At 40.1% G+C, this 103,244-nt stretch overlaps 2 protein-coding genes across 7 annotated transcripts; one reads left to right on the top strand and one right to left on the bottom strand.

The window, feature by feature from the left end:
* Positions 1 to 16,275: 16,275 nt before the first annotated feature.
* Positions 16,276 to 26,418, top strand: IRF5 (interferon regulatory factor 5). 4 transcript variants are annotated; one of them, XM_073238478.1, is made up of 10 exons: positions 16,321 to 16,409; positions 19,943 to 20,106; positions 20,577 to 20,782; positions 22,927 to 23,116; positions 23,456 to 23,523; positions 23,940 to 23,973; positions 24,152 to 24,421; positions 24,667 to 25,059; positions 25,148 to 25,266; positions 25,551 to 26,418. In XM_073238478.1, exons 3-10 carry the CDS (start codon positions 20,588 to 20,590, stop codon positions 25,794 to 25,796), a joined length of 1,515 nt encoding a protein of 504 aa, XP_073094579.1. In that variant the 5' UTR covers positions 16,321 to 16,409; positions 19,943 to 20,106; positions 20,577 to 20,587; the 3' UTR covers positions 25,797 to 26,418. The 4 variants fall into 4 exon arrangements, with proteins under 4 accessions (XP_036875550.2, XP_036875548.2, XP_036875551.1 ...); XM_037019655.2 differs by lacking the exon at positions 19,943 to 20,106 and having other exon boundaries at positions 16,276 to 16,409; positions 24,200 to 24,421; XM_037019653.2 differs by lacking the exon at positions 19,943 to 20,106 and having other exon boundaries at positions 16,276 to 16,409.
* A 4,268-nt stretch (positions 26,419 to 30,686) lies between these two features.
* TNPO3 (transportin 3) lies at positions 30,687 to 101,120 on the bottom strand. Of its 3 annotated transcripts, none has more exons than XR_005061662.2 (24): positions 100,637 to 101,120; positions 79,260 to 79,460; positions 78,248 to 78,321; positions 77,116 to 77,272; positions 70,447 to 70,590; positions 67,869 to 68,044; positions 67,242 to 67,380; positions 65,621 to 65,767; positions 63,440 to 63,547; positions 61,641 to 61,732; positions 59,729 to 59,868; positions 57,493 to 57,684; positions 55,276 to 55,367; positions 54,331 to 54,407; positions 52,779 to 52,839; positions 51,645 to 51,785; positions 46,639 to 46,755; positions 45,673 to 45,767; positions 44,113 to 44,269; positions 42,757 to 42,924; positions 39,633 to 39,745; positions 35,729 to 35,837; positions 33,307 to 33,398; positions 30,687 to 31,812 (listed from the first exon to the last, which is right to left on the bottom strand). XR_005061662.2 is itself a non-coding variant. In XM_017670464.3 (24 exons), the coding sequence occupies exons 3-23, from the start codon at positions 79,380 to 79,382 to the stop codon at positions 33,338 to 33,340; spliced, it is 2,574 nt and encodes an 857-aa protein (XP_017525953.1). In that variant the 5' UTR covers positions 79,383 to 79,460; positions 89,658 to 89,818; positions 100,637 to 101,118; the 3' UTR covers positions 30,687 to 31,812; positions 33,307 to 33,337. The 3 variants fall into 3 exon arrangements, 2 of the variants coding, with proteins under 2 accessions (XP_017525953.1, XP_017525951.1); XM_017670464.3 differs by lacking the exon at positions 35,729 to 35,837 and adding an exon at positions 89,658 to 89,818 and having other exon boundaries at positions 100,637 to 101,118; XM_017670462.3 differs by lacking the exon at positions 35,729 to 35,837 and having other exon boundaries at positions 100,637 to 101,118.
* Positions 101,121 to 103,244: the final 2,124 nt, after the last annotated feature.

The raw sequence follows: 103,244 nt of genomic DNA, 5'->3' as shown, positions 1-103,244 counted from the left end.
CTCACTGTTCAGTATAATGTTGGCTGTGGGTTTATGATATATGGCCTTTATTATGTTGAGGTACTTGCCCTCTATTCCCATTTTGCTGAGAGTTTTTTCATGAATGGATGTTGGATTTTGTCAAATGCTTTTTCAGCATCTATGGAGATGATCATGTGGTTTTTGTCTTTCTTTCTGTTGATGTGGTGGATGATGTTGATGGATTTTCGAATGTTGTACCATCCTTGCATCCCTGGGATGAATCCCACTTGGTCATGGTGTATGATCCTTTTGATATACTTTTGAATTCGGTTTGCTAATATTTTATTAAGTATTTTTGCATCTACATTAATCAGGGATATTGGTCTGTAATTTTCCTTTTTTGGTGGGGTCTTTGCCTGGTTTTGGTATTAGGGTGATGTTGGCTTCATAGAATGAGTTTGGAAGCATTCCCTCCTCTTCTATTTTTTGGAAAGCTTTAAGGAGAATGGGTATTATGTCTTCTCTGTGTGTCTGATAAAATTCCGAGGTAAATCCGTCCGGCCCGGGTGATTTGTTCTTGGGTAGTTTTTTGATTACCGTTTCAATTTCTTTGCTCGTAATTGGTTTGTTTAACTTTTGTGTTTCTTCCTTGGTCAGTCTTGGAAGGTTGTATTTTTCTAGGAAGTTGTCCATTTCTTCTAGGTTTCCCAGCTTGTTGGCATATAGGTTTTCATAGTAGTCTTTAATAATTCTTTGTATTTCTGTGGAGTCTGTCGTGATTTTTCCATTCTCATTTCTGATTCTGTTGATTCATGTTGCTTCTCTTTTTCTCTTAATAAGTTTGGCTAGAGGCTTATCTATTTTGTTTATTTTCTCAAAGAACCAGCTCTTGGTTTCATTGATTTTTGCTATTGTTTTATTCTTCTCAATTTTGTTTATTTCTTCTCTGATCTTTATTATGTCCCTCCTTCTGCTGACTTTAGGCCTCATTTGTTCTTCTTTTTCCAATTTCGATAATTGTGATGTTAGACTATTCATTTGGGATTGTTCTTCCTTCAAGTGTGCCTGGATCGCTATATACTTTCCTCTCAGGACTGCTTTCACTGCGTCCCACAGAAGTTGGGGCTTTGTGTTGTTGTCATTTGTTTCTATATATTCCTTGATCTCTATTTTCATTTGTTCATTGATCCATTGATTATTTAGGAGCATGTTGTTAAGCCTCCATGTGTTTGTGAGCCTTTTTGTTTTCTTTGTAGAATTTATTTCTACTTTTATACCTTTGTGGTCTGAAAAATTGGTTGGTATAATTTCAATATTTTGGATTTTGCTGAGGCTCTTTTTGTGGGCTAGTATGTAGTCTATTCTGGAGAATGTTCCATGTGCACTTGAGAAGAATGTATATCCTGTTGCTTTTGGATGTAGAGTTCTATAGATGTCTATTAGGTCCATTTGCTCTACTGTGTTGTTCAGTGCTTCCATGTCCTTACTTATTTTCTGCCCAGTGGATCTATCTTTTGGGGTGAGTGGTGTGTTGAAGTCTCCTAAAATGAATGCATTGCAGTCTATTTCCCCCTTTAGTTCTGTTAGTATTTGTTTCACATATGCTGGTGTTCCTGTGTTGGGGGCATATATATTTAGAATTGTTATATCCTCTTGTTGGACTGAGCCCTTTATCATTATGTAGTGTCATTCTTTATCTCTTGTTACTTTCTCTGTTTTGAAGTCTATTTTGTCTGATATTAGTACCGCAACCCCTGCTTTCTTCTCGCTGTTTGCCTGAAATATGTTTTTCCATCCCTTGACTTTTAGTCTGTACATGTCTTTGGGTTTGAGGTGAGTTTCTTGTAAGCAGCATATAGATGGGTCTTGCTTTTTTATCCATTCTATTACTCTGTGTCTTTTGATTGGTGCATTAAGTCCATTTACATTTAGGGTGACTATTGAAAGATATGTACTTATTGCCATTGCAGGCTTTAAATTTGTGGTTACCAAAGGTTCAAGGTTAGCCTCTTTAGTATCTTACCGCCTAACTTAGCTCACTTACTGAGCTGTTATATACACTGTCTGGGGAGTCTTTTCTTCTCTCCCTTCTTATTCCTCCTCCTCCATTCTTCATATGTTGGGTGTTTTGTTCTGTGCTCTTTCTAGGAGTGCTCCCATCTAGAGCAGTCCCTGTAAGATGCCCTGTAGAGGTGGTTTGTGGGAAGCAAATTCCCTCAGCTTTTGCTTGTCTGGGAATTGTTTAATCCCACCATCATATTTAAATGATAGTTGTGCTGGATACAGTATCCTTGGTTCAAGGCCCTTCTGTTTCATTGCATTAAATATATCATGCCATTCTCTTCTGGCCTGTAGGGTTTCTCTCGAGAAGTCTGATGTTAGTCTGATGGGTTTTCCTTTATAGGTGACCTTTTTCTCTCTAGCTGCCTTTAAAACTCTTTACTTGTCCTTGATCTTTGCCATTTTAATTATTATGTGTCTTGGTGTTGTCCTCCCTGGATCCTTTCTGTTGGAGGTTCTGTGTATTTCCTCGGTCTCTTCGATTATTTCCTCCCCCAATTTGGGGAAGTTTTCAGCAATTATTTCTTCCAAGATACTTTCTATCCCTTTTCCTCTCTCTTCTTCTTCTGGTACCCCTATAATACAGATATTGTTCCTTTTGGATTGGTCACACAGTTCTCTTAATATTGTTTCATTCCTGGAGATCCTTTTATCTCTCTCTATGTCAGCTTCTATGCATTCCTGTTCTCTGGTTTCAGTTCCATCAATGGCCTCTTGCATCTTATCCATTCTGCTTATAAATCCTTCCAGAGTTTGTTTCATTTCTGTGATCTCCTTTCTGGCATCTGTGATCTCCCTCCAGACTTCATCCCATTTCTCTTGCATATTTCTCTGCATCTCTGTCAGCATGTTTATGATTTTTATTTTGAATTCTTTGTCAGGAAGACTGGTTAGGTCTGTCTCCTTCTCTGGTGTCTCTGTGCTCTTGGTTTGCCTGTAATTTTGTCTTTTCATGGTGATAGGAATAGTTTGCAGAGCTGGGACTAAAGATGGCTGGAAGAACTTCCCTTCTTGTTGGTTTGTGGCCTTCCTCTTCTGGGATAATAGCGACCTCTAGTGGCTTGTGCTGGGTAGTTGCGTGCAGACAGGGTTTCTGCTTCCTGCCCAGCTGCTATGGAGTTTATCTCCACTGTTGCTGTGAGCGTGACCTTGCTTGGGCTGCTGCTCCAAAGTGGTGGAGTTGCATTGGAGGGAGAGTGACTGGGAGGCTGTTTATCTCTGTAAGGGCCCTCCGTGCTCCCTGCAGCCCAGGGGATTAGAGTGCCCAGAGATCCCGGGATTCCCTACCTCTGGACTAAGTGTCCCACCCTGCCCCTTTAAAACTTCCAAAAAGCACCCACCAAAACAGATCAACGACCACAATAAAATAAAATAAAATAAAAATGGCAGCTCATTTGTCTTTATTCTCCGGCACCAGCCTCGGGCACCTGCTCACCGGACTTGCTGCCCTGTTTCCCTAGTATTGGGGTTCCTATCCCTTTAAGACTTCCAAAAAGCCCTTGCCAAAAAAAAAAAGAGAAAAAGAAAAATAGGTGACCGCTCGCATTTCTTTTGTTCTCTGGCGCCGGTCTCCGATACCCACTCGCTGGTCTTGCTGCCCTGTTTCCCTAGTATTGGGGTCCCTGTCCCTTTAAGACTTCCAGAAAGCACTCACCGCAACAAAACAACAACAACAACAACAACAAAAAAGATGGCCCCTCGCTTTTCTTTTGTCCTCCAGTGCCAACCTCCGGTACCTGCTCACCATTCTTGCTGCCCTGTTTCCCTAGTATCCAGGGCCCCGCACATGCACTGTGTCTGCGCTCTGGTCCGGATGGCTGGGGCTGGGTGTTCAGCAGTCCTGGGCTCCTTCTCCCTCCCGCTCAGACCTCTCTCCTACCACCGGGAGCTGGGGGGAGGGGTGCTCGGGTCCCGCTGGGCTGGGGCTTGTATCTTACCCCCTTCACAAGGCGCTGGGTTCTTGCAGGTGTGGATGTGGTCTGGATGTTGTCCTGTGTCCTCTGGTCTCTATTTTAGGAAGAGTTGTCTTTGTTATATTTTCATAGATATATGTGGTTTTGGGAGGAGATTTCTGCTGCTCTACTCATGCCGCCATCCTGACTCCGCCCCGAACCTTCATTTTATCCACAGTTGCTGTGTAGGGCAACAGAAGGGCTCCAGGTTTTAGAGTTGGTGAGTTCTGAGTGCAATTCCTGCTCGGTGCTGTCTGCTCCCCCTTTCCCCCACCCCCACTCATTCTCCTCCCTTGGGGCCCAGTGGACTGCATCACTCTAGCTTTCATGCCCTCTGGTTTCCTGTTGTATCAGCCAATGAGAGGCACAGGCAGGGCCTGGAGGGCAGGGGAGGAGAGTGGCTGGGGCATCTCTCTCCTCCTCCTGCTCCCACACACTGCCTGGTAACACTGCTCCTGCCCTTTGTCCCCTCAGCCCATGTCCGGTGGGGAGACAAGACTTCCTGCTCTTGGTAATCCCTTGTCTTCCACATACCCTGTCGGATTCTTTTCCCCATGTCTACAGATCTGTAAAGTTCTCTTTAGCTAAGTCCTATTGAGGAGAATTCTGTTTTCTCCTGGGTATTTAGCCAATATGTTAACCTGCCCACTTAGTCCATTGAGTTACTCTGCCTCCCTGAGCCACAATCTTTCATCTGTGAAATGAAGTAATCACCCTTACTGTAGGTAGGAGAGTCCAAAGAGGGGATGACTTTGTAATGTGTGCCTGACGCATGTGTGGGAAGACACCCAATGTAAGTTTCTTCCCGTTCCTGACCTCCTTGCGGTTGTGCCATCAAACAGCAGCAGTTTGGTTTTCTCTTTGGATTTGGTAGCTGGAAATAAAGTTTGCTGTGAGGAGGGCATAGTAAATGTTTAAGGCTTTGTGCTCCATTTGATATCTTTGAGATCACAGCAGTTGTAACAGATGAAATAAGATGCTGCAAAGCCATCACTATGCCTGCACCAGGCCCTCTCCTCACTATCCATGCCCACCCCAATGCGACCGATGATAAGTTCTCCCACACCCGTCACCTGATTCACACAAGCACATGCAAGCATGTGAGCACCACATGGCTTCATTTGGAGATGGTATTTTGGAATAGGCTGTGCAGGATCCCAGCCCCCATCGCCACCCCTATTCCCATCCCATGCCAACCTGTCTCTGAGCCACCTCTCTCAAAGACTCCCTCTCAAGCCCCCGATTACCCCGGGACCCTCCCTCCTTATTCACAAGATCATGTCACCCCCACCCCCACCACAACCCCCTGCAAAGGTAACCCCCAGTGAGTAGCTGTCAGATGCAGCAGGTGGGGGTGCACTGTTTATTGTATATCTGAGATTCTAATTCCACAAGTGTCTCCCACAGCCTGGCTACCCTTCCTCAAAGTTCAGAGTAAGTAGCCCACCAGGAAGGGCTAGAAGCCCACCAGGAAGTAATAGTCCCCTTCCAGGAAGAACCTCCTTTGCCGGTCCCTAAAATGCCCATAGGAGTCCACCTTGCTATGTTCCAGGCACTGAGCCACACCGCAGCATGCCCACACAAGTCCACAGTGTCAGTCCGCATGCCTGACCATCACTGCCCACCAGTTAACACTCACAGCTGGAACTGAATACTTCCTTGTTGGATTGAACCCACTGAGATTTTAGGAGTGTGTGTGCATTTTTTGTTTTTGTATTTGGCAGAGAGACCAATGCGATCAGATTGCATATCTGAACCCTGCAGCAGAGCCGGCACCTTGCAGGTGGACAGAAGGCTTCCAGGTGCCCCCACAGGGACTTCCAAGCCTAGAGGGGAGCTTGCTGATCACTTTTGTGCCTATTCTCACATAAGGCCTCTCCACTTCTTTTGCTGACGTTGTTTTCTCAAAGAGCTCAACAATCCCCTGGGGATCTCACTAGGGCTTGGAGAAGCTAAGAGTGGGGAAAGAGGGATGTGACATGTGTGGCTTCCTGCCTGCGATTCACCCCTCTTCCCTCCATTTCTCTTTTTCCTGCCCCCCATGGCCCTTGTGGGTGAAGAAACAGGCTTGGAGAGTTTATGCAGTTCAACCAGGCTCACTCAGCTGGAGAGGAGAGGAGCCTCCATCCGTGCTGTGACTAGGACCTGCTGAGGAGGTCTCTGCCTGCTCCTTCCCCACTGCCCATGGCTTTTCTGCACCTCAAGGCCTGCCTCAGCTCTCCCGCAACACTGAACCTACCCTCCGTTACAGGATCCAGGCTTCCTCTCCCTTGTGCACTGGGCTGGGGCACCCTGAGGACAGGTGGATTTGCCAGCTCCTCCCCACCCCTACTTTCATCCCAGGCTGTTGCCTTGGGGGTTGCTTGGCAGGTACCAGTAGATGGGCACACACAGGGGTCTTTCCTCCCGCTGTCTCAGTCCCCAAATCCAAGGACTGGGTAGTGGGTACTGACTCTCAGCAGATCCCTTGGTCCCTAACCCTGTGACCCTGGCTCAGAGCCCCAGAATTCAGACCCCGAACAAAGTCAAGGCCTGCCTCACAACTGGCCCAGTGTAGTTTGTGGTTCTGAAGGCCTTGATGGGGGCTGGTGATTATGGTGTACTTGCTCAGGGCTCTCTGCTTTGGCTTAGCTCGGCACCCTTCAGGCATTCTCTCGATTCCCCTCGGCAGGTAGGCTCTGAGCTGCCCACACTCACCTTCCCACACAGGCTGGTCAGAAAAGACACTGTCTCGCAGGAGTCTGGGCCAAGACCAGCCAGGGGAGCTCTGGCCAAGGGCCTGGCCCCATCCAGCACTGTAACTTCACCCCACAGATTAGAGACAAACAAGACCTGAGACGGGCTGAGGGGAGGGGAATGGCAGCTGTCCCTTCCAGGTATTATGAAGAGAAGGGGTCACATGACAAGGGAGTACAGGCCATGGGATCAAAAGCACAGCTGGGGGCATCTTGGGGCACCAGATGTCCTGGCACCCAGTAGTGACCACAGGTTCCCTTTTTTTGTTGTTGCTCTTTGGTAGCAGTTTTATTGAGATACAATTCACATACCATCAACTTACCTGTTTAAAGTGTACAATTCAGTAGTTTAGTATAATCACAGAGTTGTGCAACCGTTACCACAATCTTAGAGTATTTTGTCTCCCCAAAGAAACCCTGCACCCTATTTCCCACCACCCCACTTTCCACCACTACCCATACCCCAGTCCCAGGCAACTACTTAGCTACATTTTTTTCCTCTATGGCTTTACTTGCCTATTCTGGACATTACATCTAAGTAGGTCATACAACATGTGGTCCTTTATGTCTGGTTTCTTTCCCTTAGCATAATGTTTTCAAGGTTCATCCATGTTGTAGCATGCATCAGCATGTCATCCTTTTTGATTGCCAAATAATAGCCTGTTGCAGGTCTATACTGTATTTTATTTGTCTACCAGCAGTTTCCACTTTGGGGCTGGTATGAGTAATGCTGCTGTGAACTTTCATGTACAAGTTTTTGCGTAGACATAGGCTTCAGTTTCTTGTGGGTATGTAGCTAGGAGTGGAATCCTCAACATATGGTAACTTTATCTTTAACCTTTTGAGGGACTGCCAGATTGTTTTCCAAAGTGGCTGAACCATTTTATTCAGTGATAAGCATTCTTTATATATTCTAGATAACAAGTCACTTAGCAGGTATATGGCCAGCCAATATTTTCTTCCACCCTGTGGGTCATCTTTTCATTTTTTTGATGGTACCCTTTGCAGCACAAAACTTTTACATTTTGGTGAAGTCCAATTAATTTTTTTTCTTTTGTTGCTTGTATTTTGGGAGTCATATATAAGGAACCATTGCCTAATCGAAGGTAAGGAAGATTTACCGCTATGTTTTCACGTTAAGAGTTTTATGGTATTAGTTCTTACATATAGGTTTTTTAATCTATTTTGAGTTAATTTTTGTACATGGTGTGAAATATGGTTCTGTTTTTAGGTGTTTATATGTTTATAATTATTACCTCTCTAATGGATTATGATTATCATTATAAAATGTACCTCTTTATCTTTAGTAATTTTCTTTGTTTTAAAATCTATTGAGTCTGATATTAGTATAGCCCTTTCAGTTTTCTTATGATTCCTGTGTGCATGATGTATCTTTTTCTGTCCTTTTACTTTAAATATATTTGTAGATTTAAATTTTAAGTGTGTTTCCTGTAGAGAGCATATTGTTAAATCTTGTTGTTTAATCTGGTCTCATGATCTCTCCCTTTTCATTGGATTGTTTAATCTGTTCACATTATTGATATAGTTGTATTTGCATTTGTTACTTGTTTTGTAAATATCTCATGCTTTTTTTTTGTTCCTCAGTTTCCCCTAGATTGTTTTCTTTTGCATTGTGAGTATTTTCTAGCATAACACTTAAATTAGTCCTTGAATGATTTTTTAAAGCTTTTTTTGTCCTATTTTCTTAGTGGTTGCTCCAAGGCTTACTTGTAGATGGTTTAATATACTGTCTTCTGGGTCCATCCAGGTAAGCTGTTCCCAGAAAAGGTCCTGGGCAGAGCATGTGGGCAGGAAAATTGTCTGAAGAAGGCTGGCCTTGGATAAGGGGGCCACTGGGAAGAGGACGGAGGCATTGAGATGGCCACACGGTGGCCCCAGTGAGCAATACGGAGCTGCTTTGATGGTGCTTTCTAAGGGCTGCACAGCCCTGGGAATACCTCAGATTTCATGAGTCAGATGTCCACACCCAGGAAAGCACGTGTCCTAAAATCTGGGAACGGCTTATTGGTAGCTCTGTGGTCAAGATCCCCTGGCAGCTGCCCTTGCTGCTCCATCCTGCACGTGCAGCAGTCTAGACCCCTGAGCTGGTCCATATGCCTCTGCAGACTGTGGGGGTCCAAGGGTGCACCCTTGGACCCATAACAGCTTTTGCCAAACCAACAGCCCCGCTGGGATGTGCAGGGTGTGGGAGGTTGAAGCACGTGGGGCAGAGTATCTGTACAACAGCTGTGCACCTGTCCAGCCCAGGGTGAGACCCATCCCAGCCCTGCATTGCCCCTCAGCTGCCACCAGCCCTACCTCCCAGGGCACTGTGAGAACATGCATGATCCTAAGGCCAAGGCCAACCTCTCTGCCTCCTACCAGGAAGCCCAAAATGGGGAGCCTGGCAGCTGCTCTGCGGATGTGCATACTACACTAATCAGGGTGACAGTTCAACCTGCATCTCCACCCTGCTGTCCCTGGCCTCCCCAGCAGCACCAATGCCTGACTGAGCCCTGTGAACCTGACCTAGGTCTCGGAGTGGCCCAGCTGGAGAAGGTGGGGCCAGGGTGGAGGGCAGCTTCTGAGTAGGTTTCCAGGAAGAGGAGGAGGTGCAAGGCTTCTCACTCCATGCTGCACAGAGCAGCCTTCCCAGTGCCCAATGTCCCACCCTGCCCCCATCTTGCCTGCCCCATGGCCTCTGTTGCTTTTTTTCAGGATCCTATGTAAGTCCCCAAAGTGGGTACTTGGGGCATAGTCCTTAAAGGCCTGGAAGGCTGGGAATCCTGAGATAAATAATCCATCTGGTTCTTAGGGTTGGGGTAGCCATGGGCCCCAGGGTGTGCCCCCCACTCCCTCAGGACAGTCCTCCTTCCCCAGTGGCTCTGTTTTCTCTCTGCTTGCCACCCTCCTCCAGCCATTCTCTGCTTTTTTCTGCCTCACTCATGCTCTACAGCAGCTGACCTCCTTGGCCTGAACGACGCAGGCTCCCTTGGCCCTTGGATTCCAGGTGGATTTGGCTAATGAGAAGCACTGGCAACAGATAGGAGGACAGCAGGATGGAAAAGACGGTGCCCCCCACCTTGCCTTGGCCACCGATCTGGGCAGGTGGCCCCTCTGAGGGTGGTGATGGTTCCCTGCTGATACTAGGCCCTGAGTGTCTAGAAATTCCCAGGGGCTTCTGTAACCCTGTTGATATCTCTGCAAATGCTCTAAAATCGCCTCCATGAATGCCACATGTGTCCTGCCAGGACCTGGACTCACACACCTCCACCTGGAGCTACCACCCTGAGAGCAGGCTTTTGTCTGGGTTCCTGAATGGTCAGGGAGCCTGAGAGAGGTCACCAAATCCCCAGGGATCATGCAAGGCCTTGTATGGGCTGGGAGGAAGGCAGGAGTGGGACCAGCAGGACGGCTGGGGTCTGGGCCCACAGAGCCAGGCTGGAGGGAGGCAGAAACAGAGAGGGTTGGAGGCAGGACACATTTTTCTTCTTTCCTTTTTTAAATTACTTAGAATTTTTATTTTATATTTACTTAAAGAGTTCTTTAAGATGTTTATCACATAGTCAGTTTTTTGCTTGCCTAGGAAAAAACCACAAACCAAATAAATTTGTTCAGCTATTCCTAAAGCTTCTTGACATTTAGAATTTGGATCTTTTGAATCACTTTTAAATTTTTTAGCATTTTTAATTTACATGCAATAATATTCATTTTTTGGTGTATCAGGGTCTGAATTTTGGCAAATACTGCAAGTTGTGGAGCTACCATCGCAATCAAGATAGCGATCTCCTCCCACCACTTCATGCTGCCCCCTTGTGGTCAGTCTTTCCCCCCCAACTCCACCTCGGATCTGGGGTCGGATCCTAGTTTCTCATGGGCCTGTCTCCAGGGGTGAGGCAGCTGGGGGTGTGGGCAGTCTCTCAGGGACCACGATCAGTTTTTGGACACATAGACCACACTTGCTGGGCACATGGGCCACCTTCTCCACACAGACAACATCTCTGAGCCTGAGTGCGAGGAAGGAGGCCCCCAGTAGCAAACTCTGTCTACTTCTCTCTCGCTGTATGTGTTGGGCCCAATGGAGGGAAAGATAGGGAGTATGTGATAGAGGGGCAGCTTGTGGGGGGATAGCCTTAGGGAGCTCTGGGCTGCCCAAGTGCAGGGATCTGTACACCTCCCTGGCTCTGCCTGCCCCAGGGACTCAGCCAGGGCAGCTGGTCATAGCAAGGCAGCCACTCAGAACCAGCAAAACACAGGATATGTTCTTCAGGGCAGCTGCTCCTGTGTGTATATTATTATCACTTCTTTTGCTGTGTGCCAGGCACTGGGCTAGACTTCCCCTTCACTGCTGAGCAGCCGTTCTTTGTTGCTGATGGTACAGTACTAAACAGTTTATGAACGAGGACACTGAGCCTCAGAGAGGCTGAACGCTGTGTGCAGGGTCATACAGCCAGGACCTGAACCCAGATCTGTCTGACTCTAATGTGTCAAATGTCACTCACAATTTAGTCTGGGTCGAATCCCAGCGCCTCATTTCACTCGTTGTGTGCCTTTGGGTGAGCGGCCTAACCTTTCTGAACTTCAGTGTCTTCATCTATAAAACCTCCTCCTGCCTTGTCCAGTTGTCAGGAAAATCTAATATGACCCTGATTTGGTGCAGAATAGATTAAATGTTAAATATTGTTGTGGGTTGAATTGTGTCCCAAATGCATATGTTGAAGTTCTAACCCCTAGTACCTCAGAATGTGACTTTATTTGGAAATAGGGTCATTGCAGATGTAATTAGTTCTGATGAGGTCACTGGGGTGGGCCCTAATCCAATACGGCTGATGTCCTTATACAAAGAGGAATCTGGACACAGAGGTATGGCACAGGAAGAGCACCATGCCAAGAGGAAGGCAGGGGTCAGGGTGGTGCTTCTACAAGGCAGAACACCAGAGATAATACTAACAAAACAAAGAAGTAAACCAAGCAACTTGTGCACGTTCACAAGATTAGCAAGTCACTCAGCTTGTTTTTTACAATTGGGGCTACCAATAATTCCTACTTCATAGTGGCTGGTTGGGGCAATTAAAAGCAATAACATATGAGAAGTACTTAGCAATGTCTAGCATGAATGATGAAGGACTCATTAGTACTTATCCCCACAACTCTGTTTGGTTACCAGCCCCCAGAGCTCCCTCCTCTCCTTCTTCCACCTACATGAAATGCTCAGCCTACAACCCCCATCAAGCCTGCCCCTTAGAAGGCCAGAGAGGGGCAGCTGGGGCATCCCCCCAGCTGTGAAGTTCTAAAAGGCCGCATGGAGTGAATGTCTTACCTCTTTGTCCCATTCACATGCCTCAGCTACTCCAGGCCAGAGAACACCTTCTCTGGAGTCCCAGAGCCATCCTGGGGTCTCCTCCCATCCAGGGTGGCTCTGTCATTTCCTCACTGCTCTGAGGTCCATATGCAAGCTGAGGAGAGCCCCCTATGCCCTTGGGCTGACAGACATCCTGGACAGAATTGAGTCCCCTCCTTTCCCATGTCAGAGAGACAAAAGTCCTGAGGTCCTGAGATTTGTTCTAAGCTGCAGGGGCTTGAGATGGATCTGGCCACCCTGGAGCCTGCGGCTGCCAAGGCTCCTGCAACCCATCAGTGACGGGTAATCCTTGTGTACTGGGATGGGACCCCTCTCCCTGGTGGGGATACCTATGGACTCTGGGCTTCAGCCAGGTCTCTTAGGGACAAGGGAGGACACTGATGTCCAGAGCTAGATCCTGCAGGGCTGGGGCAGCCTCTGTCCCCGCAAAGCAAGGGCCCAGCCATTCCTATCACAGGAGCCCCAGAAGGCTGGGGTTTCCAGGTTGGACTTCCTTCTCTTTCTTTTTTTCCTCCTTGTGCAGGTGTCTCATGCTCTACAGCGAGGCCTCCAGAGGGGCAGGACGGAGGGAGGCCCTGACCCCTTTCATTACAGAGGCCCGTAGTGCAGAGGGAAGTGGTTTGAGTGAAACACTGATCTAAGCAGATTTTAGGAGTGCTTAAATCAGACCAAGCACAGCCGGCAGGGGCAGGTGGGGTACAGTGAGGATGTCTAGACCCTGGTCGGCAAGGGGGAGGAAGCAGCAGGAAGGCTGTGAGATTGCAGGGAGAGGCATGGCGGGGTGATGGCAGCATGCGCAGGATGCTAAGCCTACAGTGGAACCCAGGGCATAATCAGAAGTCTCCACCGTAGTTATTTAAAGGAACTGATAAGAAATCTAGGCAAGAGTGAAACCCCAGCATCTGAGAGTTTGAATGAGAGAGAGACTGGAGTTGCTGAGGGCTTTAGGGCCAGCATTCAAGGTCCAGGGCAGAATCCATGGGAAAGGGATGGGAGCCAGGTTGTAGGGGGTCAGGGAGAGGGAAGGTGCTGACCACAAAGGAAAAGGGAAATAGTGTTTTTTTCTTCACAGGGCCAAGGAGCAGAGGGCAGGGCCTGGGATAGTTTAAAGGCAGCTGTGCATCTTCTTGGACCTCAAGCCACTTGAAAAAACAGAGACCTGCAGATTGGAAGAGGTGGGGACATGAGGTCTAGAGGCATTCATGTAACCATACTGACCAAGTGGGGAACTTTCAGGTCACACCTTAGAAAGCTCTGGGGAGGTGGCAGTTAGTAAGAAAGGGGGAGGAAGCCCCAGCTATGATGTCCCGGGCATCGATGACAATAAAACTACGACTTGTGTATTTACAGGAGCCAGAGTGGCTGAATTAAAACCCAAGTCAGATCATGTCATGCCTATGCTCAGCTTGTACAATGACCCACAAGGCACCCTCCAGGTTTGCTGCGTAAGCATTCACTGTTCACCTCACTCCATAGAATGGAAGCTTCAGGAGGGCAGGGTGGTTCAGATAAAATAGACATTTGCTTGCCACTTTATTCTGGCACGTGGAAGCTGCTCACTTGGCAGTTGTTGAATTTAGGCCTCACTGCCAACCTCTGATGGTGATATTATCATTCTCATTTTACCAGTGGGAAATGGGGGTTCCAGTAGAGTCCATGGTTTGCTCAGAGTGACACAGTACCTGAATGGTAGAGCCAGGGTGTGACTCAGCCCTGTTGGATTCCAGAGCTTGGTGTCCAGTGAACAAGTTCTCAGTAATGGGGCGATATTTAAGGAACAGGCCAGCCTGGAGAGCCAGGGCCTGAGGGGGCTGACGTCCTGGAGGGTATGTAAAGGCCACTGACATCAGCAGAGGCCTGCAAAAAAAGGGAAGATCCAGAGCTGGGTGGGCTGACCTTGCCCAGCTGCACCTTGGACCTCTGTCTTCTCTTCCTACCACTCATGCTGGGCTTCTTTCAGTTCCTGTTGGTGACAAGGTTTCCCCCACATCCTTCCACCCACTCACACACACTTATGCACCCTGGCTTCAACCGGAATCAGGCTTCTCACCACACCCTCCATCTGACAACAGGCTGCCCCTGCCCTACCCCCACCTCCACTCCTAGCCAGGGGAAGAGAGGGCAGGGGCTATCTCACCACTGGGAGTGAGGGGCCTGGACATAGATCTCTGCTGAGGCTCCTAGGGCTGTGGAGGCCAAATGTCCCTGTTCCCATGTGCCCTGGCCCCACTGGGGGAACTGGGAGTGACTGCATGGGGGCGGGTGTAGCCTCACTTCCCCTTTGCTTGGGCCTCCATAGGCAGCACTCGGGGGACTCTCCCATTTTGGAAGAGCCTGAATGATGCTCTCTGCTCCTGCCCCTTCCTCCTTATGCCATGTCTCTGACCCAGAGGGGTTCTTGGGTCAGGTTCTAGTGGCCTGGGCAAGGCAGGACCCAAGCCAAACGGAGCTCCTGCCTAGACCCTACCTTTGGAGCCTCCCGCCAATGCTGTGAGCTCAGAACCATAGTTTTGCCTTAGAGACAGGCAATGAGATTCACAGGAACTGCCTAAGGTCACTTAGCCTGAATGCAATAGAGAAGGACGCAAGTTCAGATTTGGTTACACATAGCCCCTGCATGGTCACAGTTTCTAAGGGTGGGGACCTCACCTGAGCTAGAGGGTCAATGGGAGGAGGGCAGGATGCAAAATCCCAGAGTTTCATGGTCCCTCAGATTGTGTACTGGGCACTTAACAATACAAGAAGGCTCTTGTTAGCCATTGCACCAGATACATTTTCTGGACCAACAGAAGATTTTTCTATTAAGCATAACTGATCTCCACTGAAAAAGGTTCCCATTTTGTGAAGGCCACTTTCAATTAATTGGCAGCTTCATTTTTACAGAAAAAAATATAAAATAATCTACCTATCCACATACATTTTCCCCATTTATACCTTAAATGTTAAAACTGAAATAGTGAAATAGTCAACAAGCACAGATAATAAAATATTTATATATAATCATATTTCCATTTTATATTGGGGCTGGGGTTGGGAGAAGAGGGAGAAAGATGCAGAAGAGAAGAAAAAAGACAACACATAGTGACTGATGATAAGAGCAGGGGTGAAGACCAATCCAGGTATTTCAGGGCAAGCGGAGGAGATGGCCAAGGTTCTTGTTCATCAACTAATACTACTGGATTTGTTAAAAACACAGGCTCTAACCTTTAAAGGGCAAATAGGACTATCTAGAACATATATTTTAGTTGCTATCAAAAATGTAATAATCAAGTCATAGAAATGTTCATTTTTAAGTATTTCTTATTGAATTTTTATTTAAAATTACTTTAGAAAACAATGAAAAGATAGGAGTATTACCCGAGTTAGCTGATTCGGGAGGAATCAGACATTAAGATCTTAAGGGAAACAGGTGTGAATGAACTCTGGAGCTCCAGCCCCACCCAGCAACGGAAGTCAAGGTAGGTTTTCCAGGTGAGATGAGGCTGAACAGAAAATTTGGAGCCAGCGTTACCAAGACTGTTCCAGGAGAAGGAACAGGACATTTGAAGGTTGAGGCCTGTGAGAGAGGCCCACCTAGGAACTAAAACACGTTCAGAAAGGCAGATGGATAGTCAAGGGAGCAGTGATATTGACGAGGCAGGACAGGAGGCCTAGCGCTGACCCTGAGAGACCTCGAAGGACAGTCAGGGGGAGCTGGGCAGGCAGGCGGCAGGTTCGAGAATTAGAAAGGGGCAGAATGGCCTGAGGATCCTTGTCTGCAGGCAAGACATGGAGGGGGTGCCATCCGCTGGGCCTTGGGGCGACCCTCGGAGGCGGCAGGCGCGGGCGGGTGAGGACTGGGTCTATCTCTTGCTGGGCCCCACCGCGCCCTCGTACGTCGCTCGGTTGACGGCCTGCTTGTATCCGCACAGATCTCCCCGGGGACGCGGGCTGGGCAAGCGAGCACTGTGGCAGGATCGGGTGCGGGGCTGGAGTTTTCAAATGACCATTTGGCGGTTCCAGGTTTCCGAAGGAGCCCAGTCGTTGGTCAAGGCCCCCGCGCTGCCTGGAGTCTCCCCGGAGGCCCCCGGCTGCAGAGGGGCTGGGCCTGGCCCTATGCTCAAGCCTGGCCCTCTGTCGCCTGTCAGGGCGGGGGCTGCACGGGGTCCTGCAGGGGCAGGGCGGGGCGCTGCCCGCACACTGAGGTTCGGCCACCGAGGCCCAGGGGCGGGGGCGAGCGATGCGGAAGTGCCGGGCGGGCGGGGGACGCGCAGGAGGCACAGGTCTGGGAGAGCGCAGCTCGGCCCCGCCGCCCGGCCGGTGCTCCCGGGCGCAGCCAAGCGGGCGCACCGCAGACAGGTAGGTCCCGGCCCGCGCGCCCCGGGGGCACCTGCGGGGGGCGGACGGCGTACTGGAGCAGGGCGGGCACGCGGGAGAGTTCGGTGTCCGGCGCAGCGTGGCGCCCGAGCTCGGGTGGGCGCCTAGTGCAGGGTGCGCACCTCCGAGTGTGTGCTAGGTCCATATCAGCGCGGGGTACCCCTTACCGGCGGCCTTCGTTCCGGAGGCCCGGGCGGCAGAGTTGGCACCGCTGTCAGGGGCGCCAGCTCTTCTCTCTGTCTCTCCATCGCCAAGGATGCGGAGAGCCCGGCCCCTGGCTGGAGTCTCGCTTGGGCTGTAGAGGGGAGAGCCCCGACTCCCCCGTTCTGTTCTTTTCCCATCCCACTTCCCCGGGCACGCCTCACTCTTTCAGGCAAGAGGGTGAGGTTTAAAGAGGTCATCCAAAGGCAGGAATTTGGGCAGTGTGTGTGGGAAAATGGTGTCTGGAAGAGGCGCCGTCTTTTGACTGGTGGCCCAGAAAAGGAGGTTCTAACCCTCCTAGTAGAGAAGAACCACTGGACACAATTCTTCTTGGGCTAATTTCTTTACGTCCTAACCTCGAACTTAAAAACGAAACAATTAAAAGTGGAGGGAGAGTGAGATTGGTGTGGCCGTGACGCGGGTTCGGAGATGGCAAATACCTGCGTCGGCTGTCTCAGGGACCCCCCGGGGGGGGCGCGGGAGCCGATAGCCCGGAGCAGGGGCGTGGGGACGGGGTGCCACCAGCCGGAGGTGCTGTCCGAGAGGCAGACCGAGAGCCAGTGCGCAGGGGGTGGCGAAGCCAGCTGGCCGGGAGGCGCGGGCAACCCCCCAGGGCGGAACGAGCGGGGCCGGTCCCGAGGGCAGGAGCGCCCAGGACGAGTGAGGACGGGGGCGGAACCAAGGCAGGAAGCTAGAGGCCCTCCCGAGGGGCGGCCGGGCCAGAAGCAGAGTCCCCACCCTTTCCTGAGCTGTCTGGCCCGGGGATCTCGGGCTCGCGGCAAGTCTAGGGGGACACTGGGAAACCACCCTTTTGGGGCTTTCTCCCTGCATCTCGGCCATTCCCCATCGTGCTGCCTGGGGCAAGCTGAAAGAGGCTTCTTCCTGACGCAGCTGCTGCCCCAGAGTCTCAGCTAGTCTCAGGGTGGGGTCAACGCACCTCAAGGGGCGGGATTTAGAGTCATGCCTGGTGCAGGAAACCCCTTGCCTTCTCCCTCGGCTTGGTGTGAGGCTTGCAGGGAGACAAGGTGAACAAACTCCAAAGGTGGCAAGGAGTTGCTGCTGCTCCCAGTATGGGGCAGGGGGAGCTGCAGAGCTTCCTCCCGTAGGGGTGGGTCACTGGGGTCCACAGTGTTCTAGGCTCCTGGGACTGCAGGGCCCCGGCTAGTTGTGGGGCCTCCCACCCTAGTAGGGGCCCCTGGGGTGCCCCTCTAGATGTTTAACTTTTATGTGATTCACTTACTGGGGCTTCCTCAGGTCCTCAGCCACCCACACTTCTTTCCTCATTTGCATGGAAGCTAATGGAGCTCCTTCTGGCTCTCCCCACTCTCCAGGGGTCAAATCCACAAGCCTAGCTCTGGGCCTGTGGAGATCTTACCTCAAGCCTCCAGATCCCCCAGAAGGCAGAGCTGCTGAGCTGCCAAGAAGTCAGCTGAAGTAGTCTGGCTAGCTCTGCCACCTCCCCCATAAAAAATTCAGACCTCTCAGCAGCAGGAAGGGGATGTGGGATGGACTTTCTGAGGGTGTACCATACTTCACCTGGGAATTCACCTGGAAATTGGGGCGACTGCTTCTGTTGGGAGGGAAGGTAGGGACTGGGCGCAAAGGCATTGAAACTTGGAACTTTGGATGGTCTGAATTAGATCTCAGCCTGCATCTGAGCAGGAGGAAGCCTCCTTGGGAAACTGAGTTCTGGGGCACTTGGCTGCAGGCAAGATTCTGTGAAGCCGAAGACCTCTCTGTGGCATGCTGGACAGATCCTTCCTCTGCCCTGGCCCGGCTTGTTGCCACAGCCTCTTGTTCTCCCTTCCATAGGCTACCTGAAGGGACTGCACCTTAATGACATGAGGGCAAAGTTGCAATTTTGAAACCTTTGTATTGAAGACTTCCTCCTTGTCCTGACCGAGGAGTGTCATCAGGGAAGCCTGCCTTTCCTCATTGTATCAACAAAGCTTTCTCTTGTCCACCTTTGCTTAGCCAGAATTGCCTGCTACAGTGACTTCACCCTCTATTACAGGACGTAGGCCTCTGTCAGTGGGGGATGCGGGGAGGGTTACAAATGTAAATATGGTGGGAGAGGCTACTGGGTGCTGGGAACCACACTAGATGAGCAATGGCCATCAGTAGGCTTGGGGCTGGGTAACAGGCTGATTGGGGACTTGGTCTTGGGGACCCAAATGCGGATCTTCTCCATGTCCTTTCATTCCCCCATTTCACAGTGAGTCAGGTTTCTGAGTTGTCTGATCTGGCCACTTTCATTTCCCCTGGGGCTGGGTGGAGGCTGATACAGAAAGGGGAACTGAGCCACCAGTTTTCTGAGGCCCAGGGGCAGAGCTGGGAGCTCTCGCACTCTCCCTGTCCCAGCCCGGAGCTGGACACTACTCTGAAGGGAAGCCTTCAGATGGAGACTCCTTAGTAGCCTAGAGGTGGCACTTAGCAGTACAATCCAAAAACATACTGGGCAGGGTATTTCAGGAGAAACTGAGGCTCAGTGCCCCAAGGTTGAAGCATTCCTGGAACAATGGGGTCCAGGCCCGAGCAATAACCTTGGCTTGAGTACCCTCAGAAGCTGGTTGCTCTCGGCCCCATAGACCACAGCCCAGCCTTTGGTTGGATGGCTTCAGCTGTTAGAAAGTTCTTCAACTTGGGTCTAGTCTGCCTCAGTGGAGGCTGTCCTAGTGTTAGCTCAAACCCTAGTCCCTTTTTCTCATGGTGGTGCCTCAGACGTTAAGGATGGCTCTCATTCCCACCTACTAACCCAGATGCGCCATTTCCCCAGCCATTCCTCCCCTGACCGGCCTGCCCCTGTGGACCCTCACCTGTGTCCCGGGCCCGGCAGCCTTCTTCTTGGGTCGGGCTCATCCCCCTTTGAGTCAGAGGAGGATCCGGAGAGAGCAGGGCTGGTGGGGGGGGAAACAGCTGGAGGACAGAATGTTTCCAGCATCTGGGGTGTATCAGTTGGCTAATAAGAAAGTTCTACTGTGGTCCAGCAAAAAGAGGGTGCCAGGGGTGTTAGTGTGGAAGGAGGAAAGAGTGGAAGACACTCCCGCCCTTGAGGGGAAGGTAAACAAGATGGTGGGGGAGGGGGCAGTGCGAGGCTGAGTGCGAACCCAAACCACTCACTAATCTCAGCCAGGAGAGCTCATGGTGCTCCGGAGGGCAGAGTGTGAGAGCTGGGTGCCCCCCACAGGGGTAAGTGTTGGCACCTGTCTTCATATCACCCTGGTTCCAGGCAGCAGGGCCTCCGGGAATGCCCCCCTGCCTACCCCAATCCTATGCCTCCCTCATTGCTACCGCCCCTCTCCTTACTTGTGGAGGGTCTTCTGAGAGGCCAGAGGTACCAAGGAAGTGGAAGAGAGGCATGGTCCCGGGGGCAGTGCGCGCCCTACTCACACATGCAGGGCAAGAAGAAAGCTATACAACGAGCAGAATCAGCTGGAGACTCGCTTCAGCCTGACCCCATGGAGCCCTGGAGCACATGGTACACCAGTCTGCTCCTCCTGGGGACACCAGGGGACTGGCCTTTTGTCCCCCTGGGTCAGTGACTCATGGACTGGGGGCTGACCCCCCAGAGGGGAGGGCTTAGCCTGGAGTGAGGTAGCTGAGGGCATTTCTCTGAGCTTCTGTGCCATGCCACCCTCATGGTGGCGGGGGACATGATGTCCCGTCTGGGTGGAGTGAAGCACCTGCCACATGCCCTACAGCTGTAAGCCCCCTCCTTCCTTTCCACACAAAGCACAGATGCAGTCCCCCAATTAGAAAACTTTCGGTTGGGAAAGGAAATTGGCTTTGGGCACCTGGACAGATGAGGGGCTCCAGTCCCGAGGGCTGGGAGGAGGGGAAGGCCCTACAGGCCCCTGGCGTGGCCCCTGGGGACCCTCACGTCCCCCTGCCTCAGGGAGAGGCTTACAGTAAACTTGCTGATGCTCCCCCTCTGCCTTTCCCCTGCAGACTCCTTTGCCATGAACCAGTCTGCCCCCAAGGCCCCCCCTCCAACCCGCCGTGTGCGGCTGAAGCCCTGGCTGGTGGCCCAGGTGAACAGCTGCCAGTACCCAGGGCTTCAGTGGGTCAATGGGGAAAGGAAATTCTTCTACATTCCCTGGCGCCATGCCACACGGCACGGCCCTAGCCAGGATGGAGATAACACCATCTTCAAGGTAAGCCTGGGGCAGGAAGGGGTGCTGCCTGAATCTCTCCAGGACCCCCCCCCCATCTCAAGCAGCCCCTCTCCCCGCTGCGCTGGTGCAGGTGGCCCCAGGCCTGGTCTGAGGGGAGGCAGGACTATCACAGGGTATAGACACTTTTTTTAAGCCTGATGCTCAGAGCAAGGTTGGGCTGAAGGGCCCCCAGGAGACCTGTAACTCCTCTTCCCGCTCCTTGTTCTTGTCTTCTTCTCATGACACGTGGGTACATGTGCAGCGCACAGGTTTGGTGTACATGTACGCTAAGAGAAGACTACAGAATTCCCCCATAATCTTAATGCTGGGAGGTAAATACTATCAGTATCTTTTGCTGATATTTTTGATTTTCTGCATGCATGTGTATAATGAAATGTAAAAATGGAATCAAACCATATATTCTCATTTATAACCTGCATTTTTCACCCAACATTAGGGCCAGCTTCCCTTTCCAACACATGCCATGTCACTTTTAGTGACCACTGAATGTTGTATTGGAGGAACATTAGCACAGGTTAGCCACCCAGGCCCAGTGTGTGGACACTTCAGAGTGCTCCCAATGTCTCACTGCTGAAGACCACATCGCCGTGCACACCTTCTAAATGTCTTAACTCTTTACACATCTGGAGGTATTTTCTTGAAGGTTATTTCCTAGAGTTAAACATTGCTGGAAAAAGAATCCTTATCTTTAAAACGTTGGAGATGCATTTCTTAGGCTTTGCCCTTCATACTTACCTTCTCAAGATTTTTTTTAAATTTATTTTTTTCTGTTTGAATAGGTAATATGGTCACACAATTCAAAATGAAGCAAGTGGTTTACAGCAAAGTCTCCCACCCGCTCCTGTCCCCAGCCACCCACCCCCTCTCTAGTGGCAATTAGTATGATCGGTTTGTTTATCCTTCCAGAAATTTTTGTGTGTATACGAAGATATACCACTTTTCACAAATGGCAGATGTATACACACTCTTGTGCACCTTATGTTTCTTAAAGATCATGACATGTGTGTCAGCATATCAAAAGCTTCCTCTTTTTTTTTTTTTCGCTGCTCAGTATTCCATTCTAAAGACTGGCCATAATTTTTTTTATATCATTAATGTACAGTTACTTGAACAACATTATGGTTACTAGACTCCCCCCATTATCAAGTCCCCACCACATACCCCATTACAGTCACTGTCCATCAGCATAGTAAGATGCTATAGAGTCATTACTTGTCTTCTCTGTATATACTGCCTTTCCCGTGTCCCCCCCCCATATTATGTGTGCTAATAGTAATACCCCATTTCCCCCCTTATCCCTCCCTTCCCACCCACCCTCCCCAGTCCCTTTCCCTTTGGTAACTGTTAGTCCACAGTCCATTCTTGGAGTCCATTCTGTGTCTGCTGCTGTTTTGTTAAGACTGGCCATAATTTAACCAGCCTCCCTTGATGAACATTTAGTTATTTTGGGTCTTTTGCTTTTACAAACAGTGCTGTGATGAATAACCTTGGATGTGATGAATTTTGTGTGAATGCTTCTGTATCTGTAGGATAAACTAGAATTGCTGGGTTAAAGGGTAGAAACATTTATAGTTCTGATTATCAACCAACTGCCCAAATAATAATAGCAACAGCTGAAGTGTACAGAGCCGCTTCTAAGAGGAGGCACAGCCCTGAGAGCTATATGGACTCTTGAGTCTTTCTTCACTCTCCTTGAGCCTTAATTTCCACCCTAGGAGGTGGGCACTATGATGGGAGATCAAAGCAAAGAGGGGCAAAGTGACATGTCCCTGGCACATAGCCGGTGGGTGGCAGGTTCTGGATTCAAGACCCAGTAACACTCCAAATCCCATGCTCTTATCCACCATGCTACACCATCCTCCTTAGAGACTGAACCTATTTACCTCGCAGGAGCAGTGAATGCAATGCCTTTCTAAGACCTGGGGCTCCCTTTAGCCTGTCAAGCCTCGAGGGCTGGAAGAACTGGCATCTATCTCCTGCCTTGTAGAGGGCATGGACTTGGCCTGCACAGTGTGTCACCGAAGGTCTCGTCACACAGCCATGACTCCCATTGGCCAGAAGGGATTGGGGCTTTCGTGGGGGCGAGGTTCTCTGTGGTCGCCTGTCTTCTCTTCCTGACCCAGGCCTGGGCCACGGAGACGGGGAAGTACACCGAGGGGGTGGATGAGGCTGACCCAGCCAAGTGGAAGGCCAACCTGCGCTGTGCCCTTAACAAGAGCCGTGACTTCCGCCTCATCTATGACGGGCCCCGGGAGATGCCACCTCAGCCCTACAAGATCTATGAGGTCTGCTCCAGTGGCCCTGCTCCCGCAGGTATCATGCCCGGCCTGGTTTGGGCCATCAAGGAGGCTGGCAGGAAGACCCAGGGCCCCCCCAGTGTGCAGTGGTTGGGGATATTCTGCTAAGTCATAACGCCCATGGCTCCCAGGAACCTGGAAGGGCCATCTGTGGGGCCGGGAATGGCTTGGCAAGCCCAGGGCCCCAGGTGCACCTTGCGCAGCCTGCTCTGTTCTTGCTTCTTGACTCCAGTGGGTGCAGGTCTGGTAGCCAGGGAGCTGGGGTTGGGGAGGTCCCAGTGATTCCTGCTGGGTGTGCGGCCCTTCACCTCACTCCGTGTGTGGGCAGCTTTCTTTTGTCTCCCTCGCTTTGCAGAGTCACAGCCCAGTGAGGATTGCACTTTTGGTGCAGGAGAGGAGGAGGAGGAGGAGGAAGAGGAAGAGGTGAGCTCAGGGCCGTTCTTCCAGGGTCTGCCCACGCGGATGCGGTGGGCCTGGCGAGGGCGCTCCTGCTGAGGATAGGAACCACCTTGGACCTCACTGGGGCTATGTTAGTACAAAATACGCTCACATGTTAAAACAAAACATGTTGTCTGGCTGACCTGCACAGTGGTCAGGGCTGAGTAGGTATTAGCTGCAGAGGGCAGACGTGGAAATCGAGGTGCTAAGAGCTCGCTGACCTGCCTGGGACGGCAGAGCTGGGACTGGAGGCAGGGTCTGGCCTCCGCCAAGCTTGCAGCTGGGGAACTGCCTGTGGCTCTCACGTGCTGTTTCTTTAGCAACAGATCAATTTGATAACCTGTCCTCCCTTCTCTCTCTCTGGCCTCTTCCCTCCTCCTTTGCCTGTGTCTTCCCTTCAGCTCCAGAGGATGTTACCAAGCCTGAGCCTCACAGGTGGGGCTGGGAGCTGGTGTGGTTGGGGGCCTAGTGTAAGGAGAACCTGCAGGTACCATAGGTACCAGGGAGGGGGCTGACTGGAGGCCGGGGAGAGGGCCAGGCCTGGGAGCAGGTGGGGCTTGGGAGGCAGTTCCTAGAAGTGGCATTAAAGCTCTGTTCACCCAACCCTCTGTAGAAGCAGTACAGCATGGCACCCCCATAGCACCTTATTCTTTACCCAAAGAGGATGTCAAGTGGCCACCCACTCTCCAGCCGCCTGTGGTGCTGGGCACCCCTGCTTCAGACCCCAGCCTTCTGGGCTCTGCCTCTTGTGACCCTGTTGGATTTGGGGAGCTTCTCCCTGAGGTCCTGCCGAGCCTGCAGCCCGGGCCCCTGGCTGTCAGCCTGCCCCCAACCAGCGAACAACTCCTGCCTGACCTACTGATCAGCCCCCACATGCTGCCTCGTAAGGACCCATGGGTGGGCAGGGTAAAGCAGTGCTGGAGGGTTGGTTTGCAGGGAGAGTGGAGGATGGCAAGAAGAGAAGAGCAAAGATACCCCTGCCGGCCCCTTCTTGGGTTGGGGTAAGTAAGTGGGAGAGCTGAGAGACAAGCAGGCTGCTGGGCAGAGAGGGCAGAGAAAAGTCAGTGGGGTGCAGAATGGGGAGGCGAGGGGCTCACAGACTGGCTGGGTCTGCGTTTTACCCCACAGTGACCGACCTGGAGATCAAGTTCCAGTACCGGGGGCGGCCACCTCGGGCCCTCACCATCAGCAACCCACAGGGCTGCCGGCTCTTTTATAGCCAGCTCGAGGCCACTCAGGAGCAGGTGGAGCTCTTTGGCCCTGTGAGCCTGGAGCAAGTACGTTTCCCCAGCCCTGAGGACATCCCTAGCGACAAGCAGCGCTTCTACACGAACCAGCTACTGGATGTCCTGGACCGTGGGCTCATCCTCCAGCTACAAGGCCAGGATCTGTATGCCATCCGCCTGTGCCAGTGCAAGGTGTTCTGGAGCGGGCCCTGTGCTTCAGCCCATGGCTCACAACCCAACCCCATCCAGCGGGAGGTCAAGACCAAGCTCTTCAGCCTGGAGCATTTTCTCAATGGTGAGGGCCCCACTTCCTGATCCTCCAGCCTTCTCTCATCCAGGGGCACAGCCATGGCCTCTGATGAAGGGTCTTAATCTCGCTGTAGAGCTCATCCTATTCCAGAAGGGCCAGACCAACACCCCACCACCTTTTGAGATCTTCTTTTGCTTTGGGGAGGAGTGGCCTGACCGCAAACCCCGAGAGAAGAAGCTTATCACCGTACAGGTATACCATCATCTCCATCCCAGGTCAGCTTTGGCTGGAATATAAGGGAATCCTGGGGCTAGGCCCTTCCCAGGGCTCTTTGGGCAGTGTGAACTTGGTGACCAGAGATAATCAAGGCCTAGGGCTGTTCACACATAAGTGGCCTTTGTACAAAGTAGAAATTGGTGCCCCTTCTTCCTGATGGATGTTGTCACTCCCCACCCATGGGCAGATGCCCTTGTGCACAACTGGTTTTGGCAGCTTGGCCAAGGTTCTCCCTGTCCTGTCTCCTCTTTGCCCCCCAGGTTGTGCCTGTAGCAGCTCGGTTGCTGCTGGAGATGTTCTCAGGGGAGCTTTCTTGGTCAGCTGATAGTATCCGGCTACAGATCTCAAACCCAGACCTCAAAGACCACATGGTGGAACAATTCAAGGAGCTCCATCATATCTGGCAGTCGCAGCAGCGCTTGCAGCCTGTGGCCCAAGCCCCTCCTGTGCCAGGCCTTGGTGCTGGCCAGGGGCCCTGGCCCATGCACCCTGTTGGCATGCAATAATAGGGCTGCATATAGTGATTGGCCCAGGCTTCTGGGATGGGTGTGCAGACTGATGTGGAGTTGTGACAGTCCCAGGGCACCTGACTGGCTGAAGGGTCCTATCTGGGTCTTCTGGAAGTGGATCTGGGCCCAGAAGGAGAGGGAAGAGAGGCCCAAGTGCCCAGTTCTGTCGACAGACGCTGAGGGAAGCTGGGAGTATTTTGCTTCAAGGGCTGTCTTCCTGCGTGTCCCTCTACTCTGCGAGCATTGGCCCACTGGCCCTGGAGGCATATAGCCATCAGTGCCAGTGAGAGGGAGAGGAAGCCCTGACCCTGGTTGCACAGAGGGCACTGCCCCAGAGCAGCCTACTCTTGTGGTTGCCCCCATTTCCTCTAAGAGTGGAGTGCTGTGGGCCAGGGACACCCTCCCTCTGCTCCCCACAGGGCCTTTGCTGGGCATGGGCCTGATTTGGGGGTCTAGTTTTGAGTTTTGCTTGCTTCATCTTTCTCCTGAGATAGATATGGGCACTTGGATATTATACCAGATACTTAAGGCTGGCAGCTACCTCCCTCCTTGAGACTCCAAGAACCTGGGGTAAAGTGGAGTTTTATGTATTTTTGGATTAATAAATGTTCAAAATAGATTCAGCTATTTACTTTTTCAGTACTTCTTCCATGCTCTTCTCCCAGACCCTAGTTCTGAGGCCAGCTGGCCCTTTCCCCCAGCACCTGCCCTCCATCTCTGGGGCCACCGACACAGGGAGGGCCTCCCTGCCTCCCAGGTGGGTGAATCGGTGGGGCCTTCAAGCACTCACCTGGCTGGCTTTGCTTTCCAGGAGGAAGCTGCCTGAAACAAGGATGAGGAGTTTTACATGTGTGCAGAGTCAAAAATTCTATCCAAATCAATTTTCCCATAAGAAATGGTGAAAAATGGAAGGGTGCATATTTAAACTACACTTAGGACCATTATTACTCATTATCCTCATGTATATTCATATGCTATTAAATATACTAGGATAATACATGCAAACTAGTAGCTTATCATTTGAATGTGGCTCACAGATGCACTGGCCTGTGCAGGTGTGAACAATTTTATCTTTTTATCATGGAAGACTAAACATTTGCGGAAATAGGGAGAATGATATGAAAGCCCCATATAGTAGCTTGGACAATTAAATTCATAGTCAGTCTTTCTCATCTAAACTCCCATCTATACCCCTATCCTGAGATTATTCTGAAACAAGTTCTAGACATAACATTTCATGTGTAAACAGCATAGCTCTAAAAGACAAGCATATTCTAAAAAACAAAACCACAGTATCATCACAACTATGTGAAGAAATTCATTTGATCAACTATCTAGTGTTTAAAAATTTAGGACAGGTTTTATTCCCTTGCAATCTAATTGTTGAAGAAGCTGTATTATTTGTTCTGCGTTTTGGTTTTGCCAGGAGCTGCTGATTGCATTTCTGTTAACATACTTTGACTCATGTACTTCCTGTGAATTGGTACTTTGATCTAGATTCTGGATTCTTAGGTTTTTGATACCTACTAGTGAGTATTTGAGTTATTTCCATTTTTAGTTATTGTACATACGCTGCAGTGAATAGACTTGGGTGTACTTAACATCTTTTCATGATTTTGCCACTGTATCTCTGGGATGAATCCAAAAGATAAATGTGTAATTTTGCTAGATTTTGACAAAGTCCTGATAAATTTATGAGTGTGCCTGCCTCCCCACAATATCAACAGACTACATTGTCAATTATTAGGATTTTTGCCAACCTGACAGATGAGAAATAGTATCTCAGTGCCATTTCTCATTATGAGCAAGGCTGGGCAACTTCATATGGTTAAGTGGCCTGTGCAGATTTAAAAAAACATAAACAATTTTAGAATTGTTTTAGACTTAGATTTACAGAAACGTTGCGAATAGAGTCCCTACATACCCCATACCCAGTTTCTCCAATTGTGAACACCTTACATTACTATGGTACATTTGTTACAACTAATGAAACACTGAATGCATTAACTAGGTTCTATTCTTTATTCAGATTTCACTTTTTAATCTAATATCCTTTTTCTGTTCTAGGATCCCATCTAAGTTATCAACATTACATTTAGGCATATGTCTCCCTGGCCTCCACTTGTCTGACAGTTTCTCAGACTTCCCTTGTTTTTGATGATTTGAGGATACATTTTAGAAGGGCCCTCATTTTGGGTTCATCTGATATGTTTCTTATGGTAAAGAAGACCCCAGAGGTGAAGTGTCACTCTCACCAAATCACATCAAGGGTACATATTATCACCATATTTACCACTGTTGATGTTGACCTGATCACCTGGCTAAGGGGTGTTTCTCAGGTTTCCCCACTCTAAAGTGACTTCTCTCTCCCCATTTCCACACTACGTATGAATAGGTTTCAGAATTGTTAACTCATAATCCTTTATGAAACCATAGCAAGTAGAATATAGTGCTTATATACAGTTCCTCTTTAGTTTTCAGTCATTTGCAAAGGTTAGTACCTTTTCTCCCCACTGGCCTGTGTAGTTCCATTTTCTCTATAGACTAAAATTGTCAGTGCTTCTTGATGTCACATATCTTGATTTCCAGCTTCTCTCAAAAACTTGGCAAATATAGAAACATTCTTACATTCCCCAAAGGCAATAATCAGCTGGAACATCAGCTGGGGATGCCCTCCCAGTTCAATACAGTCCTCTCAGCCTGCTTCACTCTTTCCACTGCCCTACCCCTGAAGGTATTGAAGTTTGCAACCCTGATGAATGGTGAAGCAGGGAGATGAAGAATAGCTCAACTCTTCAGGAGCTTGGAAGGAATATCTACACCCATAGGTCAGGTGACACTTGTGTACTTCTCTTAACACTGCAGGCAGCTCAGGAACCAAATCTTCGTTGGGCTTCTATTTACTTTTTGATTTCTTTAAATAAACAAACAAAATGGCCCACCTGATTGTCATTTCCTATAGAGCTCTGTATTGTAGTAGCTGGTTATGGATAAATACTACCCAAAAAAGTGACAGGTAACATGCTCCAGAGGCTGAAGACAGGACATGTTGCAATTCACTCCTCTGTAGCTACATTAAGAGTTCTGCTCGGTAGTGGCCTTTGTTCAGGTGGCTTCTGCTGGTGTTCAAATTGGAATCCACAGAATCCTGATGCTCTGGGCTCTTAGCAAACAAGTCCCTCCAGCACCCAGCAGCTCCCCTCACTTCATTCATCCAAGCTCCTCCTCCCAAGTTCATCCTTGTTTCCAACTAAATATTTCCCTTTAATTCAAGCCTCCTTCCTCTTAGCTTTCATTTCCAGCCCTAGAGTAAGAGATGACATTGGCGGCTTTTTCCTATTTTTGTCAGAGAAACATTCTTGGAAGGCAACTTCTCATTTGCTGGTAATAGATCTCAAAAAAAAACCAGGCACACCTCATTATATAATATTGGATTTTTAACTCATCTGGATTTTGGCTTTTATCTTTGCTAAATGATGAGTCACACAAGGTAGACACGTACATTCTTCATGAGGTGTTGATACCATTCAAAAGCACAAGTTCCTTTGTCTTAGCCTATATTCTCAGTTACTGACCTTTACAGAGCAGGTACATTAAAATTACTAGTTACTTTTCCTCAGTACAATGTTGCTGGGAATAGCCCCAGTGAATGATTTATGTTCCATATAATCATGACTAACATGTCTTGGCTAAGCTAATCACGGAAATGAGAAAGACAATTCTGTGGGGACTTGAGGTAAGTTCAGGAGCAAGACTCATTCTTCAACTAGATAAGTCACACAGGAACAGTTATCTACTTTAGGGTACCTGATCCCAAACAGTTCCTTTTTAGGGCAGTACCCTTGCTATGCCCAAAAGGAGTGAGACTATCTTTAAGAACTAGTCTAGAGCATTCTGTAAGACCTGGAGTAAGCAGTTGAGGCCCTGACATCAAGATCAAGAATTCTGGTTTTTCAAAGCTATAGCTGTGGAAAGGGTGCTCCTGACATTAGTGGGGATATGCATTCCACATGCCATTTTTCAGTGGCTGGGGTGAGTTGTATTAAGCCCTCCACATTTTGCTTCAAAGTTTTATTCTTCAACCAGAAAATGACAGATGGGCTGGGGTAATGTGCTGATCTCTAGAAATGGATAATCTCACTCCAAACACTATTCAAGTTTTTCTTCCCTTCTAATAATGCCTCTTTAGAGATTGTAACTGTGAATACCATCGATGTTATGCAAGGTGTGTTTTCACCTATGGCAATTACTAGATGCAGCTCTGAAGCAAAGGTTATTAGCTCAAAGCCCAATCATTAGATACTTAAAATCCCATTTATATAAAACAAAAAAATGCAAACTATTCTACAGTAACAGTAAGCGTATCAGTGGTTACTTGGGAATGAGGGAGGATAGGAAGAGACATGAGGAAAGCTGGGGAGCAAAGGGCATGTTCACTATCTTGATTGTGTTAATGGTTTCATGCATGTATCCTATGTCAAAGCTTATCAACTGTGTAACAACTATGTACAGCTTATTGTATGTCAGTCATACCTGAATACAAGTTTTTTTTTCTAAAGACAAAATACTAAGTAGGTTAGAAAACAATCAAAATGGAAAGAATATACCACACTTCCATTTAACATGCTGAGTGACACATTCTCTTTCCCACTAAGTCTGAAAGGATAAAACATTGTATGAGGAGGTTTAGGGTAAACTATTAGAACAAAAGATGCAGTATGTGCTACTCCCTTGAAATATGAGGGCTCTGTGGCATTAAGGGCAGGGGCCTGCCTTTTAAACTCCATACCCACGTGTCTATTAGAGAATAACTAAGCCTGCTCACTCAGGTGGTCTAGCTGTACTATTTCAGAGCAATAAGGCAATGAAAGGAAGTAAAAACAAACACTGATTAAATTTTTAAAATTTATTGTTTTTTTCTTTTCTTTTTTTTGCTGTCGATTTGTTCTTGAGATGGCTACACCACCAGATGAACAGTGCCTTTCTATCTAATGCCTGCGCAGGGCTGCAACTCCTTCAAAATGTTACCATCTGCTTTGGGCTTCCCTCTCCCACCTCACCCCACTACCCCTGTAAAGTCAAATAATTTCCACATATTTTAGTAAAATACAGTTAGCCCTGTAAACATTTTTTCTATACTCCTACCCTTTTTTTGCTCTCTCATGTTGTGGGTGAAAAATTAACTAAAAAAAAAAAAAAATCTAAGGAAACTAAAACTTAGAATATACATTTATATCCCACTCACCCCAATTCTGGCTCTTCTTTCCAGGGCTGATGACAACCCAATGTGGATTGGAAGTGGATTTAGAGACTGAATAAGATTGGGATATATATGAATGTTGGCTCTGGCAGGTCCCAGTAGTTTATGTGATCATGACATGAAACAGAACAGGCTCCTTGCTTACTCCTCCTTGTCCAAACACCTCTAAAGGTGGGGAAAAAACTGGTTGGGGAGAGTGGGAGAAAGAGAGGACAAAACAATGGAAAACCATAAGAGATGATCCTGACTCTCTTCCAATTGCAGCTCTTAAATTCATTTGAATTCCCATTTTCCCTAAGTGAGTGTTTTTTGTTTCACAGAAAGCTTGTACTTGTATTTTTCTGTGTGAACACATGCATGTCAGCATGTGTGCAGGTAAGTGTGTGTTCACCGCGTGAGTGTCATTTGCTACCAGGCGAATGTTTCACTTCTGGTTTCAGTTTAGTTTTCCTTTTTTTTCCTCTTTTATTTCCTTAAAATTATTTTTCCTTTTAGAAACATGTTCATCAGGAAACCAGCTCCCCTCCCACCACGCCGGACAGGCCACAGCCATCTTTTTCTAAACCGCGCTGATTTTCCCTCACACCCTGAAACAGGAACTCCTCAGGATGGCCTCAGAAGGCTGGAGTCTCTCCCTGTCTGGCGGAACGCCCTGGTGGCGGTGAAGGCCCCTCTGCCACAATGGAGGTTTCTGATTGTGGGACACAGTCTGGTTTTTGTTTTCTTCCTGTCTTCTAATTAAAAAAGACATTCCTGACAAAAGAGAGCAGACAGTCAGCAATTGTGATGCAGGAGATAGTGAGCATTTTGTACAGACTACCTCAAGGCAGAAGTTTCGATACTTGCTCAGGCACCTCATTCTGGCTCCTGCCCTAAGAAATCACTGAAGAAAAATAAGTTGGATTTTTTACTTGTGCTTTTGAGGGAGTTATTACTTTAATGAAATGCTGTCTGCAGTGCTTTTCCAATTCTGAGTGTGCTATGGAAACTAGGGATGATATGTGGGGGTAAAGAGCAAGCCAGCAGGTCCAGGTCACCCACTCCAAACCAACCAGAAAACCTTATTCTTTAATATTGGGGTTTCATGTAAGAGTTTATCTTGAAAGAAGGCTTTAACGACTAACAAAAGTTTGAAAACCACTGATTTAGACTTTATGGAAAGTATTAAGTAGAGTGGTTAAAAGTGAGGACTCTGGCACCAGAATGTCTATATCTGAATTTGACTGTATCAATTGCTGACTGTGACATCAAGCAAATTATTTAACATCTTGGAATCTCAATTTCCTCATCTTTAAAATGGGAAAAATAATAGTAACGAACCCAGAGAACTGTATGAGGGTTGTTTTAGTTAACACATACAAAGCCCTAGGAGAGACCCTAGAGCACAGTAAGGGCTGCATATACGTTAGCTATGAACACTCATACTGTCCATGAGCAGCCCTGTGTTATCAGTGCCAGCAGTTACAGACTTAAAACCTGAGGACCCCAAATTATATCACTACTCATGTAAGAACTAAAGTTTAGAAATAATTCCTGGTGTGGCAAGGCACTGCTAAACAGCACCTTCATCTACTTTTGCATTTCATCACAGAAATCACCAGGGAGAGTGCTGCACATCCATCGAGAACTGCCTCCTGAGATAACAAGTTCTGCTGAGACGTCAAAGGGAGGTCTTACTGAAGAGTTGCCTTTCTTTTTGTCAAGAAACTAGCACCAAAATCCCACCATCTAAGTCCTTTCTTTCCTCAGAATCATAAAACAGGAAGCACATTGAGAAGGCTGATCATCTGGAGCTAGGCCAAGATGCTTAGACCTTTCCTATGCCTTCAGGTTACCTTGGTCAAAACCTGGTGCCTCAGTGTTCAAATTGTAAATGTAGTAAGGATAAGCATCTCTGCTCATTAAAGCTGAACGGTAAGTTTTAGGAGAGTGCTGCCATGTTATCATGGTCAACTTCAGGTCAGCACTGTTTTCACCAAAGTAGTCAGGTTAAAAAGTACTTGTTTTTTAACATACACACTTATCATCCTAGAAGGGTCTGTAAGAATGAGTTTTTTTGAGATATTCTGCAACAGTAACTTTCTTATGGGGGTGAAGACGGCACCCAAAAGCAGTTGTCTAGCAGGCTGTTAAGTCCTTCCCTGATGCTAGTGATAGTACTTGTCCCATGATGGGCATTAAAACCTATGCCCATCCCCAAGCAATCCCAACAGTCAGTGGAAAAGCTGGAAGCTATATACCACTCACCTGGGTGACAGGCACAGTGCAGGAGTGTGAGCTATCGAAACAACCTAGTGAAGTCTCGCAAGGCCCAGCAAACTTGTTTACATTCCTCAGCACTAGAAAAGAAAAGGAAGGTTGGTCCCTGACTGATGAGAAAGATACAATACACGGAGAAACAACCCTAACATTTTTATTTCTGCTTGGTCTTCTCTCCATAATCTCTTGACTCTGCTTCTGATCTTCCTGTAACTCAGTAATAAATAATAACTACTGTATATGAAAATAACTATAACTGTGTAGCCCTTAAAGAATGGATTTTTGAGAAAAGTTGCCTAGGTTTGAATCGTTACTCCACTGTGTCCTTGGGCAAGTTACCAAACTACCTGTTTCCTCATCTATTACCCACCTCACAATGTTTTCAGAATTAAATTGGGTCATACATGTAAAGTGCTTAGGATAATACAGGAGTGGAACATAACAGTATTTCACAAATGTAGTATTCCACAACACGTGGTTGAAGGCCCTGGCATAAATACAAGAAAGCCAGAACCCCCAAAGTGAAAAGGTAAACATATTCACCTAAGGCTGGTAATTTTAACTCTGAACTGAGCTAACTTAGGTGCCCTGGTTTCCTCATTCTCCTTTAAAGGCCAATTCTGTTTACAAGGCCCAGTACAGCAACTAAGTCTTCATCAGTCATTGATTTTCTAGTTGAACAGGCCACTCAGGGTTTCCTGCCGTGGAAGAGGGGGGAAAGGAAAGGGTTAAGGCATGAAGGAAGCAGCAGGACTTGGTCCTTAGACAAGTACTGAGATGGGTATGAAAAGCCCAATATGCACCTGGACCCTGTTTTTTCAAAAGGCCTCGTTTATTTGAAACTGTCACCAAGAAACCAGTCAATGCCAGCTTCTTTTGTGTCAGTCTTCGTGACAGTTTTTGGTAACTGAACATACTAAGCTAAAAACAGTAGAAAAGGAAGTACTCCCTAATAGGCTCACTCTTGAGGCCTTCTCTTTGGCTCAGAAAGTCTCAGGGACCACAGCCCAGGATTCAGTGTTAGAAGAAAGCTCTCTTTTTCATAATGATTAGATAGCAGGGGAGGGAACTGCTAACGGTGACTCAACAGAAAAGAGGGGAAATGAGAGCTATACCCTTTAGTGTCCACATCTGGATTTCCCAGACTATAACGTCTGAAACAACATTAAGAACCTCAATTTAGATTCCAGGACTTGAGTCAACAGAATATTCTAGAAACTTTTGTCTAGTCTCTCTCCAACCAAAAAAGGTAATGAAAATGAGGAAGGTCTTCTGGTTTTATTGGCATTCTGCTATTTGCGCTTTGTAAATTTAACATGGTTCAATAAAAGCATTACTTTTCTCCACCTATTTCCAAATCAATACTGACTGTTAAGAAGGCAGGCAGGATGAGCAAGCCCAGATTATTCATGCTCCAAAAGTCATGAAGGAAGAAGATACGTAATCCAGGAGAAGTCACTGTGTGGTGTGTTATTATTATAAGGGACTAAGATAGTAGGAAACATTTAAACTTAGGATAGCCCTGCATTCTCAAGATCCTTTGGCTATCCTACTGCCTTTATGTGCTTTGAATTCTATCCTTCTTTAGCCAGAGATCCTGGTTTAATCTGAAAAGAAATAGTAACTCCATCCTTAGTCTCTCTTGTGACACATAAGGAATTAGCTTCTCTTGTGACACCTAAGGAACAGTACTGAAACCAATAGGCAAGTCTAGGAGAACATGGTGAGACAGGCCGTGAGGGATGGGCCAGTGTCTTGAACCACCTCAGCTTCTGCTCCCAATCTGCTGGCCACTGCTTTGGTATAAAGAGCTTCAGCCAAATGTTTAACTTTAGCGTCCTTAGTGATTAAGTCTGAAGAAATGGACTCAAACAAACCTCCTTAAAGGCTACAACTATTTTCTGTTTTCTGCCTCAGTCCTTCTGGCATTTAATTGTTCCTGTTATTTATTTATTTATTTAAAACTGCGACTATTTTTCTAGGTTCTGTTTTCCGGCTTCTAGTGCCACCCAGTCCTTCTACTGTACTTCAGAATACTTTTATGGTCACTGCTCCTCAAGCCCCATAACCCTATGCGTGTGCTGAGAAATGCAGCCCTTTTCACCTGATGTTCTGGTAGATAATGGAGAGTAACCAAGCTCTAACGATGCGCAAAAGACACCCCCATACTGGCCTCTAATTCTAGTGTCAGTGTTTCTTTTGTTCACTTCTTCTGACCTTGAGATCCTCATGCAAGTGATAAGAGACAAAGACTAAACACCAAAATAGGGAAATAGGAAAAAATGGCAGGATTTCCTGTAGCCACATTTAGGGGTGTTTGGAAAGCAAGAATGGTATTTTAGAATGAAAAATCCCAGCTTCTTCAAGTTGACCAACTAAAAATGCTAAGAAATTAATTAATTACCAGTACCATTTGAAAAACAGGCTTGGACTTGCTGAGATGAAACTGAACTGAACCAGTTCACCCTCCCTGCTAGGATGGCAAACAAAGCAGCATGCTGAGGCAGGAGTTACAGGACCTTAAAACCAAAAGGGAGACTGAGTCATGCATGGAACAGAAGGTTCAAGGGCAACATGCATACTAGAGAAAGAGAATTTACTAAGGAGGGGTGAGCAATCTCAAGCCCTTTTCCTAGCACCTCAACACTACCTTTTACTTCTGCTCCTTGCCCACCCTTATGCCACAGCCTGCTATATGAGGAGCTGTACAACTTGTTTAGCAATGAGAGATCAAGTAGGCCAGGTCAGTAGTGAAGCTTATTTTCCCATGTCAGAGGGCAAAGATCACAGTTTTGTTCACAGCACTGCATTACTACTGGGTTCCTTTTCATTGTCCTAAGGTTTCCCTTAAATCAGCAATGTCTGTCACTTTTATTTCAGACTTACTCTATTTGTTCCAATCATCATACATTAGCTCAGATGGGCTTGGTGGAGACTTACTTCAGAACATGTGGGTGGTTGCCTTAAAGCTGGCAGAAGACATGCTCCAGCTAGTTCTGCAAGTACATAATGACATTCCAGGCAGGTTCTTTTCCAAGAAGAAAGTTAATAGTCACTGATCACCTACTACATGCCAGATCTTCTTTACTGTCCACTAGGTATCTCAAAATAACCCTGAGACAGATATCTCTAACTCTGTTTCACAGATGAATAAGCTGATGCTGAAGCTCAAAGTAAGTCAGCAAGTGGCAAGATTCGAATCCACATCCTTGACTCTAAGCCCAGTCCTTAGAGAGTTCTCATCAGGTTCTCATATGCTCTAAGGAAATTAGAACCAAAATAACCCTGTCCTCCTACTGACCAACCCTAGAAGGAATAGAGCCAAAGAGAAGCAGAGAGAAGCAACTATTATACCCCTTCCCCTGAGACAGCTTGTTAGGTGGAATACCATTGGCAAGATTTATAGTAAAGAGAAACAATTTTGTAAAGTAATCCAGACACTAACTATATGCCTCCCTAGTGCAGGGGAATCCCCCCATCTGGTGAACTGTATCATGAAGGCAGTCACAAGCTACTTTTCAGTCATGCATGCCATTTGATCTATGGTCATAAGTCAGTTACTTCTGGGGCATGAAGCCAAGCCACTTAGTAGGTGACAAAAAAGAGTATTATTCAAATGTTTGGAATTTTTAACACTGACAAAATTATTAAAGATATTCTGGGAGATGAGAAAGTAAACCATTTTGGAAAGTAACAAAGAAATCAATTCTCAGAAAAGAAAATTAACTTTTGTATCACTGCCTGGATTTTATTTTTTCTCTCCCTTTTAAAAACTAGGTCTGGTTTTAATTATAACAGTATATATCTCATGCTCACGAAAAAAGTGCAAATAGTACAGAAGGTTATGAGATGAAAAGTGAAAGTCTCCATCCTCTCCCATACTGGTACTCATTATCTTTCTGGAAATTTACTATGCATGAAGAGCCTACACATACATAATAAATAACAGCTTTTAAAAGTACAAGTTGGTTCATTTACAACAACATCAAAAAGAATAAAATACTTAAACTACAAAACATTGCTGAAAGAAATGAAATACACCAATAGTGGAAAGACATCTTGGGTCCATAAATAATACTGTTAAGATGTCAGTAACTATCCAAAGTGATCTATAGATTCAATGCAATCCCATTGACATTTTTTGTGGAAATAGAAAAATCTATCCTATATTTCACATGAACTCTCAAAGGACTCAAAATAGCTGATATAATTTTGACAAAGAACAAAGTTGGAGGTCTCACATGTCCCAATTTCAAAACTTATTACAAAGCCATAGTAAACAAAACAGTATGGTAGTGACACAAAGAGATACATAGACAAATCTAATAGGATAGAGAACTCAGAAAAAAATCCCTTGCATATATGATCAAATGATTTTCAAAAAAGGTGCCAAGACCATTCAATGGCGAAAAGGACAGTGCTGGGAAAACTGGCTTTCTACATGCAGAAGAATTACATCGGACCCTTAACATACATTACATACAAAAGTCAAACTAGACATGGGAGATATTAGAACCTTGTTGGTGGGAAATGGTACAGGGGCTATGGAAAACTAAGTAGGAAGGGTCCTCAAAAAATTAAACACAGAATCACCATATTATCCAGCAATTCCACTTCTAGGTATATATTCACAAGAATTGAACACAGGGTCTTAGAGAGATATTTTTACCATGTTCATAGCAGCATTAGTCACAATAGTTAAGAGGTGGAAGCAACCCAAGTATCTATCAACAGATGAATGGATAAGTAAAATGTGGTACATACATACAATGGAATGCTATTCAGCCTTAAGAAGGAAGTTCTGACACAAGCTACAACTTGGATGAACCATTAGGACACTATGCTAAGTCACAAAAAGACAAATGCTGTATGATTTCACTTAAGAGATATCTAGGGTAGTCAAACTCACAGGGAACAGAAAGTAAGTAGGATGATGGCTGCCAGGGGCTAGGAGGAGAAGGGGAATGGGGAGTTGTTGTTTAATAGACAGTTTCAGTTTTGCAAGACCAAAAAAGTCCTGGAAATTGACTGCACAATGCGAATATACTTAACACTAGTGAACAGTACATTTAAAAATGGCTAAGATGGTAAATTTTGTATTAAAATTGAAAATAAAATGCAAATTTGGTTCTATGAAACTATTTTTTCCCTTTATATCTTATGTATTTTTCTGTATCATCGTATGCATTTTCTCCCTTATTTTTAAGTGCCTATTTACTTTACTAGTATAGACATACTGTTAATTATTTAACTATTCTGTACTGATGGACAATTAGAATATTTCCAGTCCCACCTCCCGCCCCCACATTACCAACCTCACTACAACACTCACTCTTGGACCTATAAATCATTCTACAACTTTATAAACATAAGCCATTGGCTAAAGTGTTACACAAAATCTAGAAACTCTAGATTTAAAAGGAGTATCAGGGCAAGCTGATACACAGTTACAAAGATTCAATTTAAGTTGTTGTTGTTTATACTATCAAGGACCATAAAAGTCTTAAAACATTCAATTCAGTGACTACATTTTAAGGAAAACAGTCAAAAGAAGGAAAAGGCTAGACTTTCAATATTATCTGTAACACTGAAAAAATGAAAATAATCTAAATGTTTACTAGTAGAGTCACTGTAGGGAAATCAAGTAACACTTTTATAGCTATAAAATGGTTAATTAGGAAGGCTATATAACTATATTAAAATGTTTATTATGTTCACAGTGAAAAAAACACTCATGTGCACTTAACATTTTAACTAAGCTATAATCAAGTGGCTCATGGGCCTAATGCATCTCAAGAGATGTTTTATTTGCCTGAACGAATTTGAGTATCTCTAGGCATGGCAAAAATTGTCCAACTTACTGCAGTTTACATCACTCTATAATGTTTTACAAACAATGTTTCACCTATTTAGGCATCTACACTCTTGATCCCTGAGAAAGGACTTCAAAAAGATAAAGACAGATCTTCTGAAGGGTAATGGGCTACTCTGTGTATTCACCTTTTAGAAGAAATAATGCTTTTATTTATCATTAAGATGTTATACCAGTTAATGCATATGTACAATAAAACTGATGCACCCATGTACAACAGGGTGATATTTCAACCCAGATAGGTTTCCAATGCCAATTTGTATAATTTAAAGCTAAACAGATACTGAATTGTGATTTTACAAAGGCACAAGAAACATTATTCCTGGGAAGATCTGTAACTAAGATGGTATAAGAAACGAAGATACACTTTTTCTACACAGACCAGCCTGCTGTTCACATGCCTTAAAAAACAAAAGCAAAACAAAAACCTGGCATCACTTACCTAGTAACTTGTTTGTGAAAATCTGTAAGTTGTTTGTGTGTCACTGTGACGGCTCCCACGGTTGTCTCCTTTGGCAAACCTTTCAAGGAATTCTCTAACCATCGACAAAAGGTCTGTACAGAGAAGATGGGTAAGAGTTTTAAAAGCAGCACGGCTTACCTAGCTGGACCCTATCAAGGACTAACAAAACCCATAGGTTTTCCTTAGTAGCATTGGCTTTCCAGACTTGGCAGTAAGTACAGGAATTAACACAAGTACTATCCCTGGGCCTTCCAACCCTCTGGCGGTTGGAAGAGTCTACAATGGCATGCCTACACTTCCCTCCTAAGGGGCAGGAGGGGTCATTTCAACAGCCCTTGTACTGTGGGAGTGAAGTCTTTTCTGGAGGAGGCTACTGCTCTGTTTCTGTCATGAAACTTAGGTAGTATTTTAAAAATTAAACAATTGCCAGAAATCTCTAGAGCATGAAGACCAAAGACAATTGAAAGCAAAGGTTCAGAACCAGGAAGAGCAGGGACAAAAAGTATATATATATTTTATATATATAAAAAAAGTATGAATGCATAATCTTAAGGATTTTGAAGTCGTCTTTCTTAGTAAAAGTCATATCCAGTCAAGTTCCCCTGTAATACCTGTCTGTTCTTTGTGTCAAAAAATTCTTTTGTTGCTCACTCCTGTAGCTGTTTGAAAGAAATTTATTTACATCCAAGCAGTTTCTATATACTTTTTATGTGTACAAAAACTGTTTGCCCCCTACCCTTACTTCCTCTTCAAACTAAAAATCAAATTTCTAGAGATTTCCTCTGAGTTCTTATTTTCAGTTGAACTATTCTTCTTTCAGTCAGCTCTAATTGCTTGTCATGATTTTCCTAAGTAGGATGTATAGTTTCTTAAGTATACTAAATAAGATGACACAGTTTTCAGCTATGACTTTCTTCTAACTAAATTTTTTATATTATATATTTTCCCATTGTGTTATGATCATAATAGACCATAACAAAAGTAAATATTCCACTATAAAGCTTAAGTACTACATAATTTTCCAAATGTTGCACTCAAGGAAGACAACACTCTACTCGGACAAAAACAAGGAGTACAAGATTCAGGAAGAACCTTTAACTGACAAAAATTTTGGCATCCAAAAATGGCCCATGACTTAGCTACAATATCCTCCCAAATAAACACAATAAGAAACTAAATTAAAAAGCAAAAATAATTAGCTAGCACATAACAGGCCTTATCACCTTCCAGTAAAAGAATCTGAGAATTGGTTAAAAAGAAAGACTGAAAACACTGAGTAAATGTGCAGATGGGTATCCAACAAAGAAAGGAGGGAACAGAGGAAAGGGCTTTAATAGTTTATTCAAGTCAAGAGATGAAGCTGGTATGTCATCTTCTATTAAAGAATTTGTGTGTTGAACTTTGAAAACGGTATAATTAAGAAGTGCTCAAGAATGTGAATTTTGTTTGGACTTAGGTCCTTAGTTACAATTTTAGTTTACAGTTATATAGACAACCTAAATTTATGTAGAGTGCTTTTACAGAAACTCAATTTTAAGTTGATGTGTAGAGAAAACAACCACTTTAAACTACTTGACAATTCAGTGCAAATCTATATAAAACTCTTCTGAGCACATGGCTACCTGGTTTCTGTTCCTGGCTAAACTTGCTCTTCTCATTTTCTTCTTCTGTTAGCATGTAACCATCTGTTTACAAATCAAGAATACATTTGTAAAAAAGTAAAAGAGTATGGACATTTTAGTTCTGATGTTAAGGACTTTTGGAATTAAACTTGCTGGTCCAAAGGGGCTCACAGAGCACTTTCTTTAGGAAAACACAAAAATACTACTGCATTAGACTGAAATGGAACATGTGTAATCCAGCAACAGGACCTACAGACACTATTCATTCCTGAAGCACTTGAGCTTATATGGAAGACCTGCAGAGCTACTTGATGAAACCAAAGCTACACAGGAGCCTCACAGAATTTGATGTGTAAGAATTTAAATTTAATGTGGCTGTTTCTGAAGTATAAGCCTAAAGAAAATGTTAGAAATCTACTAAGCATCTGCCCTACACATGAATGTTTCTTGTTTGAGCCAAAGATCAAGTAAAGCATGTGCCCATTAAATAGACAATATACACTAATCACTGAGATGAACACACAAACCTAAAACTAGGCAGAACTTTCAGCTCAGTAATATCAGAGTCTAATAGTAAATGTATACTGTATTCTCTTTTTTTGTGAAACTGCTGAAATTGAAGCTAAGAACTACTATCAATGGAATAAAACAGGAGACATTAAGATGTACATGTACTTAAGTTTTAAGATACTTGTATCTAGATTTTTCTATGGCTCTGGAAGACAGCTCACTTAAACTAGGTCCAACTGTGCATTTTTCTGAACTGTTTTATATTAATATTAAAAAATTATGAAACCTATTTTTTAAATTTACAGGGTATTTTAAACTTTATCATTATGCTAAAAACTTTCATGCAGTATACAATAACCTGATTTATGATCATGTGGCCAGTACTGAAATTATCTCTACATTATTGGAGAGACTAGAGAAATTCTCATACTCAGGTGATAAAAGACCTAGTTTAAGAACTATAACACGACACAAATAAATCCAAAGAGAAACAAATCCAAGTATATATCGTGGGCTAGTTTTATACTCCTATGCTTCCAAATGCTCTGGGGGCTGGATTTATTAACAAAGAACCATATAGCACTTTCTAAAAGAACTTGAAATGAATGAACACTTCTTGAATAACCTGTACCACTATATAACTAATACATAGGCATCTTCTCACAAGTGAACAAATTTCTCATTGGCCAGCCACACAGCTGGATTCAATGCTTAGTATTCACTTCTGATAATACACAAACCCTGCAACAGTGACACAAACATGTTTTCAAGAATTCAATAAAGAATTACTGGTTTCTATAGGGCCACTCACCTAACAAACTTAGCAATATGCCTGAATTAGGTTCCAGGGACATACAACAGGACAGGTATCAAAGTTATAGTCAGCTACAGGGAACTGAAGTTTTTAGTACTGTGAGTTTGGGTTCCTTTATGTGGAACCTGTAGCTTCCTAATTATGAAAACAATCTTACCGGTCTGTCAACCTGCATGATCTCCCACAGCACTTCAGCCACATCTGGTAGGGTATAGGGGGGGAGACAAAAGCAGCATGTGTGGAGCAGCTGGCTTACAAGCTGCTGTCCAAGCTGGTTCATCACCTGTCCGATCAGTTCTTTCCGTAATTCAAAGTCTTCTTCATGCTGTAAGAAAACAGGAGCAACAGATAAAATCTAATTTCAACTTTCCAAAGACCAAATACTTTTCCCCCTTCAGTGTAGCAATTTCTCTTTCCTGGGGAATAAAGTATATATAACAGCTGGATTCACAAAGTCCACTTAATGTTTTGTCATTAGGAAGACAATATTAAGGGTTTACTATCAAGGAAACAGACTTGGGTTTCAGCTGAGATTCACCTTAACTCTTAGATTTTTCATGAATAGAAGGTGAAAGAGAAGCAATAGTTAAAGATTAAGGGTAGCAATTTTCTTAATCTTTTTTTTTCTGTGAAAAATAACTTGAAGCGTACCTAGTTCCTTTTTTAAAATCAACTGAAAGAATTGAAGACTTCTATCAGGTATCTAATCAAATCATTTCTATTAAAAAAAACATTTTCTTCCTTCCTATAATCTTTGAAAATACTTTTATTTCTAATATCTTGAAAAAAATAACTTCTTTAAAAACTGTTTTTCACTTCAAGTCATTTTCTTTTATTTTTACTGCCAAACTTCTTAAATAATTAGCCTATTCACATACTTGGTTACTGCCTCACTGCTCACCCTCATCTTCAATTCTATTTCACATCTAGCCAAATCTACCTTTGAAAATTTTGTGAACCATTTTACTTCTCCAGCCCAACAGGTTTCTTTAACTGTCTACTGATAACAATCAGTGCTATGCTGACTTTCTCTAATCATGACTTAAGACTCCAGTTAAAGACTATCCTCCCCAATCTTATCAATCCAAGTCTTATCTGTATCTTATGGCCCCATTGAGGGCCATCCTCTTACAAAAAGTTATCGGAACCCACCTCTGTCCACAACTTCCCCACCCCTGATCTTGTAACAATTAAGACTTTTATCACTTATCTGATAATCAAATACTACCCTCTTGTTGATAATTAGCTCTTATACCTGTTTATTTCTTTAACTAGACACCAAATGGCTTGAGCAGAGATAATTTCAGACTGTTTCATACAGCTTACACACAGCACTTAGAACAGGCTGCCTTAAATGTAATAGTTGATAATTTAGCTAATGAATAATACGCTATGGTATACACCTACCAAAATATACAACCAAAAAAGGAAATACTGGTTTTCCCCTAAGGAACAAGGAAGAAGTATGAGAAAATGAGCTGCAAAGTAGAAAAGGTGCAATTTTTACACTCACGTCATTGGCTACCCCTGTATGGATGAGGTCTCGTAGAAACCGCATGACACTACAATTGGCATCTCGGTGGTCCAGGGTTGTAGAGGCAATGGCCCACTGTAAGATAGGGATGACCACTTGGCTTCTCAGCAAGGTAACAGGGCTACGCTGAATAAACCTAGTGTGGAAAGACAGGCTAGGTATAAATGACAGGATTAGGGTATGTATAGAAGCAGCCAAGGAAAAAGACAAAGCTATGGAGACAGTAAAAAGGTCAGTCATTTCTAGGGGCTGGGTGAGGAGGGAGGGATGAATAGGTGGAATACAGAGGATTTTTTGGGTAGTAGAAATGTATTGTATGATACTATAATGGATACATGTCATTATATTTTTGTCCAAACCCAAAGAAGGTATACCAGTAACAGTGAACCCTAATGTAAACTATGGACTTAGGATGATAATGATGTGTCATATGGGTTCATCAATTTTAACAAATGGACCACTCTAGTGGAGGATGCTGTTAGTGCGGGAGCCTTTGCAGGAGACGGAGGGGTGGTAGAGCAGTGGGAGTGGGTATTATGGGAACCCCCCATACTTCCCAACTCAATTTTCCACGAGGTTTCTTAGATCCTATAATGTACCTGGAGAATCTCCAAGACAGATAAAATACTTTCCGAATTTATTTCACCAGGTAACCATTTATGTAAAGAGCATCTCTAGAGATTAGTTTTCAAGGAATATACCCTGGGGAAACAAAGATTGACAGCCCACCCAATTCTCTCATAGTCAACTAAAAAAAAAATGGTTTTCAGACTTGTCCAAAAACTAACAAAAAAAGTATTCAATGTTAAATCCTGAGATGAAATAATCAAGACCATACTATTTTAAATTTGAAAATAATAAACTATATATATATATATGTGTGTGTGTGTGTTACAAGTAAAATTATATAATAATACATATTTAATAATGTTTTTATTTCTTCTTAAATGCTTTTATGTTCACTAACTGATTTGGTTCAAATTCCTTAGCTAGAGGCAAAGAAGGAATTCAAAGGTTTGGCAATAACATGTCAATGTTACTGGTAAAAGGAACTGAAGCAGGTAAGTGGGGAGACGTGGTAGGCCAGGGACAGAACTAGGAAGTCCAGTACTAGACAACTGCTAAGGCACCTTAAAATCCTAAGTATTCTTTGTTCTGAGTTATGCTATATCTAAAGGATGCTAAGCTTCTCAAGAAAAAAGTTGAAGTGAAGCATGACATCATAGCAAAATAAAAGGCTATACCTACTGGGAATTCTAGAAATTATTTAGTCAAATGCTTTTACCAAGCTCATTTTTATTGTCTTGTGAGTGTTCCCTCCTTCATGATAGGTACTAGGCTACTTTCCCCTGCCCCCATCCAATTCTTCCTCGCTTATGGGGATATTCAAGTTCATAATTTAACTTTGGGTTATGAATCATCAATCTATCTACTCCACTTACTTCATTTTACAGAGAAGGAAATAGTCAAATTTAGGTGACATGACTAAGTGATGGGGATGAACAATAAAATAAAGGGTAGCTTTTCAGAAGGACTGACCTGGTGGCTAGCCTGAACAGGTCATCCACTGTGTCAGGGTGATTCTGGAGCCCATTTTGTTGTTCTAGAAGCTGAAAGGTGGGGATGCACAGGGCCTAAAACAAAATAGTGATTTTAAAACAAATGCCTGTACATAAATGCCAAGGAATTCAGACTTGCTAAATATCACAACATACACAAAGGAAACAAAGAGATGAAGCACAGACATAAAAAGAAAAAGACAGCAATGAGAATCAGACCAAGACAAGGAAAAAAGAAATCCTCAGCTGGCACAGGTTTCACATATGAAGTCACATTTCAGAAAGGGTTGAAGATATAGGTTTTAGCTGCTACAACAGGATAGATATCAAAGTTTTTAGAAGTTCCTGAAAGACTGTGCTTAGGTATTAGATATGGTCTAGATCATTAAGGATGTAGATGAAATTTTAATAATAATAATAATAAAATGCCAAATTCAAAGGGAAAGATAGCTTGGTAAAAGGAGTATTATAATTTAACCTCCTGATATATTCCTCCCCCATCCCTGACTAGAATGGTAAAAAAGCAGTATATCAGAACCATTTTCCAAGGCTTGCTATTTACCCTAAGACCATCTCTGCTAAGTAAACTTGTTCACTGGCTATTAAGGGCAAGAAATTAAAAACAGAATCATGCCTGAGCTTAAAAATCCTTTATTCTAAATCCATTTGTCCCATTTCTTACTGCTCAAAAAATCCTCTCTCTGGAGGGCATACATTAGGTAGGTAATACCTGTAATGATCATTACATTAATTAATCTCACTCATTCTCCCAAGTAGGCCTAGAAGAACAACTAAAAGTTTCTACCTCCTTGTTAATAGGAAATCAACATGACTGGGAAAGAAACGTATAGCAGCAACAGAATTAAAAACAGGGTGAAAAAACACACTGCTAGGCCTTTAGACCCTGTAAGTCTGCCACGTCTATATTCCCCAAGGAAAAACATACCTGGAGCATGTCTAGTAATCCCTGTCGACAGCCCTCTTCCATGCCATACTCATCCACAAGGATACTGCCAAGGTACAGGAAACAGGAATGCTGATGTACTTGATACACATTTACCATCTGCCAAGGGAAAAACCACCTACTTCAATTCTTTACCCTTCAAAAAGTATCAACTCAGGAACTAGCTGGAAGAAGAAATTCAGAGACAAATTGGTCTCTTCTCTTTAAGAAAGCATAGTAAAGCTTGTTTGCAACATTTTTTTTTTTACTTTACTTACATTTATTGGTTTATTCTTTATTTATTTATCTACTTATTTATTTTATTTTAGTATCATTAATCTACAATTACATGAGGAACATTATGTTTACTAGACTCTGACCATTGCCAAGTCCCCCCCACAAACCCCATTACAGTCACTGTCCATCAGCATAGTAAGATGGTGTAGAATCACTACTTGTCTTCTCTGTGTTGCACAGACCTCCCTATGACCCCCCCAACATTCACATTATACATGCTAATCGCAATGCCCCTTCTTCCCCCCCCCACCCCCCTTATCCCTCTCTTCCCAGCCATCCTCCCCAGTCTCTTTCCCTTTGGTAACTGTTAGTCCACTCTTGGGTTCTGGGTTTTTGCTGTTGTTTTGTTCCTTCAGTTTTTTCTTTGTTCTTATACTCCACATATGAGTGAAATCATTTGGTACTTGTCTTTCTCCGCCTGGCTTATTTCACTGAGCATAATACCCTCTAGCATCATCCATGTTGTTGCAAATGGTAGGGTTTGTCCTTCTTATGGCTGAATAATATTCTATTGTGTATATGTACCACATCTTCTTTATCCATTCATCTACTGATGGACATTTAGGTTGTTTCCATTTCTTGGCTATTGTAAATAGTGCTGCGATAAACATAGGGGTGCATCTGTCTTTTTCAAACTGGGCTGCTGCATTCTTAGGGTAAATTCCCAGAAGTGGAATTCCTGGGTCAAATGGTATTTCTATTTTGAGCTTTTTGAGGAACCTCCATACTGCTTTCCACAGTGGTTAACCTAATTTACATTCCCACAAGTACTGTAGGAGGGTTCCCCTTTCTCCACAACCTTGCCAACATTTATTGTTGTTTGTCTTTTGGATGGTGGCGATCCTTACTGGTGTGAGGTGGTATCTCATTGTGGTTTTAATTTGCATTTCTCTGATGATTAGCGATGTGGAGCATCTTTTCATGTGCCTGTTGGCCATCTGAATTTCTTCTTTGGAGAACTGTCTGTTCAGCTCCTCTACCCATTTTTAATTGGATTATTTGCTTTTTGTTTGTTGAGGTGCATGAGTTCTTTATATATTTTGGATGTCAACCCTTTATCGGATCTGTCATTTATGAATATATTCTCCCATACTGCAGGCTGCCTTTTTGTTCTATTGGTGGTGTCCTTTGCTGCACAGAAGCTTTTCAGCTTGATATAGTCCTGCTTGTTCATTTTAGCTTTTGTTTCCCTTGCCTGGGGTGATATGTTCATGAAGAAGTCACTTATGTTTATGTCCAAGAGATTTCTGCCTATGTTTTTTTCTAAGAGTTTTATGGTTTCATGACTTACATTCAGGTCTTTGATCCGTTTCAAATTTACTTTTGTGTATGGGGTTAGACAATGATCCAGTTTCATTCTCTTACATGTAGCTGTCCAGTTTTGCCAACACCAGCTGTTGAAGAGGCTGTCATTTCCCCATTGTACGTCCATGGCTCCTTTATCATATATTAATTGACCATATATGTTTGGGTTAATGTCTGGAGACTCTATTCTGTTCCACTGGTCTGTGGCTCTGTTCTTGTGCCAGTACCAAATTGTCTTGATTACTGTGGCTTAAAGTTGGGGAGTGAGATTCCCTCACACTTTATTCTTCTTTCTCAGGATTGCTTTGGCTGTTCAGGGTCTTTGGTGGTTCCATATGAATTTTAGAACTCTTTGTTCCAGTTCATTGAAGAATGCTGTTGGTAATTTGATAGGGACTGCATTGAATCTGTAGATTGCTTTAGGCAGGATGGCCATTTTGACAATATTAATTCTTCCTAGCCAAGAGCATGGGATGAATTTCCATTTGGTAGTGTCCTCTTTAATTTCTCTTAAGAGTGTCTTGTAGTTTTCAGGGAATAGGTCTTTTACTTCCTTGGTTAGATTTATTCCTAGGTATTTCATTCTTTTTGATGCAATTGTGAATGGAATTGTTTTCCTGATTTCTCTTTCTGTTAGTTCATTGTTAGTGCATAGGAAAGCAACAGATTTCTGTGCATTAATTTTGTAATCCTGGAACTTTGCTGAATTCCAATATTAGTTCTAGTAGTTTTGGAGCGGGGTCTTTAGGGTTTTTTATGTACAATGTCATGTCATCTGCAAATAGTGACAGTTTGACTTCTTTACCAATCTGGATTCCTTGTATTTCTTTGTTTTGTCTGATTGCCATGGCTAGGACCTCCAATACTATGTTGAATAAAAGTGGGGAGAGTGGGCATCCCTGTCTTGTTCCCAATCTTAAAGGAAAAGAGCTTTCAGCTTCTCACTGTTAAGTATGATGTTGGCTGTGAGTTTATCATATATGGCCTTTATTGTGTTGAGGTACCTACCCTCTATACCCATTTTGTTGAGAGTTTTTATCATGAATGGATGTTGAATTTTGTTGAATGCTTTTTCAGCAGCTATGGAGATGATCATGTGGTTTTTGTCCTTCTTTTTGTTGATGTGGTGGATGATGTTGATGGATTTTCAAATGTTGTACCATCCTTGCATCCCTAAGATGAATCCCACATGGTCATGGTGTATGATCCTCTTGATGTATTTTTGAATTGGTTTGCTAATATTTTGTTGAGTATTTTTGCATCTATGTTCATCAGGGATATTTGTCTGTAATTTTCTTTTTTGGTGGGGTCTTTGTGTTGGCAACATTTTCGAAACACAGGACTCAAATCCTCAATAATGTTCAAGTACTCTAGAGTTCTTTCATGCCTTTGATGTTTATCTTCCCAAAAAATTGTTGCAATAGAGTTGTAAATACTTCAAGCTGGAACCCATTAGGGAGCTATTATCCAAGATTCATGTAGTATTTGCAAAGTACACTTAAATTTTCCATCACCTAAAGGTTGCTCTTAGTATTAATGATTAACTTTCTTTGTAAAAAAAAAATGACATATATAGCCACTGCAGGGCCAAAAATATCAAATGCCTTCATCTTGGAGGCAACTGTGAAAGTACTGTTTAAATTCTGAGTTGCTCCTGAACCCCTATTTCATCTTTTAAGTAAAAAAGTGTTTCCACCCAAGATAAATGGATCTCAACAGAATAAAAATTTTAGTATAATTTGCATATTTAAGTGATCTGTTTAGGATTTTTATCCTCCTATCCTCTAAAAATCAAGAAGTAGTTGTATATTTATCTATTTAGAGTGTCATCACAATATACATATTGATTTTATATAAATTCAACTATAAGCTTGGATAGAATAACTAACTCTTACCAATACATACCATGGAATGAGCATGAGACAGGGGACTATGAATTTGTTTCAGTGTTGTATACTCAAAACTTTATGTTCTATTTAATGCATGATTTAAGTCATGGGTTGGCAAACTTTTTCTTAAAAGGCCAAACAGTAAAAATGGTAGGTTCTGCTGGCCATATGATCATTTTGCCACTACAGCACCAAAGTAGGTAATAAGTAATAGTTCAATGAATGAAAGCATGATTATCTCTCACTAACACCGTATTTATAAAAACTGGTGGTAGGCCCACTGATTGTAGTTTCTAACCTCTGATTTTGGGGATTGTTAAGAATAATTTTCATTTTTGTCACATGCACTGACTTTAGAATGCACTTCCTATATAAAGTGCTACCCTACTTATAACTGGGCTGGTCACTTACCAGAATTAAAAAACAGTATCAAAGTCATGAAGGTGTCCTCCAATAGCAAAGGAACATTAAATCAAGTTATACTCGACCCAGAACTTTATTGCACCGAAGGGGACATTTGACCAGTGGAGGATACTGCCTAATTGCAAAGATATACTGTCGTATTCAGGACATAGTAAATGTAGAAAATCACTAAAAAGTAAAATTACGGTAAAATATCGACCTGTGCAGACTCTAATCAAATCTTACAATTTAAGAAGTATGTGCCATCTGACACTGCATCAGCAGGACCCTACCTGAAGGTGACTGCTTCCTTAAAAGTGATGAGCCCAGGGTGCAGAATTTAAGGGGGCACTCACTGTCAGGGTCAGGTTCTGAGAGTGTTGCCTCAAAATCTGCACTGTAGGTGGCCTGCTCAGGTAGAGAAGGGTCACTTCAGGTTAGGTGGATGTGCTACAGTAGTTTTCCTCAGTGCATGAGTGCAAAACTTAGGAAGGCACCTGCTCAGTGTCATGCAGATGCAGGACTAGCACTTAGCCAGCCTCTCTCAATTTTGAGCCCATGGCACCTCTGCAATATAGCCCTGGTCCTGCTGTAAGATTAACATCAACACAAATTATGTAGTGACCTAAGTTACTGGTCATAGGCATCTCATACAGAGTAGTTCTAGATGTGAATATGACCTTAAACAACTGCATACAGTGAGTCACACCATCATTATTAACGAATCAATCTTGGTGATTAAGAGTCAATTTATCCCTTGACAAATGAGACTTATATGAACAACTAACTATGGTCAAGATAGAAGAAAATCCTTTGGGCCATGAAAAGGCAAAGTTTGACTTGCCACATTTTTCAAAAAAAAAAATTAATATAAAAATGCTTAGCATTGGCATATAAGAGCTAAGCATTAAAGTCATTCTCTTTTCCTAATGTCACACTGGAATGCTGTTTCCCTTACATATACAACATACCTACCATGGCACTGCTTTCCTCTTTCAAATATTTTTTAGTTTGTACTTAATAAGTACAAGAGTGTTTCATCAACCGAATTTTGCTCTAGAGGTTCCTGTTTTGAATTCTGTACCCTTTACATTTTCCCTCTCTTAGAACACTTACCTGTGTGACTAGTGGCTGCAGCAGGGCTGCGGATCCTTTGCCTACACAGCGCACAGCAAAGCGGAGGCACCTGCAACAACGCTCTACAATCCGATTATCAGCCCGGTGCTTATTTAGAGTCTCAGATAAAACTGGCCATATCTGAGTCAAAAGTGAAAGAGCACAAGAAAGTAAGTAATGAACTAAGAGCTGAAAAAACTTCTCTCAAGTTGGTAATGCTTCTTTTGGCTTTTAAATCATTTTGAAAAAGCTTTCGTTATAGGAACACACATGGCTGATTCTGGCCAGTACGTGTGTATGTGCAGAGGTTCAACATACTATTCATCACTAAAACACAGCCACTTCTTAAAGAGAAGCACAGTGACTCTTTAGAACAGGAAGAAGAGCATGTTTAACTTTACTAAAAGACAAAGATAAACATTTTCCAAACTTAGGACTTCCTAATGTAGGATGAAAAGAAAAAGTATGAATTCTAGAGAAGAGATGTTTAAAGGCTGTTTCATAAAGTTGCAAGACCTTAAACAAAAGGACCAGAGTTAAGGAATGGCATTACTGTATACTGCTGAACACTTAAGAATATCTGGTGTTTCCTCTCTTGAAATATGAAAAGCACTCTCAAAACATGCTTTTGATCCTCACATTACCCTCAATAAAAAAGCAGGAGGAAGTGTGTGTTATTAATGGAGAAACTAAAGCCATGAGGGTTAACTGACTTAGTAAAAATTTTTTTTGCTAGTATTGATTGGGCCTCCTAGCAATTCTAGAATTCATATAGTTAATCTCTCTTTATCTCTTTCGCCTCTCAATCCATTTCTCCACTGCCTATTTTCTTTCTTTCTTTATTTTATTAAGGTATTATTGACATACCCTTTTATGAAGGTTTCACATGAAAAAACAATGTGGTTACTACATTCACCCATATTATCGTCCCCCTATACCCCATTATAGTTCTACTGCCTACTTTCTTATTAAATAAAAAATATTGGGATGGTTCTGCTCCTCTTTTCATTAAAATTTAAACCATATCATCAAACTGAATCTTCCTATGAACCTAGAAGACAGTACCTTCTCACTCTAGTTACTCAAAGCCTGGTAAGGAAAAAGGATGTTCCACAGGCATCTGTTAGCACTTACTTCCTGTATGACTTTTTGGCACGGATGAGTCTGTCCATTTTCCACAATTGGATTGGTGTGTCTGGGGAAAGACGATGGCCCAAAATAGTGAAAGAAGAGCAATTTCACCAAGGACCCACAGCCCTGATCCCTGCTAGCTTACTTAGCATCATTCTCACTAAATAAAGAAAATCAGACAATAAAGTTATTTTTAGGACTCAACACTTTTCCTCCTACTCCATTCAAATAAACAGCACATAGTTTAAATTATCCTATCCTTTTTTTTTTTTTTTGCCACCTTTAAGCCACTTCCACTAGAGCATGCAAACTCAATCCAACTCTGGGTACATGGGCCATGGGGCACTATAGCTATCTTTTTCATTTTTTCCCCTTTATAAACCTGAATATGTAGTTTCTTCCAAATTAATCAAAAATATATATAGGTTGTCTGAATTCACTATGGGAAACCAAATACTGCTCCGTCCTCAGCATTAAGGCAAAAGTTTTACAAACTCTAGTTTACCAAAGATATTTCCCATGGTTCTAGTTGGAATCCACACAAGATGGGCCCATCCACATGTCAAATCTAACTATTTGCCTAGTTCTAGAATCCACTAATTTGAAGGCAAGCAGGGAAAAAAAAACCCACTGAATGATTAACCGCCAACCTCTCTGAAAGAAATCCTTTAATTTAAAAAAGTTCAACAACTTAATAATAATGCAATTTTCTTTAAATCAAGGCATTACCATCTGTTGCAGATTTCTCTCATTTATTGTGAAATAAGGATTATTATTAGTAGGCTCTCAGAATGGAATATAATTGGGCTATCCTAATTAAACAAGAAAAGCAATGTACCAACTCCAAGATCCCTGTTGACAAGAACTAATAAGCCAAAATAATAGCTCCATTTTAACTTACTCCACATAGGCTTTTTTACTCTGACAGTCCAGTTGTATCTATGGGTCTCACAAACTATAAATTATGTAACCCAGTATGGATCACTCTTTGAACACTGTCACTCAAATGCTTTTTTAATCTTTAGACATTCTAGATTTCAGAAGATTAATCTGTGGTTACTGAAGAGGCTTCATTATTCTTTTGCACCCACACACTATGTATGGCAATGGTTCTGCAAGCGGGGTCTCTGGAATGCTAACAGCATCTCCTGGGAACTTACTGGGAACGTAAATTCCTGGATCCCATCCAAGATCTAGTGAATCAGAGACTCTGGGGATGGGATCCAGTAATCACTGTTTTGATAAGCCCTCCAGGTGATTCTGATACATGTTAAAGTTTTCAAATCCTTGAGTTAAAGACCAAAAGAATTAATTAAAATTAAAAGGGTCTTTTGACAAAGGTCTACCCAGAACAAATTCTTGAAATTTGCCTTTGCCCCAAAACTTCAGGTAATAGGTACAATTAGTCTCCTGACAGGAGATTATATAGGAGATACTTAGAAGCTTGAGAAAAAAAACAAAAGTAAGCAAACAAAACCACTTGCTTACTTCAACATATAATGGTCTCTCTTGAGATTTTAAACCCACGGCAGGCATCCAGGGACTCCATTCTTACCTAAATATTACTGCAAGGCGGTCTAAGAACACAGTGGGATCTGAGGATATGCCATTGCTGGGCTCCTGAGACAACAGCTGAAGAGACAGAGAGATGTTAACACCCAATCATTACATATACAAACCTACAGCAAAATGTGCAACACATACCCTTATACCTTAACTTCCATTTCAATCTCTGCTTATTTCCTTTAATAGATTCCTGAAAGTTACTTAAATGGTGTAAATTTTAAAATTCATATGGTCAAAATACTTTCCTCCATTTTACTGCATCCTGGCCAAGACTACCTATTACTACATTTTACTATATGATCATTGTGGAGTGGAAAAATTATTGCTTAATTATTTTCCATTTACTTTTATTATGATTAAGATACTATATACATTACATATTTTAATACAGATTATATAATAACAATACCCAGTCATTACATAATCTGTATCATTATTCATGTCACTTTATATAAAGCTATAAAATTATTACAGCTTTATAAGCAAGTTACCTCTTATTCCTCTTTCCTCGTTTCTTAAGATATTTCTACCAGTGTATCATTAGAGATGAACCTTAGAATCATTATCTTAGGTTGTCCTAAAAATCCCATCGGTATGGTCACTATAAATGTAATGATGAAAGACCTGACATCTTTATAATATTCTTCAAAGGAACAAGTTATGGTTTGGTTTTGGTTTTGGTTTTTAACCTGAGTGATGTTTTCACATTATATCTTCTAAACAGTATTACTGATAAAGTGAAAATCTACTGACTTTGGAACATTTATTTCATGTATGCAGCAATTTTGATACATTAATTTTAATAACTTTTCAGCTCATTCTCTTGGCTTTTATACGTAAATAAAAGATCAACTGTAAATAAATAATTATGTATTTTCCTTTCTAATATGCAAACTTTTAAAATTTGTTTCATTCTTTGCTTAGTTAGACTCACCTTTTTCAATGCCATAACCTGAACAGAACATAGTTCACTAAGACACTGAGTAATCTTATCCAAAGGTAATCTGGCTAGGACAAGGGCTGTCCCTAAAAGAAAAAGCAAGATACAAATGAAGGAAATCAAAGCTGAATTGAGGTAAATTACTGGTCTACATCATATGACTAACAGAAAAGGCTGACTGGATCCATTTTTTAAAAATGGTCAGCCTTGTTTTTAAAATTACAATATTTTGTTATTTATGGTTGGTTTTTCTTTATTTGGCTTAGAATGCTGTAAGACTTTCACAATGACATTTACAACTTAAGTTAATATTGCATCATTTCTCCTTAGTAGCCTATTGGTTTAAAGATGTTTAAAAATGTCTCCCCTTCCAGTCCTTCACATTCTTAAAAAATCTCCTTCACAACGACAATGCCAAAACTGCTATTATACAGCCCTGTACAACAGTTCTCACATTTCACAGATTTTGATTTAGTGAGTCAAAGAGAACCTTTATTTTTGATAAGTACTGTAGGCAATCCTTACCATCAGAAAAGTCTGAGAAATACAGACAAATTTTCTTGAAAGAATGGGATGAAATGAGAGATTTATCTATATTTCTATCATAATAGAATCCATAAGCTAGGTAAGGCATTCTCTCTGGGCCTTAGTTTATTTGTAAAATGAGTAATAGAAGTAATAGTTAATTTTGCCTTTCTTTCATTTTTAAATAACTGCAGAAGCCTCCCCTTCTCCCCTGCTCCCCAAATAAAGCCTTAACTTGGAATTCTAATAAAATAGGTATAAAAAAAAAAGAGGGAGCTAGGTTAGAATGGGAAAAGAGGGCCCAGACCCTTCTCACTCACTCTTGTCAATCCCTATCAATGGCTGAAACATCTTCTCCCAAATTCAAAGGATTCCACATTAGCCTAGATCCATTCAAGGCCCCAAATCCCTTAATTATGATTTTTTCAGTTCATGAAATTTCACTCAACAGAACACTAGTCAATCCATACATCTTCAAATTTAAATTAAAAAATGAATGATTTTTCCTGGCAGTCTTTAAGCCATGAATGAAGTAGACTTTCATTTAAAATGGGGGGTAGCAGTGGGGATGGATATAACTTAAATATGATTTTTCCTTTTAATTTGTTCCTACAGAGAAGAATGTTACTGAAAGAGTTTTCTATATCTAGAAGATACCACTGATAATTAGGATGCCACATTCTACTATAAGTTAGACAAGATTAGATCAATGGTAAATTTTACTAGAAAATTACAAAATGGCAGCAATAACCACTAGTAGTAATATAATAAGAATATTTAACTCTGATTTGATGCCTTATCATCTATGCCTATGAAGGAAAACAAAAACCCACACTACAAAGAGAGAATCTGCCTTGGAAAATGCATACTTACACTGTAGAAATGAAAAATATCAGAGTTTGCACATAAGGTCATCCAATCTTTCCCAGACTATTTACCACTCACAGAGGCTTAAAAGATGCTGCACATATCCTATTATCCAATTTTAATACATGCCCAATCCCCTCTAAACTACCAGCTTTAGGAATTTCAGTACCTCACAGATACCCCAATCTGTTTTCAGTTTAGTTTAGTTAGAAAGCATTTTCTTTCTAGGAGCCAGTAAATTGTCAACAATTGACTATTCATAAATTCCCTCTTTTGTAAAATAATCTTTCAAATATTTAGAAATAGCCATCATGTCTTTTTTCCTTGCCTTAATATCTCTAGCTTCTTCCATTGCTCTGAACTTCATCACCATGCTGGCTGTTTGCCTCTGGGTAGGCAATCAGTGTAAGCTGATCAGTAATGGTTACAGACCACTAAGAGACAGACTTCTACTTACAGAACTGATTCATGCACACTACCTTTAAACTCTCTCTTTGGTGTGGCAATACTTATTTTGTCTCCCTTTTTGTTCTTCTCCCAACTCACAAAGGAATTATGTTTAGTTCAAATGTGTGGTTTCCACCCCAAATCTAGGTCTGTGCTATACATACTACAAGCAGTTTGAATTAGTTATATAGTGTTAAAACATTCTAAGAAAAGAATGCATGTAAACATAATCAGCCCCCTCTCCTGAAGGGAAAAGCTACCATCCTCATTACTAAGTATACCGCAACTGAAAAACCAGGATATGACTGGTATAAGATAACCCCGAGAAGTGGGTTAGAGGGGACAGTACTTGTTATCATCTAAAGTAAGTACCTTTTAGCAAGCCCACAGCAGCTTCTGGAGACAGCATGAAGGAATCAAGGGAACGGGCAATCTCCAGGAGTCCATTAAAGTGCTGAGCCATGTGGTCTCGGCAGACAGAGCAGATGTTATGAATGGCTTTGGCTGCAGCAGAAGCCAGAGGCTTTTCACACAGGCCTTTCATCAAATAGCCTAACACAGGGTCTAAGGAGAAAAACCATACAGTAGAGCTTACATATTTGAAACTTGAGAAAAATTAGTTTGCTAGAACAGAGGTTTACATTTCCTTTTTTTTTTAAAACAAAACAACCATTTCAAAAAATGAAATCCAAACCCCAATATATAAAAATGGAGATGATCTCACTGACATAGTATCAGGAAGCCTTGGGTGCTATCTATTCATTTTCCATTTCTTTCCTTTTGGCAGTCAACTGTTGCTTGTTGATAGGGCTTCACAGAGCACAATCTGAAAACCAATGACTCTCAGTTCGAAAACCACTGGTAGATATGACATCCAAGTATTAAGAAAAGGTTAATATTAAGAAAGAATATAAAGCTCAGAGAGTTACTATTATACTCAGAGATGAATCACTTTCTAAAAAAACCAGCTTATATTAATCAGGAAGATAATAGTTATCTAAAGCTGATGGTTTTATAGTTGGTTCTTTATAGTTAAAAAGGCCTTAAAAACATGCAAACGGATCTTCAGCACTTCTAGAAGAATTTATTTTTTTTACTTTTTGCTAAATGTAAGTGTTCTAAGAAAACTGATAATAAGGATAAATTTCTATAAAGCAAATCCTACTTATCTTTTACCTTGCTTTTAAAATCAGAATGTTTTTCTATGGAAAAAAACCTTAAAAAAAAAAAGCTGCTGCTCATATGGCTAAAGAGCATTTTAGGGGTACTGTAGAGTAACCTCATACAAACCATAAATGAATAGAAGGAATCAAAAGAATAACATCTCAAAGCCCATTTAAAACAGTTTTCTCCATTTCTAGTCTAATGACAAATACAATGCACCAACCCAGCGTGAACCCCTGTCCCTCTCCACAAAAAAAAAAAAAAGAAAAAACCTGTTTAGGAATCAAAAGAACTAAAATCTAGAACCTAGTCCAAGCAACTCTTAATACTATAGACCTCTGTAATTCTCAAACTGAGTATCTGTGGTTTTGACTATTCTAGAGTAAGAATATGGAGCAATCTGTCTTACTACTGAGGCACAAATTTGAATAAGATACTGCAAGATGGTACTGAGTAACTCTTAACAAACAAATAAATCTACTTTGCTTCTTTGTGGAAAAATCATTCAGAAAAGAAAGCCAAATGTTGAGGCAGATAATAGAAGTCAAGAAATCTTACCAATTAGAAAACAGACATTTTGAAAGAACTTTTTAATGGTATGTTGAACTTGAAAAGTGGCTAAGCTATGACATGAGCCTATGAGCTCTGTATTCCAAAACAAGAGAAAAGGAGCACATCATTTTTAAGAGTTTCAGTCCATAAAAAAAGATCACGTGTAAAGTAAAATCAAGTTGAAAGGTGGTAATAAAGATACGCATGAGAAATACATCAAACTTGATATATAATATTTGAAGGTTTGGGGATTATTAAAATTCTGAGAATGTTATCAATCATTTCTGAATATCAGAGGGCTTAATATATATTACCCTAGATAAATTATTTAGTTTCTGGATTTATTTCCTTACCTGAAAAATGATTACCAACTTTATTTTTTATTCTACAGTTAATTTATATGATTTTTAGTTGTTTTTTCAAGTCAATAAGGGCAACCAGAGGTTATATAACTCAACATTCTTAATTTAATTTGTACTTAGTTTCATATGGTAACTCTTAGTTTTAAAAAGGAGCATGTATTTAACACTGAAAAGCTCTCTCCCTTTCGCTTATCCAATTAGTAGCTCCTACGTTATAATTATATGAGTTTGATTAGCTCAAGCATATGCTAAGCTAAAAAAGACAGAAATGTTCATGCTGAAGCAGAGTACCAGAAGCAAACTATTTCCCTATCTAGAGACCTAATTTTTCAAAGGTCCTTTCTCCAAAGTCTAATCAGATTATAAATGTTATTATCAACTATACAATAACTCATAATATTTACTTAGTGTCTAGAAACATTCTACCTATCAATAAAAGAAAGCAGGAAAATAAGAGTAAAATTAAGAGAGGAAGAAGAAAATCAGAAAACTCAGAAGCAGCAGCTGCAGAGGGAAGAGTCCACACATACCAAGGAACTGAGGATTTCGATCAACCACTTCACTCATCTCTCCAACCAACTCAATGCTGGTGTATCGCACAGCTGTATGTACAGTTTCTGGGAGACGGACAACTCCTTCTAGGACTTCCACAAGTGTTGGATTGTTCTCCCTGAGTACAGAAGGCAAGTACTCCCAGTTATTGATTTCAGAGCTTAAGTTCTAGCTAACTAACTAACAGGCTGCAATGACACAAATCATTGCTAAAGGGCTTCTTTCTAAATAGATAACAATTTGTATAAAAGTGCTTAACACTAGTTATAGAAGTTTTTTAAATCCTTAAAAAAAGGGAAAAGACAGAAATGGAAGATATTGTTTCAGGAGAAGCATACTGCTCCTTCCTCTTCTGAATGCCAGCAAAGTGCCTGAAGACACATCCTACTATCAAATAAGGCTCTTCAAATTAGAGAGGCAGGCATTTGCTTTGGATGAATGTCTTCTTTCAAACAATCTGTTTTGTTTATGCCTATATCTGCAGCACCTAGAACAGTGCCTGGCACATAGTGGGCACTCAATAAATACTGCTGAATGGCTAGATGAACGAATGAATAATTCTCATAGACACATAAGGAAAATTAAAGCTAACCACATACTTTTCACAGTTCCATGAATATTTGTTTTTTCCCCTTTCCTTTTCTTGTTTCTACTCCCCAAGAATACTGGCTAGAGTTTTTTAGGCAGAGTAGAGATGTCCCCAAAGCGACAGAATATAATCCAGAAATGAAAGATGTTTAAATGTAAATAATATCCTGGATTAGAGCAAGAGCATTCACTGCTGATAAACTAAGTCTAGCAAGTCCTTCATGTACTTATAATCATGTACTTGGTTTAACTATGGGTAAACAAAAAACAATAAGATTTCTCACTTTTATAGGGGCACTAAGCCATTCCTGACTCTATCCATCCTTTTTCAAACCAACACATACCATTTAGAATATCAGTGATTTTAATAATCTTCAGACTATCACTAAAGGTTCCAAAAGACATTGAAATGAGTTTATGAGCAAACAGTACATATATAATTCTGGTCTAGAACTTCTTAACAGAGAAAAACAACCTACTCTATCTCCTTGAATATTTACTGCTTTAGAAACAATCTAAAATTTGATTGACTAGGCTCTGAAAGGCAGCTAAAAAAGAAAGCATTGTATTTTTTATAAATACACACCTTAACCATTCCTCCAATCAAGGTCCTGAAAAGGGAGCTCCACCTCAAGTATCTAATCATAATACAAGAAAACTCGACCAATACTAGCATCAATTTATAAACTCACAGCACAAAGTAAATTCTATTTTTAGGGATCTGTGTTAAAATCATAAGCAGAATTACTTTGCTAAGCAATAAGAAATCAAATTCTAATAATCTGAAATTCTCCCTATGGCAATAACAAAAATAGTAATTGCCTTTTAGATTCTGCTCTTTTATATAAAACAGTACCTATGCCTTGCCTCTCTGAAACTGACAAATAATTCTCTAAAGCAAAAAAAGAACATAGTTATTTGTAAGGATAAACTTACCCAAGGTCACAAAAGTAAGTGTGAGACAAATTAGTGCCTATTCAACTGCTTTTAAGCAAGTACCAACAATTCAACAGTCGAACAAGTTTTGGATTATACCGACTTTCACAAGGAAGCCTTGTTTGGAAAAATAAACTAGCATTCTTTTTCTAGCATCAACAACAAAATAATTTTAACTCTAGGAATTATGGTTATAACATGGATTTCAGCAATGCATGCTACTCTGGACTAGATTCTTGAAGTCAGAAGACTACGCAGCATTATAGAAGAAAGAAGTTTCCAAACACAGCCCAAGTGAGCAAAATGGTGTTATAGTCCTTCCTTTGATATTTAGAGGTCCCAGCAAAAGACTTATTAGACACTCACGGATCAACACTCTTTGCTATAGCAGCCATGATAAAGAGAACCGCTTCTGTCACCTCCCAGGGTGGGTTGCCTTCTTTCAGAGTAGAATATAACTAGAGAAGAAGAGGTGGATTACGGATCCATTAAAAGGGAAACAGAATTCCAAAACAAACAAAATTTAAAAATTTTGTTAGTTAAAATAAATCCAGTCCATTTCCAAATCTAATTATCTCTCAGAGCCATGGGAGAATATTATTTTCATTTTTCACATCTTCACTAACTGTAAGTAACTACAATTTTAATATCTGGAATAAACTCATTTAGGTCCCCAAGAGTCTATCAAGATTATCATCCACTCTCACAAAGTGAGAATTATAGAAAAAACAAAACATTGCATGAGTGTCTTTTCCTGGTCCTGATAACTGACAAATATATAAACACACTTAAAATTGACATACAATATAAATCCTCCATATATACCTTGGCTTTTCTATTGTTTTAACTACTTGTCTGTATCAATACTAGCAGCAGAAATTTAATTCCTAAAAAGTTGCTGCTTAGAAACATCATAATACCATGTGTAAGTAAAGGTGGGGAGGGGAGACCAAACAAAATACTCAGAGATGTTTTAGTCTAGAAGTTTCCCAGGGTATACCCATCTGTGGAATGTAACTGGGTCTAAATAAGATTTCTGTAGTCAAATAGCAGACACTGCTAGGTAGTAAGACTAAATTAAACAATTCTGTTGTAGGGTTAATGGAGCCTTTAATGTACTATGTAAGTCATTTCCTGATTTTAATTTACAGAACTTTTTTTTTTTTAACTAAAGAACATCACATGGGACTGGTGCTTCCACAGAACATGTCTTAAACAACACTGATAATTTATGTAAATTTGAAAACTGAAGTCTGGAAAAAACAAGTAACTTGCTCAAAGCCACAAAGACAGTGAGAAAAAAGTTGAATTCTGAGCCCAGGTCATCTGCCTGTGATTTTTGGATCTCACTGAATCTGCTTTCTAAGAATCCCTAGTTCTTTGCAGTTAGGTCAATAAACACACTGCTTAATATGAAGAAAAAGTTATTATTTTATCAACACTTTCTAACTCACATTATGCTCCCATAATACACAAAATGACTAGGTTACCCCCACCCCCCAAAAAAAGGTTGGTTTGGTATTGCTGACAAAACATCAAAACTAGTATTTCAGAACTTGGAGCATGACCCAATAATATGAAAACCACCTGAAATTATGCTAATATTTATTAAGTGATGTGGAATAGTGATGACTGCAACCTTATGAGGTAAAATTCCTCACTGACTGTCAGGAAAACTACAGGACTATGAATTTTCTACTCTAGTATAGTCACCTCTGGGATGTAACTGAACAGGAACATAACCATAAGTGTGAACCTAACCGTAAGTGTGGACAAAGGAAGTTAAATAACTAAAGGGTTGCCAGGAGTTGACACATAATTATTAAAGCAGAAAAACTTCCCCATTTCTCCTGGCTAGGTTCAAATTCCTTATAAGTACCTTGGGGGCTTTAAGATTATCTATGATCTTCCACTCCTACTGGACAGGTGGAACAGATTTCATTAGCAGTACTAGAGTAAACCATATTGAAACATACAGACTGTGATTGGCTTGTAAGATACTAAATAAAACATAGCTACTATATGCCAGGCAGTGTGCTAGGCACCTGCATATCTACTGTCCCATTTAGCCACTGAACATGAAGGAAAAGATGGAACATTTACAGAAGACAGAGAATGAGTAAAAGTGATGAGTAAAACTGGTAAGAATCTCCAAATGGGCTTACCTGAGCAAAACACTCCATAGATCCAATCAAGAAAATCAAGTCTTTCACGAGGTCTGATACCCTCATCCGAAACTCCCCAAAGTCATCAGTCTCCTCAGGAACCCCCTCCTGAAATTTCCAATCAGACGTTTGTTTTAAACTCACTAATGCTTTCACTGACCTCTAGTGAAGAAAAAGAAGCCATTAAGCAGTCCAGACCCAATGAACAAAAGATAAGTCTCCTAAATCACAACAGTATTTTACTATGGGGAGTCTACTAAACTTTTAGGCATGTCAGGTCAATATAGCCTATCCTCTACTATGAAAAACTCTTCTTTCTCTTCTTTCTTTCTGCATTTCCAAACTACACCTTGTTTCTGTTGTTGGAAAAACTTGGGAGTGGTAAGGAAAGTGGCCAGAAAGAGCTAGTAATTTAAAGAGTTTATAAGCCTCACCTGGATTAGGGTCAGTAGCTTTTTATTATTGAATAAGCCACTGAGGCTTTTTGGTTCAGGATCTACCAAAATCAGCCACTGTCACAATAAGTAAATGCAGAATAGATTATAAGATTACAAAGAATCTTATATATGTGGACAGACTTATAAAAAGAATTCTGCATAGGTGGTCATTTTATACTAGTAAAATATTAATGGTAGAATTTAAGTGGTAGGTATACAGTATTCACTATAAAATTATTTCACCTTTGCTATATATTTGAATTTTTTCATTAAAAAATATACAGACCATTTATATTTCATGCTCCCTAAATTGTTCTTATTCCACAAGGCTCCCTTGAATAAACAAAGGCTTACCAATTGTGAGATGGTTAAGGGCAGGTATAAGAATCTTGGACCATGAATATCTGGAAAAAGCCCTTCTTACTTCAGAATTGCTGACCTAATTCAACCTCCTTGACATAAGATGAAGAAATTATAAGTAAGGGAGGAGGAAATAGATGATGGCTGTCTCAGATGAAATAGAAAGTACAATACAAATTATAAAGCACTATATAGATCAGCAAAGGGAGGAAGGGGATCAAGCAAGTAGAATCATTTAAACCAGAGTGTCCATGCTTTTATTTACTTATTAGGCTTCTTAGTAAGGTGTAGCTGAAGAGAGGATTCCTCAGTTAAAAAAAAAATACTGAAAACTACTAATCTAGAACATCATTAAGGTTCTGTGGAGATATACTATTCTATGACTAAAACAATGTAACATTAGAATGAAGAGAACAAATTTCATGTCAGATTTAATGGTAAGCAATGGGAAAAAAAACCCCGACTCCAGGTCCTAGGTTAAAGGACAGGGATTGAACCGATCAATCAACAAAAAAGGATGAAATAAATGCTATAAAATTTGAAGAGACTTAAGAAGCAAAGAATGGAGATTGAAGAGTTTCCCAATGGGCTATTTTATAGTATTTCTAGTATGTGTTCTTCAAAGCAAATAGATTGTTTCCATATTTCCTTTTAAATTGTCAAATCAGTATAAATAAGATAAAGAAAAATGTGTACTATGTAGGGGGGATGAGAGAGGGGAGAATCATGCAATCACACAAATACTTCACTTTTGTGTTAGTTTTAATCCAACTACATATTTTAAACTTAAAAACAGAGTATAAAATTTTGTATTCTGATAGTTGATGATTCTGTAACATTTTTCTACATTGATAGATAGTAACTACACTAAAGGGGGTGAGGATTCAGTAATATGGGTAACTGTTGAACTACTGTGTTGTGTATTTGAAACCAACGTAATATTGTATAAGCATACTCCAATAAAAAAAATTTTTTTTACATTCTGATTTTTTTCATTTAGCATTCCAACTATTGCTACTTCAAGTCATTTTTAACTGCTACATAATGGTCCATCAAGTTGCTACATCATGATTTATGTAACTACTCTTACACAGTTGTACATGGGTTTAACTATAAAGTTAATGCTTTGCACATAAAATAGCTATTTTCGTCTTCTGCAGATTTAAGGTAAGTTCCCAGGAGAATTACTGGCTCAACAGGATTGATTTCTTTCCATATAGGCTTAATACTCTTTTATTATAGTGGTATTGACTTCAATATAAGCTACAGAGTGACAGAAAACCAGCAGTTTCCAATTGCTTTATTCTCTATTTTTTCAGTTCCTTTTCAAATGAGCACTGAAAAAAGGAGAAAATTAAGATTTGTAGTAGAGAAGAGAACTTACATGGTCGGGTTCCAGCTGGCAGTGTCGAGCCAAGGCGTGAAGAAGCCTCTGAATGTAAGCTTTGAAGATGCCATGAATAACTTCATCGTTAGTTTTATACAAATGCTCCCCTAATCGGTACCAAAAATTAAAGGAAATTTCTACTACCTGTTAAATTAAAAGAGAGAAAGAAAAAGGATGGTTTATTTGAATCAGAAAAGGAATGGAGTAAGAAGACAGTTTCATTAGGTCCACAGAGGAAGGAAGATACACTTTTAAATAACCTAAGTGGAACCAGCTGAGAAGCCACCTTTTCTCTGGCAGATTTATTATTATCCTCCCCAATTATCTTCCCATATTAGGCCCAAACCTGTATTAGAATGGCTGACTTTACATTCCCATTAAGCTCTGGGACAATTTCTCCATTAGACTGGATTCTAAAATTAGAGAAACAGATACAGAAATGAAGTCTCTTCTAAAGTATTGTTTCCCAAGTTCTGAAATCATTTCATGTTTGAGATCAGAACACCTCTCACCAAATGGTTTGTCTGCAAATCCCTGAACATACCAACCTTGTATTACTTTCACTCACTTGCTTTACTAAGTAAGAGAGAAAGGGAAGAAAAAATTTGTGACTTTATCCACAGCTTATCTTAGTTAGGCACTGTTTAAAGGAATGATAATCATTATGTAATGCTATATTTCCTTCCCCAGATGTTTTGAGTTTCTTCCAAATCTAGATATCCTCATGAGTCACACCAAACAATTTAATATTATCTTTTATGTTACAACAGAAAAGGATTGAGAATCACAGTACTTCTGTGCCCCTTCCCAAGAAGGGCCCTACCATCCTTTTCCCATTAAAGATCCAAAATAGAACTATTTAAAATACTCAACTTGGGAATTTTTTTTCTCACTTCTTTAACTATTAAGAGGCAGTAAAACTTCCTGAATAAATGAAAACATTTTTTTTCTTTTTTTAATCCAGCAAACTTAAAAAAGGCAGTGTCTTCAGAGAAGACAAGTAATGACTCCATAGCATCTTACTACACTGATGGACAGTGATTGCAAAGGGGTGGGATGGGGGGACTTGATAATATGGGTGAATGTTGAAACCACAATGTTGCTCATGTGTAACCTTCATAAGATTTATCAATGACACCTTAATTATTAAAAAAAAAAAAAGGTGGTGTCTTAAGGATTCTGGAATGAAGAAGACTTTTAAATCCTTTCAATCTCTTTCTCACTCCTACCCATACTTTGGAGAAAAACTTTGGATGTTAAGACCTGTGGAAGTGCAATTAAGATTCTGAGGAGGTTTTTTTTGCTATAAAGCTCCGAAGAATCACTGGAACTAGAGAGGGGGCTCAACAGAAAGCTAGAGGCTTTCTTTCTGGGTTCCTTAAGATACCTACACCAGTCAGCCCAGTTAACCAAGTAAGAAAACAGAAAAGGATTCAAAGCAGAAGCCCAATTATATTCTTTTTCTAATCCAGTACAGAGGAAACCCCCACATCATATTAATTAAAAATAGGGCAATAATTTCCCCACAGATAAAAAGCTGGACAGGAGGCACTGGAATATAGGTAATATGCAACATACAACTTAGAGAATAATGGCTTTAGCATAATGTAAACAGTACCTCATACTGAGGATGTCCTGCACAGATAAGAAGCAGTTCCAGAGTTCGTAGGTCCCCAAGACCTTGGCCGGGAGTACAAACAATTTTTTCAAGAAAAGTTTCACATAGTTCAGTGAAAATACGGCAGTAATTCAGAACTCTGTAGATGAAAAAGTAATGAGAACACTGAGTCAGAAATCTCGATATTGTATGTACATACAGCCATTTAATTATGCTTTTCTATGCTGTATCATAATCTCCGTAACAGCCACCTTTCCTTACATCAGGTACTTTTATAACAGAGAAGTAAATGACTCTAAGTCAGTTCAAATTCTCAACTACTAAAACATCTGAATGAAATTCCCATCAAATCATATTTGATACTTCAAAGTTCATCCCCAATTCTTAGAGCCTTATCCTTTGTAGAAAAATAGCAAAAAATGTCCTACTTTCCTATGATTATGACTTCTTCTGCATTCAGTTTGACCACTCCAGGTTCTAATGAGAATAGCAGAGCATCTTTTAGGATGCAATATGTATATTTACAGTCACAAAGAATCACAAAGGATAGATGAATAATAAAAAATTACTTAAAAGAACACTAGACTGTATGTGAACACAGGGCTACTGCCTTAAATGACTACTCACTTATCTAGATCTTCACGTGCCACAGCCATATGATAGGCAGTCTCCAATGTCAGGACTCCTTGGAAAAGCTGCATGGCTAATGGCAGGTTAGTCTCCACATTCTCAATGGCATAGAGAGCTGAGCACACACAGTCTGAAGCAGCTTCATGTAGGTTGGACGAGGTCTTATCTTGTTGCTGGGAGATAGCAGGAATAGAGAAGTAAGAAATATGATCACTAAGCTAGAATCCAAGTACTAAGGCAACAAAAACAGCCTATTTCTGAATGTATACTTTAAACACATAAAGCCTAACAGTTCTGGCCTTCAAAGAGACAAAATCCACCAATCCTCCCCATCCTAGTTCTAGTTCTCTATATGTCAAGCAAATCAGCCTTTCTGTACCTTAATCAGGGTCCCATAACTTCTAAAATTCATGTTTTTTTCCATACCAGTCACTCCAAATATAATGCCATGTATTCCTGGCCCATTTTATAGGCTCTGGGAATCTTTTCCATCCTTTTTGTGGTAGTCAAGTACTATCTAAAATGAAAGGTCCAACAAGTATCAAATACCTATATGTAACATAGTATTGTGATACTTTGGAATACCAAGGTTAAACAGAGGTTCTTAAGGATTCTGGGGAGGAGAAAAGGTAACTTAGAAAGGAGCAAAAATCAAAGTTATCCAGCTTCTCATTAGCAATGATTACTGCCAGTATTGAAGAGAGCAAGGCTTGGAAATTCTGAAGGAAAAGAATATTGAATCTAGAATTCTATACGTAAACCACCACTCAAGAATGAAAGCAAAATAAAAGTATTTCTCAGACATGCAAAGACTCAAAGTTTATCTCCCACATATCCTTCTGAGGAAGATATCTGAGGAGGCTCAAAAAAGAGTTATTACAAACCAGAAGCATAGTAAAGAGAAGTCCCAGGATGACAGCTGGGGAGCAGATCAAATAAGAGCAGATAAGAAGGTTTAAGGAGGAAGGACTTCAGAGTTTCTATGTAGGGGTACAGTTCAGAGGTTGGATAAATTTAGTGAAGGCATATTAGACCTACATGAATAATAAAAAAACAAAGACATTTAGAATCTCTGAGGGTTGGGGGAGCTATACAGGCAGGGTTGGGAGAGCACACAGATGCAGGATGGTGGATTAAAAAATATTTGTTGTATTACTATGTTGTAGAAGTTTAACACATGCTCAAATTTATTCTTTTGTATATACCAAGTATGAAATTTTAAAAAGATTTTTAGGAAAGAATTACAGGAGAAAAACTATATAACAAAGTGATAGTCCAAACATAAAGCAAACTAAAATATGGCATGATTTTTAAGCACTGAATGAATGTAACAACAAGAACATATTTGACTCTTGACTCTAGAAACACTCTTTTTTCAAATAGCAGAGGGTCCTGACCTGGATCAGTAGAGAGGGTAATGCAATCCTGGCACACTACTTAGATTATTCTCTACCCCAATTCTCAATTCCCAGAAGTCACTACTGTTTTAAGTTTGAAGTATATTACATAGACTGTACGTATAATCATTCATATGTAATTATATTTATATGATTTTTAAACAAAAGTGGGATTTTATTTATACTGACTACTCTTTACCTTCACACAATTTAGTGAGATGAGAATCAAACTTACCATTATTGAGGTAAGGCATTAACAGACATGAAGACAAGACAATGACTAACAAAACAACTGTTAGCATACTGCCTGCCCTTCCTGGGTCTTACCTTCTGATGCAAGAATGACAGCAAAAATATACTAACAACAATCAAATTCCAAAAATGTCTCCATGGAGAATGTGCTTTCCTTTTCTTTAATTTAGTGATAACAATCTAGTATCATGCTATCATCTTCTAAATTACAGTGTACAAACATACAATAAATATATACAGAGAGCTTCCATACAAATATGTCCTGATGGAAGGAAATGATCTGGGAGAAAGAGACAAAGTCACTCCCATCTCCAAATACCTGTTCAATATTCGTGGTAGAGATATTGCTAAGTTTCTTGTTCTAAAAACCAGTCTTATTCTAAGTACTCACTTACTCTTACCTACCAAGACACAGGAATGTACACCAGGCACTATTATGTCCAAAGTTTAAGAAAGAAATGTGTAAGTATATAAAAAGATATTACTTCTTATTCTATTTATCTCAAAAACCCAAAATCCATCCTATACATACCCTGATGTTTAAAAACTATCTCAATTATGAAAATAATATTCTGATCTATAACTGTTTATATTCTGATCTATAACTGTCTCAAAGACTCAATGATCATTATTAGAAACATACTTTATACTTTAAAAACAAGGAAAAAGATACCATTTTTTTGTTACTTAGTTTTTTATATGTAAATATTGATCTACATATAAGACTGGTTTCCTATTAAACCTAACTACATTCTATTTTGAGCATTAAAACTAATACCTTAATTTGGCACTTGGCAACAAGGGAAGGACACTGTCACTCTCTCACTATACACTTGCCAATTACTGCAGAAATGTGAGAACACTGTGGGGTCCGAGGTTAGTTACTGTGACTGTGAAATACTTTCATAAACAAAGCCATTACTTACCAAAACTTCAAAAAGGAGTGCTAGTAACTTATTGTTAGCCATGAAGTTACTGTCCAAAACTCCTAAGTTAAACCAACTTCCCAAACAGCGAAAGACCTTCATAAGCATTTTCTCATCTGTTCCTGCTTTTTCCACACAAGTCATCTGAAATGAAGAGTTAAATATTTATAAACCATTATGTAATCACCTTACAGATGTAATGACAATAATAACAACAATTAAAAGTGCTTTGTTAAGTGCACTGTTCTCAACACTCTCAATTCATTTAATCTCTGCTAAACTCTATAGGTAGGTACTATTACATATCTCTACCTTCTCAATTGGGAAGCTGATATACAGAGAGGTTACAGACTTGCTCAGAGAGAGATATGTTTCAGAAATAACTGTTAGATCCCACTTACGGATTAATGTAATCTTACCAATATTCTTGTCTTTAAAGTAATACTTATCTATCACCTGATTTTATAGAACAGTAATAAGCTAGTCACATTTCTGTCTATTTCCATAAGAAAGGCTGATGTTTCAACTTCAGCACTTGAATACCTAGCAAATACACCATTCCACAGAAAGTGATACTACCATAAATATGGTAGTTTGTAAAAAAGACAAAATGAAAAGTCAGGTTAAAACTTACCTTTGTTTTTCTTTGCAAATTGTTTTTGTGATGCATTTTTTTCCAAAGTAAAATGTGACGTAAATTTTTCTGGATAAAGAATGTTTAAAAATAACTTTTGCAGGTGATGGGTTAGAAACATCCTAACTGCCATGGGGTTTGAGAGGCATGGGGGGTATGAAATCCCATAATGATCTAAACGCTGACACTTGTACTTCAGGTAGCCATGTTCCCCCTATGTTTGCAGTATCAGGCAATAATGATTACATACTTATTAGTTAGTTTGAATTTAATGGAAACAAAGGAAGAAAAAAGAAAGGATTCAAGGAAGTTTATGGCAACCACACACACACACACAAACTTTGCGGCTCTTGATATAAACTCTTTACACAATTCCTTGGCCTTTATACTTTTTCAATGACATTTCAATTTTACTAAGGCATGATGTTTACAAATAGAATTTAACTGTACATTCTAACTACTGACTCAAACTTAAGGATAGAATTCTGGACAAGCCCTACAGCTAAAATCAATTGCTTTGAAGAAAAGAAGCTTTGCTAACTAAATCAAATACACCATAACGTGTAAGAACTAAGAATTACTTTCAGTTCTTTGAGAACTCTATTATTAAAAACACAATTACTGATCATAGATTAATGAAATGAAGAATAAATGGATAAAAATACAGACCAGGCTAGTTCAGCTATAAGAGCAACAGAATAATTTTTACATCTTTTTAAATTCAGTAAAATGTTTAGGTATGGATTCATTTGAATAGACCACAAAAGTATAATACTGACATGTAAAATGGGATGGAAGAGAACCATTACAGAGAATGTGGGAGGAACTCAATGAAAAAGGTTTTAAGAGGCCTCTGTGACCTGGTATTACAGCCAAATACCTATTTTTCTTGGCAATTTTGGACTAGTTTCATCCTTTGGGTTCTGTAATATGACAAGCTAAATGACAGAACTATAGACCTTGTAAGTACCACAGGCAGGTATTTTTCAGATTTGATCACAACAAAACAAGCTATCACCTGTTGTCAATTATGAGTAAGTGCTAGGTTAAGCACATGCCTTGGGAGCTCGAGTGGCTGATGTTATTTGATCATTGTGGCAGTTAAGGATGACTGTAAGGACTGCAGTGTACTGGATCTTTTGACTTCACTTGAGTGATTACAAAAAGAAAACAACAAGCTCAGATCCCTTAACTCATCTCAAGTCACAGTCTGAGAACCAGAGGCCTTCATGACAGCTCTAAACAAAGCTCTTTATTTTTTATAGCTACAGGACTGATACTGCTGAAACTCATATACTAAATTTAATTGTATGGCTTGCTGAATTACATACAACAGTTGAAATTACAACCTCACCAAGTTTCTCATGTGAATGTTAGGAAACTGGTAAAGAATGGGAATCTGAAATGGGAATGTGGACATCTGGATGGACCCTTATGAAACTGATAATCCTGAATCCCCAAGTCATTCTTAGTCTCCCTTACCAGTGGAAGTAGCCTGCCTTGTATTGTCTGAGAAAACTACCCTTCCCCAGCTCATAAGCCCTGTAAAAACTTCATCTGGAATAGATGCCTTAAAAGGGGACTCCCATTCTCTTCAAGACTGACTACAAACATTCCCTGTGCTAGCACTGCTAGGGTCAAACCTCAGCATGTTCCTGGGACAAAGATACACACAGGCGGAAATAACTTTATTAGTTAACATGTATCTAAAGAAACCTAGGGAACATGTGTGGGAGTGGATTCTAAGAGTGTTAGATCAGGGGAGGCTGAAATGTAATATCAGACTGAGCCAAACTCATTGATAAGTGTATTTCCTAGAGATTCTGGATTTAGTTAGTATATAGAGCTTCTGGTAAGCACCAACAGAAAAATCATAATATCTAGGATTCTGGAGCAATCTATGTCCTCTTTTACAAGTAACTACTCTTTTTGAGAAGCAACTTCTGGCTTGCTACTGAGTCTTAACAGAGACCCAATATCTAACCACAGGACATCAGGTGATCATGTGATGTGGCCTGAGCTTCCCATCATGAACTGAGAATTGTCTCAATTATCTGAACATAAGACTGTGTATGTGTAACAGCAACCTGTCATCAAATGGAAATGGAATAATAGAGACTAAGCCAAGAAAGGTCTGGATGGCACAAGAAAGTTGCATGAGAAGGTGGCTCAGATTTCTTCGACATGAACTTTTATTGCATTGATTCATCTCCCTCAATCCATGCCTATGGACTTCTGGGATGTTGTTCCTTATGACCAGATTCCTGAAGAAAACGCAAGCCTGGATAACAGATGGATATGCACAATATGTTGATACCACCTGAAGGTGGACAGCTATAGCATATTACAGGCCCACTCAGGACACTGGCTGAAGGAAAATCCTCCTAGTGGGCAGAACTTCAAACAGCATATTTGGTTGTCCACCATGTCAGAGAGTGAGAGATGACCAGAAATATGGATCTATACTTATTCATGGAAAAGTGCTAATGGTTTGAGTGGGTGATCTGGAATCTGGAAGAAATTGGATTGAAAGATTGGTGACAAGGAAGTCTGAGGCAGAAGTATGTGAATGGTATTATGAATAGGCACAGACTATGTAGATACTTCTACCCTATGTGAATACCCACCAGAGGACATCCACTACAGAGGAATCTCTCAATGACAGATGAACAAAATGACAAACTTTTATGATGTCAGCCTTTCTCCCCACCCATGCAGTACTTGCTCAATGGGCTCATAAACAAAATGTCAATAGTAGCAGGGATGGAGGCTACCCAAAGAATTAGCATGAAATTCCACTTATCAAAGTTTAACACTACCAAGTTAACCCTACTGATGAGTGTCAATTCAGAGACAAACACTGAATCCCTAAAACAGCACCATTCCCCATGGGGACCAGATTGACTGATTACACTGGACTTCTATTGTGACAGAAGCAGAGATCTGCCTTCGCAAGAAGAGATTTACCTTCCCTGCTTGCAATACTGTCATTCACAAAATGCCATATCCAACCATCATGGAATCACAACTAATCAAGGAACTCCTATCAGAGTAAAGGAAGTATAGTCAAAGGCAACTCTGAGCTCTGTTGGTTTGGAGATCTTGGTCCCCAAAGAAGGAATGCTTCCAACAGGAAACACAAATTAATTCCAATGAATTGGAAGGTAAGACTATTTGGACCTTCTTAGGTCACTAAACCAATGGGGGAAAAAAGTGAGGTCATCTATAGGCTGGAGTGACTGATCCCAATTACCAAGGAAAAATTGGGTTACTCCTATGCAATGGAATCAAGAAGTTTCTCGGTTTGGAACCCAGAGGATTCTCCACAATAAAAGATAATAGAAAACTACATAAGCAACCACCAAAAGAAGCAGGATGATTAATGGCTCAGAGTCTCTGGGAATGAAGGTTTGGGTCACTTCACAGAATGAAGAACCCCTCCGAGCCTTAGGGTTAATGACTGCTCCTTGTACCTGTTTGGTTTCTACACTCTCTCTATAGAGCTCTCTTTACTTCTTACTAGATCATCACTCATTACTGCAACCTCCTGTTAGAGTTAATCCTTTTTTAAATTAAATGTTCCCACATATTACTATGTAGTTTCTCTCCTGAGTGGACCTACACTGGTACTAAAAGGAACCAAGGACTCCAGATTTGGAGAAAGTAAGTAACAAGATGGGTATAAATTATGCAATTTGTGTTAGAAAACAAAAAAGTACTCTAGTAGCCCAAGTTATGTATGACATTTTAAGCATCAAAAGAATAATTTTAATAGAGACCCTGAGTCACTGAAAATCCATGGATCCATAATACTCCATAAAGAAAAAGCCAACCCCCCTTACAAAAAACAGTAACATTTGAGGCAGCTTAAAAAAAAATTCTTGTTTGAAAACAGGAAACTTAAAAATTAACTATTTATCCTGACTTTCTAGTCTAAGAAGAATGCCAATATATATGCAGAAGGAATGACACAATTATTAAAATAATTTTGCAAGTCACAATGAAATTACTAAGGTAATGATTAATGACTAGAATTAAAAAACATTAGGCAAAAGGTTGATGTAGAATTGGATATTCATAAAATAACAAACTACTATACAAACTGCATATTAGAAGGGAGGAAAACGAACTTTATAAATGGAAGAATCAGACTGTCATAATCCTAATTCAGTCAATCCTACCATCACTAATGGAAGGTCACCAAAAAGTATTTATCTTCTGATATGATAGAACAGGAAGTACTTAGAATGTATTCTAGTCAAAAATGTTTAACCTTTTAAAATTAATTCATCAAGCCTTTCAGCCTTTCTCAACCAGGGTTCTGGGAAAAGAATTAAGTCCTGCAGAAAATGATCTGAGTAACTACATTCACCATTATCCTAAGGATGGTATACCAGCACCATAATTAATGCACAGGGAAGAGTTTATTACATACAATGGATGCTTTAGGGCATTAAGCTTAATTATCTTGAGGACTCTACTGAGAAAGGCTGCTTTAGATGTAATTTCCAATCACAGAAATTATAGAGAACAGATAAACAAGCTAAATGAAACAAGACAGGGTAACAAGAAAATCCAGAATGTAAAATATTCTATAAGACAACTGATCCAATCTCTTCAACAAATCAGGGTCATTTTGAAAAAGGGGAATAGGAAGACTGTGATTAAGAGTTATAATAACCTGATACAAGGCACAGTTCTAGACTTAATATTGATTTAGAAAATTTCTGTAAAGGATATATTAGGACCAACTGAGAAAATGTGAATACACAGTTGGGTTTTTTTTTAGATGATATAAAAATTTACAGAAATGGAAGATGAAACTGGATGACTGAAAAAAGCAGACTGCAGAAGGGTACAGTTTAATCTCATTTAGATTTTAAAAATCTGTACATAAGCTCATACAGGATATGTACTAAAGGGTTAACAGTATAATCTCCAGATGGTTTGAATATAATTTGCTTGTCTATATTTCCTAATTTTCTATACTATTTCTTTAAAATAAAGTTAGTTGAAAAATATATTTAAGTTAAAAGAATACTTTTCCAATAAATTTCTCACACCAAACTGAACATAATTTTAAACAAAATTTTGTTTTTCAAATAAGAAGTTCTATGGTATTGCAGAAGTACTGGAACAAATCCCTGAAAAATAATCTACTATGTTATTGAGAAAATTGAGTTGAACTATATAAAGACCTAAAAAATGAGATGTGGGCTAGATAATCAATTTAATACCATCTAGTTCAAGAACCAATAAATATTTTCTATAAAGGGTCAGACAGTAAATATTTTAGGACTTGCAGACCACATAAGGATTCTGTGAAAACTACTCAATTCTTTCATTTTAGCCTGAAATGACAGACTTAAACAGTATGTAACCGAATGCACGTGACTACGGTACAATAAAACTCTCCTTACAAAAATAGGTGACCAGCCCATAGGCCATAAATTCACCTACACTTCGTCTACAGCATTAAAGCTTCCACCTAATTTTAAAGGAGAAAGGACATAATCATGTTTAACTCTTTTTAAAAAGATGTTGTGGAATTAGCTAATCTATAATTGTGATATTGTTCAAAGGTCAAGTAAAGTCCTGTACCACCTCCCTATCAAAATCTCAATTCATACTTAAGAAAGGGTCCTTTACTTAGTAAAGTACATTTATACATACTTCCCTTAGCATGGTCTTTCATAAGACCCAACAGTTTGCACCATAAAGTAGTAGAAAAAGCAAGGGATATGTAATGAGAAGGCCTGAGTTCAAATTCTGAATTAGCAGTTGTGTAATCCTAAAGTAAAGCCTGTCTCTCATTCACAAGATGGAGATAATACCACCCTAGCAGCATTACTTATAAAGTTGAAAAGTATAATTTCTGAAAGTATTTTTAATTGTAAAGCATCATAAAAATGCCACAGTATTACCAGTGCCAAATTATGCAAAGAAAGATATTTCACAATAACACAACTGAATTACAAAATAACCACCATGCTCTTTGTCCCTAGGTAGAAACTTAGTATTTCAAACCTACTCACCAACAGAGATACCACGGTACTAGAGTAGAAGGCCAAATCTTCTATTATTTCTGTACGCCGGTTAGCTCCAATACGTAAGGAACGGCTATGTACTTCTTCAGGTAACACTGTAAGGATCTCCAGCAGAAAAGGCAGAGAAGTTACATCGTTGCTGTATCTGAGAAAGAAAGGGAAGAGATTTAGAGTTAGAGTCAGAAAATACTTAATCACATAAGAGAAGAAAATAGATAAAAGATTATAGACAGTTGTACACTGGAACATACATAGCCATTATAATGAATGAGATATTTATGTCAGAGCATGAAAGTATGTCAACAATATGTTAAGTGCAAAAAGTGTATGAGACATACACATGTGTGAATAAACACATCAGTATGTGTTTATTGAAATATATACACACTTATTTTAAAATGCTTAAAAGGAAGTCTAGAGGGCTATATAGCCAATCATTAATAGTGATTCCTTAAGAAACAGACAAATAGGTAGAGAATGTTCACTTTTTACATTGAAAGCTTCCACAGTTAAGTTTTTTTCAAGAAACGTGTTAAATTTTTTTAACAAAGACTACATTATCCACATGAAGCCTTTAATGACACACTAGTTGGGAGGTAAAAAGGACATTCACTTTATTTAAAAATAATTTCCTAACCAAAGGCCAAAATGCAAGCAAATACCAAGATTATCTTGCCAAGACCATGAGGAAATGCTTTATTCAAAGTAGCTGGCTCCAAGGATCTAAAAATACCACTGTCCCTTTGACAGACATGAAAAAAAACACATTTAGTAAGAATGTACACTCATGACTTTCAATTTAATACAATCTTAAACATTCTGACAGTATTTTTAACCAACTGCTGACATGTCAAGTTAATGGGAATAATCCACATGGCAATGAAAGACTTTGCTGCAGTTATTTCAAGAAACGAAGTGTGTACATAAATAATGAAAGTCTTTTATGTCCCACATGACTAATTTTTGTAGTATTTGAATTATAAATCATTTAAAAGGTTAATTATAAATAATTCTATGTTAAGAGTTTGGGGAAACAGTCCAAATGTCTACCTATTCCTAACAAATTTCTCTGTGTAGGTTAATTCCAAACGCTAGCATACAGTCAATACAAGTAACTTACTTTTCCACCAATGTTTGCACACAACCCTTCCAGGAAGGCATCTGTAGGGCAAGGTCTGCTATTGCTAAAGCCAGCTGAGTAAGAGAGATTAAACAAATGAATAGAACAGATGAACGGAAATAGGGTTACCATCAATATTAACTGGAAAGCAAAGAAACTAAATTTCTTCCAAAGAATACAACAACAAAAACTGAGAGGCCTGCTCTACCCCTTGCTCCCACAACTATATATATCATGTAAACTCTCTGAGCTAGCTACAAATTGCTGGGACTTAAAAGTTAACCTTTAAAAGTGAAAAACAAAACAAAATAAAAAATTAACAACAAGTCAGAAAGAACATACTACAGATTTTCCTCAGAATATGTCAATACTTACTTTTATTTGGCAATACCATAGAACTTAATGGACAGATAAATTACCGTGCCAAAAGGCCAAAGCTACTGACAAAGTCAGCCCTTTGACTCACTCCTCAAGTAATGGATTGCCATTTCCCTTCTCTCTCCATTTCTCATCTTGAAGCCTTATGCAAAAAGCCTCCTTCCTCTTCAAGGGCATTTCTATGCCAGGCAGAGAACACATGTGAGTATGTATTCACTGAAGCTTCCAGTTTTCCTTTCTAATGTATTTCCTTGTCTAAGAGGGAAAGGCCTGATGCTATAGCTCACCATTTCATTCATAAGTCTTTTACTAGCCAATCAGTCCAGAAAGGATTTTTTTAATGGCATCTATCTAGACCTCTGACCCAAAACAGAACAGTATTTTTATCATCTACAATTCCAACAGTCAGGGAGGCACATGCCTGCTTGTGAAAACCTATACTCATCTCCCCTACTTCTGTTATTTAAATTAGTTTGAAAGCAAACTTCACTCTAAGATTAAATTTTTCACTTTCTATCCACTCACTGTAATAAAGTTGTTAACATCACTTCACATGACCCAAAATGTCAATCAAAATTAACTTGATAAATCCACATGGCAATACAAATTTCCAAATGAGAAGCACAGGATTTACCTGCGTTACAATGACAGGCGACAAGTCTTTCAAGTTCTGGATATGGGTTAGTAATGAGTCCCGTAAAGAGGCATGAGAGTCTGTGGGGAGCTCATAAAATGAGGTCTGAATCTTCATTTTCATGGTCTGTGCAGCAAAATAGCATGATTCAACATCCTGTCGAATCTGTAACAATTGGTCTGAAATCTCCCATGCGTGAACCTGAAAGCAGATCAGACAAAAATGTCTTAAATACTACTTTTCCATGCAATTTTAATGCCATACAACTTCAATACATATATAAAAATATTTAGACCAGGTATAATGAAAAAGAAAAACTGAAAATTACCCACTATTTTAGCCAATACTTCAAACTATGTATTTGTTAAGTCTCTTCAACAAAATCCTCAACTCATTCTAGGAAGATGTGAGAGTTATTAATTAAATCAAAAGATCAAATTCTAATTTGAATCATTAATTGTGTAGGGGAGAGACTATGAAAAAATGTCCCCAAAGCTCCTACTAAAACTAAAATGTCACTGTATAACTTTCAACTGTAATCTACAGGTTGGATGTTTCTTCTCTTTTCCACTTGAAGTAAAAACACTTTTGTTCCCTCTGAAAACAGTCTGTAAGCTCTTTTAATATATCTTTAAATAGGAAGATATATATTTCATATTTGTCTCAACAGTCTACATTTCCATCTTTAGGTCCTGAATAAAACAGGAAAACTATCTTAATCCAAGTGACTTTCACATAGTTCAATCATTTTCTGAGAGATTAAATTCTGCAAAGTGCTATACATGCTACTGAAATCATTTTCCCAGGAGGAAAAAAAAGAATCTATGGAAATGATAAATAGAACAAAAGCATGGAATTTGGTCTCTAACAGCTAGTCAGTTATAAAAGGGTATTTTGAAAGGTAACCTTGGAACAGAATTGTTAAAACTCAATTTCTATTCACACCAAACTGCCTCTTCATGGGAGAAGGCTAAAATGGCCTGGCAATAATGGGACTAAAAAAAATGTTCAATCTTAATTCAGGAATACTGCCATCTATAAAGAGTGATCACAAAGAGTTACCAGTTTCTTAAGAAGATAGAGCATTTTACAAGTAATACATAATGATTCTTTAAGATCATTCCAAAGAGAAACAGGAAGTCGAGAAAGAGAAACAGTAAACAAATGGCCTGTAAAAGTTCCCAAAGTAAACTGAAGAGACCATGAAATTCATGATAGGTTGATCGACATAAAACTCAGTTTTCAATCAAATAAGTTAATGGGAAATAAGCATAAAACATTAACTTCCTTCTAGATAAAATATATTTTATTAATATTTTTGTATTTTTTACCCCTAACACAATGTCACAAAAAAATCTTCCCAGCTACACAGTTTTTAGCCATTCATTATCTAATCAGTAACACAAACATATCTATAACTTAATATGCCATCAAAATATATTTTGCTCAAACTGGTATTTTTAGAAATAACAATAAAAAGATCCTATGAAGCATTGGAATCTTCACAAATGCCCTCATAAAAATAGAGTAAATAGCAAAACCAAAGCTTTGTGGACATTTACAACAAAGCCAGCTGTAATCTAGTTATCTCCAAGAATCCCAAAATATAAGTTGGTTGGGGACAGACCAGTGATGTCTATGAGACCTGTGTAGTTTCAACTTCAGTAAAAGTAGAAACAGAGGGAAACAGGGGACCTAATGGATCTTAGAGCACAGGAATACCAAAACAATCAGCAGGGCAGGTATTCACTGGAAAGCACAGGGAGCCAACTTGACTGTAGTTGAAAACGGTTGAGGTTTTGCCCAATCCAGAAGTAGGTGAGTAGAAGGGGTAAAGTAGGAAGAGGCCTCCATAACGGTTAAGGAAATGGAACAAACAAGCTCTATAAACTCTTGAAACTGAAAAGCAAGGACAAAGGTTCCAAACTGAGAAGAAAGTGCTATAAACAGAAACAAAATTATAAAAGAGACAACTTAGAGACAAAGGAAGAAAGGAGCTAAGAATCTTAGAAATCAAACCACCTCATTTTTAAATACTATCTGAAGACAACATAAAAGGAAACTCTCTGAAGTTGGAAATACTTAACCATGCCTCCCCAAAGTTCAGAAAAATTAATTTCACAAAAACCAAGCAGCTGAGGTCAAATGCCACATAAGCTCTAAAGGGGAAAAAGAGAATAATGAATGGAATAACTTCCTACAAGGAAAGTAGGCCAGAAAAATGTTTTAAAAATTAACCTAAAAGTTAAAAGGACATAGGAAAAAAAAACTGAAAGAGTTCCTCCTAGTGGACAAAGCCAAAAAACCTGGAGTACCAAAATAATTAATGTAGTATTGGATATAATTAAAAATAAAACAAATACCCAGGCTTCAAACTGATGTGAATTAATGACTGGGTAACTAGAGTGAAGTTATCTGTAGGATGTAAGACATCTTTTTTATAGAATAATGCTAACTAACAAATGTAGAAATTCAAAGAGAAATAGAAAAATTACCATTAGACCACCAGAGCAGGTGAAACTTTAAAGAGATATCAAGGTATCTCCCCAAAATATCTATTAGTTACTGTGATGGTTTTAAAATATGTCCACAAATTCTTTAACACTTACATAAGAACTCAAGACTATGCTAGAGAGGCTATGTAGTGACTGCCAGAGAGACTGTAAAGAGACCTAAGACAACATGGAAAGCAAGAAGAGCCCAGATAAGAGTCCAGTCTTCCCGCCATTCCTACCAGTGTGTCAGGCATGTAAATGAAGCCAGTGTAAGAACCTCCAGACCAGCCCATACACCAAATGGATGCCTCATAGAGAATTATCACCCACAGAGTCCTGCTCAAACCGGTAACCTACAAAGTTATAAGATACAATGGGCTGGTTTTTGCTTTAAGTCACTAAATTTTGGAATAATTTGTTTCACAGATCATGAGAACAGACAATCATATATTATGTGCATACTGATTAAAGATCAGGATGCCATAATGACAAGAGAATCAAATCTGTGTGTCCCATCAAGCCTCTTGCTCCAGTTGGCAATTTGCAGGAAATACAGAGGAGAGTAGATCTGCACCATTAGCTATGCTATTAGCAAAATCCAGACTGTAGGAAAACTGAACAGGTGAAATGGCCCAAATTCCTCAACAATTAAATAAGAAAGAGTGAAAACCTGTACATTAAAAGACACTCAAAAGACATATTTTCAAAAAGAACAGCAAGACTGAAGTACAATGTGTAAGAATGCCCACAAGATTATAAAAAGACACAGACAAGGATACAAGGATCAGTGTGAAAGGACAGCAGTTACTTTTAGGGAGAGAAACACGTCAAACAAGACACAAGGAAGAATTCTGAAGTGGCCAGTAAAGTAACTATTTCTTGAGTTGGGTGATAGCTACAAGGACACTACATGCAGTAATTCACCAAGTATTACATTTGTTTTGTGTGTTATTTTTGTATTTGTGTTTAAAAACAAAACAGAACAAAAAAACAAACAAAAAATCCCAAATTATCTATTAAATTGAACTAGTAAGTGTTCCTCCCAAATTAAATGTCAACCCACTAGGTTTAAATTAATCTGAAGAAGTTAATTGAATGTGCAGTGCCATGTGGTGCTTTCATCTTAATGGCAGAAACTAGCAAAAAATATCAAATTGTATAGTTTTGGGTTAACTTCTGACTTAAAACATTTCAACCTCCTTAAACGTAGAGATCCCAAAAATGAAGAGTAGAACCAAAAGTCAAAACAAAACAAAGAAATTTCCTTCTGGAGAACTTGGAATTAGGGATGCAAATATTTACTTTTCAAGTACCTTTAATGACACTTAAATATTTTATTAACATGTCCTTTAATTGCTTTTAAAAATAAAGATGGATTTGTATTCCTAATACGGAAAGATCTCCAAGACATATAACCAAAACTCAAGATGCATCTCTTATAAAATCCTTCTTGTAAAAAATTGTTTTTTTTTTTTAAAGAAAGCATAGTGATGGTTTTTAACACACAGGAGTTAATTTTATATCCTATATGCTCCCTAAACAACCTGAGGCTATCATGCTCATAGCATTTATCAGGTGTTCCAACTTTGGTTATAACATACTAGCTAGCATTATATAAACCAATCTTCCAGCCAAAGACAAGTATACAAAAGATGAATTAAATACCAAAAATAACTAGTTTGAAGACTCCAAAACTACCAAAACAACTAGAACATGAGGCCAGAGATTCCAATGACAGGGAATAGAAAAGCAGAGAGTTCAGCCCAATATTTGGCTCTGCTTTTCCTCTCAAGGCATTTATTTGCCTATCTGAAAGAGGCAGACTACAGGCTAAGAAGCTAAAGAGCTTTGGTCAATCATACAAGACTGGGGAGAGGAATATGAACTCAAAGCCCACCAAGGAAGAGAATCACCAATAAATACTGGAAACTTTCAGCTAGGACCCAGAAAAGGAAATAGGAGACATTACTCAAATACAAATGAAACTTCTCCAGGACAGACCTAATAATGTTAGGCCACAGAACAATTCTTAATTTAAGACTAAAATCACAGAAAATATCTTTTTCAATCACAATGAAGTGAAACTAGAATAGTAGGAAAACTACAATACACAATATGTGAAAATTAAATAATATAATCTTAAACAACAAATAAGTTGAAGAAGGGAAATTAGAAATATCTTAAGACAAATGAAAAAGGAAATACAACATAACAAAACTTTTAAGATGCAACAAAAGCAGTGCTAAGGAAGAAATTTATAGCTATCTACACTTACATTAAGAAAGAAGAAAAAATCTCAAATTAAAAACCTAATTTTACACTTTAAGAAATTAGAAAAACAAAGACAAACTAAACCCAAAGCTAGCATAAGGAAACAATATAGATTAGAGCAAAGATAAATAGAGAATAGAAAAACGAAGATTTGATTCGCAGAAAGATCAACAAAATTGACAAACCTTTAACTAGATTGACTAGGAAAAGAGAGAAATGAAATACAATGAAAGTGGAGACATTACCAGTAATTTTACAGAAATAAAACCTCCCAACAAAGAAATTTGGTGAATTCTACCAAACATTTCAAGTAGACTTAACATCAATTCTTCTCAAACTCTTCCAAAAAACTGAAAAGGAGGGAATATTTCCTAATTCATTCTATGAGGCCAGCATTAGCCTGATACCAAAGCCAAAGATATAAGAAAACTATAGATCCCTTATAAATACTGATGCAAAAATACAACAAAATCCTAGCAAACTGAACTCAACAGTATATTAATGGATTATAAGCCATGACCAAGTGGAATTTATTCATGGAATGTAAAGATGGTTCAACAGACAAAAATCAAAAACATTACATCAAATCAACAGAATGAAGAAAAAAATCACATAAATATCTCAATTGATTCAGAAGAAGCACTTGACAAAATTTAACACCCTTTCATGATAAAGATGCTCAACTAGGTAAAGGAAACTATCTCTACATAACAAAGACGATATATGAAAAGCGTACAAGAAACAGCAAATGGTCAAAGACAAAGATGACCACTTCTACCACTTCTATTCAACACAGTATTAGAAATTTTAGCCAGAGTAATTAGGCAAGAAAAGGAAATAAAAGACATCCAAATTGGACAGAAAGAGGTAAAATGATGTCTGCTCACATATGATATGATCTTATACGTAGAAAACCCTCAAGATCCAAAAAACCTGCTAAAACTAATAGATGAATTCAGCAGAGTTGCAAAATGCAAAGCCAACAGCTCAAAATCAGTTGTTTTTATGCAGTAACAATGAAAAATCTGGAGAGGAAATTAAGAAAACAACTGCACTTTTAACAACATCAAAAAGAACAAAATGGTCAGGAATAAAGCAAGGAGGAAAAAAAATAGGCTTGTATACTGAGAACTACAAAATTTTCCTGAAAGAAATTTAAAAAGACATCAGTAATGGAAAGACATTCTGTGTTCAAGGATTGGAGACTTAATATTGTTGTCAATACTAACCAAAACCTTGAGGACAGTATGCTAAGTAAAATAAATGAGCCATAAAGGACAAATATTGTATGAGTCTCTTTATATGAGGTACCTATAGTAGTTAAATTCAGGGACAAAGTTACAATTTGGATGCCAGGGGTTGAGGGAAGAGAAGAATGCCTAGAGTTACTGTTTTATGGGTACAGAGTTGCAACTGGAGAAAATGAAAATGTTCTGGACATGAACTGTGATGATGGTGTTAAAGCAGTGTGAATGCACTTCATACCACTGAACTGTACACTTTAAAATACACTTTTAACTGTACAGTTAAAATGGTAAATTTTATGTTACTTATATTTCACCATATATATACACACAAAAAGAAAGAACTCAATTTAGAATCTGCTTGATCCTTTCTTAAGAGATATCTGATTTTACTGTAAAGACCTGCCAGAAGCAAAATAAATCATCTCAGGAGGAAAACATAATTTATTATCTATTCAACTTTTCATAAACTATATATCCAATATCAAACAAAAGTAAGACTAAACAAAAGGGAAAAAAACAGACAATAAAAAAATAACCCATCTAGATGATATAATTATCAGATGCAGACTAAAATAACTCTGATGTCTTAGTCAAAGTGATAAAGTTTAATATCACTAATAATGGGACAGACTTCATGTGACTCCTGATATGATTCATTTTTGAGAATGACAATCATCATCCATATAGCATTCTTCCAAGAAAAAATGTTTAAACTGAATACAATCTTGAGAAAACAATCAGACAAATACAAATACTGGGACATACTAAAAACAAAGATAAAAAAGGGGAATGATTATGTTTTTTAATGTCACTATCATAAAAGGAAAAAAATATCCCAGGGAACAAAAGAGACAGAACAACAAACAATATATTATCCTTGACTAGATCCTGGATTATAGAAAATAACATTTTTTAAAAGGCTAAAAATCTATAACTGAAACAGGGAAATTTGAATATGATTGTGTATTTGATAATGCCATAAGATCTTACAAGTGACAATGATTTTAGTTTGTTTTAGAAAAATGTCCCTACTGTTAGAAGATATATGTCAAATGTTTAGGAGTATAGCATTATAAAGTCTGTGATTTATTTTCAAAAGGTTGAAAAATACACACTGAGAGAATATAGAGAGGGACAGAAAGAAAATGGATCACTGTCAAGTTGAGAAGGGTCTATCAATGTTCACTACAAAATTCTTTCAAACAATGAATTTTTCAAAATAAACAGATGGGAAAAAAATCAAATTGCTGATTAATATATTAGGACAAATTGGAGAATTTCCATTAAGAAATGGAATCTATAAAAAAGAATCAAATGGAAATTCTACAACTGAAAAGTACAGCAATTCAAACTCAGAACCAATGGAAGGGTTAAATACCAGTTCAGACAACTGAAGAAAAGATTATTACACTAGAAAATAGGGCAACAGTCAATAACAAGATCAAAGTACAAAGTCAAAAAAGGATAGAAGGTAAAGAATGAGAAAAATCCAAGTGACATGTGGGCTATAGTGAAAAGGCCTAAACACATATAACTGAAGTCCTGGATGGAGAAGAAAAAAGTGGGGCATATGCACTAAAGATAATGGCTAAGAAATTTCAAATCTGATAAAAAACACAAATTTAAGAAGCTCTATAAATCTTAAGGACAGAAAAAAAATCAGACCTTAGCACATCATAGGAACACTGCTAAAAAAATCAAAGACCAAAAGCAAAATCTTAAAGGCTAGAGAAAAAAAGGAACAGCAGTTAGATTGACAGCTGACTTGTCAACAAAAACAATGGGAGCTATGTATCTTTAATGCACTGAAAGAAAATAACTGCCAAATGGTTATTTTATACCCAGCAAAAAATCCTTCCAAAAATGCAACAAAATTAAGGCATTTTAAGACACCCCTCCACCACAAAAAAATTAAAGAAAGGAGCATACATTATCAAAAGACCCACAAAGAAGATAATACTAAAGAGTGTTCTTCATTAAAAATGAAAATAATTGTTGTGGATGGAAACATGAAAATTAGAAAGGAATGAAGAGTAATGGAAAGGCTAAGTATGTGAGTAAATCTCTATGAACACTGACCATATAAAGCAGTATCTTGTGGAGTTTAAAATATATGGACAATATGAGAGGAATTCCATGTCCACCTAATATGCAAAAAGTTGAAAAAGAACACTGCTTTAAAGTTAACAGTAAACAAAAGCAAATAAACTATAAAATAACTTTTCTTAATTGCATCAGAAAGCTGAGGTCTCAAAGCAACCAAGCAGACTGAAATGTAAAAACTGACCTCTCCAAGAAAACAAGAGGCAAGCGCTAAGCTCGTCAGTGGGAGAACAAAGTAAGAAAAATGCAGGGCACTAGATAACCAGGTAGCAAAAATTGAGCTAAGATTATTAACAAACTAATAAAGGCTGGGTGTGAGCTAGCACAAGCACATAAAATCCCTGGGAGACTCAGAGACACAAGGGGAGTTCACAACTAGCTACAGGCTCTTGTCCACAGACCTCCACAAAATACTCAGGAGAAATTTGGGAGTAGGGCAGGAGATCAAAGAAAATCTCCTTTGATGGTACAGTCCTGGAGGAGAGGGGCAGCCTCAACTTCAGAGAAGCACAGAAAGCTCTGACAGGACCCCTCCCCCCTACTGAACAAAAGCCTTCAACTGTGTGGGAAGGCAGCAAATCATTTCACCTTCAAGGCACAGGTTAAGACCCCCTGCTGCTGCAGTAAAAGAAAAATGTTCTTCCTCTAGAGGATAGGACATAAGAGAGTTCTGAGCCCATGACACTATACCAATACCACCAGAAGTCTCCTACCACAGAGGGAAGGACATAAAAATTTATTCTGCACAAGACCTGTGAGATGCAAGGCAGAGCATGAATGCCACAGGGGGGAACAGGATCAGTGAGAAAGCCCCACCAATGAGAATAGTAGACACTGGAACTCCTAAAGACTAGGTGGCCCAGAGCAACAGATAGCAGTCCTGACCCACACAAACAAATACTAAACACATGGTACCCAAACTCCAAAACCCAGAGATAAGGAGAAAATAATGGAGGAATCCTTTTACCTTATTACCAAGGCACCCTTGACTCTGTAACAGCTCAACCATAGAACTCTGTGTTATAATTACTCGGGCCTTTGGTTCATCTATTCTTACAGATTGTAAACTCTTCAAAAGTAAAGAACAAGCTTAATTATCTTCACATCTCTCAAAATCCTTTGGCCATAAGAGGCACTTAAATAAAGTATGTATTAAATTATTAAATACGAAACAAAATGACAGGACACCATCATCTCCTAAATCTATAGCACCTCTCTGTTTTCCCAAACATACAGCCCGTCCTTTTACTAGGCAGCTGAAATACTGGATTAGAAGTGAACTCTAAGAACAGAACCCAAAATGTTCAGAGACGATGGTCAACAGAGACCAAATAAATCAGTTCTTTATGTGTAAAGAAAACAAAGACCATGAAAGGATTTGACATTTCATTCAGAGTCCTCATTTATAGAACTTCATTTGCCCTGCCCAGATTGAGCCTTGGATTTATTTTAAATATGCATTTTTGTTTGTTTTAGCAACAAAAAGCAGCTCAATATTTTTCTAGCTAAAATCTGAAGATTTAAAAACTTCAGAGAAATATCAATGAAGGGAACCTTAAAATCTCCCCAAAATGGGAGTCTTCTGTGGAATGAGTTTACTATAAAATACTACAAATATTTCTGAGAGAGGAAAAAAGTGAACAGCACTTAGCCCCAGGCAAATAAATGAAATATAAAATTTGTGTCTTCTCATGCTCATTATGTTATTATCTAGTTTATTTTTTAACTAAGCTAAAATATAGATGGCAGCTATATGAATTGCCTAGGACAATTCTATGAGGATTGGTTGCAGAAAAAAAATCCCAAGTTGCTCCTTGTGCAAATATATCAAGTAGAACCAAAGTGAAAGAACTGTCTTCTCATTTCAAGCATCCTTTTCTGTCTTGATGCTGCCCCACCCACTGGTCAAATGCGCCTCTTTTGTCAAATATTTGTCTTTGGGATAAGAACATGGCAAACTCTACAGAAACATGGCAAACTGGAATATCACAAAGCTACTAAGTAAACTGTCAGTGAAAAATTACCTGGCAAGATACTGCCAATACTATATATTAAGGGGTCATAGTCTATCACTTTAGTTTGAAACCCAGGGCTGTTTTTAAAGAATTATTGGCACCCAACAAAACAAGTAATCTTGTTTTGGTCACTGACTCACAAAGAAAATGCAACCAATACCCTAGACACTATAGTACATTGCTCACTGTTCTTCCCCTCTGCTAAACTATAGAAAGAAGGAAGGAAGGAAAAAGGGATTCTTTATAAGGAGAGAATAAAGCACTTACACTTCATAGGACTTTCTAGCCACAGATGCCAGGTGCTACCCACTGAAATCCAGGCTTGGACTAAGCTCCACATTTCTGAAAGGACCATCTCAACCGAAGCCTGGGGCTCAGAGTCAGCAGGAGGAAGCTGCAGCTCCCACTAGCAGCACATTTCAAAGAGGCTGCAACAAGAGAACATTTTCCATTTAAGCATCTAATTCCAATCTTCCATTTCACAAAGCAGTAGCAGAACAGGCCTTTATATCAGGCTTTTCAAAAGATATTTCCATGACTATGTGATGAATATGAAGCAGGCTATGGCCCAGCAATCCTTTCACTAACATGCTTTAAGTCTTTCATTATACTGCACAGCAGATTCTAAAAGTACTTGCCCCTTTTTTTCTTTAGTGGTACAAGACTCACTTCTACACCAACAGTTCTAAAACTGCCGGATCAACCAAAATAACTGAGCAGGCCCTCAACAATGCAAGCACATACCCGGATAGGGGCCTAAGGACTCATTAGCTGCCAAGAATTAGAAGCGGATTAGGGCTGCTAGTTAATCCTATACAAAAACTCCTCAAATTAAGCAGAATTACCTCACTGAAGAGAGAGGAACTCTGGCAAAAAGAAGAGGTTCTGGAAATAGAAATATTTCACTGAGATTTGAAAAGTGAAAGTGCCAGGTTACTGTACTTTTTAAAGCATTTCAATTAGTGAATGATATATTAAATAAATGTTGCATTATATTTTCAGATTTATAGTTATATTTAACTTAAATAATAAAATAACTTTAATAAAATATATTTATTAGAAGAAGGAGAGACTACTTCAGAGCACAGAATGAAAACAACTCCTTTAAAAAAAAAACCTACCAAACAGTGCAAAGTTTTAGACACATGCCCTCTAACAATGTGGTATAGAGCTAAAAAATCAGTTTTCCAAATTAGGAACAGTCATTTTCATGAGATAGGTAAAGAAAGAACAAGGCCAACTTACCTGAAATAGAAAGTAATTTTTAAAATCAGTAAACTATCTTAAGTTTTTGTATCTAATCCTTTATGAGAATTTTACAAATTTAAGACAAACTGCTAGATCTGGTGGTTTTTGTAGCAGGGAAAGAAAATGGTTTGAGGAAGACTAAGAAGAACTATAAGCTATGGGACTCAAGAGATTACCGTCACTACCTAAAATGGTATTTTTTAAAATAACATTTTGCAAGGTGGCTTGAAATACAGAAACCATGAAGAAATGAAACAGTAGGTATTAACCTTCACCAGCAGTAAGGAGCGAACAACTCCCACTTCCAAAAGCACTGTAAACAAAAAATAATCATCAAGTCCCATGTAAGCTCTCATAATACCCTTGTATAATTTTTCTAGAAGCAAAAAAGCTCATTTATAGAGACAAGTATAGCCAACTTAACATTTTCACAACCATCTCCATAATAACTAAATGGCTAATTAAAAGGTTGATATTTTTCTTAACAGAGGGAAAAGATTCTTGGCTAAAAATAATTCTTTAAAACATCATAAGCTGCTGGAATCCAGGAGAAATACTTCAACACTCTTTAAGTCAACTGTGGAAGACTGCAGTGCCCATATACATTGTTCTAGCACGATCTCAGTGAGAGGAATCAGGAAAGACCAAACAACAGCACTGCACATGGTGGTCTCCTCAATGTCTGATGACACCCGAGTGTTTCTGGGACAAGCATTTTCAAACAATCGGATGCCATAAGATTTCTGTCAAAGGAATTTTGGCTCAAATCTGTAGTTATCAGTCACCCATAATATGGTACTGAGAAATCTTGCCAAAATTTTTCATTACAAGTGTAAAGAATCCCTATCCAAATTAATAACCCTCAGTCACCTTTGCACATGAATATTAACCTCAAGAGTGGCCCCGAGAAAAGATAAATAAACTTGGATCCATAAAATCAACTTGGGCTTGGAGTCAGTAAAGTAGGCATTTGTTGGTAATCACTTCACTGTAGTCCTCACAATTATACTAGGCCACTCTGTTTTCTAAGTAGAAAATGCCAAGCTTGAAACCTTTTCATTTGAAGCAAATGGCAGCCAGTGTGAGGGATTCCTGAAAGCCAAAAATAAAGGAAATTTATTTCCTTTAATCACTGCTTTCTATTCCTGCCTATCTGAGCAAGTTTTATAACAATTCATATAGATCAAAGGAATGAGAATATTAAGCTTACGTTAACTCCATGTTCAAGATTCAAGTTTTTCGACTTTATTAGAAATGTGAGATGTCTAGCTTAAGTATTGTAAAAAAAAAAAAAATGCACTGAAGTGTTAGGGAACTCTGAATGCTGATGTAAAAACATGTATTTTCAAGGCTAGTTCCAAGTATACTGTTCTGCTTTGGGGCTATCTGTTCACATGATACCACACTATGGCTGAGACAGAAAATATAAGCAAACAATTACTACAGAGAAAAAACTGAAAAGAACTGTGCTACTAGCTTGAGAAATAAATAAGTAAAAACCATAATGTAAACTATTAACAGAAAATTTCTTACCAAGAGAAAAAAGAAAGAGTTTCATAATATTTTCATTTTGGGAACTCTACCAAAAAGATGAAAATTAAGTCAGCACTTTTAAGGGATTCTGCATGCCAAGTACTACAAAATTACCTCCTTTATCAATACTGTGAACTTCAGTAAAGAGAAATAAAGCTGCTCTCTGGGTCTTCACCAGTACAGCAGTAAAACACTCTATGGTAATATTTCAGTACCAGGGTACCAGCTAGCTAGGAAAATACAGGAGAGATAATCTGTGCCATCTCAACTTCCTATGAATTAAATTTGTTTTTCAGTTCAACAGAGCTTAAAATTCTATAAAATTTGGAAAACAGTACGGCAGTTCCTCAAAACAGAATTACCATATGATCCAGCAATTCCCCTTCTGGATATATACTTGTTAGAACTGAAAGCAGGGTAACATTACTCACAGAAGCCAAGAGGTGGAAGCAACCCAAGTGTTCATTGACAGATGAATGGATAAACAAAATGTGCTACACACATTATTATTCAGCCTTAAAAAGGGATGAAATTTTGACACATGGTACACCATGGATAAGCCCTGAGGACATCATGCTAAATGAATAAGCCAGTCACAAAAGGACAACTACTTACATGAGATACCTGAGTAATCAAATTCAAAATCTGAGACCAAAAGTAGAATGGTGGTTGCTAGGGGCTGCAGAGAGGAATAAATGGGGAATTAACTGTATTTAATGGGTACAGAGTTTCAGTTTTACAAGATGAAAAAAGTTCTGGGGATGGATAGTCATGATGGGTTGTACAACAATGTGAAGTACTTAAAGCCAATGAACTGTACACTTAAAAATGGTTAAAAGGGTAAATTTTATATATATTTTACAGCAATTAAAAAAAATGAAATTCTGACACATGGCACAACATGGATGAACCCTGAAGACATTTTACTAAGTGAAATAAGCCAGACACAAAAGGGACAACTATTGTGTGATTCTACTTATATAAGGTACCTGGAGCAGTCAAATTCATTGAAACAAAAAGTATAATAGTGGCTGTCTGGAGCTGGAGTGAGGAGGGAATGGAGGGTTATTGTTTAACAGGTACAGAGTTTTAGTTTGGGAAGATTAAAAGGTTCTAGAGATGGAGGGTAGTGATGGTTGCACAACATTTGAATGTACGTAATGCAATTCAACTGTATACCTAAAAATGTTTAAATAGTAAATTCTGTATTATAAATATTTTACCATAATAAAAAGTCTATAAAACCTGTTTTCTATTTTCCTCATAAACATCAGTGCAATTAACATGAAAGACTTAAAAATACTTGAAAGGCTTTGGAAGAAAACTGTATTGTAATTAGAAAATGCAGCAGTGTCCTGCTTATTTTATACCCTGAACCAAAACCATCAATTCTAGGCCAACACTTGGGAAGACAAGAAATAAACTAATCTAAACATGATGGATGCCACCAGATAACAGACCACCATACCAACGGAAATACCATCACAAATTCTCATTTTCAGGCTCCAATACACCGACGACATAAAATATCAGTATCTGCACTGTCTAAGACTTGGAATGTGGCAGTGTAAATAAATAACTGATTTTAACTTTTATTTTAATTAATTTTAGTGTAAATAGTTACAACAGCCACCTGTTTAATGGCTAACATTAGATGACACAGCCAGACTGGCAAACTCTGGGACAAAGGTCTTTGGTTTTTATCATTTGCTTATACATTCCCAGTTTCCAGCAACACAAGGCATCCAGTATTCCTATATTCACTGAACTAACTGATACACAGAAGTTGTATTGGAACATTTTCTATTTTCTATAAAGCTTTCCTTTCAAAAGGATGTTATGCTCTAAGGATCTCTTGACTGGGAGATGAGAGCGTATGCATATAAAAATGCCTAGATTTTTGGATAAATAAAATCAATGACTGCAACTGTTAGAGAAAAATCAAAGGACTCTAGGTTTTAGACCTAGGCTAATGGGTCAAAAAATTCCAAAGAGGAAAATGGTTAGGAAAGAAGTTTGAAGCTAATATTTCATGGCCCATGACCTTCCTTATATGATATTTAGAAGAAAATTCCCAAGAATATGTGACAAAGTATAATAATGCCAACTTAGTCCATCAAAGCATGATTTGATTTCATCTGATTTATGCTTTTCTTTTCAGTTTCCAGATTGAACCATAAAACTTTTGAGGTAACTTCTAATCCACAGACTATCTCTGTAAAAGCAGTCTCCTCTTTATAAACTAAACTACAAACTTAAAACAAGTAAGTAGGATAATTCATTAGTCCTGCAAAGAGATGGTCTTTCCTTCCATTGCTTTCTATACTGTCTACTAATTTTGATTACTGGAGGTGGAGAAATGAAATACTAAGTGTTCAGAACAGCCCATTGTTAGGCTTCCCTTAAGATCTGTCTCCTGTCTCAAAGTAATTTCCTTTTAAAGCACTTTGAAGATTCAGTGATACCCGCCTATCACATAAAACAAAACCATGACTTCAGGTTGTTTCCAAGAATTTTGGTGGAAAAAAAGTTTAGAGTAACCTATATAGATTCAGAAAATAGCTGTTTTATACAAATATTAAACAAAGAAAAAAGGATGCTAACTTATAGCATGGGCTGAGCCATATCCAAATTATATATTTATACCAAATGTATTGTCACCAGGTCATTAGAACTATACTAAGTGACTCTAAGATTAGTAAAGTGTGGAGTGAAGGGAATTAAGGATAACAATTTTTCAAAATGGCTTTTTTTTAACATACCAGGCAAATGCTGTTCCTTGTCAACTGAAAATTGAAAATTAAAACATTATGTTTGTTACTGCATAGAACAGTTTAGTGACTTACTTAGTCTACTTCAAGAAAGCCTTATTGAGTCAAAGTTCCTCCCCCTTCCTGTACCCAGGTCTTTATAGGTATAAAATGAAGGCAATATAAACTTATCTCAGAAAGGTCATTTTTTTAAGAAAGGATGAAAAGACCGAAAACAGAGCAACACAGGAGGTTGAACAATATTGTTTACTTTCAATTACCCATGGATACGGCGGAGGGAAGCAGCAAAAACAAGTGAAATTCATACAGAAAGATTTTAGTTATCCAATTGTCCCTCTGGAAGTGCCTACAAACAGTTCTATTGACTCAACAAACTTTTAAGGGCCTGAGTGTCAGGCATCTGGACTGTTTTTCTTAATAACCATGGTTTATACCTTCAACTGTATATATAAGATTATAAAACAAATAAAGGGATCCTATAGTCTAGTGGGAGAGACAAGAAATATCTTCAAAAAGATTTTTTTAAATTGTTAAGTGCAATTAATTAAAGGGCTCTACACGTTCAGTGGGAGCAAATGGCTTTTGGTTGAAGAAAATCAGGTAAGACTTGAAGAAAGTATAATTTAGTTAGTTTAGGTTAATTAATAGTTAATTTAAGTTAGTGAAAAGATGGGTTAGTTTCTTCATTTGAAGACAGGATTGGGAAGTGTAATAGTAAAAGCACAGAGGTAAGTAAGAATCAAATCATAAAAACGGACAAAGGTAGCATTCCCTTCCCCCCAAAACAATTTGCTCACTATGGGAGATACTCCAGCTGTTTGAATGCTGGTGGGAAGAACCCAATAAAGAGGGAATCTGAAGATGCAAGTGAGACACAGGGTAACCAGAAGATGAAGGTTCCTGAGAAGACAGAAAATGAGACACAAAGCACCTACATTTGACAGGAAAATCAGCTGAATACATCAATGCCAAAGTTTTACCAAAGAGTTGATGGTATATTTAAGAGAGTGACTAGAATGATGGACTTTCAAATCCAAACTGGATAGAGAGATAAAAATGAGACCTAATATAGAAAAAGTAGGGGTTAGTCAACTGGAATAAGGTTTTGAAGAAATTCAAGAACTAATGCAGGGACTTCTGCTCAAACTAAACTGACTGAACACATGTGTTTGCCCTCAGGTCCCTCCCAAAAATCCACTAAAATCAGAGTAAAGACATTTTTTTTAAACGGGAATTGGGGGGAAGGACCCACAAGAATAAAGAGGATGAAAACATTCTTTAACAAAACTCTATGGAAACTAGAAAGCTAATGGATGAGTGTTAATTGTCTTAGGGAGTTAGAGAAAGCTGAAATTTATCTAGGGGTAGGGAGGGAGGTCAGGATGAAAATGGGGAGGCCAAGGGAGCAAACTGATTCACGCTGCAAAATCCCAGTTAAGCTCAGGAGTTAGAAGTACCAGGTATACCTCAAGGTAGATGCACAGGTGGAACAGAAACAAAGGAGTGGGTTCAAAACCTGTATAAGCAGTTAGACTCCTAGACTTGTTTCCCTGACTGAGCAGGCAGGCTACTATCTTCCCACCATCACAGAAGACTCAAGGTTTATTTTGCAAAGAGTGAAGTAAATAAAGGGGCTTTGGACTCTTGGACAACAGACTCACCTAAGAACAAGAAAACCATAGTGAAAATAGGAGATGAAATTAACGCCTACTTACTTAGCGGTGAGATCTATCCCCTGGGCTTTCTTCTACCTGACACCAGCAGCATATTATAACCCCCAGGCAAAAGATCAGAGGACTACCAGGGTAAAAGTGGTCAAAGCAAAAAGACAGACAGAAAGATAATGAGAGAGAAGATGAAGGTTCCCTTCTCTATTATGCATCACATGAGGGAGTAATCCAAGAAAAGATCATGGGATCCAGGATTCAGCACATCCAACACAAGAAAAAGGTGAAGGAAATACCCTAGGATAGTGTTAAATAAGAGACCCCAGAGCAATAATTATGCAACAGATCTGGAGAAAAATCAGGCCACATTGGAGCAGGGGAACAGACGGCTCTCTGGAGAGGTTTCTGTCCATGAAAAAGGGAAACAGATTACCAGTTTGAACGTACCAAGAAGATATTTACACTTACAGAGAGTTTGGGATGAATTAATGTATATGTAGAAGATGAAGCAAAAATGAAAAAAAAAAAAAAAGGGTAAAGATTACCACCAGAAGAAGTTGCACAAAAAAGTTAACTGTTACCACTGAATTTATATGCTACATGATTCACCATGTGTACTGATTTAACCAAAACGGTGATATAACTATGCTAGACAGGATGAAAGGAAGTGGAAGGAGCCTGAATCCTCATCTTCCCTAGAAGGATGCCTATATATAACTGTTCTTTTTCTTACAGAATTTCCATTTTATAATTTTTTAAAGTTCTTAAAAGAACTAATGCATCAAATTTTTATGTTTTAAAAATAAAACTTTGATTTTGATAAATTTAAATTACATAATATTTCAAAAAATAAATATTATATGAGGTTGAGATTTCTGAGCCATCAAACTGGAAGAAGAATAGGTTGGAATCGGAGCAAAATGTCTGAGTTAGTGATTTGAGGGGCTGGTGACTTTTTAATAATGACAAGATCAAGGTGTGGCTGTGTGACCAGGCAGCTGAGTTAGTGATACGCGGGTGGATGACTTTTTAGTAATGACAATATCCAAGATGTGACTGTGTGACCAGGTATCTGAAAAAAGTAAAGGAATTAAGAGGCCAGAGTGTTAGCTGAACTGTCAATCCAGATGCTGACGTTGCCTAAAAATTATGTGTGCCTGATTGGGGATCAACAGTGGTGAGGCTTAGAACCTCACCCTCTCTGTTTTGAGAGAAATCTGCATCCGTGGATGTTTTAAGGCCCTTGTCTAGCTTGGATTAACACATAGTGTACAGGCACACACCTGATCATCTACAATTGCTCTCTTACAACACTAAACTATGTTTTCTACCTTTATCTTGCATCTACCTACCACTTCAACATTTTATTAAAAATAAAAATAATAATAATAATAAAGGGAGAAATGTGGGATCCACATATAAATCAAGTATAAAAATCAAACGAATATTCATATCTGACCTGATTGTTTATAAATCATAATGCGTGATCAAAACCGAAAGTTTCTGTGATGAATGCCCTTGTACTATTCACCATGTAAGAACTTATTCACTATGTAAGAATTCGTTCACCATATAAGAACTTGTTGGTTATGCTTCAGAAGATTGGAGACTGATGAGAATTAGGCTTGAGATGGATTAATGATTGTGTATTTGAGCATTGACCCCCCTATACAGAATTTTATCGTTGTTAACAACCATTTGATCAATAAATATGAGAGATGCCCTCTCAAAAAAAAAAAAAAATTATGTGTGCCTGTGCTAGATATTTTCCAGGTCCATTTTTTCACCCATTTCTACCATGTTTTCTGCCTCAGTATGATGACTGTATGGACTGTATCAATAGGTACCCACTGGGTTTGCCCAATGGGGGAATCCTAAGAGGAAGTCAGAATAATAAGGTCAAGATATTTCTTTCTCCAGCCCCCTTCCCTGTAAAGTCACCTCATGCTGTGTCAACCAGAAAACTATGGCTCCACTCAAGTGAGCTAGCACCATACTTCCCTTGAGAGTCTGCTAACCACTTCCTCTCCTACCCCTTTTGGCCTAACAATCTGACTACAGGTTACTACACTATCTCTTGTGGCACTACCTTATACCTGCAAAGGTATAAATAGTACCTTTATTTAAAAAAAAAAAAAGCCCTCCTGAAATTATCCTGAAGTGTGCCATCTATTCCTGTTGGGATCCTGACTATAAATAGTGATAATAATGATGATGGCAATGATGTAAGGTTGTTACAGAAAGCAGTGGAAAGCGAGAAAAGCAACTACCTTTAAATAACAATTACTAACATATTTTGAGGTCTAGGTTCCAAGAACTTTTCTAAGCTTTGTAGACATTAACTCATCTGACCACAAGTATCCTATGTGACAAGCAGAAATTGTTCTCTGGTTCACATCCACATACCAATGCTTAGCACAGTTGCTGCTACATGCTAAGCACTCAAATACTGATTTAAAATACACACAATAAGCATGTTTAGTAGGGACACTGACTTTTGGTATAATGTAGCATTTCTCTTATTTATACTCTGAAAACTATACATAGATCAGGGGCATGTGGCTCCAAAGATCTTACTCACTAAATAAGATTATACGTGAATGATTTTGAGTAGCCTGCACTTTCTTGTTCCTTTATCTTCCCATGAAATTATCCAGGACTTGAATTTCCTATTTTTTTATGAGTAATAGTCAAAGCTGCAAATATTTAAATTTTGATTAGGCACTTGCAACCTAGGGGATGGTTAAAATCACAGAGCATCTTTAAGCACCAGCTATGAATTTTAAAAAAGAAATGAAAAGGGAGGGGCAAATGAAAATATACTTGGGAATATAATATGCAAAAATAATAAAAGTAAAGTAGGCAAGATCACCAAGTATACACACTCACACAGAAATAAAGCACTGAAAATGTGAGTATGAAAATTAGAGGAGACTGCATAAGATATGTGAATTAAAGAATGAAGAAATACAATAGGTATAATATGTTGAAATTAAAACATTCACTGGATGCTCACACAGTTATATGGAATAATCAAGGCAGCTACGATACCTGTATTTTATAAAGAGCCTAAAAGTCAGGGGAAACGTAGGTTACAGAAACAATATGCAGCACAGTAAGAACTGCAAAGATTGTCTGAAACCAGAATTGCTGTTTTTCTTAAAATTATGTTGCACTCCAAAACATGAGGAAAATTAACATGCGTAAGAATCTAGAAACCTGACTCCAAGAAGGGACTAGCGGTTACCAAAGGGGTAGGGTGGGGGAAGGGGATTGAGGGCTATTATGATTGGTACACATGGTGCTTGGGGGTGGGGTGGGGTCACGGGGAAGACAGTGTAGCACAGAGAAGACAAGTAGTGCCTCTGTGGCATCTTACTACACTGATGGACAGTGACTTCAATGGGGTATGGGGAGGACTTGATAATATGGGTGAATGTAGTAACCACAATGTTTTTCATATGATACCTTCGTAAGAGTGTGTATCAATGATACCTTAATAAAAGAAAATCTAGAAACTGGAGAAGTTTTGAGAATAATGGACTTGAAACTTGAGTGAAAAGTCAGCAACGAACAGTGAAGTGTAAAGCTACAGCTGGGAAGGAACTCCCGGACACCAACGCTTGGACGTCGAGGGGAGACTGATAAAAAGCATCCTAATGTGGAAGCTTAGAATAAGGCAGGGAAAGAACTTGGCTGAAGGAAGACAAAACGGAAAAGACAGGGTCTGAAAAGTAGCAAGAGTAAAACTTAAAATAGGACCAGATCGATGCCACAAGCGAGAAGTACAGGACCTACAAATTAGATTCTACGGGGTGGGGAAAGGGCCAGTTCGCGACCGACTAGCAGCGACTAGTTCCCAAAGAGCGGCGCAGATAGATGTAGCTTCGCAGCCCCACCCCGTGGTAGCAGCTCCTTCCTAAGGAGAACCTCACGAGGCTAACCGCGAGGCTCAAGCTCTAGCTCGAGCCTAGGTCCCACCCCTCCCTTGCCCCGCGGCGCCAAACGGCCACTCTGGGCCCCTCACCGAACGTTGCAGTTCCCCAAGCCAAAACGAGGCGCGCTCTTTTCCGCTGGGATCTGGGTCGTGGTAAAGCGCCTGCACTGCCTGGTATACGAGCTGCAATGTCGGCTTTGTCCCTTCCATGGTGGTGGTGTTGGTGGCGGCGGCAGCGATAGCTCTGGCTCTTCTCTCGAGGCTTCTCCGGTTGCTCCGCCTTTACACTTCCTTACTGTGTTGGCCACGGCCGCTCCCAGACTGGCGCCATCTCCTCTTTGGCCGTTACTAGGGTAGAGGAGTTACCCGTGGAAGTTGCCCCCTCGGAAACAGAGGTTAGATCGTATGCGGGTTCCTGGCTTTTTCTCCGATCCTTCCACTGAGTCCAAACTTCTGAGTCCAGACGTTGGTGCTCGCTTCCTCACCCGCTGACTTCCACTCAAAAGTCTGTATCAGCGCGACACCATTCACGTAGTGTACCTGAGCCGCGATAACCCGGACCGGAAGCTGTAGCACAGATAACTTCGGCACGCTTCCGCCTGGTGCAGTGCAAACGGCTTCCCGGCACGCCTCCTCTTGTCTCCCCGCCCCCTCCCGGAAGTGGCCTGCCTTGGTCCGGGGCAGGGAAGAAGCTTGCGTCGGGGGCAGGACTGCCTTGGTCCGGGGCAGGACTGGAGCTTTAGGGCTAACGTGTGCACCATACCTGAGCCGCTTTCCTCTCCTTGGCAATGGATTCTATGTCTTTCCTCCCGCTTCCGATTTATCCATTCTCTTCAGAGAATCCTTTCTGATCCCTGTGGACAAAGCCGGTCAATTAAACCATCCATTGAGTGTCCACTGTTGTGAAAATCGAGATTGATTTAGGAAAGGTTTTTTATGGAAACTCCAGTGGAAAAGAAAGACACATGATCAAATAACTATTGCACAAACCTAAATAAGTGCCACATTGAATAAATCCAGAATGCCTAGAATCCCTGATTATCCCCCCCTCTTTTCTCCTAGATTCTTAACATCCAAAAGGATATTTCATTCTATAGCTGGAGACACTGAACTCCAAAGTATTTGCATACGTCTTTAGGGTAATTCCCACATTGAACTGTATTTTTGTATATGCCTTTCTGAATAAAAAAATCAATGGTGTAATTGTGGAAAGCAGTATGGAGGTTCCTCAAAAAGCTCAAAATAGAAATACCATTTGACCCAGAAATTCCACTTCTAGGAATTTACCCTAAGAATGCAGCAGCCCAGTTTGAAAAAGATAGATGCACCCCTATGTTTATCGCAGCACTATTTACAATAGCCAAGAAATGGAAGCAACCTAAGTGTTCATCAGTAGATGAATGGATAAAGAAGATGTGGTACATACACACAATGGAATATTATTCAGCCATAAGAAGAAAACAAATCCTACCATTTGCAACAACATGGATGGAGCTAGAGGGTATTATGCTCAGTGAAATAAGCCAGGCAGAGAAAGACAAGTACCAAATGATTTCACTCATATGTGGAGAATAAGAACAAAGAAAAAACTTAAGGAACAAAACAGCAACAGAATCACAGAACCCAAGAATGGACTAGCAGTTACCAAAGGGAAAGGGACTGGGGAGGATGGGTGGGAAGAGGGGGGAGAAAGAGGGCATTATGATTAGCATGTATAATGAGGTGGGGGGCACAGGAGGGCTGTGCAACACAGAGAGGACAAGTAGTTAGTTATTCTACAGCATCTTACTATGCTGATGGACAGTGACTGTAATGGGGTTTGTGGGGGGGACTTGGTGATGGGGGGAGTCTAGGAAACATAATGTTTCTCATGTAATTGTAGATTAATGATACCAAAAAAAAATCAATGGTGTAACAATTCTCAATTCACAAAAAAAGAAAAGAAAGAAAGAAAAGGAAAGAAATCTTGGAACCTATGAAGAAATTTAGAGCGAAAGATATGTCAAAGGATTTCCCAACATTGCTGTTACTCCTTTGTAATAATAACAAGTGCTACTATTTGGTGAACGCTTAAAATGTGTAAGGTATTGTAGTTAAAAAGATCCCCTTCAATCCTGTTAACTATACCAACTAAATCCCCATTTTACAGAATAAGAAGTAGGTAATGTAATCAGAGACACACAGTTCTTAAATGAAAGTAAGGATTTCGATCCAAATCAGTTTCACTCCAAAGCCTGTTAAATAGTATAACCCCTATCATCCTGTGTACTAGTTTGTTTCTGAATTGGCTATTGTGAAGGGACTTTAACTGCCAACATTATAATGAAAACTGTTATTGCAGTTATAATTTTAGACAAAAAAAGAAAAGCTTGATATTGTGGTTACCTAATTAATTTTTAGAAAAGCTTTAATAAGACCACTTTGGTCTCTGCCCTCATGGTGTTTACAGTCTAAAAACAAAGAAGATACGAAAATACACATGAAAAGATGCTGAACTTCATTGGTCATCAGAGAAATGCAAATCAAAACCATAATAAGATACCACTTCACACTCACTAGAATGACAAAAAAAAATGATGATTGTCAATGTGGAAAAATTGGAACCCTGCTTGGTAAGGTTGTAAATTAGCACAGCTGCTTTGCAAAACAGTCTGGCAATCCTAAAAAGATTAAATATAGAGTTACCATATGACCCAGT

This window comes from Manis javanica, chromosome 6 (assembly GCF_040802235.1).
Source record: "Manis javanica isolate MJ-LG chromosome 6, MJ_LKY, whole genome shotgun sequence".
NCBI classification, from domain to species: domain Eukaryota; kingdom Metazoa; phylum Chordata; class Mammalia; order Pholidota; family Manidae; genus Manis; species Manis javanica.
This window is presented reverse-complemented; position numbering and strand designations above follow the sequence as displayed.

Coding starts and splice junctions, on each gene's coding strand:
- IRF5 (XM_037019653.2), top strand. CDS start 20,588: ATGAACCAGTCTGCCCCCAAGGCCCCCCCTCCAACCCGCCGTGTGCGG. Junction 20,783..22,926: donor GAGATAACACCATCTTCAAG/GTAAGCCTGGGG, acceptor TTCCTGACCCAG/GCCTGGGCCACGGAGACGGG. Junction 23,117..23,455: donor CAGTGGCCCTGCTCCCGCAG/GTATCATGCCCG, acceptor CTCGCTTTGCAG/AGTCACAGCCCAGTGAGGAT.
- TNPO3 (XM_017670462.3), bottom strand. CDS start 100,756: ATGGAAGGGACAAAGCCGACATTGCAGCTCGTATACCAGGCAGTGCAG. Junction 70,591..77,115: donor GTACCGTGGTATCTCTGTTG/GTGAGTAGGTTT, acceptor TCTTCATTTCAG/ATGACTTGTGTGGAAAAAGC. Junction 39,746..42,756: donor TCATGCAGGTTGACAGACCG/GTAAGATTGTTT, acceptor TTCTCTGTACAG/ACCTTTTGTCGATGGTTAGA.